Source organism: Phyllostomus discolor, chromosome 3 (assembly GCF_004126475.2).
Source record: "Phyllostomus discolor isolate MPI-MPIP mPhyDis1 chromosome 3, mPhyDis1.pri.v3, whole genome shotgun sequence".
NCBI lineage: Eukaryota > Metazoa > Chordata > Mammalia > Chiroptera > Phyllostomidae > Phyllostomus > Phyllostomus discolor.
In genome coordinates this window covers 190,376,201-190,520,379 of record NC_040905.2, presented here as the reverse complement: position 1 = coordinate 190,520,379, position 144,179 = coordinate 190,376,201, and positions in this window count along the sequence as shown.

Below are 144,179 nucleotides of genomic sequence, written 5' to 3'. Positions count from 1 at the left end.
AGTGGCAGCAGTGGGAATGGACCACAGCAAAGGGGGTCAGTACTTTTTATGCTCAGATTTGCCTCTGGCTTTTATTATTAAGTGTATGTCTACAAATTGGTTTGAGAAATCACAGCTGGATTTAGAGGAATCTACATTTTATATTTGGAAGGAAACTTTGAACCATCCACTTCTACCTCCCATGGAGAACAAACTTCCTTTCCGTGTCATTTCTGACAGATGGTCAGCCTTTACTCATAAATGGCTCTTTGGGGTTCAGTTCCTCCCAAAGTAGTTTATTTTTCTATTGGGACACAGTTTGAGAAACTAGTCAAAATCTAGCTGATTTTAATATCTTTCTAAATCTAGTTCAGTGAATGGAACCAAGTCTTCCAAATTTGCCTTGATATAAGTTTATCAACGATTGCTTTTGATAAACCTAGAGATTACCTGGCCTTTCCACTGGGAAATTCTGAACCAGAAAGTCTCAGTTTAGACCCAAGGGTCTGTATCTTATAACATACATCAGATGAGTTTGGGAAACTCTTCTGACCACTTTTCAGACACAGATGTGCATGCAAGAATCACCTGGGGATCTTGTTAAAATGCAGATTCTAATTTAATGAGTCCGTGATGAGACCTGAGATTCTACTTTTCTAATGAGCTCCCAAGTGATGCTGGAACTGCTGGTTGACGGACCGCATGTTGTGTACCAAGACTCTAGAGTAATGTCAAACGTTTCTTTTAAGATAAAAGTTCTTAAAGTATTCTTAGCTTCTATTTCTCTGTATCTACAAGCTAAAAGCCCTTGATTACTTTAGTATTTTTTCATATGTTCTGGTCTCTCTAACCTTTATTATATTGTTTCTTTTTTTTTGTCCTGGTTTCATCTTGTTTTGTTAATGTCCCTCATAAAATATTGTTATATACACAGTCCAATACTATTCTCTTTCTGTGCTTTGAAATTGGCATTATAGTGTTCTTCCAATAAGGTTTGTGATCTGCTAAAATCTTTAAATCTTCCTTGCTTTGACTACTGCTAAGTGTGATCTTTTGGAAGCCAACTTACTTATTTTTTGGTGGGTGCATGTTAAATTCTATGTGTTACCCCTGTTAAATTTCCTATTTCTTTCTCTCTCTTTTTTAGAAAAATTTGAATCTTAAATGTGTTACCTATAATGGTAGCTATTCTTTCTGACATTATTTCAAGTTCCCAGTTCTTCATTCATGCCCGTCCTTCCCCTTTTTTAATGTTGAAAATATACAGACAGACCTTTTGGACATATTAATAGTGATGACTATAAAAGTCAAAGTTGCTAATTTGTATATTTCTAGTGTGGTTTTTAAACAAGTGTGAGTCTACCTCAAATTACTATAATCTGGCCATGGCTTTATAATAGAGGCTTTATCAGTATTTCAGATATGGCAGTTGTTTGTGTGGAACTGCCTTGTATATTGAAACTCATTTAGTATCCCTTGACACTACCCTCTAGGTACAAATAGAACTCCCTACACACATTTCTAAATATCCCCAGGGAACAGTATCTTCCCTGATTGAGAACTCTCTATCTTAAACTTGACCTTCTTTCCAGAGTATATTATGGAAGACTTTTGTATTCAATACTTTCCTCAAATCTAGTATCTTTGTGTTAAACTAAGATCATTCCTGGTATAAGAACTAAGACTGCTACTCCCTCAAAATTTAAATATTGGGAATTAGAACTGAGATCACCTGTGTCAATATGATTTAACTGTTTGCTTAGGAAACTCTTAACCAGGGAGATAAACCTGCAAACCAGTAAATAATTCTATTTTTTGCTTGAAGAAATTTTTCCAAAACAGACAACCTAGGGAATTATTTGGACAACAGTTCATTCACCTAGAGACACAGCTTGCTTGTCAGAGCAATAGCTTATCAAGACTTGTTTCAAGATCTTGACCTGCTGGTGCAACAACCCTAAATGATGTGTTATAAACTTTCCCCAACCCCAGTTAGTTACTTAGATCTGCCTTAACCCACTTTATCCCAGACTCCAACGCCCCAAACCTTCTCTAACTTCTCCCTTTTGAGACATTATTGAAACTATCGTGGTGATCTCCCAGGCTTCAGTAAGTTTAAAGGACTCAGTTTTGTTAGGTTAACAGGTTTCTCTGGTGGTCTTTGTAGAGAGAGCTGACATTGTTTATTGATAAAGGCTTTAAATATCCTAGTGAGTTTTGATATCTTGATCTATGAGTCCTGTGAAGATGCTGAATACTTGCTCCGAGCTTGTTTGTTAATGATTCATATGTACTTTTGCAGTTATTCAGGAGAAGAAAACAATGGAAAAAGATAGTAAAGAAGTGTTAATGCGGATGATAGAAAAGAAAGACAAGGAGTAGAAAGATGGAGAAGATAATGGAGAAGAAAAAAGGAAATAAGAAAAGGTTAGAGGAAACATAATGGGAAATAGGTAACAATAAAAAGAAACTAGAGAAAAAAAAACATGATCGGTTACCTCTTCCCTCTTCTTCTTTTCATCATGGAAATAAGTTGTGACTCCTTGTTGTTGCCAGTCAGCATGATTTTAGCTACAAATATGGCCAAGAAGGAGAAAGACAGAATAGTGAGATGCAGGGGATGAAATACACAGGACTTTACTGGTCACTTTATTCCTTATTCCATAGACAAGGGGTGCTTTTTTTCCCCCAAAGAATCTCACCTCAAATTCTGCTGGGCAATTCTCCTGGGGCTTGATCAGGTTGGGACTCCTACATTCTGACCCATAATGCATTCTGATAGATATTTATTCATGTATTCTACAATTAATCGAGGCTCATTTTTTATGATTTTTCTAGCCAGCTTACGTGTTTTCCCCCTTTTTTATCATGTGGTTTTTATTCTGTGGTTTTTGATTTTATGTTTTATTATTATTAAATATTTAGGTGTACATTACTGGGATCTACTGACTATCTTTTTAGAAAACTGTGATACCTCTTTCTAGTTCTCCTATACATTTCCCTATAATAAGTATAATCTTAATTATATTTATTATAATAATAATAAATCTATAAATAATATAGATTTATATTATTATAAATTATTGCCAGTTATGATTACTCTATCCATCAAAGCCATCATTTAGAGTGGGAAGGCAGAGAAAGTGCTTCCCAGATGAGGTCAAGTTAAAGGAATTCATTATCACCAAGCCCTTATTATATGAAATATTAGAGGGACTTATCTAAGAAAAAGAAGATCAAAACTATGAACAGTAAAATGACAACAAACTCACAGCTATCAATAACAGAACCTAAAAAAACAAAAACAAAAGCAAACTAAGCAAATAACTAGAACAGGAACAGAATCACAGAAATGGAGATCACATGGAGGGTTATCAGCAGGGAAGGGGGAATAGGGGAAAAGGTACAGGGAATAAAAAGCATAAATGGTAGGCAGAAAATAGACAGGGAGGTTAAGAGTAGTATCAGAAATGGAGAAGCCACAGAACTTACATGTACGACCCATGGATGTGAACTAAGGAGGGGAATGTGGGTGGGGCAGGGATGCAGTGTGAAGGGGAATAAAGGGGGGGAAATGGGACAACTATAATAGCATAATCAATAAAATGTATTAAAAATAAGATAACATTTTAAAATGTCTTCAGCTCTAAATAGTAATTTGCCTACTCATGCATAATTTGGATGCTTCTATCAAGTAAATTTATGCAGGTGAGGGGTGTGTAGCCCAAAATGTTTTGCTAGGAAGTCTAAATGGCATATAAAAAACTATGATTTTTTTTTCTAAAAGAACAGCTTAGATGTTTCTATAATGTAGTATAATATTCCACTTCTAGGTTTTTAAAGTTTTTCTGGACACAGGATAATCAAAACATTCATTCTTTATTGGCTCAGAATATGTTCTCTTATTCTTCCTCAGTTTTTGCATTGCAGAGTACACCACTTCCTGTTTAGAATCAAGAGTGAATTATCATGGAGAAAACTATGGCCCTTTTCATTTAAAATGTTTTATTTATTGAATGTGCTGCATATAACTGAAGAAACTAGTCTCAGTAGAAAACCATTTTGTTAACCTAAGCAAACTTGGTTTAACAATTTCATAAGAAGTAAGAGCCATGAATTAACTCCCCCCATTGCATTAATTTTATGCTAAATGAGTGTTTATAAAATAACCAAGAATGTCTTAAATTGTAGGCCTGGGCTGTGTTATTAATAGTAGGAGCCCTTCCAAGAATGGGAAGCTGATAAACTGATGGATGTGAACTGGAACCAGTTTATGTGGATTTGAAAATGCAACAAAAAAAGGGTACAGGGCAAGGGAAGGAAGGAGTGAAAGGTGGTGTAACTACTTTTAGTATCATAAGACCTAGGAACATTGGCCAAACTACAATCCAAGCTAGGCAGAGTATCTACTCAAAAAAATGTGTTCTTATTGGGGCAGATATTTTGTGTGATGCTTTGAATTTGAGAGCAACAGAAGGGACACTGGTGAGGAGTATGAGTAATGACCACAGTTGAAATCTATTACGGGGAGTTTAGTGTGTAACCAGGCCAGCAGAGACACTGCATAGCACTAGTTTAGGTCAAGAAGTTGCAGCCTGATGCTCTCACAGGCACCTGGGGTTTTAAACACCTCCATTCATCAGGCATGGATGGCAGCTGTGAACTATTTCCAAACAGCTGCTAGGAAGCAAACTATTAATATGTTTTTGGCTGGTTTCCACGCTGGTTGAGGTTTAACCTATAGGTGGGCATAGAGCATTCATTGCTGGAATGGGGTTGAAGAAGTCATAACTGATATTGAGATGTGTGGGGTTGGGGGTAGAGGGTGAACAGTGGTAAAGGGTTCTCTTAGGGTGCCCTACTGGAAAGACCATCACTCCCTCCTCCTAGTTTGTAATTCTAGGTTGTAAGAGGAACTGGGTTGCAACAATCTTTGTTATGATTGTTACCTTGTTATAAGCCAAACTATCATCAGAGCATTCATTTATGGTGTTTCATTAATTATCCCAACAGCTACGTGAACTAGGTATTATCAGTTTTCACAGATGTAAAAATAAAGAGGTATGAAGAGGTAAACACCTTTCCTCCGTCTGACTCCAAGTTCTTGTGCCTCTTATACATATCTTATTTTGGAGACATTCTTTCTACATCTCTGATATCACACAAAGCACCTGCATAAACTGACTTCGGATATAAACCTTGATAACATAGAGTAACCCATGCTAATGAGGCAAAGTAAGCTAAAACAAGGGTCCTATATGCCTACATATTGATACTCCGAGGAAAGATAATTTCCGAGACTACTTCCATAAATCTGGCCAACGACAGCATACATTATTGCAGAGCATGATAGCGTGATGCTGTTCTGTGGTTCCATGTGGGCCACACAAAAGTTATATGAAGTAATTTGTATTTTTTATCAGTAAGCGCCATTCTCTTAGATGAAAGGACTGCAGCAGTCTCATTCTCCTAAATCATTACAGTTGCTTGGGCTGCTGTGTTATTCACGACTCCGACTATAGGTGTGTTAATCCAGCACTAACACTTAGCAGGCCGCAGCAATATCTCTTCTGTGCTCTGTTTAATGTTCAAACATTAAAATTTTATGAATCAATGCAAATAGATAACAAGTGCCCAGGCAGGCCCCAGTTGCTATTGTTCAGGAATGTTTGCTCTGCAGAGTTTTCTGAGATCTGCATACACATTTTCCATCTGGCAGCTGGCTATGTTTTCGATTTTTTCTGCAGATAAAGCCCTTAGGCAATGCCATTTCATATATTTTGCTGCTATTCAAGCTAAGTGAAGAGCCTACCAAAATCTGAAAAGGTCCTAGGAATCAGTATTATTGATGAACTACAGAAAAATTATGTGTGTATTGTTTGAATATTCCTCATCATTAATGGAATCCAGGAGAAAAATTCTTAAATGCAAAAGTGTATGTTTGGTCAACAAGTTACTTTTTATTTCTCTCCTTGTGAAGGGTGCATTCCTGGTTACCCTGCATCTACAAACACAATTACAAACTGCGGGCAAGTCAGCCTCTTCTACGTCCTGTTTCCTTAGTCCTGGCATTTACACTGCTTCTTGCAGACTCAGTACATCTTGTCCCATCGATTAAACTCCAGTCCATTTGAGCTGTCAGTGTTGCAATATCTGCCATTCCTGGTCCTGTGGACCACATTGTCTTATTTCACAGATGAGCTTTCACTTTAGATTTCCCATTAACATGAAAACCAATCTGTTTGTTTATGATATTTATACCTGCCTATCTCATTCCAGATAACTTCCCCAGAAAAAAAGCCCTGTGCATATTTATCATGATGGATTCAAATAGCTTTTCTGACAGGTAGTATTTTTAAAAAGTGTCAGTTTAGTTTACTAAAAATAAGAACTTGGATGTCAAAATCATGGTCTTTGATCTAATTCTATCATTAATGATTTTGGTTTAAGCAACTACCTAGCTAACCCTGTATCCTAGTTTCAATATGTGTAAAATAAGGAAGATGGTCTCGGAGCTTGTTTGGAAGAGGCAGAGAATATCTATGCAGATATTCACCACAAAAACGAAAGAGCAGTCCTCCTATATGTGAGAAGATTGGCCTCCTTATTCCCACACCCAGGTTCTCAAATGAAATGCATCATACAAGGAAAGAGCAACGAAACACTGCCTGGCCAGATCAGCTTAATTTAATTGCATAGCAGGTAGGCAGATTGCCCTAAATTCTGCATTAATTAGATGGTTCCTAAGGTGTCCTTCAGTTCCAATTAAGTCAATAACTTACAGACTTTTGTCAGGAAAATGCAAAGTCAGTCAAATAATCAATTGCTGTAGTTTATGAATTTCACTTGCTTTGTAATCAAGCTGGTTTCCATGCTAGTAATGCAATAATGAATGTGGATTCTCAGGTTTTTCTCACAGTGCTAGTTTCAAAGTTCTATCTGTTGTAGCACACAAAACCGCAGCCGCTGGAGTTAAAGACAATCCATACATCTCACTGTAGTGCGTAAAGGAAGGAAGTCTTTGTGGCACATAGGAAATGTTCATTAGGGTCTGATATGCTGAAAGAATTATGAGGAGGGGTAAATAAGGCATTGGTTTTGAGGCACAAACAGAAATTTAAAAAGTGGAAGTACTGCTAGACATTAATGCAAACATTTTTCATCTTAAACAGGTTCTTCCTGTATTTTGAAAGAACCGGAACAAAAGGATTTTGAACAGAAGTTGAATCGATTTGGATTTATCAAGTTCACACAGTACTAGACATGGCATCTGCAGAAAGGTTCTTGACATTTTGTGTTAAAATTTTCCCATGATTAAAATGTTATAGGTCCAATCATTTTTAAAAGATAAATTCTTACAGGAAATGTAAAAATATTAAACATGTATACAGAAATAATTTACTCTCGGTTTCAGTGAAATTCACATTTGAGAATGGTTTTAGTATTTTGCATCTGTGTGTGTGTCAGTGTGTACATTTTGCAAAAGTTAATTATAGAAATTACAGTTCTGAGTTAAGCTAGTTTTATTTCACCATATGCTCTGAGCATTTTTTTCTATTGCATTAAATAGTTCTCAAAAACTAAACAAAGGTGTATTAGATTTTGTCATATGGCTGCATTAAAGTTTTTAAATGTTTCCCTAAATGAGACTATTATTTCATCATAAGAATGTTAAACAACGGAAGTTTTTATTATATAAGAGGCATTATTCTAGCTACTTTACATGAATTGACAGATTTAATCCTCATAAACATATGATGTAGATGCTCTTATTTTTCTTATTTTATGGATAAGGGAACTGAGTGGCCAAGAAGTTAACAAATTGACACTAATAAGAGTCACCTACCTCACCTCTCTTGCACAAATACGATGACACACCTGCTGGCGTCCACAGATGTATTTATTCACAGAAGAGTCTGTATTATAAAATGCTTTTAGTAGGGCATAACCAATTCATAGAATTGGTGATGGTAAATAAACCCATATTTATACAGAATAGATCCTGGGATATGTCATGTCTGCTATGTAAATGAGTATGAAATGACGGAATCACTTCTCTTCTTTGTGTGTGATCTGACTACACACTATTCTGAGAGGCGCCATGTGGCTGGAGAGGGTCTGGGGAATTGCACTGCTGGTCTCAGAACTCACCCTAACATCCCTGTGCCTTGCAATTATTTATACACTTCTAATTAATTATCCCCACATTGAGTTGTACTTTTTTATGCATTTGAGCCTAATTCAATGATCCCATCCTTCACGTAACATCAGATACTTTTGAGATCTTTTGATATTTAGGGTGTGTTGGGAGAAAATTATCTACATTTTATGTGTAGAATCACTTACTGCCTTTGTTCCCAAATTTTTTCATAGATGTCTGTGTAGCAAACAATCCTGGATGATAATGTCTCCCTCCAGAGCAATGAGTGGGCATGCTTACTCTCCAGCGAAAAGCCATTAGGTCCAGGCTTCTCCCTTGTATTGCAACCTGTCACATATATGAGGGTTACCTGGCCCTCTTCATTCTCCTCTGTGGAAATTGGGGCTGTGAGGACAGGCACAAGAAAATAATGAGACTGTAGCTATAGGAGTCTTATATCTTCTCCAAACCTCCATGAAAATTTGGGAGGTTGCAAAGAATCCAATGCTTTACAGTTCTTTAACGGGGTCAAATTTCTTTTCAGAGGTAGTTTAATTTACAACGTCACCAATGCTAATGGATAACATGTTTATATATTCACTATTAATAATATTGACTATTATAAAATAAAGTTTGTTAACCCTAACTTGTTCATTGGTAGCTTAAAGAAGGGTGTTCTTTGAGTCAATAGAGGCAAAGCCCATATTGTATCGCCCTTCACTTTGGAGATAATATGTTTTTACTAATCAGGGTTTGCAGCAGCCTTGCAGTGAGCAAGGCTAGCAGCACCATTTTTTCTAACAGCATTTGTTTTTTTCTTGTCTGGGTCACATTCTGGTAATTCTCACAATATTTCAAACTTTTTTTATTATAATTATATGTGTTATGGTGATCTGTGATCAGAGATCGTTGATTTCACTATTATAATAATTGTTGGGGGGAATTATGAACCATACCCACAAAAGAGAGCAAACAATGGAAAAATATTGTGTGCCTTCTGACTGTTCCACGGGCTGGCCATCCCCCTGTCTCTCTCCCCCTCCTCGGGCCTCACTGTTCTGCACCATAGAATCATATCAAAACTAAGCCAAATTATTAACCCTCGAATGGGCCTCTCATTGTTCAAGAGAAAGGAAGAGTTACACGTCCTTCACTTAAAGCTAGAAATGATTAAGCTTAGTGAATAAAGCATGTCAAAAGCCAAAAGAGGCTGAGAGTAAGGCTGTTTGCACTAATTAGCCAAGTTCTGAATGCAAGGAAAGTTCTTGAAGAAAATGAAAAGTCTTCTCCAGCAAACATGTGAATGATAAGAAAGTGAAACAGTCATATTGCTGGTAGGGAGAAAGTTTCAGTGGTTTGGGCAGAGGGTCAAACCACCTTCAACACTGACTTTAAGCCAAAGCCTAATCAGAACAAGACCCTAACCATCTTAAACTGTAAAAATACTGAGAGAGGTGAAGAAGCTAGTAGAGGTTGGCTCATGAGGTTTAAGGAAAGAACCCATCTCCACAACATAATAGTGTAAGGTGAGGCATCAAGTTATCCAGCAGACTCAGCTAAGATAACTAATGCAGGCGGCTACACTACACAACTGTTTTCAATGCAGATGAAACAGCTTTATCTTGGAAGAAGATGCCATCTAGGACATGCATAGTTGAAGGGGAGAAGTCGATGCTGGGCTTCAGAACTTCAAAGTTCAGGGTGACTCTTTTTAGGAACTGTGCAGCTGGGTGACTTTAAATTGCAACATACAATTATTTACCATTCTCAATATCCTAGAGACTTTAGGAATTATGCTAAATTTACTCTGCCCGTGTTCTATAAGTGGAACAACAAAGCCCGAGTGACAGCACATCTGTTTACAATACGGTCTACTGAATATTTTAAGCCCACTGCTGAGGCCTACTGCTCAGCAAAAAAAGTCCTTTCAAAGTATTATTGCTCATTGACAATGCACCTGGTCACCCAGGAGCTCTGATAGAGATGTACAATGAGATTAATGTCATCTTCATTGCCTGCTAACACAATAGTCATTCTTCAGCCCATGGATCAAGGAGTAATTTAAACGACCAAGTCTTAATATTTAAGAAATACATTTTGTAAGACTAGAACTGCCATGACTAGTGATTTTTCTGATGAATATGGACAAAATAAATCGGAAATCTTTTGGAAAGGGTTCACCATTTTAGATGACATTAAGAACATTTGTGATTCATGGGAAGAATAAAATGTCAAAATATCAACATTAACAGAAGTTTGGAAGAAGTTGATTCAAACCCTCATGGATAACTTTGAGGGGTTCAAGACTTAACGGGAAGAAAAAACTGCAGATGAAGTGGAAATAGCAAAAAAAAAAAAAAAACCAAAATAAAACAACAACTAGAATTAGAAGTAGAGCGTGAAGATGTCACTGAATTGCTGCAATCTTATGGTAAAACTTGAACAGATGAGGAGTTGCTTCTTGTGAATGAGCAAAGAGATTTGTTTCATGTGATGAAAACCACTCTTGCTGAAGATGCTGTAAAGATTCTTGAAATGACAGCCAATGATTTGGAATATCACCTCAATGTAGTTGATAAAGCAGTGGCAGGGTTTGAGAGGATCGACTGCAATTTTGAAAGTTCTACTGAGTGTAAAATGCTATGAATCAGCACTGCATGCTGCAGAGAGGTCGTTTGTGAAAGGAAGAGTCAGTAGATATGGCTGACTTCACTGCTGTCTTATTTTAAGAGATTGCCACAGCTACCCCAGCCGTCAGCAGCTACCACCTCGATCAGTCAGCAGCTATCATGATCTTCCATCATCAATCAGTTTATGACTGGATGAAGGCTCAGATGATGGTATTTGTTTAGCAATAAAGTATTTTTAATTGCTGTATACATTGTTTTTTTAGACAATGCTATTGCATACATAATAGGTTACAGTATATTGTAAACATAACTTTTATATGTATTGGTAAACCAAAAATTCATGTGATTCACTTTATCATGGTATTTACTTTATTGCAGTGGTCTGGAATGGAACCCACAATAACTGTGATGTATGCTTGTATGTTCATTTTTATAATTACTAAAGAAGTAACATATGGTGTTATGATTGCTTTTATTTATTTACTCTCAAAATAGACTCTCAAATTCCAGTGTATAAGGACACTGTCTAAAATATTCTTTATTTCTTACCGACTTATCACTGTCCAGCATCTATGACATAGAAAGTATTTAGTGAATTGAATAAAGAAAAAGATGTGTTGGTTAATGGTTCTGCCATAACCTTTGTTATTTAATTTTCTTGAAATTTCAACATCTTCCTTAATAATTTGTTATTTTTTTAGAATGATTCCCCATTAGCACTCTGTCCACCTTCTTCTCAGAAACCTTTCTCTCTTTTTGGCTGTCCGTAGAAGTAATCCTTCGCTTCTAACTTTACAAAAGAGAAAACTGATCCCATGTAAGTTGTTTCACCCCAACAGCCCTAAAAAGGGAATCATATTTTCTAGTTATCTGTTTCTTAAAGAATAACCAGTATTAGTCTTAAATTCAACACTCTCATCTTGTTAGCTAGCACCTACCTCTTCCATTTGCTTTGATGCTTTTTGTTTGTCTGTTTGGACCAATTTTCTTCTCTAATCTGTGAGTGGAGGATTTTGTTTGCCTTGGTGGTTTTTATACCAGCAGAGAGTTGACAGCTTGTTTTCTGTAGGGTGATGTTAGCAGTGATTTCTGAAATTCTCATTCATGTACACCAGGTTAGCTTGTGTCTTTAAATCTCATTTCAAAAAATAAATATTCCAAATATATTAAACTGATTTAAAATTGTATACCTACATCTATTGTCATCTACATGTATATTCTCATGTATATATTAAGTATTGTATGTTGGTACAAATCTTCGGGACAACAATTTGCCCATTTAAATCAAGAATCTTAAGAAATGAAAAATGTAATTCTTAATGAATTATCCTAATGACATCATCTGAAATATAGTGAAGAAAATAATGTTTTATGCTCAGAGACAATCATTGCAACATTATTTCTAGAGTCTAAGATGTTCAGAAAGTTAAATATTCAGCATTAAAAAAATTAAGTAATTTTAAAATAATGTTTAGGAGAATCTTAATTTACATTAAAATGCATACATGATAATGTTTACTGATAAAGCAAAAGTTTTTAAGAAATCACTTTGAAGTGCTATCAGTGATTAAATTTAGGGATGAAACAATTTTAATTAGTTTTTCAATTTAATAATGTATTATCTAAGATTTATTTTTGCTTCTCAGTAAAATAGAAATAATAAATGAAGCTTTTTGATAAAGTATTATGCAGAATTTAGTGAGGTAATAGATGCAAATTGCCTATTACAATGTCTTATGCATTGTAAATGTATTATTAGAATTAGCTGTTATTGCATGGACTAATTTTAAATTTTTTGTTAGTATCTGTCAGTAAAAACCAATATTGCACTTCATGTTATACTAACTCTCCTTCTTCCCAGCATTATATTCCAAAGTCAGAAACTGATATTCAGGTAAGTTAACTAGTCCAAAGTCATTCTAGTAACGAGAACAAAACCATATTTAAACGCAAGTCTAATTGCAAAGTCTTAATTACTGCGGAAGACAATTGCCTCGGGCATCACATATGTAACTGAAAAGCAAAAATATAAAACCTTTCTTAATAAATAAAAAAGATTCTCAATTTATGCATGCACTACACAATTCTAGTGGTACAGATAACTGTGTTTATGTTATCAACAATAAAATTCCTTGAAACAACTCCAATTTATACTCACTTTCCATAGATAGCCCTGCCTTAGGATTATCCCAGAAAGATGAACACCTGCTTCTTCTCTTCAAATTTTCAGATTGTTAAATAAAGAGATTATCACAGCCCAAATCTCATATCCTGTGACAATGCCTCATAGTACTTTTTTGAACTTACCATAAAATATACTCAGAAAGTATTTAGTAGCCTTTGAGATTTTGAGACAAAATTGGAACTAAAAGAAGAGTAGATATACATGGGTAAATAAACAATTTGGACCAAATTTATTGTCTTTCAAATACACTCACTCCTTTGAAAATATAGGGTTTTAGAGGATTGCTTTAATCTGAGAATATGTACTTTTTAGAATTACCATATCGACCTTGCGTATGAGGAGATGCTTCTAAAGTGATTAAATTTCTTCAAAAACAATTTTATTAGTCAATTTAAATAGTTCTCATAGTATTTTTACATTATTATTATTATATCCTTGAGAATATGAAGTTAAAAACATGGACTTTTATTTTTATTTATTGCTTTGAGAGAGGGAAAGGAAGAAAGAGAGAGAGAGAGAGAGAGAGAGGGAGAGAGAGAGAGAAAGAGAGAGAGGAAAAAAAACATCAATTTGTTGTTCCATTACTTATTCATTCTTTGGCCAGTTCTTAAATGTGCCCTGATTAAGAATCAAACCCACAACACTGGTTTATTGGATGACACTCTAACCAATTGAGCTCCCTGGCCAGAGGTAAACACATATAAACTTCTAAAACCATATACTGAAAACAAGGTAACAGAAAAGCCCCAGTCCAGGTATCAAAAAAATTATTTTAAAGATGAGGATAGTTTAAGAGACCTCTGGGATAACATCAAGCATAATAAGATCTGCATCATAGTGATACCAGAAGGACAACAGAGAGAGAGAGAGAGAGAAAGAGAACCTACTTGAAGAAATGATTAAAAACTTCACTAACCTGGCAAAGAAAATAGACATATAACAATATCAACTTTTAAGAATTGGCAGTTGGGGGTGAAAATATACTCATTCTGTGGCTATCCTAAAAAAATCACTTTTTTAAGTGAAGAATTGATTCCATTTAATTCTAATTTAGTTATTGATATATTTAGTCTTAAATCCATTATCTAACTGTATAGCTTTCTGTTTCTCCTGCCCATATCTGTTCCTGTGCCTCTTCTTTATTGTCTTCTTGGATGCTGGTTATCTTTTACCATTCCTCTTTGTTCCTATTTTAGTAAAGACATGGTGTCTCTATTTTTTTAGGCTTTATGAACTAACCTACATCCTCAATATACCAAAATATAATGCTATTTATTACTTCCACTAACTGCTTATATAATACAAGGAACTTAAAACACTTTAATTCCATTGATACTCACTCCTAATTTATGTGTTATTAAATATTTTAAATATATCTAAATATTTTAAATATAAAAATATTATCATCATATAATCAATGCTCATTTAAATGTGCCAATATACAATATATTTCCATTGACCTGGCTCTTCATTTATCTCTTCACCTTCATTACTATTTCTCATTGATTCATTTTTCTTCTTTCTGAAGTTCTTCTGTAGTAAGCTGAGATTTTTATTTGGTAAGGTCAATTTGCAGAAAATTAGCATGCTTTGCTTTTTGCTATTCCCATTGTTGTTGCTACTAATAAAATGCAATGGAACAAAATGAAAAGCAATTACTCATGACTCTTTCTAGCCTAATATAGCAGGTGTTTTCCATTTCTGCTTATTACTTTCCTTTTGTTATTTGCAAATAGCTTATTTTACACACTTGATACTAAGTATAAATTATAACATGTGGCCCCCTTTGCCACTGGTATTGTATTACAAATAGTTGTTTCCTCTTTGTCTTCATAATTATTATTTTTCATAGCTGTGTAATATCCCCATTATGTTACTACACCATAATTTAGTAAGCTTTTCCCTATTGTTGAACATTGATTCTATTATAGGTAATGTTGCACTGAGTAATGCTTGGATACATGCCTTCTTTCTTTAGTTGAATTATTCCCCCAGGATAAATGTCCTAATGTGAAATTACTATATCAAAAGTCATAAAATATTTGTTTTTTTGCTACATATTATCATATTCCTTTCAGAAATATTAACCTATACTGTGATGACAGCATACGAATGCATCAATTTACCAACATTTTTTTCTGGATGCTATCACCTTTAATAATAATTTATTAGTTATCATAGCAAGGCTTTAAACTGATTTAATCATTTCATTAAACATTTGGTTTCAATAATAATGTTTATTAGGAATGCCAGTATTGCCATATTTCCCAGTGGTAATTTAAACTCATCTGTTTTAGCATAATTCTTACAAAGAAAAAGTAAATATTTGCAACAAGTTGATCAATAATTGGCTATTAGCACTTTACTTGCAGAAGTATATGGTTTTGAAAGTTTGAAAGTTGCTTTTATGTGTAAATTAAACTAATTGTGTTAAAATAATTGATCTGTTTAGCAGACCTTTTCATAAGTACTGCAAGCTTTAAGACAATTTCTGTTTAATCAAGTTAACTACAAATTCAGTACTTTGAATTAAACATTACTTTCCTAAATGTGTCAAATGAGGGCAGTAGCAGACTCAAATTTTCTTAATCACGTATTTTATTTTTTTTTCACCGTTCCAATGTAGACATTGCTTTGAGAATTCATATTGAACAGACTGGCTCAGCAATGCTAGGATAGATTTAGTATTTAAAGTTCAGAAAATACCAAAAGGCCCAAAGGTTTTCTTCTGCACTAAAATAGCAAATCCTATTGCTTAGGATATCGGAAGAGAATAGAGGACCTCACCATCTTCCACACACCATTTCTTGGTGTTTTCATGGATAGCACCACCTTTCACAGTGGTTTGAAGATCACATGAATCTGCAGTCTGTTTTGACTATGCTTGGTAATATAGAATTGATAAAACTCAGTTTGTCAAAGTTGCATATGTCTACCAATTTGGGCAATTTCTAAATGCATTCTCCAAATAAATGCTCATAAAAATTGGACTGGCCTGTACCTTTATAAAAAATGTATGGATTTCATAATATAATACATTGAGATTTCTTTTTTACTCTCCTAGATTAAGTTGTTGCCTGCCTTAAGGGGATAGCAATTTATAAGTTGTTTTAGATTTTTCTAAGCTAAGAAGTATTAAATTTCTGTAGAGACGTTGCTATGAAATCAGTAGGTTAAATTGGCCTTCTTGTGGTATATATATATATATGGAAATTCAACTCTTTTATATTTCTTAGATTTACCCACATGCACATCAAATGCTTGCATAGGGAAAAATAAAATATGTTGAATTGATTAGCATATTTCCCAGAGAAATCAGCTCTTTGCAAGCCTAATTCTTATTAAGAACACTTATTAATATAAATCATAAGGAAATAAACTACTCTATCCTGAGTCATATTTTATTAACATATACTCAATCAAGTCTAAAATTAAAGATAAGTATTAACCTAAAATACATCAATTTTTAAAATATCAATTCCATGCAGAAAATATCATAAACACAACACTGTATTGTATTGCAAATCAGAAACTATTGTTCTTTGAAGACAAATGTATTAGACCAAAAAAATGTTCTATTTGATTATAGAATAAATTTTCTTTACTCTTTTAAGTTTTGGGCTATACAATTGGATAAAACATGTTAATTTGGTCAAAATATTAGAGAAAACTCTGTAAAATATTCATTAAGTATCTATTTATTAATTTATGTATTAAAAAGTCCTGTTGTTATACTTTTCTTCCCAAATTACTGTGGGACCTCTATAGTGTTTTTCCATGGAAGCCCTGAACAGACTGTTTTGTCAAAGCCATTCACACACACACAATTTTCAAATATTTATATGTGTGGTGATTATTATATGATGTAAAAAGTAGGTGTTTGGTTAGAAAGTTGTCCTTTTACTCTCCTTAATTATTATTGTGGAAATAAAACAATTACATTCAGAAATTTTCTTTTTATACTAGCATGCATAGCAAGTAGAGTAAGTTACTGATTTTAATGATTTACGGGTTCAGTCTCTAATACAGGGATTAGAACTTTCACCCATCAAGTTGAACTTTTAGTCATCAACCATCCCTGCAGGCTGGCATGTGGATGATGTTGCAGCCTGGGGAAGCACCTGGGCACAGTAAATATACAGTGCAAAGGAAGACACTCCTGTTCTGTTTGTATTTTGAATAATCATCTCCTCCCTCCCCTCTTCCTCCCCTCACACTGCTTCTTGGTGATTAGGTAGTAGCATAGTGCTGACTTAGGGTACCTCATTTCTTTTTAAAGTTATTTAATACCTCTAAGCCTCAGTTTCACCCACAGCAGAGATGATAATAATAGTACTTAGTCACACCATTGTTGACATTTTAAATAAATTAATAAATGATATGTTTAGATGTGAAGTATAGTAAGCTTTCTATGAGTGTTACCTATTATCATACTTAATAACTTGATTTTACTCATGTATAAAATGACATAGACATAATTAGGTTTTCTTCCACAAAAAGCAGAACACGACTTCTTTCATGGCTTATCCTTCCTCCTTCTCCTAAACCCTGCACTGTGTTAGAACTGTAATTGTACATACAAGAAAGATCTCATTTTGGAGTTGAAAAGAAAGTATTCAAGTATGGAAAAAAGGATTGAGGTCAGAGCTGATGATAAAATAAATCTTTAATTTGTTTGGAGAATTGCTCCACTGATCAAAAGGATGAAACTGTTTTCATTTGAGGCCAAGCAAATAAACTAGATCTCAAAGAGAGGTGCTCTAAGTCAGCGTATCAACTTTTCTTCACTCGGGCTGAATTCAACCTTATCTTCAGACTTTACATTAGTGATTGTCACTTTTCTCCATAGGCATCAGTAAAATGAATAAGAAATAGTTAGGTTTCAAATCAGACAATCCCTGATAAAAGCTCTAATTGTCATCTTTGGTGCAAGATAAATGAGGGACTCTGAGTCATTTTCATGGATCTTGTGTTTTCAAAAGATGAAATATAAATAACACATGCTAATTACATTTAAAGTAATGCTAATATAAATTCTTGGAAACATCTAATTATATATAATAATATAGTAATTATATATAAAATTGGAAATATATATATACATATACACACACATATAAAAAAATTGGGGAGCATGTAACAAGGCTTATTTTCCAAATCCAAGTAAATTCCAAATCCAACTAAATTACATTCATTAATGTAAAAAATAAGTAAACACATTTATTATGAATTTATGAATAGCCAATATAAATAACAAGTATTAATTCATAAACATAATAAATTTGCATTATAAATCCATTAGTTTTCTGTACAGAAAGCTACTCAGAAAGGCATGTTTTAGGGCACAAATGACAAAATTATTCTCATAAAGTTTCTATTGTGAGAGATTGGTAATTGTTTCCTGGAACACTGTATTGAGAAAGATTCTGAAGATGTGGTCAGACTCAATAGGAGAGTGGACCATAATAAAATAATTATTAGTGTCTGCTATCAGGTTGGGAGATGAAAATTGTTTTTTAGACACAAAGTAGTTGTCATTTTTATCTTAGAGCCTCAGTCAAATGGATAAGAAAGAAACTGGTTTAATTTTCTCAGTGTGGCTAAATGCTCTATTTTTACCATATTTTAGGATATCACTGATTTTTCATACTAGCATTTCTTTTTTTATTACAGAAATAGTAAGATTCCATATGAAATCACTGAAAGTAGTAGTAAAGGGAAACAAATTGGTTTTAATGTGAGTATTTTAACAAAAGACATGCTAAGAATTCAGAAAATAACATATGGTATTATATGATCAATTAATTTTATTTAGCAGTTTTGTAAAGGTTTTGGGTTGTTTGGAGAGTAATGGAAAGCCTATTGTCTAGCATGTTTTGCCCAGAATATTTATCCTACAATTAAAAGGAATGTATACCAACATGAGCTGAAACATAAACAGCTTAAAGTTTGATATTCCCAGAAAATGGGGATAATACCTAATATTTAAAATATTATCAAATTTAAAGAATGATTAGAAACTCAAAATGTTAGAAAAGACTCAAAAAGAAGTAGTTCACAAAATTTGCTATACATTAAGCTCTCCTAGAAACAATAAAAAAAAGCAGCAAACGAAGATACGTCATATACATGGAGATTCAAATTCAGTTGGCCTGGGGTTGTTCCTAGTATGAAATATTTTAAAAGCACCCAGACGATTATGCAGCCAGCATTGGGCTTACCTATTCAAACACTCGATTTGTGGATGGAAAAACAGAGTCCTGGTGGAATGGGTCTAAGTTCCATTTCCTGACTGATGTAGTTTTATTTCCCTTATTTATGAAATATGAGATATATAAATACCAAGTATTTTTGACAAATATATACTTGGATAACCCAAGTATAACCCTGTTATAGCTCTGAATTTATGTTATAATAACAACATATCCAGTCAGTAGAGAAAGGATATTTTAGTCAATAAGTTATGCTGGGATAATTGGCAACTGATGAAAACAAAAACGAAAAACTCATGGCCTATATTCAAAGGTAAAGGCAATCAATAGAAACTGATTTTGATGTGTTATAGATTTTGGACTAGCATATAAAGACTTTAATTCAGCTGTTATAACTATGCTTAAAATTGTAAAGGAAGATATGCTTGTAATGAGTAAAAATGTAGAAAATCTCAACAGGGAAATAGAAAACATAATATAACCAAGTGGAAATCTAGACACAAAATATAATACCTGGAAAAAAAAAGAAAATTGGGAGGTCTTAACATGAGATTGGATATTACAGAAGAGTAAGTAAAATTAAAAGGTCAATCAGAATCACACAACTTGAAAATGAGAAGTGAAAGGATTGAAAAAAGTGAATTTACAATGATCTGTGGGATATGAAATGCCTAATACACATATAACTGAAGCCCTATACACAGAGAGAGGATGAGAAAAATATTTAGAAAAATAATGGTAAAACTTTTCCCACTCAGTGAAAAACATTAATTTATAGATTCATATAAGCATTAAGTCATAAGAAGGATAAAAACAAAAAATGTATACATAGGCACATCAAAGATAAATTGCTGAAAACCAAAGATAAACACAAAAATCTAGACAGCAGATCTTAATATAAAAAGTACAATAAATATGACCTCTGATTTCTCATTGGAAACAACAGAGGACTGAAGACAGAATTTTATATCCTGTGAAATGTATTTCAAGAATGAAGACAAAATAAAGACATTTTCAAATAAATTAAGACTAACAGAATTTGTCACACCCAGACTTATAAGACATGTTGAAGAAAGGTTTTCAGACTGTAGAGAAATGGTACCATAGAGAAATTTGCTCTTTAGGAAGAAATTTTAGCAGAAATTTTACCAGAAAATGATAACTATATCTGTAAATGTAAAACACTACTTTTTCTATTTATTTTTAAATATAAAATGGTTACTTAAAACAACATTATAATATATTGTGTGTTTAGTAGCTATATAGATGTAACCTACACAGAAATCATAGCACAAAGTGGGTGATGTCAGGTTCTTATGTTTTATGTGAATATTAATTCTAACTACTTTGAATTAAGTAGCATATTAATTCTAATAACTTTGGGAAACATTGTGAGAAGAAAACCCAAAAATTAATGCCAAGAAGTATAGCAAAGAGCCAAAAGATAAAATAAATAGAAATTCTTAAAATTAAATTAACATGAGGAAAGTCAGTAATAAGTAACAGAGAAGCAAAAACAAAACAAAGCAAAACAAAAATAAGTAAATAAAAAACTAGATAGATAATACAAACAGAAAACAACTAGTAAAATGAAAAAAGTAACCCCAACCATACCTACAATTACATAAATCTATCTATATCTATAATTATATAAATCTATCTATATCTATAATTACATAAGCATAAACTGACCAGTTATTGTAATTAACTGGCAGATATATGTGAAAAGGAAATAAAAACCTGGCCAACCCAATAGATTATGTTTAGAAGAGATTCACTTTAATTTAAAGACACATAGAGGTTGAAATTAGAAGATACAAACCAAAATATCAAATAAATAATAAGAATAATATAAGATGATAAAGACAAAATATATTATCAGAGATAGAGATATTTCAAATGATAAATAGGTTACTTCAGCAGAAAAAAACATTAAAAAATGTGCATGCACCTAAAAACCGAGGTTCAAAATACAGAGGTTCATAAAGTAATAATTGACAGGTGTGAAAAGAAAAATAGACAAATGCATGGACATATTTTGGGATATTAATACCATTCTTTCAATGATTGATAGATCAAACCAAATACCAGTAAAGACATAGAACATCTTTAACCATCTTGATCAAACTGACATTTATAGAAAACTACATTTAACAACTATCAAATGCACATTCTTTACAAGTACACAGTGTACATTAAAAAAGATAGGACATATGCTGAACCATAAAAAACAATTTCAGTAAGTTACAGAAGACTGATATATGAAAGGGTATATCTAACAGAACTTCTAGAAAAATCATGATAAAAGAATAAGTCAAAGAGTTAATTTGAAAGTTTTCAAAGAGTAATGATAATATATTACCATTTGTGAGATTAAGCTGAAGCAGTGCTTGGAAGAAAATTTTTATCTTTAAATATTTATATTAGGAAAAAAGGAAGGTATAAAATTAGTGATCTAAAATCAGGGGTTGGCAGACAATGGCCTATGGGCAAAATCCTGGTAAGGGTTATTTTTTCATAGTTATTAAATAAAAATGGATTTTATATTTAAATGGTTGTATTGGGTTGACCAAAAAGTTCATTGGGTTTTTTTTCATAAGATGGTTCTATTATGCTTGGCTCTATAAGATGGCTCTGTAGTTGTCTTTAACTTGATTTGAAACAATTTTGTTAGACTGTATTGTGACAGATGTCATATCAGGGTGCATTTAAAAAATACTTAATCAAAATTGGTGAATTTTCATGTAGCCATTTTAATATTGATGATGGAAGAAAATCTGCAACATTTTTGGCATGTTATGCCTTCTCAAGAAAGGTAAAAATGCAGCTGAAATTGAAAAGACTCGTGCAGTGTATGGACAAGGTGCTGTGACTGATCGGCCATGTCAACAGTGGTTGTAGTTTCATGCTAAATGATGCTCCACAGTTGGGTAGAGAAGTTGAAGCTGATAGTGATCAAATCAAGACATTGAGAACAATCAATGTTATTCCATATGGGAGTAGCTGACATATACAAAATATCCAAATAATAAAGTTATTGGTGAAAATGAAAAATGGGTCTTTTATTTTATGGGAAAAACTAAATGGACACTTTGGCCAACCCAATATTTTAAATAGTCATGTGTGTACATATTAGAATATTCTCAATATACATACCTACAGACTATCTTCATTTTGCAAAGTTTAAAGTAAATACTATTTGGCCATTTAACAAAAAGTTTACCAACCATGACCTAATATTCAATTTAAAGAAGCTAGAAAAGAATATCTAAGTAAACCCAAGGATAAGGACAGACATAAAGACAAGAGCAGAAATGGTGAAATATAAAACAGTAGAAAGTATAACAAAGCAAAATTTTGTTCTTTGAAAAGATCAACAAAATTCATAAATCTCTACCTAGATTGATGAAAAAATAAGAAAGTATAGAAATTGCCAATATGAGAAATTAAATAGTAGATATTAGTTGAGATTTGGTAGACATTAAAAGATTAAAAAGATCATATTTATGCTAACAAATTTAACAATTAAGAAAACATGGACAAATAGTTTGTAAAGCACAATTACCATAATTGACACAAGATGGTGTAGAAAAATAGGGTGTTTTTCTATTTATTAGCATCATGGAATTTGTTACTAAAGAAAGGAGACAGAGAGAGCGAGAAAGAGAGAGAATGAGCTCCAGGGCCAGATGGCTTCATTGATGAATTATGTGAAAGGTGTCTCTAGTTCATCTCTCTAGCCACCTCCCTCCATCATTCATGTGTTGCGATCTCATTTCATCTATGAAGCTTCTCTTAGAGATTTGTCGCCTCCTACCTTCAAAAGTTCCATGTATACTCTAAAAGCAACCCCAAGTATGACTCTCTTTTCTTGTCCTACTCTTTTATATTCCCCTTATCCACATCAACATAGCAGAATCTTTGTAATTCTCTATATCACAGGTCATTATGTCTTCTGCTTCAAGATGGCATGTATCCTGCTTTCTTCTTGGAGACCATTATGGTGGAGAGGCCAGAAGGGAAACAGGTTTCCACATAAAAGAAGATAAAAAAAATGACCTCCTTTAAAGCAATTTTCTTTCTATTTAGCTTTATTGTATGGTTAGTGATAAGATTATAGACTGTCAATGCAAAATGCCCATTGCAGCCAACAGGTGATATAGATGTATGAATCAAGGCAGATTAAGACCCAAAATGATTATAGTTCTTGCAGCCTGGAGAATACATTCTCCACATTAGAAGGCATAAAGTTTGCTTTATTATTGTTGTTATTATTAATATTTTGTCTTCTTTAGCAAAGAAGATCAATAAATAGTCTGGCTGGTTCTTAGTGTGGACAGCACAACCAATAAAATGTCATTGGTCCAATTAAGAAAGCATAAAGTATATAAAACAAAGTTGAAGTCACTTATGTCAACTAAAAGGGTTGTCAGTCAGCCATGTCGTCTTGGTTCCAGAGGAAAATTACCTAAATCAGAGTAAACACCTCTGGCAAGGAGACAGATTTGCCTATGTGGTCAGAGTAACCGGGTCTGCAGAGTGGGACCCCCCATAGATAGGCTCGTGGGGAAATTCCACACTTGGCATCAGGGATGCCAAGACATTTATCAAAAAGACCCAGAGGGGTGGAATACACCACTCTTAAGGTATAACTGAGGCAGGCTCCAGACCACTGCTGAGACAGCTGAGCTCCACACACCAGAGTGCTGCTCCATGACACACTGACCTCCCTTGGCATCAGAGGCTCTGCTCTACTGGACTGAGGACTTCACTGGCCCTGCTACCCACCTGGCTCCAGAGATCCTTCCTAGAAGGTACTGACAACTCCCCTGCTCACTATGCTGTCTCCTGGACCTGCAGACTGAAATTCTGGGACTTGAGTTCATTATCCCCCATTGATTGTTCTGTGTGTGCGTTACATTTCTCTTAGAGTGTTAGAGTGTGAATAGGATATTAATATGTGTTGACATTCCACTTTGAGTGAACATGCATTTAATAAAGGCTGAATGAATAGCATAGTTACTGTGTGTGACTCTTGTCTATTCCTTGGTGCCCGGCTGCTCAGTAGGCAGCTAGCCAAGTAGTTGCCCGACTGACCTGTAGGAAAGACTATATCAGGAACATACACTCGTGATACTTAGTTGGTTGCCTACAACTCAGTCACATTGTCTAAATTGTTTGTCAATTTGAATTGTACCATTTTATTTATTTTAAATATGCAAGTGTACTAATTTCCAAGAGGAGATAAAAAGTCACTGCATCTAGCCCTGGTTGGTGTGGCTTACTTGGTTGGTTGTCATCCTGCAAACTGAAAGGTTGTGGGTTCAATTCCTGGTCAGGACACCTGACTGGGGTTGTGGGTTTGGTCCCTGGTTAGTTAGGGTGTATGTGAGAGGCACTAACCAATGTTTCTCTCCTTTTCTTCCTCCCTCCCTTTCCCTGTCTCTAGAATCAATGATCTATGTCTACATTAGATGAAACTTAGGGAAGCAAATAAGCAAAGGCACTTGCAAAAAATTAAAGAATGAGTGGAGTTGCATATAAAAACATGGACTGTTAAAGTAACTATTACTGAGCTTTTGCTAACTTTTGACAAGTAATAAAACACAGGGCCCCTGTTTCTTAATCTTGTTTGCACTGTTTTCAATCTTGACAGCAAGTCTGAAGTAGGCAGGGTCATATTTATTATTTTTTATTGTTCTGTTATGGTTGTCCCAATTTTCCACCATTGCTCCCCCTGTCCCCCCTCCTGCAGTCAATCCTCACCCTGTTGTTCACACCATGAGTCATTTATGCATGTTCCTTGACTAGTCCCTTCCCCTTCTTTCTCCTCTCCCTCCCTTCTCCCTCCCCTCTGGTCACTGTCAGTCTGTTCCTTAGAAAAAAACATAAAGCATTTTTCTATTCCTCTGGTTCTATTTTGCTCATTTGTTTGTTTTATATTCTACTTTCTTATGAAAAGGATTCAGAATGGCTAAGATTAAATAAATACAGCAAGCTGAAAATATGTAAGCAACAGATGAGACTAAAGGCTTGGAAATAAAGTAGATTTGCATATGCAATTAGTACCCAGCATATATACCATAAACTTACACACATTTGCTAAAGGTGAACACTAATTTGGCTCTAAACTAATGAGCCACTGTTAATACTATAACTCACAGTGTCCATAAGATAAAAACCCATCCAGACAGTTAGGATGAATCCCTTTCTGGAAGAGAAATCGTAAATGAGTTCCTCTTATGGGTCCTCATAGGGAGCATCTGGGATAGAAAGTGTTCTCAATAACAACTAATCAGCAAATGTTGTGATAACCATAACAGGCTATTTTTATGACATTCCTTTAATATAAACTCATGTCACAAAGTAAGAATACTTTTGGGGTGGGGGCGGGCATTGAGAAGAGGTAGCATATCCATCCTTGTCTGGCAGAGGAGGAAGTGGAAAGAGCAGAGGAGGTTCTTGTGAAAAGAGGGAGCTGAGCTGAGGCTTTAATAATATACTTATTTGCTCTATTATGTATAATCTATATAAATTCATTCCAAGTCATCTGTTTTAATCCACACTTCTCAGTTGATAAATATTATATTAGAGATGACATTACTTGACCATAACTCTATGTCTAATTAGTGAAAGAGCTAAGATTTAAAGGGGTCTGGCTGGATTCAAAGTATAAATTCTCACCATTACACCTTGTTCATTAAGTAGATAAGGAGGCAGTTGCAATTAACCATATGAAGAGTTTTGCAACTATTTTATTGTTTAAAAATAACTGGTTTGAATTCCTGAGGATGGGGTGTTAATGAACAATGAGCTATTTCTTTGCACAAAGCTCTCAGTAATAAAGTCCTGAAATAATTCTAAAATTGTTTATTTTCATTTTATCAGTAACTTCTAGGGTAATTTATATCCCTATAAATGTATGTTCCTGTAAATCTTATCTTCAGTGACCATTTCTACTCAGGATGAAGACACTGCACTGAAGTTAATTATTATCTCTCTCACAGAGATAATAAAGTTGCAGCCTAACAGCATTAAAGATGAAAGTTCTACAGTCTTACAGCTGGAGGGTATCGGAAGTGGTGTATAATACACAACTTTATTAATATATTTTTTTAAGTCAGTGTTAAAAAAAACAGGCTAAAGTGTTCTTGAATTTGAAAGCAACTAGGCTTTTATCCCATCCATTTTTAATTCATGTAAGAAAAACAGCTATGATGGCAGAGGCCAGATACTTATATACAGGCTATAAATATGGATGAATAATTCATTTTTCTATTAATTTTAAATTTATAGTCTAATGGTGAACTCCATTTTTTTTTTTTTTACTGGAAGGGCATGCACCAGCCAAACTACTGCACTGTCAACAGTCAAGGCAAAAAGCACAGCCGTGGGCAAAATGCGGTTTGTTTTACACATACTTATCTTGTCTGATATCTGAGTCATAGGCCCCATGTTATGACTCACTTGAAGGTTTTGGAAAATCACACTTTTTCTGGAGACAACCTTAGACAGGAGGAGGTATTTGCCTCTCCATTATGTAACATGGGATTTGAAAACGGCCAGCAGGTCCATGTGCCCTCAGAGATTGTCCTCCTTTACATGCTACTACGTCTGCAATTCAGGGCACTTTCTTCTGAAATTCTGTGTTACAGCCCAAATTTCTCTGTCTCTCAACTTCTCACTCTAAGTCAGACAGCAAAACGGATGGTCAAAACTTGGAATTTATTCATACACTAGGAGGTTCTTAACTGTCTCTTCTGAGATCACCTACTTTTGAGGCTCTGAGAGAAGCTCATTCCAATCAAAAGTTTATTCCGATAACAAATATTTACTGGCCAGTCTCTGTAATTGGAATGAAAAGACCAGTCAGTTTGGTGTTACCCATGTTGCCCACTGGGGGCATGCCTGCACCACACTTAGAAATGAGCTCTGTACATCATACACACTGCTTGCCAAAGGCAGATTATACCTCGCCTTTGCAGAACTGCTTAACACACACACACCCTAATTTACCTCCCAGCTGAACAGAAGTTCCACACATTTCAGTCCACTTTTCCTCCTCCACTACCACTTACTCCTGGTGCTGGGTATCATAGGTCATATTCATATTGTAATATCATTCTGATCCTGGATCTTCCTGGCACAATCTAGGTAAGCTGGTGCAGTGGACACTAGGAATATTTCTGGAATCCATTTCTACACCAGACAGCTAATAATTCCTTAACTATAAACAGAAGTGGCTCTGAACTTCATACATATGCCAACAAACACAAACTAAATATACCTATGATTCAACTTCCTTTTAGCCAAACTCTAAAATTGGTTATTCCAGAGGCAGGGACGTTGGGATGAAAAGAAATGACACTTGGTTTGAATTGTTATCTGTAGGTATAAGTAGGTTAGAATATCCCGATTTTCACACTTTATGAAAAATATGTGACCATATGAAGCCAATGCAAGGGCCCTTCCAAGGTCCCTTATAATTGAGATAACCTGTGTTTAAGCTTCATTAACTTTTTGGTACATAGACTTCTGTGTCCTGTAACATTTCAGATAAAGGGGAGCTAGGAATGCTTGATGCTGTGTCCCTTGGATGAATAATACAGCAAGGACAAAGGCATACCTGAAATTTTCAAATGAGTCCCAAATGATTATATAGGATGCCAGGTACTAAAAATCCAATTAGTATGACAGTAGTGATAATGAAAATGCTTCATGAAATACACAGAATGGAAAGCTACATATCTTTTCTCCAATATCTAACTATACTAGAAATCATAAAATTTCTTAAATCAATTTAGTTTACTTAATTCATTTTCACTAAAGCCTCTTTTCAAAAACATAAAGTATTTCAAGAAATGACTTACACTATTATTAAATAATATAAATACCAGCTTAAGCATTATATGACCATCTTTTATACCCCTTTAACAAGACAGTTTAGTCTATGATTCTTAATCCCATAAGAGAAAGGAACTTTTAAAACGATTTCAGTTAACTGTTCAATAAGGTGTTTAAAATGCTTCTCAAGAATATTCTTTTCCATAGTTCCAATGGACTAATTCATTACTGAAAAACATCTCTAATTCCAAAGCTGTTATGTATTCATAGGGTTGAACTTTTGGTCTGGGGATGTGTAAATAAAAGAATCAATGAATTAGAGGTCAGGAATGGACTTGTAATGTTTATTAACTATATTATTCTGCCTGCAGTCATATTTCATGGGATCTCAGATAAAATTCATATTAACTTTAACCACCTGAAAAGAGGACTACATTTGTTTTCTTATTTCCTATGCTGCCTTTTGTCATGCTGCTACTGTGTACCAGGCACTATGGTCATCAGAAACAAACAGGACTCTGCCAGCTCATCGAATCACTGTGAGCCACACCTTGTGTCATTCACTGTTGAATTCCGTGAGACGAGCACAGGATCTCACAGTCAGACCCTCCTTGCATGTGTTGTTGGAGGAAGACAGTTGTGTCGACGGGGGTTTTTGAATAATACTTTTGTTTAGTAAAATATTTTGATGGGCAAGTGTGACAGTAGCATGATCGTTTTAAGGATATAGCCAGGAGGGAGCCAAAGAACTATATAAGCAAAAATTCTAGAGGGTGGAGGGTGCTTAAACTAGGGAGGAGAAATAATGACATCAAATAGGAGAGGACACCCAGTAATTAGGCAGGAGGCTAGGCCTAGCTGGAAGGGATGACACGTAGAATTTCTGTGGAAGTAGTGGGAATGATCCAGGGACTCCGGAGAATTAGTTTGACAAAATATTCACATGTTAATGTTTGTGATAAGCCATATAATATTCCTTTCCCTAATCACTTGGTGGTGTGGCTACACATGGACTTGAAACAGTGTACTTTGGAGAATGATGTTGAAACAGCAGTGTCTAGTAGGGGGAGAAAGAAAGGAGGTGGAAAATTCAACGGAAAGAGAAAATCAGAACAGGAGGTGCTAAGGAGATAGACAAGCCCCTCCTCCACCCCTAAAGCCCTTCCTGGGAATGCTGGCTGTCTCTTTTCATGAAGGGTGCAGTTTGAACCATTTAAGTAACAAAGGCAAATTGATTCCAACAAACTGGAGGATTTTAGGGTGTTCCGTGTGTTAAAATAGAGGTTAGAAATGTTTAGAATAAATTAAACTGAGGACATTGTTTCTGTTTTGAAAGAGCTTAAAGGTTAATGACTGAGAGATATTCAGAGGCAGTTGGATAAATTCAGCAATACTGAGAGATCAACATGCAGTGAGAACACAGACGGAACGGCTGTTACGCTTTACCTGTAGGGGAGAGATATCAGGAAGACTGTGCAGAGGAAGTAACACATGGGTGGGTGGGTACTGAGGATAATCGAGAATTTCTTAGGGGAGAAGGCATTCTGGGATAAGACACAGGGTATGAAATCATGGAAGTTTAAAGGGGTAAGGAACTGGGAGCATAGAAGAGACTGAAAAGGAAGATGGGGCCCAGCTTGGAAGGGTTTTATATACCATTCTGAGGAGGCAGGAACTTGCTCCTGTAAACAAGGGAATTCTGTTTCAGTTTTTCAATCACAGAAGTGACATATACCTCAACATTTGTCTGTTTGGTTTCACTAACATGCTTTTTAGACTTTCCTTAGGGGAAAGCAAAATAAACACTTAGAAGATGGAATGCCATCAACTAAGAAGACTTTGGAGACATGACTAATTATAATTGTCTGTAGTCAGCTGGGAAAATGGATTCCTTTTATCTCCATTTCGTGGTTCTTTTTCCTGAAAAAGGCATTGGATGTATATTTTGTGATACATTTTGTAATCTGACCCAATTTGCACATTTCTTTTCAGGGCTCTGCCTGTTTTACATCAATGTTTCATTCACGAAAAGACACAATGACAGATTATTTTCACTTGTCCATCCATATCTGGAGGCTCAGCTGATCTATATTCTACTCTCTGCTCTAGCAAATGAAATAAAGATGCAGTGAGACAGAAGATGAGGAGAATGTTACAGAAAATCTATAATGCTGATAAAACCTACAGGTTTAGCAGAAATCAGACAATCGAGGGTTTTTATTTTGTTATTTTTTTTCCTGGTAAAACTTATGTATTGTAAAACTAGGATGTAAAAACTTCAAAAAATGAATGAAACAATGCAAGAAGTTTTATTGAATTTTGTCTAGCTAGCCAGGTTTAAAATATATTTTTTATTCTTCTAGGAAGTGATTCTGGAATATACTGAAAGTATGCACACATTCTTAATATTTTTTCAACTAGCAAATCACAGATTTTCTCTGTAGGGAAAATCAAATTCATTCTTTATGACCCATCTGCACAATCACCTCTTCTATGAAGCCCTACCTGATTCTGCTCTATTTCCTTCTAGTTCTATATTGCTGACCAGGTAGGTAATCCAGCTTGTATTGACAGGCAAGAGATATTAAGAATTTGTATTAGAATCTGAAAAGCCTCCTGGGAAACAACTTATCCCAAAGGAAGAGAGCATGAAGGCACAAAAACTTAGTTTGAGTAACTGGGCCAATTTTGGATGGTAGATGACAGAATGCACGATTCTGAATACGTCATTGATTTCACGGATTCATAAAGGAACCTTAGGGTGAGGAAAATTGAAATACCTGAGTGAGAACATTTACGGGTGGTGGAAAAGTAGTTGGGAAATGAGAGCCCAGTGTTTAACGCTGTTGATAACAAGGCTTCAATAATGAAAAAGAGATTCAGGAAATAAAACCCATAGTTCAGAGATATTAGCACTCTCTACGTCCAACAGGGGGCTCCGAGCTGACACTGAGAGGTGGTGATACCTTCTCCTGACATCAGCAGAAACATGGAACCTTTTGTATATGACCCTTCTTTTCTCTCTCCTTCTCGCTCTCTTTCCTAATCACAGTGACAGAAACCCAATTGGAGTTATCAGGAAAGTTAATCAAGGTATTTCAGTGAAGGGTTAAGTAATTTCAGGAAAGGCATAAGTAAAGTTAGACCTTGGGTACAACACTTACCAAGAAAGCTAATGAGGCCAGAGATATCTCTAGACCTCTGCTCCCCTCCCCGTCTCCATTTTGACCACATTCTCTCCTGCAGCAAAATGTGAGTCTTCCGCACGGCAGACAACATGCTGTTGACATTTTCAGGGCCTTATTATCTATTCCTTGGGAAAAGCTGATCCTTGTTTAATCTAGCGTCAAGTTATAAAATCTGAGCACAGCATTGTTAATCTGAGTTAGTTACCTAGGACTAAGCTAATCATGTAGCTAGTGGGGGGCAGAAGAGGGAAATGAGGAAATAAGGATGCTTTAAGTACCCCTATGTTTATTGCAGCATTATTTACAATTGCCAAGATACGGAAGCAGCCAAGTGTCCATCAGTAGATGAGTGGATAAAACAACTATGGAACATTTACACAATAAAATTCTACTTGGCCATAAAAAAGAAGAAAATGTTAACCTTTGCAATAGTATGGATGGACCTGGAGAACATTATGCTAAGTGAAATAAGCGAGTCAGAGAAAGACAAATACCATATGATTTCACTCATATGTGGATTCTAATGAACATACTGAACTAACAGGCAAAACAGAGATAGAGAACAGATGACAGCTAGTGGGGGGGCGGGGAGGAAAGTTGGGGGTGGAGGGATTGAGCAATAAGGAAAAAAGACTCATGGACATGGACAAGAGTCCATAATTGTCTGTGGGTAGGCAGGTATAAGGGGATTAAATGGGAATGGAAAAAAATAAAGATTACATATAGAAAATAATATATACCCTTTCAAAACTCATGTTTAATTCTAGAGGAGGAGGAGCATTTCTCTGCATAAGAGGGATCATGTTTCCAAAAGAAAAAGAAAGGGTCCTGGGCAAACATAAGAGCTACTAGAGCAAGCACATCACAGGCCATGACATTTCAACATCCACACACACTCTCTTAACCTCTGCCATGGGCTACATCAGGACAAATGCCTGAAACTTCTGCTGGTGTTGGTGTCGGGGGAGCCTGCAGATGTCAATAACAGGACTCATGCTTTGTGAGCCATTGTTGACATGGCATCGCACCGCAGTGAGCTCAAGCAGGGGAGGAGGAAAACAGTATATGCTATTGTAGCAAACAAGGTTACTGGGGACTGCTTGAACCAGGGGAAGTATGTGAGTGTGGGTTAGATTTCTACAGAGAAAATGGTGATCAAGTGAGAAGAACAGTTTTGGGAAGATGTCTGTATTTATACTTGATAGATCACTATGGCCTGGAAAATGTGGACTTTGTATATTTATGGGCTATGTAGCTGTCTGCTCTATCAGACATGGATTCTAGCACTGTGCATAGATGCTCAATAAAGGGAATATAGTGCAGATTTGTGGCATGGCCAGCTCAAATTGTAGATTTCTTACATCCCCGTTTGCTGCATATGCCTCTTAAAAAGTAGTTGAGCTGTTTATTAAAGATGTTGAGTGAAGTTACGAATTTAGTCAAATCAGATCATGAGTGTAGAGCAAAACAGGAGGATTTACTGGGGCATTGATTAGCTGAGTATGGATGTCTAAAGTGTCATAAAAGCCTCGGGCACAAACCCAGCACCTGTGGTGATAGGGGGGTGGAAAGCACTATAGCATGGGGGAAAAGTGGAATCAGTACTTAAGGTTTAGAATTTTATGTCTATGTGTACATTCTCATCATGACCCAATTTGGAGGCTGGACCATTCAATTGAACAGGGTCTTGGAAAATTATATGCCTGGGCAAGGCAGAGCATATAATCCTAGAGTGGGTCCTAGAGTGGGTGCTGGAGTATGAGGTAGTATTTAGCTGGATGTTACTCAGTTCAGAGTACTTAGCTGGAAATTAGAAGGAAGGAATAGGGAAGAACTTTAGTCTAATAATTCAAGCAACAAAAAGAACAGAAGAGAGCTTTGATCTAGAAGGGCTGCCTGTGGGGACATGCATCTTGAATTTCATTGTTAGTGAAGATATCTCAAAGATCAAAGTGGTGAGCCAGCAACCTTGCTGGCACAGAGGGTTCTGACTCTCATTGTGTGTTAGATCTAAGCCACAAAAGTCCAGGCCTGGAAGGGGATGGTGGGTGGTAGAGGATACTGATATGCTTGCATATGTCAGGGTCAGCACAGAAACTGCAACAGGCAAGGAAGAACACCAGCAGACTGAGCTACAAAGACCTAATACGGATGCAGAGAAAAACGAAACAAGATTGACAGAACACCTTTTGAATTGAAAGGAGGCTGTTGTTTAATGCTTCGCTTTCCTTCTTACATTTTTAACTGCATAACTGGAATAAATCAAAACATTGTTCAACAACCATTTTGTGGGATTAGATGTTAGAGGATGAACACTGTTTAGTTCTACAGGGATATATGTGCATGGTGTTTGAAGAGATGAGGTCTGATCTGTAAATCTTCTACAGAAGACTTGAATTTTGTTGCAGGAGATCAGGGTTTAAAGTAACAGGTTGCTGGGGTTTTTGTTTGTTTGTTTGTTTTATTTTATTATTTTATTTTCCTTTATTTTTTCTCATTACAGTGTTGTCCTAGAAACATGTGACCAGAAGCACTCAGACACACGCAGTGCCCTTAGTGGGCAGCTCCCCTTGGTATGGTGCAAGAGCTGTATTCCATCAAGCTGTCAGAACAATGACAGCTGTGAGAAGGGGCCCATAAAGCCATTCATCAAGCCCTGCTACAGCTAGCACTTTGCTTGTCTGGAGTTATTTACTAGTAGTTGATGATGATACAGTTGAGTGAGGCAGACGCTTATGAGGCATCTTGACTCTAGCTGTTTAGGTGAGGTCATTTTGGAAGGAAGTTTAAAGGTGTTTAGTATAGCCAAGTCTAGCCTTTAGTAATATGGTAAAATACCAATAAAATAGAAAAAGTGCATTTTTAGAAGGAGCGTAGGCTGTGATATTATAAAAACATGGATTCTGTATCAGTCAGGTTCTGAGAAGCAGAACCAACAGGATATATAAATTGTTATAACATTATGAGAAGAATTGGTAAAGCACATCTTAACCTTTAAATCTAGTCATGAAACTAAACAGGTTTGGGTGAAGAACTTAAAATCTCCATCCTGAGTCATCACTGGTAAACACTGAGATTTGGCGAGGTGTATTTTCTTTTTTAATATTTCTTTTCTGTTTATCTGTATGTAATTCTCTGTGTACATCAACTTTATCTTTCTACCAGGGTTGTGAAATCCCTGTAGGTCAGGTACCCTGACCAATTTTCTTCTACATTTCCTTCAGAATGTAGAATATTTGGCACAGACTAGCTATCTATTAAAAAAAGAGATCCCTGGATAGAGATTTATAGAAGATAAATCAATCCATTGGGTTAAAATGAGAAGGTTCATTATGTCATTATTATGTACACATTTAGTAAATAATATTTTATTAAATGTAATGTTTTTAAGTATGTTCTAAATGACTGTAGTATAGGTATCTTGGAGAATATTGCTTCTATTGACATGTTTTAAGCAAAAAAAAAATTATGCCTGGAAACTAAAGTCCAAGTCAGTTTGAATTCTCATTTTCTAAATAATTAAATGAGTTTTAATTTTTAAAAGATGTTATTTATTTATTTATTTATTTATAGAGAGAGGGGAAGGGAGGGAGGAAGAGAAGGGCAGAAGCATCAATGCAAGCACGAAACATGGACCACTTGTCTCTTGTAGGTGCCTGTGACCGAACCTGCAACCCAGGCATGTGCCCTGACAAGGAATCCAACTGGTGACCTTTCATTTTGTGGAATGGTGCCCAACCAACTGAGCCACACTGGTCAGGGTACATGATTTTAATTTTTGAACATCTATCATATCCTTCAAATTTGGTTTCTTTCAGCCAGTGCGAATAAAATATTGTGTACTTCTTTTAACTGATAGCCATCTGCCACAGCAACATTCAAATGTCAGCTCGTCAGAATTTAAAAGGACTTCCTGAACAGAAGTTCACTGAAACGTAAGAAACTTTAATGAAACTTCTGTTGCAAAATGATGCTGTCTTGGCTTTAGGCTAATCCCCCAAATACACCTACAGGCTCGTCTCCCAACATGTCTGCCACAGAGTAGGAACTGGATCACTTTTACAATTTTTACAGCAAAGGTTAAAATAAGCAATTTCCACAACAGCTGTCGACATATAGTCTGTCTTCGGAGGCTGCTTCCCCTAGAGAACTTTATTTCTTCAAATGTCATAATTATAATTTCATCTCCAGTGACTACTCAAGAAAATCTGGCAGCAGGAGACAGCACGGGTCACATTTTAATTATGAATGCATTCTTCCAGTCTGCAGGGCCAGGAGCTTGTTGCTAGTCCTGTCACAGGAACCTCTATGCACTGTGAATAATTAAGTGCACTTTTCAGTGGGTAGCAGTTGTTTCCTTAAATTTAGCAAGATTTATCAGAGCATTAACAGATATCTGTCCTACCCCAAACCAACGGGGTGCAAAGATTTCCAGGCAATTGGAGCGGTGAGTTGTGTTCAAGAGCTTGCATTAACTATGATGGATGCTTATCAACGGGAGGGCGCTTTCATGCATTCATTTATTAATTTTCTTCCTTTCATTAAACAAACACTTATTGACTATCTGGTGTTCAGCACTGAACATACAGTTGAGGACACAAAGTTGAACACCACCATCTTTTTTTCCAAACAGAGACGTACCTGAATTGGGTTGTAAATTATCAGTGAATGAGTGACACCGAGCTCTGCGGGCACCAAGAAAGAATGAATTCTGCTTGGCGTGATCGGGAAAGACGTGACAGGGAAAGTAACATCTCAGTTGAGCTCCGAAGGATAAGCAGGAAGGAAGTGGATAGCCTGACAATGGAAGGGAGGGCATTCCTGACAAAGGGAACTACATCTGTAGAAACAAGGACGTCTGGAGCACCTGCGCTTGGTTCTGTGAGGAATCAACGCGGAATCCTTTTGAGTAAGTAGTAGAAGACGGGCGTACAGTACAGGACAAGGGTGCATTTTAATGCAGACAGAAATGTAGATGTTATAGGCAAGATATTTATCTTCACAAAAGGGTTATAGGTGTGACAAGATATTGATCTCCTCAGCTGTCAGAACAGCTACAAAGAATTTAGTAACTTTGTCCTTTTATCCCAATTGCCTGAGAAAATCTATCATTTTCTCTTTTTAATGAAGGTACAAAATGATTGGTACATCTATAAGATGAAATACTATTTAATAACAAAAAGAAATGAAGACACACTGAGACATGTAAGAAAATGGATGAATCTCAAAAGCATTATGTAAAGTGAAAGAAACCAGGGAGAAAGACTTTCTAATGCATAATTCAATGTATATGAAACTCTAGAATAGGCAAAACTGTAGCAATTGAAAGAAGATTGGCATGAAATTATACACCTAAAATTGGTGTTTTATTATTTGTAAATTATAGCTCAGTAAAGCCAGTAACAAAGGCGAGGTACACGAGGGGCTTTAGGTTAGAATGAGTTAACTTCACAGGTATTAAAGCCCTATAAGTCAGAAGCAGTAGCCTTTCCAATAAAAATATTTAGGATGAGGCCACTAAATAAATCTCCTCAAGCATCTGAGGATGGAGAACCACATTAGCTGTCACTGAGCAGAATAAGAAATTGAGGGTTAGAGGAGTGTTTTTTTTACTTTACTGTAATAATTGGACTTTAAATCACAAACACAGTAGTAAATAATAATTAATTTTTATAATTGCTTATTTTCTGCCACAGATTTCTTTAAAAACTTTATAAATATTAATTCATTGAATTTTCACAACAATTCTGTAAGTCTTATCATGATTCCCATGTGTCAGATGAGGAAACTGGGGCAAAAGGAGGATGGTTAAGTTTCCCAGGATCACAAACCTAAGAAGTGTAAGAACTGAGATTTGAAGTCAGGTGAATACGTTCAGAGTCTGTGCACTTAACCACAGACTCATTATATTTCAATTTAAAACTTTTCAGAAATGTGATAGTGAGAGTTTATATTTAACCTTGGGACATCTTGATGCTTTTGTATTTTATAATCAGAGTATATTCATATAGTCATTATATATCACTGCAGAGACCCTCATAATTTTTATAACGCTGTGTGGCTAGACATAGAGTTGGGGAAAAGTTCAGCTTAAAATGCAGTGTGGCATTGGAGTTAATGAAATACACTGTTCTCTTCTATTTCAGTGTCTTCAGGGGAAAAAAAACCTATACTAACAGAGGCGCAAAGCATAACCACAAAAGATCAATGGTTGATACTGAGGGAGTGGCTACATGAAGGTGGACAGGGAGCGATCCTATCCTTTGCAAGAAAGACAGCCATGGTTGTGCATGGTCATAAGTTTCATGAATAAGCTCAATGGATTGAGGAGGAAAAATCACTGATGAGTGTTGGGGGATATATTATAATCTACTACGTATGTTTTCTGTGCATTGGGAGCCTCAGTGAAGAACTTCTTTCAGAATAAGATATTCAACTATTGGGAGATACCAATGGTCCGTATTTCCCAACTGAGTAGAGATAATTTGTAAGCACTAGGAATATGACCTCTCTTCTTCATTTTTGATTTTGTACCAGTAAAACAAAGAAATCCTCAGTAGTTCTGTCTCCACTGTAAATAAAACATTTCCTTATTTAAGGTGCCCCAAGATGTCTGTTCACTGCAGAGGGCATTGGCAAGCCAATCTGGTCATATACATTAGTCATAACCTCAAACAGTTATCAGTCGACTCTTATTCTGATATCCATACATCTCCTCTTTGCCCATTCCTCGATTGGTTTAGAATTAAAAGGAGAAGGGATGGATGTTATTAAAAGACCCAAACAATAGCAACAACAATGATGCTATTCCTTTTTTTTTTTAATTCACTGTGAGGATGGAAGGAAGGGGGAATATTGGGAAGAAGGGCAATATGAAGACCAGGATACTATGGGGAAGGAAAATTAGAGCAAAAACTACAATCTCTCAGTTTCTCACATCACCTGTCCTTTATCCATAGTATAGAACTTTCTTCTGCGCTCCCTCCCACATGGCAGTAGCACACACAGACACATCACCTTCCAACCCGTCCCCACCCCACCAAACAGCAACAATAAGGCTTTCTGTCCACCAACAATGCTTCTCACAGTTTTTGTTTGCTTTAGCATAGCCTGATGCCCAAAGACCACCAGGAATACACTTGTGGTCAAACAAATTAAGACTTTTTTTAACTTGTTGCAGTAAGGAAAACTGTGCCCTATGGGGAAAGTTATCTCAGTGAGATGGTATTAGGGTGCTCTTGTATGGTGTTTGGGTTTACGCTTGATGATTTGGTTGGATTTGTTTTTCATTGGATTTTCAGAAGATAGAGGATATTTGGTCACTGTGTATATCAATAATTTTAATTTAGAAGGTAGGAGGAATAAAGCAGGGCTCTCACTGATAAAGAAACATTGGTTGCTCGTATTAATTTTAAAAGGAGAATATGGTGGCATGGTGTCCTCATTTCTGTGCTGTTCCATCAGAGTCACAAAATCACCTCATCTGATGGTGATATTCTGTAAAATTGTTTATGTTCAGGATGAAACAGTACAGCCTAGCTGCCAGCTGCCGGGCCAGCTAACAGTTGTCAGGTGTCAGGGATTGTTCTATTATTTTTTCTCATTTTCTTACATCCATCAACTCACCTCTCTTTTCTGAGGCAGCTGGATTGTTTGTTTTCAGAGGAGAAAAAAGAAAAAAACCAATTTGCTACCATCTTATCAACCATGACTGAATTTTAGAGTAAAATCCTGAGAGAAAGGAAGAAAAAAGTATCTTTGAAGAAACCACTTATGCATAAACATGGAAACATATTGACTGTATATGTGTATGTTTTACACATGTGTAAATGTGTATATGTGTATATGAATAATTTATGCGTATATGTGTACATGACTAATTTATTGGAAGTACAAATTCCATTCAGGCAAATGTTTATGGTCGCATTACATTTAAAGTCACTAACAAGCCCAAGTTATTCAGAGAAAGCAAACATATTAGCAAAGTATTGTACATAGTTTGGTTCTATTAAGCTGGCTATAGTTGGTTATGCTTTTTTAAAAAAGATTTTATTTATTTATTTTTAGAGAGGGAATGGAGGGAGAAAGAGAGAGAGAGAAACATCAATGTATGGTTGCTGGGGATCATGGCCTGCAACCCAGGCATGTACCCTGACTGGGAATCAAACCTGCGACACTTCAGCTCATAGCCCGTGCTCAATCCACTGAGCTACTTCAGCCAGGGCAGGTTATGCTTTTAAAGACACAAAAATAATGCAAGAAAAAAGATTATATAAAATATATCAGTATATTGAGGTGTTTTAATCTACTTTTCCATAGATGGCCTATTAACAGTTGAGGAAAGTATATTTCAAGCATAATACAGGTAAGTCTCAAATGAAAATTTCATTAGGTTTATATTTAACAGCAGATTGGGAGCACCAGAGACTGCTTTCTACACATAATGTGAACCGAATGTACTTTACTAATTCTCTTATAAAAGAGAATTAAGTTCCCTAAAGTAGAAACTCTTCATTGGCTTTCTGGTTTGGGCTTTTTATTGATCTATTTGTTAACGTATATTATGTTATTTCTTGTACCTGTATGATTTCTACACAAATAGTTATAGGTGTGATGTGTTTCTTAAAAGTACACTTTGGCCATTTCCCAGCTTTCTCATGCCTGATTTATCTGTATATAAATGCCTATATATCCGTGAATAGGTGTTCCAGGGAAGGAGCTAATGGTGACGAAACAAATTTTCACTACATTTGATGAGGTTAAATGTTTCCTTCCTTCATTTATTTTCCTCTCAGAGAGTCAGAACTGCCCCCTCTGAACAGCCCCGTCCTTACTTCTCATTCCGTCACATCTGGAGAAACGAGTCACAGAGGCCACTATGAAAGAAGTGGTGAAAGTGGTGGAGAAAAGCAAGGAAATGAGGAGAGGAGAATGTCAGAGTGTTTGTTTCCCATGTTCTGTTTGGACACCCTGGTGACTAGAAAATAATCTATTGAAATATATAGACTAAAACCACTGGGTCTTTTTTCCCCAGTCCAGGTGACCAAAATTGGTACATTAGTATTAATTAAACTTCAGATTTGATTTGGGTTTTACCAGATATTCCATGAATGTCCACTTGATGTTGCAGGATCCAGTCCACGGCTCCCCATTGCAGGCTTTCCCAGTGTTCTCTGGTCTGTGACAGCGTCTCTTTCCTTTTCATGGCTTTCACAGTCTATCTAGTTAAATGCTTTGGCAATAGCAATTTTATAGAGTAGTAAGTGTATTAAAGTCAAATGTTTTTATGGCTGGATTGGTAGATGATACAGAAAAAAATGTTTTTTTTCTTCTCCAAGCTAAATATGTAGAATGAACATTTTTCTTGGAGAGCAATTGGACAAGCTCCGATGCGAGCTCTTGGTAGCCCTCTCTGATGAATATGCAGCAGGTTGAGAGCATCGAGGGTGCTAGAACTCCAACAGCAAACCGTTCTTCCACTATTTCAATGATTATTTATTTGGCTCTAAGACTGAGCTCTCCATCCAGAGGAAGTAGAATTATCACTAGAATGCTAACTAGCTTCAAACCAAAGAGATGTGCTATTATTAGAAAGACCACCCAGTCTGCAAATAACTGTTCTCCAGATGAAATGGCACATTATCAGTACACAGTAAATTTGGCACAATCCCAGGGCCTACAACTATATTATTTGCACAAAGACAGGTAACTTGTTTTGTAAGCCTGGCATGCCCATAGGATTTGTGCAAAATGTGTTTATTGCAGCTCTTTATGCAGACAGCATGAGGACCAAAGCCTAGGCCTGTTTCTTTATCTTCTTTAGCGCTCTGTTTTGAAGTTTAATGAAGTATTTCTTGGCTTCTTCCTCTGCAATATAAGCTTTATCAATTCTGGTCATTTGTGTTCCTAATCTTGTAAGTGAAGTAAACTGTCAGCCATGCAGAAAAAATATTCATCAAAACAAAAGGCATATTCATATAAAGAATGGTGAGCTACGGCTTAAGGATTTTAGCAGCATAGACGTTTGAACAGGTGCTGTTATTTGCACACGAAAAATTTTTCTTCAGGTAACTCAACATACCCTCTGCCTGTTAATTCTCTAATTATGACAGTGATATCTCTAATATCTGGAATTTATTACAGTGCCTGGCTTTCCATAGGATTTATTACTACAAATGACTATTGCAGTTGCATTGTGAAATGCCGCTCATGATGTTTTCATTTTAAATATCCTATTTTACCTCTGCAGGAAGGCAATTTCTTTCTTGAAATTGGGTATGATTAACAATAAATGGGGATGTTTGAGATTAATAGGCCAGAGCATCAGCTACTGTGTGAATAGGTAGAGAGTCCAAAATCCACCTTTTGACCACCACCTTGTGTGATGAAGACTAAGCTAAAGAATACATCTACAGTCAGGAATAGCAAAGGGATTTTGAGGTGGGCTGTCAGGAGCACCAGCAACTGGTGTGCCCCTGGGTACACTTCTGGCTGGTATTGTCCACTCAGGCAGAAAAAGACCACAGTTCAGTAGGAAAAGTCAGGGGCAGTGGATCATTCTTTTTGGTTCTTTTGTTGATACATGCTTCCTTAATAGGTGTGTCATTTTCTACTCAGCACTATTTAAACATGTTACAAAACACTTCCCCCGTTTGGCTGAGGGAACCCTGCTGCCTTTAGTTGCCTATCTGTATCCATTGAATAGCATTCATTTATTACATTGTATATGTAGCTTATTCATGAAAATGAGCTTGCATCTCATTTCTAAAGCACTTTCTTCTGTTGCAACTGAAAGCCTGAGGTCCTCAATGAGAGGTTGCTTTACTATGACTGGACTGCAGTTCCAATGTGCCTTGGAACCCACAATCTCTGGCACCCCCATTTACCTCACAGCCCCCCCAGGGAGTTGAGGCCTCATGCAGCCTCACTGTGCTCCTAGGTAGCCCAGTCATGGCCAGGGATGTTTAGAAGCCACCCACTCTGATTCTTGTACTCCTTGCAAATCCGTGTAAGCCCCTTGTTTCTGGCTCCATGCCCTGCAAATCCCACCATTTCAATTTCTGTGTCTTCAGTGAGATCCAGGGTTTCGGTCTGACTTCACTCCCTACCTCATAATTTGGAAAGTTACCTCACACAGAAAAAGAAGACAAACCTGAGGTTTACTTCAGAAGTTTCCCTTCTCTCAAGGATTGCTATCCTACCATGTCTGTTGTCCAGTGTTTAAGAATCATTCATGGCCTCGTATATTTTGTCCGATTTTACAGTTGTTTTTGGAAGGAGGGGTTATAACTCCCAGTTAACTCCATCATGGTTAGAAGCAGATTCCCCTTAACTCATGTGTAAGCTTATTTTTATACAGTTATGTAATAAATAGCAGGGAGCAGAGAATGAAACAGATTATTAAACCTCATACATTTAAAAAGAAACAACTAATTGCAGTGTGAAATACAGCAGCATTACATCACTGTCATAGCTCAACAGAGACAGGCACAAGAAGGTTCCAGACTCTTCATCTCTGAGAAGTTCCATCTGAGGATCAATAGCTCTGAAAATTCATGAATAGCCTTGGAACTAAAGAAAATTAACCACTGAATCATCCTTAGTGAAGCTCTCAAGCAGGCTAAAATATGATACAAATGATAAAAATATTATGAAGAAACATTTTTCTTTTATAAACTTAATGATTCTCTAGTAGAGGTGATTGTGAGACAGAGAGTGAAGAGATGCCACACAATGTGTAAAGCAGCACGAATGGTTAGCTAATCCTTGGAGTTCTTGTGAAAAATAAAGTAAAAAAAAAAAGGAAAAAGGGGTGAGAGAGAGGAAAATCAGAGGAGGGGAAGTAAACTTTTTTTTTAAAGGTCATCTACTTAACTATGATTTTGACCCTTCACTAATATAACCCATTCTTATCTATATTCTTGCTAAAATTCAGCTACCTGTTATTTCTCATAACTAGCCTGGATTTTTGCCTAGGCCATTAATCTTAGCTTTCCAAATGAGCTGTATTGATTCTGCTAACTTGCCACATTGGCTACATTTTACAAACATGGTGCTTCAAAAGTTTCCCTTCCCAGGAGACCTGGTGACATATCAAAACTACCCCAAGAGATTTGGATTGCTAGTTTATTTTATGGTAACATTTAGCCATTCTGACAAGTGTTTAATTATTATTGTTCCTCCGCTAAGGTTGTCTCTGACAATATGTGTAAATCAAATAAATTAAAGCACCATAATCTATTAGTTTTCTGTTCTGGTTGACATCTGTGATACTCATTAATAAATAATTTAGTATATTTATAGACAATGATGAAGAGAGCATCATTACTTCAGGGATTATTTTCTTCCAAAAGATATATACTAGGCAGCTGCTTACCTCTGATAAAGTTAAATCTAAGGTCACGAGTTTATACTCTGTCCTACTGTTCTATAGTCTAAATGGCTCGTGTTACTTTACATTATGAACATGCACATTATACTGCTGTGTAGTGTGGTACAGAGGAAGGACCAGTATAGCCAGCAGGAGTCATATATTTAAGTCCCATACCCTCTGATGTCCTGAAAATTATTTCCAGCTGGATCTCAGTTTCCTCATCTACAAAGCCAAAGTTATGAAGTATATACACTCCAAAAGCCCTCAAAGTCCTAAAACTTTGTGTTTTGTTAAATCTTTTCTCAGGTTCTGAAAAGTAGTGATTATACTGTCTCACCCCATCAACACTGAGCCTTGCCTACACCCCATCTGTCCTTCATATTCTGAGTATCTGACTCAACTATATTAATTTTGAGATCAGACTGGGACTGCTTGAAGTATATATAATTTTAGTCTAGAAAATAAGGCAAAGTCAGATTGACTCTTGCACCATCAGAAACTGAGCTAAGCCCTGGCCTGTGTGACCTAGTTGTTTAGAGCATTGTCCTGTAAACCAAAGGGTTGTGGGTTTGATTCCTGGTCAGGGCACATGCCTGGGTTATGAGTTTGGTTTCTGGTGGGGCCACATACAAGAGGCAACTGATTGATGTTTCTCTCTCTCTCTCTCTCTTCCCATTCTCCTCTAAAATCAGTAAGTATGCCCTCAGGTGAGGATAAATAAATAAATAAATACATAAAATTTTAAGTAGTCAACTAAACTATGTGAATACACTGATTTTCCTAGGGTCCACAAAAATGATGAGGTGAATAGGGTGGTACAAAGAGAACAGTGAGGGAAATGGGTGAAGGGAGAAAAAAAATCTTTATTTCATTTATCTAGTAGACATTTACTGTGGTACCTGCTATGTGCTTGGTGCTGTGCTAGTGACCAAAGATGCAGAGATTAATAAGAGAGGCCCACCTCTTAAAAAGCTCAGAGCCTAATGGTAGAGACACATAGTTAAGACAATTATTATACTATGATATGATGTGAATAGCAATTAACTTTTATGAACACTTATGCCAGATTCTGCTAAGAGCTTTACAAGTATTACCTCATCAATTATCGACAAAGATCCATCAAGTAGGCATATTGTGATCAAATCAATTTTTTTAATAGATGAAGAAACAAGTACAAAAGGGTTAGTGAAAACTCACCCATGGGCCCTTGTGGTTCTCTGCACTGCTTCTTTGAAATCTTTTTCATCTTTTCTCCATCTAAAATTTTTCTGGTTCTATTTGTATTTGTATTTTGCGGTCTAGAGAAAGAGAATCAGATCAGGCAATTTTAGCAGCATTATAAATTTGGGGAACAGTTTTGCTCTGGGCCACCTCACCTCCCTCGCATTTGGATTTTGTCAAACTACGGATTAGGGACTCCTGCAGATTAGAGTCAGGCAGGTGGAGTTGTGGGGGATCCTAGCTGGCAGGACCCGTGTACGTTGTGGCTGCTCAAGAACAAATACACATGGACTACAGAAGTCCTATAGAGAAAAAGGGACAGCATGGCCACTCTCTGGGGGAGACAGAGAGAGAGAGAGAGAGAGAGAGAGAGAGAGTGCGAGAGAGCCAGATAGAGCCCAGACCCTGCCTGGACAGACTTTTATTGCTTTTCTGGGTATATTACATAGAGGATGGTCCTCATTTACTATGCACAGGTTCACTGCAGGGGATTACCTTTTACAGACAACAAAGGAAAGACTGTTGCTAGTTATTTCAAAGAGAAGGATGTTGCAGACCAAGGGGAAAAGTGGTTGAGCCAGTTACACTCCATACTTGGGAGGTTTAGCTCAGATTTTAGGAAGTTGCAGTAAACCCTTGCTGTCTCAATTCAGGGTGAGGGAGTTTTAGCAAAAGCAAGTCTCATAGCAGCCGAGGTACAATGCAGGTTTGATTCCCCATGGGAAAACCTCTCCATGGGCGTGTTCCTTCATACCACACACACCCCACTGGTTTTCCATTTGGAGGCTGAGGTATAATTCTATACCATACAAAGCAGTTCCCTACATGGAGTCACATGTGACAAGGAGGCAAGGTAATGTAGACATCATGACTGCTCTCTTGAGCAAGCACAATTTCACAGAATATGTGTGCAATAGGCTGCATGACTGGCTTATTCAGCTCAAAGGATATGGATGAGTTTTCAAATAATGGACTATATCAGCTGTGGAGTGCTCTTTAAGTTATCATAGGTAAATGCTATGAGTACCATTAAAAATAGAAACAAAAAATAAGCCAGTTAACCTTTTATGGGATTTAAATGAAAATTTCCCCAAATAAATTATATTCAATAATAATTTTATCAGAAATATTTCAGGTATAAATTGAATGAAAGTTTTGTATTTAAGTTGCGATAAACATGGGTTTCTTTTAGAAATACTCCTATATTTATGTTCTTACATTTTGGTTTTATTACATTTCTAGCAGTTCTGGTTCTGAGGCAAACTGTGATATTCGGGATACAAGTCTGTGTTTAATTTGACCATTTGGGGAACGGTGGCTCCAGGTAAAAGTAAGTGCAAACCTTCGGAACTGTTGAAGGCAATTTATGTGCAGACCTTGACCTTAGCATCTGAGCAATGTCTCAGTTTTTTTTAGGGTGATTACTTGTTCAGTTAACTGTGTTTCTAAGTTACTTCAGGTCACCTTTCCTAAAATTCTACAAGTGCATGGCTCTGTTTCCTTGGAATGTAAAATTTACTGTATTTATTATTTTGATATGTAGATGTTTAAATTTGGGAGTACATAGAGATTTGTAACAATTTGTTACATCTGAGAAAATAGTAGATGTTATTAATCATAAAATGTCAGAATAGGAAGTGTAATGCAACTCCCCAAGTCTTTAGGAAAGGAAGGTGGGAGAAGATTTGAGAGAAGGAGATATATATGTGCTTAGTGGTAAAATGGTTGTGTTTCAATTTGCTGTGTCACAGTTAGGACATTGGCTGGTAGCTGAATATAGTTGCCACTAAACTCAACCCAGAGTGTTCTGTCCAGTTACCAAACCACAGGGGCAGGGTCTAGGAAATGGCCCCTCCTTTAAATAATGAATTATATTATGAAGACCACAAATCAGAACTTCTGAGTACAGTACCTATGCCTCAGGAGTGGAGATACTGTAAGAATATGTGAACAGAAGGGAAAGTGGTACCAATGGTTTGGTGTCTCCATTTACAATATCATAATATCGTTTCATCATGTCCTTTTCCAATACATTGAAGTAGTTCCTAGTAAGACAACTCCTTATTATGAATTGTCTCTCACAGATCTCAGATCCCTTTCCAACTCCATTCCCTACAGAAGGAAAATATATCTGTCCTTTGTCCCTCTGTACTCATTAGTAGAATAATACTTCTCACTGAATGCTTTCATACTTGAGTCAAAATTAACTTTTAATATGATTGTCAATGGAACACCTATTATGGCTGTAAAGAGTATGAAAAAATCTTTATTTCCTTTAAATATCACTTTCTTACTTGTTAAACACATCTATTACAGTGAAAGACTGTGCTATCCAAAGTAAGAAATTAGAAGAGTAATAACTTAGGATTATTGTTCATTAACTATTTTACACTTTCAACATCCTTAAATTATCATCATCACAAAGATTAAATTTCTCATTTAAGAGACACTAGGTTTGAATACACAATTATGTGTCAGTTGGATTTCTCGTAAATTACATATTGGCCCACAAAAAGATTACTGACAATGATTATCCATTACGCACCTGAATTAAAATGAAAACTTAAATGGAAATAATGCTGCTAATTTGTTCTTGTTCATAGGAACTGTAAAAAAGCCTCTGGGAGTTCAGATTGGTTCAAGGGATGGAAATTCAATGTTTAACTGCCAAGCAGATAATGTAAATGAGTAAACTTGGCCTTGTGCATGAATATCGGGGCTTTGCAAACCGAAATGTACGTGCCATCTCAAGGAGTCGGCTGCTCTGCAGACACCCGGAAGAATGGTGTCCTATCATGGGGAAGTGCTATCCTAGTGTTGTCAGACCTGATTTTTCAAGAGAAGCCCAAAATTTAGATTTAAAGGGAAAATCCTGTTTTGTAAACCAAAGTCCAATTTTTAAAACTACATCGACCAAATATCGACATATTTTTCAGGCCAAATAAGGCTATTTCACTGTCTGAGATGTTTGGTTTGATGACATCACACTTGATATCCAATGTGTCCATCTCACCACTGTGATAGATTTGAGGGTTGCTCAGGATATCAGCACAGGAATTTGGAGGAAAATCATGGATGGACAACGTCCAAGTTTTCTCCGTAACTCTTCCTTACTTATGCTGTCCACAGTACCTCCCACCCAGCCTCCAACACACATCTTTAAATAGACTACCAAGTTCTGAAGTGGCATAGCTGTACTTTGATTGTTTTGATAATTTATTTTGTTCTTAAGGGAAAACTTCCACATTCCTGGAGGCCGATGTGGGGGAGGGAAGAGGTCTTATTCATCAGCTACAACTGCAAATACTTTCTGGTAACAAAAGCACTGCAAGAATCATCCAACTCGTATTAATTGCATAAAAACCAGCTTTCCGATTTTATCCAGTGAGAGAAGATAAAACTTCAAACTTGAAGAAGCACTCCTTAATGGGGCCAGTGGACGAGGCTATTATTGCTAATGTGTTCTTTTGGAAAGTATCGGGTAACACCGACCCAAGTTTGCCAGGAAGCCACATCACATCTGCGTGCGCTACACTTGGGGCGGGGCGGGAGGGGGGGAGGTGGCGGGGTGCGGCTGGGGTTTCCGCGTGACCTTGATAGCAAACGGTCCTTGCTGTTCTATGCATGTGCACTTGTGGAAAAAGACTAGAGACTAGAACCCTCAGCTCGTATTTTTGGGATTTTTCTCAAACACATGATCTTTAATTATCATATTTAAGGGAGAACTAAAATGTTTTTGGAAAGTCCTGACAATTTAGAGGCCCTAGGGGCAATGGAGGTTGCATTCTCATCATACATTCATCACCGTGTTCCGCTCCCTCCCCATCTCCCAGCCCCATTGCCTAGGGAGATACAGATTTATTCATTCTCTGCCGAACTACAATCATAGTGGTTCAAATCTCGGGGACTGATTTGGCCATGGGTGCTAGGCCCTCCTACTGGCAGTTACCTATCCTGTGACTCCAGAGTTTTCTCCCCTGGGTACTCCTTTGCTGGTAATCAGTTTAGAAAGACTGCATAGCTCCCAGTCTAAAGCAATTAGCCGTGACTTGGTTTCATATGGTCTTGTTACTGAACATCATTAAGGCTTAGTGTTTGTGTTATCTTCCCTTTGTGTTACAGTTCATATCTGCTTAGGGATTTATGACCCAATATTTAATATTCCAGTTGTGCATTAATTTTTAACATGTCTCTGAGGGTTGATATTGTCTCCTAATTCCATAGTGTACTGAATCCCTTTATGCTCCAGCTAATATATGCATATGTTAGGATGGTTAGACAAATAATCTCTATATGTTACTGCATTTCCCCCATAGGTATTGGTGAAATAATACATATTTCTTATTAAGCTTATTTTCCATTCCTTTTTAAAAATATTTATTTCTCCTACTCACCTTAGTATAGTTTGTAATCTAATCAGTGAGGTATTTGTGTTCATGAAAAAATATCATAAAGTTAGAGCAAAAAGTGCCCTGAGAGAATTGCAACCAAATATTATACAGCACACAGTGATTATTCCTGACAAAATTGTTCTTCCAGGTTTTCTTTATATAAACACTGGAAATCATGATTTGCAAATATCAGTAAGCTCATATCATTAAACATGGAAAATGCCCTGCCTCAATGTTACTAATAATAGTAATGAACAACTGAAAATCCACTTTTTTTCCTCACTGACTTATAACTATTAATGAGACAAAAAGAAATGTCAGATATTCCTCATGGAAGTGTAGAAAAGGTGAAAATAAAAAACATGACCCGACTTATTAAAGTGTAGGTCTGCATATAATAAAACAGGTACATCCCCTATGATCTATCCAAAAAGTTAGTTAGCTCTGAAATTTTCTATTGTCTCTTTCTCTTGTGATATGTGATATGTGATATTTAGGCTTCATAATCCCTAGTTTATCCTTCAAATCTTCCTCTCAAGAAATTCTGGTTAGGTATTATTTTGTTTTTTATGTTTTAAAATATGTTTATTGATTTTAGAGAGAGAGGGAGGGAGAGGGAAAGACAGAGAAACATCAATGTGAGAGAGAAACACTAATTGGTTGCCTCCCATACACACTCCGGCCAGGGGCTGAAACTATATCCTAGGTGTGTGCCCTGACTAGAAATCGAACTGCCAGCCTTTGGTGCACTGGATGACACTCCAACCAACTGAGCCCCACTGGCCAGGGCTGATTAGGTAGTTTTAAGGTTGCAGGACATGATGAGATAAAAAAATAACTTCACCTTGCTTTATTTCATGTTTATTATGCTTGCAAGTGGCTCAATTTTAAAATTAATATAGCCCAATTCTACAATATAGCTAACATTTGAGCACATTTATGCTATATATTTCCTTTAAATCCTTATAAATATTCTTAATAAGAGCTATGGAAATAATATTTGTTTAAAAAATACATAAACAAGGTCTGCCTAGAAAGTATCCAGCCACGTACTATAAAAAATAGAGACATTTTATTGAAGAAGATTGTACGTAGGACAATGACCCCTCAGTCCCCTTCAGAGTAGGCACCCTGGGACCTCTCACAGTTCTCCCAATCACCATCAGCTGCCCCAGCATATTTTCCTGAATCTCATCGATGGTCTGAAATCTCTTCCCATTCAAGGGTAATTTTAGTTTTGGGAAAAACCAGAAGTTGCAGGATGCCAAATCTGGGCTAATGGGGGGGTGGCTAAATCACCTGGGCGATTTAATGTTTTACCAAAAAACTCTGCATAAGACATGATGCATGACGGCGTGCTTTTGTGATGTAGCTGCCAATTACCAACTGCCCATAGCTGCAGCCTTCTGAACCATCCAGATAGTTTCCACAAATAGTTTAATGCAAAATTTGATGCAGATTCATTGCTTTACTCGCTCAGTCATTTTTAATGCGATAGTCACACAGTACACATGCTCACTCAGTGGCATCTACTGGCCCCACTGACTAGTACAATGAAGTAATTATTCATGCATGAGCATTCCAGTCCACTCTCCTTGGCTTCCATGTTACATTGATGTTGCGCAAATCATTCTTGTTATATTAACAATGGTTAGACCTTTTCTGGACAGACTTTGTATATAGCTAAAATTTAGGCCTACCCTTACTGGTTTTTGGTTGTATTGTGTGCCTTTCTTCCCATTTTTTTATCTTGCTGCTTAGGTCAGTTACTTACTTTCCTTTCCCTTTTCCTTTCTGTCACATTAGAACTCTAATGAACTTGTAACATCTTAAACCAAAAGGGCTTCTGCACATCTCTGTTAGCAGCCTCAGGGCAGTGCTTGCTCAATCTTTGTGGGCCCTGGATTCAAGATTGTGGCCACCTGTAGGAACATTTTGTATTACTTCCATGGTTAAGGATATGAAAGCATAAAATGACTTTCTTGATCCATTTTTTTCTTTTAATATTTTCTGGTCTTACCTATGATTTCATTCTTTGACCTTAATTTTAGTTTGCTTTCCTTTCTTTTACTGATACTTAGAAAATTTCTTTTCAAACTTTGTTCTTTGTAATATGTTAATTGAAGGCTATAAATTCTTCATTTAAGCACAAATTTAACTACATTCCAGAAAATTTATTTGCAATATTTTCATGATCACATATTTTAAAAATATTTTTTTTAAGTTTCCACTGTGATCTTTTGTTTGGTGTAGGGGTTATAATATATGTATTTCTTTCAATATTTACTTTATTTTAGCCTCATAGCTGATACACTTTTTAATTATTTATTTTTGAGGTAACCATAGATTGCAAGATGCACGTCTAATTTGTCAAAGTGTAATACACAGTAACACTTCACCTCTCCTGAACAAGGCAAGGCCCTCGGAACATTTTAACTCCATTTGTTGTTCTCCTGACTTACATGCTATTGTCATATTTTGTCACATATTGTCTTACAGTTTAGTTATAAACATATATAAACACAATATTGTTATCACTTTCAATTATTAAATATTTATTTATATTTACCTACATACTTATGTTTATTGTTGCTCTATGTCCTTTTTTGAATCTTTAAGCCATCTGTGTTCATTGATCTTCTGGCTCTAGAATATAACTTTTATCTTTTCTTTACTGCAAGTGTGGTTATGACAGATAATCTCAATTTCTCTTTGCCTAAAATATGTTTTACTTGCCTTTGCTTTAAGGGGATATGTTCTAAGTTGGCAGTTATTTTTCTCCTAGAACTTTCAAAATGTTATTCCAGTGAATTCTGGGTTTTATTGTCACGGGCTATTTTTAACATTTTCTCTTTTACTTTATAGTGCTCCCTGAAATTGTAACTTAATGTAGCCCATTTTGGAAAGTAATTGGTAATTACATATCTAAATCTTGATTCTTTCTCTCTTTGTTTGGGTGCCTCCAATTTCACAGTCCTGTGCATGTAGTCTATTTCTAAAATGTAGCTCTTTGACATCTAAATTCTGAACCCCAATTTTTGTCAACTCAGTCTGTCAAAACTCTATGTAGCATCACACACTTTCAGCTGTTTCCATAAGAATTTATGCAGCATGTATTAGCCTGTACCTGAATCAGTAGGTTCATCTGGGGGGGCAGGGAAACAGTCCCAATTTCTCAGGTCATATCTTATGGTTTCCTTTTCCTCTTACTCCTTGGTTCCTGAATTCTTTACAGGCTTGTTAGCTCTTCCACACTTTCAAATGGGGGTTCTTTTTATACTTTCCCCAGTTTTTCTGGTTATTATCGAAGGGAATGTTTGAGTTATCTATCTGCCACTATAGGAAACAGAATGCTCTCTTTTCAAGTTATATAATATATAATAATCTTGATGTTATTTTTATTTTTATGCATCTTTATATCTGTATAGTTATTACAGAATATATAGAATATTTTTAACATGCTATTACATATTCTTGTTCTGTTCCCCAGATTATATCTCCTATGAGATGACCATTCTGACTTTTTTCATTAATTAATTATGTTTGTTTTTAAAGGTCATATAAATGAATCAAACTGAAGGTGAACTTATGTGTCTGGCTTATTTTTAAATGAACACAGTGTCATATTTATGTATGTTTTTGTATATACTAGTAGAAAACTTTATTTATGTGTATGAATATACCATGATTTATCCATTTTCTTGTCGATGGGCATCCATCAGCCTTCTGTGAATGTTTTGTATGTTTTTTGTCAGCCGGATGCATTCATTTCTCTTGTGAATACACCAGCAGTGAAATTGCTGAGTTGTGAGAAAGACAAGCATATTCAGCTGAAAGAGAAACTGGCAGTTTTTCAAAATGGTTTTATCATTTGACATTCCCCCCAGCCATGTAAGAGATTTTTTCTCTCATACAGACTACATCTTTTTCTTCTTTTCTAAAGTAATTCTTTGTTTTCTATCTCTTTTTTTATTCCCTTTGATTACGTACCTTGCTTGTTACCTAACAAAGCTGGGAATATGGAATTTACATAGTGTTTTTGCGGCTTGATTGAGTTTCCTCCGCCAACAATAACTTCTGGCCTTTAGTTCACATTTCCTAAAGCAAAGTGCACCTGAAACCAACGTCACTCCAGCAAACTCAATGAAATTAAAAAAAAATCCACTTAGTTCAGTTTAATTCTTCCCATCTCACCAGAAGGCGCTATATTTGGCCAAGTAGATTGATTTTCTTTTCTCAAGTTTCATTTCTGGCAAACAAATTCAAGCTAATGGGGCAAAAGTATTGCTTACATATATGGTAGTTACTGCAAGGAGCTGAACAAGGTAGTTGATACTATATTTCTTATACCTTTGACCCACAACTCACATCTATTCTTCAAGATAAGACAGAATACAAAATCTTACTGTCATATTCTCTTGTCAGTTTACCTGTAGTTTCTCTTCTCAATTCCACTTATTTCTAATCAGTACTGATCCAAATTTTATGACAATTGTTACAAATAATCATCATATATGCAATTTGATTATTTAAAAATAAATTAAAGTAAATCCTGTGAGACAGCCGTTTTAAACTGAACAAATATCAGAAAGCTAAGGGTTTGCCCAAATGTGCTCTACTGAATAGTGATTTGGGTATAACCCTTTGTTTTCTCTACTCCATATTTTACAGTCTTCTAACTGCTGCATAATTACCATGCATCTAATCTCATCTTTTTTTGTGATCCAGATATTATCATGAACTTACTTTAGCCATATGGAGAACACTGGGGATATGCTCAGTAAATTTTGAATTTTCTAATGATTAAGAGAAACATTTGTGTGTATTTGGGGTGTTTTTTTATCAGATTTTTAATGAACTCATTTCTCCATTTGGATAGTCTTACTGTTTTTCTAACATCTTCTACAAATCCTTAAAAAATGTTGTTTGATATCTTTTTGATGAAGAATATATTTCCAAAATTTATAAAGGAGGAAAGGAACCCTACTTCAATGAATCATTGACTTTTACTTTGGCTCATTCATTCCAAGTATATCTACCACATACAATGTCACTTAATGTATTTCAATATTTAATAGTTTTCCGAAGTGTCTAGTATATATACGCATTCTATTAAAAACCTGTAGCCAATTTACTTTCTTCAATCACTCACTTGGGCTCTTCCTTGCCAAATGTTAATGTGACATCTGCTGTACCTAATTCTAGTAAATATCAGGGACTTTTATGCATACAAATGGTTTATCATGCATATGCCATCAATTTGTTCTGAGACATGTCACTTATGCAAATAGCTTAGTGTTTTTATTTGTTAAGATTTATATCAAGTGAAAACCAAACACTTTAATTTAAAGGTCTTGGACTCTCTAGCCAGATGTTTATAATTTCTCGTGCTGTTTACTGACCTTGCCAAATTAAGGTTGTGAATCAATTAGCTGCAATTGGAAATTTACAGTAAAGGGATGGAATTATTATGGAAGGCTGATAATATATGATAGTAGTTTTCATAAAATAAGGAAGCAATATAAGTTCAATCTGGAAGGAACAGAAAAGAACTGAAAAGCAAGATTTTCCTTTTAAATGGTAATGGTACATAAGATCCACCAGGTTACCATGCTTAGTTTAATGAATTCATGCCTTTCCATCATATAAGCAAAAAAGTCATGTTACATAATATTGAAATTTAATTATATATATTTTAAAACTTTCTTTGTTTTCTAACTTAAGGGAGTGTATTTGTTTCTTATTTTCATTCAATTACATATCCAACTGCTGGTTCATCAAGCAAAATTTTAAAAAATTTTTATTTATTTATTTTCAAAGAGAGGAGAAGGGACAGAGGGAGAGAAATATCAATGTGTGGTTGCCTCTCACATGTCCCATCTCAGGACCTGGCCTGCAACCTAGGGCTGTGTCCTGACTCGGAATTGAACTGGCGACCTTTTGGTTTGCAGGCCAGCACTCAAACCACTGAGCCACACCAGCTAGGGCTCAAGCAAATATTTTTTGATTACTTCCCTAAACCTCTAACCTAAAATCAACCTCTCTCCCTACATAGCATGATGTGCCTCTAACCCATAGAAAGTATGAGTTCTAACACAGCATTTATTTCTGGGATGATTTGGTTCATTTTACGATTTCTGATGAGATTGTGAGCTTCAGATGGGCAGGATCTTTGTTTAGTTTTGTTTACCATTGTATCTCCAAAGCCTAAAAGAGTGTTTCACAGAGCAGGTGATCAATAAATAAATGTAAGAGGTGCTACCTATGAATTAGAGCAGTGTGTCAAACTCATTGTCACCAGGGGCCACATTAGCCCTGCGGTTGCCTTCAAAGAGCAGAATGTAATTTTAGGACTGCATAAATGTAACTACTTGTTAACTAGTGGCAAGGAGCTTTGCACTGCCACCAGATAGAAACAAGGTGCTGGGCCCGATAAAACAAGGTGGGAGGGCCACATTCGGCCCGCAGGCCTTGCATTTGCCACCTGTGAATTAGAATTTCAAGAAAATCAAAAGATTGTGTTTGCCTAAACAGACAACTGGAATTAAGAATACAGGAGGAAAGATTATACATATGACACAGATTACGAAACAACAACAACAATAACCCCAAAACCCTGTTTTATAAAAATAGTCAAAATCATTTAAGAAGAAATAGAAGCAAATGATGTTATAAAGCAGATTTTAATATTATCTAAGGTACAGATTTTTCCTTTGTAGGATGAAAAAAGGCCCAGGTAAATTAAAATATTTGTTAATTTACACTTTCTTTAATTTGTTCATTGGATTCTCCAGCGGAAACCTCTCTTTGTGACTGACCTCTCTAAAACAACGGGCGAGATTGGATACCCAGATGTTCTCTAAGTAAAACAGAAAAAGCAAACATTGATTACTAGTTTGTACATTACATGCTTCTCCTTATCTTTATATGCTGCAGGAAGGCTACTTTGGGGGTCATATTATTTGAATACGTTCATTTTTTCCACTAAGGAAGGTATGAAAAGAATGTGTGTGGAGGTATAGAAAGTGTGTTGTTTTCATGAGCTTCCCAAGTCTTAAAATGCTTGTGTTTCATAGACAGTTCTCAATTACCCACCCTCCAATTTTCACCATGAATAGAAGTCAGGGACTTAGGGTGAAAGTTATACTGAATATGAACAGTTGAGACAATGACCATTCATGACAGAGAGATTCAACTGTGCATGCCTTTTTCCGCCCCCTAAGGAAAAGAGTATTTTTTTTCCAAAACCAGCAACTCCCACACCTTTTGGTCTCTGGGTTCCTTTATGTACTTGAATATTATTGAGAAAAAGAACCCCAAAGTTTTTGTTTTACGTTGAGTATAGTGTAAATAACAACCATCAAAATTGTACCATCAGAAATTAAAATTGAGAGAAACTTTAAAAAACATTTATCAATTCACTTAAAAAAATATAATGAACTCATTTCGTGTTAACAAAGTAACATTTCCATTAAGAAATGACTCTTTTCCAAAGCAAAAAAAAATGTGATCCAAGTGACATTTTTACAGATCTCTTAAATGTCTTATTTAACAGAAGACAGCTGGATCCTTACACCTGCTTCTGTGTTCAGTCTTCTGGGATATCACATGTTATGTAGCCTCCAGGAACCTCTGCTATGCACTGCAGACAGGAAGAGTAAGAAGGCAAATACCATCCCAGAGTTATAATGAAAATAACTTTGATCTTGCAGACCCACTGAGGGGGAATCTTTGTTCTAAAATGAGATGCCAGTGTGTTCCAGACAAGAGAACAAAGTGAAGGACAATTTGGAAGTGAATTTTATTTGCTTTGATTCAAAATACCTGAGTATGCAAGTAAGCCACAAGACATAACAAAATTTTAGCAACATTTGCTTAACTTTTGGTGGGCTGGCTTCCTTCGTATGCTGATCAAAGCCTTAGCCTATATTATGGATAGTTGCTTTATACTTTCTGTGTAATCTGCTTAGATAAAAGAGAGTCTGTTTCCTATTAGAATAATTTTCTGTGCTTTATGACATTGTTATTATGTCCTTGGTAGTCAAGAAAGGACAGAAAACATAAAGGACTAAGTTTCTTCGCTTACGGAAGAGTTAAGATACTTCACAATAGCATTACCTGTTATGTTTATTTTTAAATGTTTTATGTCAGTTGTGTTAAATAGGTAACAAGTAGTTTCTCAGTCACCTACAATTGGAATTCAGCCAAGTGAACACATCTGTGACAGTGCTTTTGATTTTCCACTCCGAAAATAAAGTTCTAAATTTAGAAAAAAATAAAATTAAGATTTTTAGGATATCTATTCCATACAAAAATATCTTTGTGATTTTCCAGAGCACTTCTGGAAAACCACAATTTGATTTTATTATTATTTTTAACTTCAGAAAGAGAGATATTGGAAACAATTAGATTTGTTTCTGTGGGTATTACAAAATAGTGAAGAACTTTTTACTCGTTCAAGGAAAAAACAGAAATTTTTGCTAATCCCTTTCCTTTCTGATCATGTTGTTATTTCAGAGACCTATACGTGAATTAGGCTGTATTTTTTGGTAATCCACCTCAGCTACACTTTATTTAGTAGTAATTACTCTGGGAGTTTATTCAAACAAATTCATGATTCATAACACATTTGACATTTTGATGCAATACACACATTCATAAAACACGCTCACAAGGAAACACATGTTTTAATAAATGATACAACTCTATACATTTAAGATGTATTGTTATTCTAGTCCATTCTATACACTATTTGGTTTGACTCAATTTAATTTTATTTTATTAAAGAAAAAATTCTGGTTGCAAGCCACTAAATTGATTTTATGATTCACTGTTGGGTTGTGAATGACAGTTTCAAACATGTTTCACTAAAACAATTTTTCATTATAATCTTACCTCTTCCTACCATACAAATTTTTATATTTTTTTGTTTTGATTTTTTACAGTGAAAATGTAGGAGAGTACATCAGGAACCGGTCATTGACATTACCTGTGATCTGTCTTTTCTTTGCTATTAATGAAAGAGTGATATTTGCACAGTCAGTGGACACAGACAATAATGTGGTGAAGGCTGTGGTGGGGGGACAGGGGCTCAGTGGAGGGGGGCAAAGAGGGAGAAAATGAGGGATATCTGTAATAATGTCAACAATTAAAACAAGAGTGATATTATCTGTGTGTATGGTGTAAGTTGGTGGTCAAGTTTCATGTTTTTTGCATGTAGCTGTCCAGATCTCCCAACACCATTTGTTGAAGAGGCTATTTTTACTCCATTTTGTGCTTCTGCCCCCTTTGGACAAATATTAATTGACCATATAGTCATGGGTTTATTTCTGAGCTCTCTGTTCTGTTCCATTGATCCATGTGTCTGTTCTTATGCCAGTACCAGACAGTTTTGATTACATTGGCCTTGTAATATAGTTTCACATCAGGTATTCTGATCCCTTCTACTTTGTTCTTCCTTTTCAAAATTGCTGAAGCTATTCGGGGTCATTTATGGTTCTATATAAATTTTTGAAATGTTTGTTCTATATCTGTGAAATACGTCAAGATGGATAAAAGACTTAAATATAAGCTGTGACACCATAAAAGTCCTAGAGGAGGACATAGGCAGGAAAATTTCAGATATTCCATACAGCAATATTTTCACCAATATGTCCCCTAGAGCAAGGGACATAAAGGAAAGAATAAACAAATGGGATTTCATCAAAATAAACAGCTTCAGCACAGCTAGAGAAAACATTAGCAAAATGAAAAGGGAACCAACTGCATGGGAAAATATATTTGCCAATGATACCTCAGACAAGGGTTTGATCTCCACAATATATAAAGAACATGCATGACTCCACTCCAGGAAGACAATCCAATTAAAAGATGGGCAAGGACCTGAACAGACACTCCTCCAAGGAAGACATACAAAGGATCCAGAGACACATGAAAGGATGCTCAGCATCACTGGTCATCAGAGAGATGCAAATTAAAACCACAATGAGATACCACTTCTCACTGGTCAGAGTGAACAAACAACAAGTGCTGGCAAGGCTGTGGAGAAAAGGGAACCCTAGTGCACTGTTGGTGGAAATACAGGCTGGTGCAGCCACTGTGGAAAACAGTATGGAATTTCTTCAGAAAACTGAATAGGGAAGGCGCTTTTGACCTGGCAATTCCACTGCTGGGATTATACCCTAAGAACCCTGAATCACCAATTCAAAAGAACCCGTGCAAACCAATGTTTATAGCAGCACAATTTATAATAGCCAAGTGTTGGAAACAGCCTAAAAGCTTATCAGTAAATGAGTAGATCAAAAAACTACGGTACATTTACGCAATGGAACACTATGCAGCAGCAAGAAAGAAGGAAATCCAGCCTTCGTCACTGCGTGGATGGAACTGGAGAGCATTGTGCTAAGTGAAATAAGCCAGGCAGTGAAAGACAAACACCGTATGATCTCTCCTGTATTTGAAACCTAATCAACAAGACAAACAAGTGAGCAAAATAGAACCAGAGACATGGAAATAAAGAACAAACTGACAGTAACCAGAGGGGCAGGAGGAGGGGGGTAATGGGGGGAAAAGGGAAATCAAGGAACATGTATAAAGGACCCATGGATGAAGGCAGTGGTGTAGGGGGTGTTGAATGTGGATTGTGGGGTTAGATAGGGCAGAGGGAGTGTAATGAGAGGAAGATGCAGACAACTGTAATTGAACAACAATAACAAAATGAAATGGAATGAAATGAAATGAAATGAAATAAAATAAAATAAAATAAAATAGTGATAGAAGCAGCCACTTGATAAACCATGGGAAAGGGCTTTGAAAATTTGGACTGAATCAGGACTAGCAGGTCCAAGTCATTGTTTATTTCTTCTTTTCCTCTAGGAAACTCAGAGTAAAAGGAAAGTTGTATGCTAAGCTAATTTCAGATAGTGTGTACTGTCCTGTTTCAGGAAAATCTACTGAAATCAAGGGAGCACCTGCTGACTTGTGCACATTGCTTTTCAATGATGACTGAATATTTTCAGGAAGAGTGTGGAATAAAAATTGTATTTTTAAGTATTTTAATAATATCTACTGACTAAATGCCCTAGTACATTTTTATTTTTAGGTTTTTTTTTTTTTTTTTTTTTTTTTTTTTGCTGACATTGTAGAGAAAGGAGCACCTTATCCTTGGAAACTATGTTTCTGCTGAAGAATCATACAACTCTGACTGTTCCTGAACTTGATGCATTTCTCAGAGCACACTGAGACCAGCGTGAAGTACTGTCACGTACTCTCCATGCCTTTTCCTTCCTACTACAAACGCCAGTGCCTAAGTCTATCTCCTTCTCTTCTTTATTGTGTACCACCACCCACTGTGTCATGCAACATTCTCCAAACTGGCTGGGTATAACATGTTAAAAATGTAAACGTGTCAACATGAGAATAGTTTAAGGACTTGTTACCAGTTCTTCTAGTCATTATTCTAGGTTTCTTAATGGGAACAGGACGTTTCCAAATGGCCTTCTGGTCTTCCTTTCTCTTTTGAAGGGTAGAGTACACCTGACCTTCTCCTCCCTTACATCTCGGCTCTTTTCCAGATCGCTCACCTCATGTTTTTATTTATTTAACCTGAAATCTCTACTGTAAGGGATTAATAGATTTGATCTTGTATCTATTCAAGTGTCCAACTACATGAAGCAAGTAGTTTGTACTCCTGGGGACCATCAGTGTATGTCCCACATGACTGAACCCTATATATATATTTCCTATATCCTCGGGAAATGTACCATTACTATCTTTACTCACAATCATATTTTTATATTATTTTTGTTCTTTTGGTAACCATGAAGGTTAAAACTATTGATTTCATCAAATAGCTTTTTCTTACATATAATCTTAAGTGAAAAAGCAATATATAAACCCAATAAAAGAGGAACATTGATGTTTGAGGAGAGGAAAAGGGCTTTGAAGTCCAGTGAACTCATTGCTACAGCCACAGCATCCCTGATATGTTGTTTCCCATCCCCTGGAGTCCTCAGACTTTGCAGCGGACATAAAACCCACAAATACCTACTGTGAGCACACACGTACCACATGTGTTAAAAAAAAAAAACAGATCCCATCGCTCCTAGTTGATATTGAGAAGCTTTTGAAAAGGAAGAAAACATAAAATGTGATGATTCCTTATTAAATATTTAATTACTAGTACAAAATTGAAAAATCACTACTAAATTGAAAGCCCATGAATAAAAACTTTGTTGATTCATAATGGATAATTAGAATGGGAGGGACACCTGCGGACAAAGTACTTTGGCAAATTTTTGGAAGACAAAAACCAGGTAGAGAAGTGGTAGCTGAGCCTTAGAAATCTAAAAAAAAAAAAAAAAAGGAATAAAGGCTATAATTTAAGAGCCTGAAGAGGAATTTTACCTAAGGATTACATATGAAATTTAAACAATCTGTACAGCATGGGCTCTGACCAGTAAATTGATGTTGAACATGGATTGGGTGAACAAACACCAGTCTCAAAAAAATCCAAAAAACACCCATGGTGGGTCTGGCGACCTGTGAACTAAAGGGTCACTGGTTTGATTTCCAGTCTAGGGCACAGGCCTGGGTTGCAGGCCAGGTCCCCAGTAGGGGGTGCATGAGAAGCAGCCACACATTGATGTCTCTCTCCCTCTCTTTCCCCCTCCCTTTCCCTCTCTAAAAAGAAATAAATAAAATCTTTAAAACAAACAACAAAAATAAGCATTTCTAGTAAGTTCTGCTCATGACAGCACCCTGCCTTTGGGAGAGAAGTGTATGGGCCAGAAAATTGGGGGACAACTTGAAAGTTTACCTGGAGAGTAACTTATATAGCACTGATTATGGTACTTACACAAGACTCACTATGTGCTAGGCCCTACTCTTGGTGCCTTACAAAATAAATATTTTTATTACTATCATAAACCTAAGAGTATTAAAATTATCCCTTTGCACATAAGGAGGAAACTGAGGCCCAGAAAGATGAACTTGCTCAAGGTTGCTCATGTGGTGACATACTATGATTCAAACCAGTCAGCCTGTGTCTGTTTTCTTAATGACTACGCTATGTTGCTGTGTTGCTGCCTACTTCTTTCCTAAGGAGATTTTGACAGAAGGAGCTATGCCTAAGGAAATTTATGTGTGACAAGAAGCAGGGTCAAAGGGCGGAGCTGAAGACAATGGGATTCAATTGATTTCTTTATTCTGAATTGTGTGGCCTCTTTAAGAACTAGGGTTTATAACATCTATCTCTAATTAATCACCATCTGCCTTCAAATAATATTAAACTATTTAACAAACAGTATAAAAAGCTTACACAATTTATTTCCAATTCCTTCCTCCCAGCTAGTCTTCTCTTATTATTCACAATTTGCTTTAACATATGCTATAAAACTAAGCTGCATTGGCATTATTTTTGCTTTGCACTATTTCACTAAAAGAGAAATATACTTTAATGTATCTTTATTTTATTATTTCTGGAGATACTCATGTTGTTTACATTTTAGTTTCTGTGTAATATACTTATTTTCTGTTAAGGAATTCCTTTTAATGTATTTTATGTTGGAAGTGTGTTTGTAATAAATTTTCTTTGCTTTTTTTGGGTCTAAAAATGTTTTTATTTAACCTTCATTTTTAAATGATACTTTTGCTCTGTATAGGATTCTGGGTTGATAAGCTATTTTCTTTTTTCAAATCTTTAAATGCGTCATTATACTGTCTTCTGGCTTACATCATTTCTGGCACAATAATTCTCATTCTTGTCCTTCTGCAGGTAATGTGCCTTTTAGTGGCTGCCTTCAAGATTTTCTCTTTATTTTTGGTTTCAACAGATAAAGAATATAATATGCCTAGATGTGTTTTTTTGGGGGAGTTTTTATATTGTTTGGCAATTTTCTGAGCTCACTGAATCTGTATTTCCATAATTTTTTCATAAAAGTTGTATTTTTATCTGTATTTTATTTCATAATTCAAGGGTCTACTTCCTTGTCCTTGCTCTCTTCTCTTTTTGGGGTTCCAAGTAAATGTTTGGTAAACTATCTGATGTTGTTACATAGCTCTTGGATGCTCTATTGCACTTTTTTTTAAACTCTGTGCTTCAGAATTGGTTATTTCTACACCTTCTCTTTATATTCACTAATTTTCCCCCTTATGTCTACTCCCCTGAGGAGTCCTTGAACAGCATTTTTCACCTCTATTACTATGCTTTATATCCTTAGGATATCCATTTGTTTCTTTCCAATTTGCCCCCATCTCTGCTGAAACTCCCCATGTGTGCATGTAATGACAATGACATTCACCTTTTCCACAAAAATTTTTACCATACTAACCAGAGCTAATTTGAATTTCCTCTCTGACAGTTCCTGTAACTGGGTCATTTTTTGAGTCTGGTCCTATTAATTTCTCTGCCTTTTAACAGTGAGCTATTTTTCTTGTTTCTTTCCTCATGGTTTTTATTGAACTCATGTCATTGAGTGCAGAACTAAAGATTTTGAAATGCATAGTATTTATGCATGGATACAGGTATACTTCTTCTGATATGTCTTTTGTATGCAGAGTGAGTCAATCTAGTTAGAAGCTGAACTGTTTTTTAAATTGTATTTTTAATATCAATACCTTCAAGACAGCACTGACTTCAATTTCTCAATGTCTGTCAAACATCAGACTTTAGCGATTTGTTAAATATTTTAGCCTGAATATTCTTATCAGGATATATGGCACTTGACCTGACTTCTCTTCCTTATGGTTTGCAGCAGGAGAAGCCACTGCTTTCTGTGTCTTTGGGAGAATTGGTTTCTTTCTAGATTTCAGACCACCTGGTTGTCTTGAGACTTCATTTATTTCAGAAGTTCAAGAATAGTTATCATTTTGTACATTACTGAGCTTTTCTTGTTGTTAGGGTGAGACCAACACTACTTTGAATTTACTATATCATTTAGTGGAAGTGAAACTACTCTATCCAATGATTTTTCAGTTTTGATATCACCTTCTAATGCCACTAAACCAAAACCTGGTTTTATTGGCTCAGTTATAGAGGTAAGGCCATTTCTGCTGCTTCTTAGGTTTCTGTAGGCTCACTCCAGAGACTTTTGCCTCTTTCCTCTGCTTAACATAAAGAGACTTTGTAGTTTCCCACCATATGTGGAGCATTGTCCATCCTCATCATTAAACAAGGTTAGACATTCTGATTTCTTTGGCCTGTTTCTGGACCTGGAGATTGGCAGGTCTTTGCCCTCCACATTGGCTTTTTTTCTATTCCACACCTATATAAAACAGCCTGTGAAACAGCACCTCTGGGCAAGGGCCATGCACTAAGTGGAAAAAAACAATAACAATAACAATAGCAGCAACAACAAAACAAAAACAAAACGACACCTTAGCTTTGGAAGACCTGGATACAAGGTCTGTCTCCAGCAGTGGTGAGATAGGAAAACATCTTCACAAAATTTGGAATTATGGACATGTATTTTAGTTGGCTGCATATAGATCAGTCTTGAAAGTTAAGAATTATACATTTCACATGTAATATTATACAGTATTAGTGAATCAATAAGAATGATCTTTTTTAAGATTTTATTTATTTATTTTTAGAGAGGGAACGGGGGGAGAAAGAGAAAGAGAGAGAAACATCAATGTGCAGTTGCTGGGGGCCCTGGCCTACAACCCAGGCATGTGCCCTGACTGGGAATCGAACCTGCGATGCTTTGGTTCACAGCTTGCGGTCAATCCACTGAGCTACGCCAGCCAGGGCAAGAATTATCTTAAAAATGAACTAGATATAATTAAATAAATTATATTTCCAAACAATATTTCCATTTATTTACAAAACCTTTTCATCTGCCCTCATTTGAGGTTCTCACAAGCTTGAAATCATTTGGATTAATATCTCCATTTTTAATGATGAGATTATGGAGACAGAATAAAAAGTAACAACTACTGAGAAACAGACCTGCGACACAAACACAAGTGTTTCCAGCTCTACCCCTCCATGCACTTCTTCTACTGTGCAATGATGTCTCCTTAAAAAACTTACTATAAATTGCTAAACAAAATGTAGCTTCAAGTACGATGGCTCCATGGAAGAATAGAAAACACTTTCAATCGATACAAAATAATTCAGTGCTTTCTGTCATAAATAGAAAAGAGGTTTTCTGTCCTGAATGTTAAGTTTAAAACTAGCTGAATTGACAAAGGAATGATGGAATTGGCTTATATAAATGCTTTTAAAAAATTGATGGCAAAAGAAAGGAGAGTGGAAGTGTGGGCTGTCTGTAGTAGCATAATAGAACTCAGGAGCACCGGTAAAAATCAATTATCCTAGCAAGATTGTGGAAGCTGAGCATACAAAGTGCAAGTTGGAAATGAAAGTGTGCTGCTTTGTTATGTTAGTGTTTTCTGGATAACAAAGTCGTGAGGTTATCTATAACCAGTATCTAATCCTGTATCCTCTCACAAGGAATACGCCTGCCATGTCTCACCGCCATGTCTTTAGGCAACAAGACTGGAGGGCCCTTGGCAAATGGGTTTGTTTTTCAGCAGCTTTGGGTTCACTCCCGGCATCTTAGAATGCTGCAGAGAGTGACTGCCCCACTTTGTCTCCACCAGCTCCTTCTCATTGGATCCCCTCCTTTTTCCCGTCACTCCTCACATTTCCTCAGAAGTTCTGGAGTCACTTGTAAGCAATGAGTCAAGCCTGGGTGAGCAAAAGGAGATTCGTTTTCCTAAAAACTTCATTCCATCATCATCTTACCCTTCAAGAGAAACACATTTTAATTTTACTTTTTGGGTTGCCAGCCTTCTTTCTAAATGATTCATGATATAAAATAATGAATTCTATATCAATATACCTTTGTGGGCTGTCGGGAAAAAGTTAAAAGTGTATCAGTATTGAAGTATAAAGAGTTTGAGGAATTAAAAAAATAATCTTGTATTTAGAGTTTCAGAGTCTTTCATGCTTTATCTTATTTTAGCATATGTGTGGATTGGCAAAGTTCATTTCAGTAACCTATTTTTCAAATAACTAATTATTGTAGAAGTGGGATTAAATCCATTTCTCCAGACTTTTAGCCTTATGTTTTATCAGGACCTGGTATTTCTTATTTCTAATTCCTTGGCTTAATTTTACTTTATATCAACAGAGAACCTTATTTCTTCACTTTAAATTTAATGCTAGAATTATATGGAAGCATACAAGGCCAAACAGACCAAGACAAATTATTCAGTGATGTAACTTAAAAGATGTATTTTTCTAGGAAATTTGAGTTTAAACAATCCCCACTCCCTATCACACATAATCACATATAATTTATTCATAAATGTCTAAAGCTAGACATTCCATAAAGGCAACTGTATCTTCCGGGGATGTCTTATTAAAAGTACAGAGTGTTATTTACAATTTTTAGAAGGTACTTAATAAGACATTCAGTCTCAGCAACCTAGATTTTTTATTTATCTGAAAAACAGCAAAAGGTGTTAAATTGGTTTTTCCTTGGGCATGCTTTATCTCCCACCACTCCACTGAGGTTAGAAATAATGGCCTTACGCAGCTCTCAGAACCTGGGTCAGACTCTTTTGACCCTGTGTACAGATGTGCCCACGGGCACGTCATCTTACATGTGAAGCCAGCTAGAGCACATTACAATAATAGGAAAAGTTGCATCCACAACTTCACTTTATTAGCAGGAAGCATTCATATTTGTGCATAATATTTCTCATGAGATTGGATAGGGAACATCATAAGAATAACTTTCCACATTTTTGTTACTGTCTCCACAGTTTAGAATATCTGAAAGCACAAAGTTCAATCCTTCTGACCTGAAGCGGCAGCACAGCACAGCAGCTAACCCTTAGAGGCACCTTTGATGTCAGCATACTCACTAAGCTACAGGTAATATTGCTCCTGGCACTTTTCACACCTCAGGTTATGTTACTGAGGTCCAAAGTTCATGTTGCAAAAGTAATTCGTTAGATATTTTGATCGTTTTTTATATATTCCCAGTTCTGGAGAAATACCGTACGTTCAACATTTCTCCCAGTTTAGATGAATATCTTACCACTCAATTTTATAAAGGATTTGTAATTTCTCAAGGTACTTTTTAACTATTTGGAAAACTTTCAATGTTCTTACTTCAGAAAGCCTTGGGCGGTTTCAGTTCCCTAACCAAGAATAAAATACTTCATTTTGCAACTGCAGTTTTCATTACTTTAAGACTCTATTATCCATGAAAAGTTCCATGAGAAGTCCATGAAAAGTATCCATAAATGTACATGTGTCATCATTAGTTATTCCTTTACCCCATGACTAATTCTCGTATTTAGGTTAGCTGAGATCTGAGTGCTACAATAAGCACAATGGGAAACAGTAACTGCTGTAAAAAATTTGTAAAAATATAGGACTATTTTTTGAACTTATTAGTAACAAGAAATTTAAAATAATTTGTACAGCTTTTGGGTTAAAAAGGGGGAAATTTAAGAGCTGTTAATGTTAATTCTTCTGCTCAGAAAAATTCTAGTTTAATACAAGATACATGGATTGTCATAAGATAAAAATCTTGTTTAATGTAAAACACAGATGGCACCTGATTTACAATAATTCCACTTAAGATTTTTTGACTTTACAATGGTGTGAAAGCTACACATCTTCATTAGAAACCATACTTCCAATCTTGAATTTTGGTCTTTTCCTGGGCTAGAGACATGAGGTTTGATGTTCTCTCATGACGCTGGGCAGCAGCATGAGGTGATTTTGCCCAGCTGTTGGTTAACATGAGTATCCTGAGCATGGTTAAGGTAGGCTAGGCTATGATGTTCGGTAGGGTAGGTGCAGTAAATGCATTTTTTGGCTTATGATATTTTCAACTGGCAATAGGTTTAATTAGGACATAACTCCATCATAATTTGAGGAGCATCTATCTATTTTATGCTTTAAATTTAATGATTTGGTCAACGTGATAAACATTGTTATTCAATTTTGTTTACTGAAGGTATTCAAATAGATGATATGACATTTGGTATGACCAAATAAATTAAGACTTTTAAAACATGTACCAACTTATATGGTGGGTAGAAAAATCCCTCTCACAAAAGTTGCATGCTATCAGTAACCAAAAAGTAAAATGCCATGTTATATTTAGATGACAATTTTTTAGAACACTTTTAACACTTAGGTGATGTGATCCTCCAACCAGCCCTACAATGTAGGTAAATGTCATAAGAATATGAATGTAATGGTATGATGCCTTTCCCAAAATGAAAGTTAAAATTACCCTTTAAAAATGAAACTGGGGGGAATAAAAATACAACGCATGAGACCATCTTGCTGTAGAAATGACACAATTCATGAGGCTGCCTGTAACTGTGTTATCAAAAGCTTTAGAATATACCAAAAATTTAAGCAAGATCTGCTGTCTGCACAGCCTGGGATACATGCCAGTGATGGCATCTTCACCAAGCAAGGCTCTGTGATAACAGAGTGAGGGGTTCTGCCAGGAATTTAGAAATGCTGGGTCAAATGAGCAGAAAAGCACAGGACATTTGCTCTTCTCCCTGGAAGGGGTTTCCCTAAGGAACCAGCACAAGTATTTGTGTCTCCTTGAGGAAGGCTTCTGCCTGTGGCTAATGTTATTTGATGCCACAGGCAATTAAAGTCTTCCAACTTACGTCCTGCTCTGTTTCCACATTAACAAGATGACATCCTATTTTGATAATACATTTGCTTAACCCTCAGCTTTCCAGTGGGAAGGGAAGGCACTTATCATGCATGTAGATCATGTAGATCAGGCATGTAGGTCTGCTTAAAAATGATACAAGGTATTTTGGTAAGATGGCAATGTCACATCATTTTGGTTACTTGGCAATGAAAACTCTTCTGTTAAGAAGATATAATGTCCTACTCTAGTCCTATTGAAATGAGTGTTCACTGTAAAACATTAAAAGGAAAACATGCAATACTAGAAAGTGGGAAAGCTGCCATGAACATGTTAGAAACTGTATTTTTTCTACTCTAACTTGCTGGGTGCTCACTAGAGGTGAGGTAAACTCTAAATGCTTGCAATATATCAGTTAATAAGAGATATAAAGATGCATGCTTTTATATAGCTTACACTTTAATTGGAGGATTCAAACCATAATGGTAAACATAAAAAATATTGGAGAGTTAAGTCCTTTAGCAAAAGAAAAAAAAATCAGGATAAGGAGTGTGCTGTGAGTCTTGGGAATGAGGAGGCAATTCATGGTATTAATGGTGAGGCCAGGGTAGAGTCCATTGAGAAGATGAAAATGGAGCAGAGACTTAAAAGAGGAGGGGGAGTTAGGCAAACACAGAACTGGGAGCAAGGACATGCCTGCCAGAAGGAACGGCTAGACTGAAACCCTATGTGAGTATAATTTGAAGGTTTTCTCGCGTATTAATACCATGGCTCATATTGAGTGCAAACGAAAGAACAGAATGACGACATCACTTCCCTTCCCCACCCCAAAGCAGCACAAGTACTTGGAGAAGAACCTGGTGGAAGCCTGCCAACCCTCTATAAGTTACAGGGTCATGGGACAGGCAAGGACAGTGATAGCAGAGGAGTATTTTTTGTCTTCAGTTCAAAAACCTCTTTGGAATGGATTTACCCAAGAAGAAAGAAAACTCAAAGAAGAAAGAGAACTTACTTCCTGGATATGTTCAATTAAGCATTTAGTAAAAATAAAACTTTAAAATGAATACGACTTGCATTGAGATGACTTCTACTACAAACATGGTGATTTTAGCCTGTGGTTTCCACCTGCTCCACCTTCCAAAATGTGAATAAATAATCAAAGAAATACAAGGACATTTATGTCAGCCTCGAAACCAGTGAAGGGTTTTTAATAAATCTCTAGAAAACTTAGAGCAGTCAAGACTGATTTGAAGGAAGAGTCATTTAACCCATATGATTCACCAGATGGAAAATTAATGAGGCAAATAAGTGAGAGGAGTGTATTCCAGCTACAGCCGTGAGTTCACAGCAGCATAGGCTGAGGGTAAAGGCTAACTGAGGGGCAGCCAGTGGGCAAACGTAATTTGAAGGTCTCAATGTACAGAACAGCATAGATATAACACTTTATTAATGTTATCTGCTATAATGCATCTGGAATAATTGGCAACTGTTAATATCTATCTCTGGTGAACAGAAATAGGTTAATCGTAATGCTTGGTTTATGATATATTGAATAATTGGCCCGTGCAAGGGCTTTTTATTCATTTAAACATGTATTTACTTATCTTCACTAATATAATGAGAACCCTCGAACTGCCTTGTCTTTTGTGGCCTCCCTACAACCTCTGCATCAGCATCTGTTCTTTATCATACCATCCATGGTTTCCTGTTTCTGGAGTTCCATATCAGCAAGACTCCTTTCTAGATACTGCTTTTGTCAAAATTAAAATCAGCCCTGGCTGGCATAGCTCAGTGGATGGAGCGCGGGCTGGGAACCAAAGTGTCCCAGGTTCGATTCCCAGCCAGGGTACATGCCTGGGTTGCAGGCCATAATCGCCAGCAACCGCACATTGATGTTTCTCTCTCTCTCTATCTCTCTCCCTTCCCTCTCTAAAAATAAATAAAAATAAAATCTTAAAAATTAAAATCAGGTTAGTAAATAGGACCGAGTAAGGATTTACTGTGCACAAAACAACCATTCACAAACTGGGAAACTTCAAATCCTAAACCAATATGAAGCTCAGAGGTGTGATGGTACAGGATGTTCTAAAAAGTGAAAAAGAGGAAGTTGTTTAACCTTTATGATGGCTGGTTATTATAAGGGGGTTCTCCAGACAGCGGGGGATTGGTTAAAGCCATCTTAGACCATTTTATGAAGATGACTTAAGTTTCTTTTATGATTATCAGAGGCATTTACAAGAAATAACCTAAGTTAATTTTTGTTTTATGTTCATGAAACAAGCTGATTTAATTTTACTTAAGTGTCATAAAGGGTTTTATCTGCTTGGAGGATTTTCAAACCTGGTCTCCACTTTGTTTTAGTTTAACACAACAAAGATAGTCCAAGCCAGGCTACATTTCTTAGAGGCCACTTGGCCCACGTAAACTTGCAAATGTTGGGAGTCAAGCTGCTTCCACTATTGCTATTGCCCTCTTCCCTGTCCTGCTGTTATGTAACTGTGCCAGCCAGGCGTGGCCTCAAGAGTTGCCCAGGAGGGACAGAGGCTACTTCTTGATGTTCAGGGACTGATGCTTTCAGAAGTCAGGAGATTCATGTTTTGTTTGCCCAGGGCTTTCCCTGAGCTCCGACTAGTATAGCAGTGAGGGCCTAAATGTTTCTTCAGTTTATGGGGGGGCAGGGAGGAGGCGGAGATTTACAATAACCTTCTTTCTTGCAGGAACCCTCAATGTCTCTAAGGCCCTCTCTACTTGGCTAGAAGGGTAGGAAAGCAGCTCTGTGGCCGCTCACAAGGAGAAGTGAGGGGAAATGCTATAGCACTCTCCACCAAAAGCAGCTCATTGTTCATGAAAACACTTTCCTTTAAGCACCTGCTATGTTTACGTAGGTAAGAGACCAGATTGTTAGGCTTAGATTCACTTTACAGCTTTTATTTTTCTTGTCTTTTTCTTCCCTTTCTTTTTCTGTCTTTCTTTTTTTTATAAAGGAGGTAGTTTCCATCTATTATTTTCAACTTTAACATTTTAGCTGTTAGTTATGAGAAAATTGGAAAATATATCAAACACTGGCTAGATATCAACTGTTGACATCATCACATGAGGTGGACTTCACAGAGTATAAATCAAGACTATTATTGCTTGCTTTGTGTAACTTGTTTGCCATGCTATAATAACTATGTATTACTTCTTACAATTTGTAAAATTATTTTGGAAAACACAACAATCAAATGGACTTAGTAGAAAATTATTTAACAGAGAAGGGAAGAAAAACTGCAAATGCACTATTTTTAAGAAATTTGTTTTCAGGGACTCCATCTGATGCAATAGTTATCTTTATCTTTGGAACCCTTGGTAGGTTTTCAGGTTTCAACCAATCTCTTCAAAAACAGAAAATGAAAATGATTCCATAAAACAAGTGAGTTCTCCCCCAGACACTTAACATAACACTTGATCATAAAAGGGGACTATAAAATATTCTAATACTAATAGGAATCAATAATCAGGATTATTAAGCTAAAATGGTGAAACATTATGATACTCACTATTAACATCTATGTTTCAGATTTCTATCTAGATATAGAATGACTAACTCATTTTGAAAACTACTTAATTGAATGGAAATGTGGATTATTACTTTCTGAATTTGGAAAACTAAACAAAAGCTTTTTAAGTAAATATGACTTCCTTGATAAAAATGTTTTAATATGTGTTTAAAGATTTAAATTAGATTAACTTTCTCCCTAAATTCAATCTTGACCTCCTCCATTGTCCATGTTACTATAAAATTAAAATCTGCCCATGCCAGTATTTATCTTAAAAATACTTATTTTTTTTGCCATTTGACTCTTGCTGGAAAAAGTTAACATTCCTTCGTATGATGCACAAAGTCCTTCATTATAAGGCGTGAGACCCCTTTCCATTTTAATTTTATAGCACTTGTCATGAACTCCACACTTCAGTAATATTATAGATCTCACTGTTCTCTGAGCTCATCATAGCCTTTTATATATCCATTCCTTTGTTCATTTTATTCTTTCTAGCTGTAGTACTGAAATGACCTTCTGTCCATGAACTACAAATTATCCTTCTATACCCAGCCCATATGTTATCTCTGCAAGCCCACTCCATTCTCTTGTAATTATTAGCTTATGGCAGTTACTTTCATCCTCTGTGACAATTTTCTACTCAACTTTCTATCCCAACTCCTAAGAGAATTCTTAGTGTAGATACTCAACAGATATTTTTTGTTTTAATGAATAAATTAAGAAAATTATACCCTAGATTTAACTGAATAGACTAACAAGTTCCAAAAAGCATAATGTAATTTTATAGTTTAAGTAAAGTGTAAGAAAACTATGGTCATTTTATACTCTAACTCTCTATATTGTAAAGTCTATTGTAATACCTAATTTCATGATAAGCATTCAATGACCTGTATATAGTCATATAAATTTACAAAAAGTTGTATAAAACTTGACATTTAGCAAAAGCTTTTTTTCCCTCAGTTTACGAGTATAAACTGTTTAACCTTTAGTTGAGAAGTTTTACTTCGGAGCCTTTGTCACTCTTTCCAGGGCTAAGAAGAAGATACCATATTCCCTCAGAAAAGTGAATATAAAGATTGAACATGATTTTGTCTTTCAAAAAAAGTATTTTTTAAGTAATATCAGCTACTTTCTCTACTCCAAAACTTGTGTTACTCTCTTCTTTACACGTTCATTATTTTCAAGTGTGGAGGTCAGTTGTTTCTGTGCTGTGCAAGAGGACACTTGTGAAGCATTGGTATTAATCTTGCCTTACCCCAGGAGTGGCTGCCATAGCCAGCTCTGCTGATTTATTATCATAGGTCACTGTACAGGTGATTGTAATGGGATGGTAAATGATTAGGAACTCAGTATATTGCTTTGGATTGTCCCCGTAGCTTTACAATTACTTCAACCAAGGTTGAATGCACTTTTCTAAAAGTATTTTTCCCCTGAGCAGAGGTAACTCTTGCCCGTGCAGTTTTTCTGTGTGGTGAAGTGATGTGCACATCTGTTTCAGATCAAACAGTGCATTCTAGTTTATAGTCATGAGGACATTAAGGTAACATGGGAAGTCAGACAAAATGCTATGGGCCCAGGCTGAGGGAACCACTGGGCTCTCAGCTTTATGAATTTTGTATTGACGTGTTCTTTACCAGAGCATTCTAAGCCCCAGATGGCTGCTAGTCCCAGATGCTGCTGCTAAGGCAGCTTGCCAATCTCTTTCCTCTAGATCTATTTGTTTTCCTAGAGTTGTCTTGGCAGGTTACTTAATATTTAAGTGATATTAAATATTCTTAAGTGAATATTTAAGAATATTTAAATGATAGAAAAATATGCATCAGGGAATTCTCAGAAAGATCATGGTGTAATAGATGACACAGAAGAAGCTGATTTAAATAACTCAAAAGAAAGAAGAGAAGGGGGAAAAACCTTCACCAAAGCTGAATTATGGAATGGTGCCAACCACATGCACCAGATAATTTAGACTGAGCCAAATCAGAGGAAGGACCAGGAGAAAATGCACAACTCCCTTTGCTATACAGTAGTTCACTATTATAAGAATTATGGGAAGACTTTTCAGTAAAACACTAAAATATATATTAATTTGGAGAAATAAAGGCCACAGGAACATTTCTCATGTTACTATGAAGCATGGCTACAAGACAACATGTGTGGTTAATCTTTTCTTTGACCTAGAGTTTCCATAGTGATATGAGATTATTTTAATATGAGAGAGATCCTTCTTTATAGGCAGAAGGGATATAGAAATATGGTTGGAACATGGAAAAGATGGGAAACAGCCAATGAAGAACCATTGTTGTAAAGTCCAGTGCCATCAAAGGCAGCTGAAATGGGAAAGGTGACAATACATATGGAGCCACTGCACACAATTTTTCCTAACCTAATTCCTCAGCAATGTTGTCACTTAATTTTAATGCAAATGAATAATCCAGAAATGACAGAACCCTTATTTACTAGAGTGAATTTACCAATTTCTCCTGCCATCCCTCCCACCTCTGTAATCAAAATAGTCACAACAGACTTGCAGAGATACAAAATGGTGGAGTAGTAAGTATAAGCTACACTAAACTCCTCCCAGGACCAATCTGGAATTACAACTAAGAATTACAGCTTCACTAATGTGATAAAGGAAAAACTCACACAAGTCCAGGAAGCTCAGAGAGTCCCAAACAAGTTGGACCCAAAGAAGCCCATGTCAAGACACACCATAATTAAAATGACAAGATTTAAAGACAAGGGCATAATCCTAAAAGCTGCAAGAGAAAAACAGGGAGTTACCTACAAGGGAGAACCAATTAGACTGGCATCTGATTACTCAACATAGACATTTCAGGACAGAAGGGAGTGCCATGAAATATTCAAGGTGATGAAAAGCAAGGATGTACAACCAAGGCTACTTTACCCAGCAAGGCTATCATTTAAAATCAAAGGAGAAATAAGGAGCTTCCCAGACAAGAAAAATCTAAAGGAATTTGTTAAAACAGTCATAATAACAAAAATGAACTAAATATAAGAAAACAATATTTTGGGTGAAACTACTCAGCTTTCCTCAGATTGTTGTATGACTGAACATATAAAACCTATGTCTTAAATAAACTCTCTTACATTAATCACAGGGAGGGGCTACAAGAATTCATCTACACTATTTTTGAGGAAATGCTAGGTTAGCTTAGGCTTGTTTTTACCTAAACATGAATAACCATTAAAACAAACATGTGGCCCTGGCTGGTGTGGCTCAGTGGATTGAGTGCTGGCCTGAGAACTGAAAGGTACTGGTTTGATTCCTGGTCAGGGCACCTGGGTTTCTGTCCAGGTCCCCACTTGGGGGTGTGTTAGGGGCAGCCAATCCATATTTCTGTTCCTCTCTTTCTCCCTCCCTTCCTCTTTCCCTAAAAATAAATAAATAAAATTTTAAAACCAAAGTAACACATAGAGTTAACCCCAGCCAAGTTCCATGTAGGCTCACATTGATCCTTTATCACCCCTCCTCTGTCATTGGAAGCAAGAACTTTGAGGGGAGCCCTCTCAGGTCTCCCATCAGCCTACTTTACCTCCATAGGAAGTTTCACCCTCATTATTAACTCTCACTGCTTTTTCTTACCCTACAGCCCTGCTTTCTTTCACTGACCCTTTTATCTTATTTTAAGCCAAAGAGAAAAATCAGGTTTTTAAAATATGTATTATATTTCTTTTTATTTTGACTTCTTCCTAGTAGTTATTTTGAACCTAAGGGTTAGGACCTGGAGTCTTTTTTATCATTAGTATGTTGGGCAATGGATGACCAAAGAGTATAAAATATTTTACTTGCTGACTCATGTTACTGATCTGCCATGAATAAGTTGGCTGCATTTGAGAAAGCATAAACCTGTATTCTTTAGAAAATTAAAGCATGTGTTTTGTAAAATAAGAAATAAAAATATGCTGCTAAAATAAATTGTGATTTAAAAGTTTCTGGCATGTCTAAGGAATAAATTTATGAGAATGGAGACTATTAATATAGAAGCTAATTGCTAAAAATATAATAATTGATGTGGGCCATAGTTAAACGAAAACATTACCCATATAGCAAAAAAAGAACAGAGACAAAAGTGATCAGAAAAAGTATATTATATATAACTCATTACAATTAATATAATTAAAGAAAGAAATATATCTGAAAAATTAAAATCAAAAGAAAATTTCTGAAGGAATACTAATATTTACATATGACATTATTTATGACAAACACATAGGGAAAAGCAATTCAGTGGATATTCATTTTGGAAATCATTGCATTTTAAAAACAAAGAATCATACAAGCATCAGGAGAAAAGAAATGTCAAATGTAATAAATTTGGATAGGTTTTAGGTGTATCCTTTTCAATATTTCATATCAGAAGTCCGAATACAATATATTTTGTATCAAGTTTTGAGGAGAAAATTTCGATACAAGGATTCTCAATCAGTTACATAAGTACACATATGCAGGTAACAGAAATATACTCTTTGATATACTAGGGCACAATTATTGGTATACCATTCAATTTTCCTACTTAAGTATTTTAGAAAGAGAGAAAAATTTGGACACAACAATCACAATACTGAAAGTCACTAAACATTTAAAGATATATTCTGTTTTATTTATTAGATATTATCTTATTTATAACCTTATTTGAAGAAGAAAACTGAAATCAATATGACAGGCATATGATCCAACCTTGTAAATGTGAAAAAGAAAAAGAAATATAGTAAAAGAAAGTCTCTTACATGCAGGGTAATAAAGAATCTCCAAAGTATATATGTGATTTATCAGAGATCCACTTAAAACAAAATGATTGAGAAATAATGGGTGCAGTAGGCTGAATATGCCCCCTCCCACAGATGTCCACACTGTAATTCCAAGAAACTGTGACTCTATTACTGTATATGGCAAATGGGATTTTCCAGATGGTTAAGGGTATTGACCTTGAGATGGGAAGATTATCCTGGATTATCTTTGTAGGCCCAGCTTAATTAAATCCTTGAAAGACAATTTTTCTGGGTTGTAGACAGAGAGAGAGATGTGACTGTACAAGAATGGTCAGAGAGATGACACACTGTTGGCTTTGAAAATGGAGAAGGGAGGCATGAGCCAAGAAATACAAATGGCCTAGAAATTGACAAAAGCAATGACTGATTGTCCTCTAGAGCCCATTTCCCTTGTCTGTACATACACCGCAATGCGTGGCTGCTGACCAAGGTCCTGAAAACAAAATCTCAAAGGTTGTGAAAATCAAAACCACTATACATTAAAGATTTTAGTGGTAGCAGGCCTTTAATTGTTGTCTATAAATCCTTCTTCATGTACTGACTAAGTTTATTCTTAACACAAGTATGTCAAGCTTTGTCAGTTTTCTTGTAGTGGATACTGTGGATTTTGTCTGACTTGGATCTGTTCTTCTGTTTTCTGAGAACAATACAGTAAGTCTTTACTTAACACTGTGAATAGGTTCTACAACTTTAAGCAAAACAATGTATAAAGAAACCAATTTTACTATAAGCTAATTGATGATAAAAAGAGGTACATTCCCGTGGCATCTCATGAACATTATAATGAAATGACATTGAACAAAACAGCATTATTCAAGGACATGCTGTTCTTTGATTTTCCATTAGAAAACTACTTTCTTTCCACATTCATACTCTATCATAGGTTTTGGTCTGACACACTATAGTTCCAGAGGTGGGTACATGATGGTCAATCAATACATTCCATAGCATCGTCTGATTGATTTAGGGAAGAACCCACAACTCAAGCTGGCCCGATGAAAAGTCACCCTAATAATTTTGCTGAAGCTATTGTAAAAGAAGTACTTCTGCTTTTTGCTACAGTTGCTAGTCTGATACAATATTAAACTAGACATTCCAAGCATCACTCACAGAGAAAAGCAACATGAAAGTGTGGCCAATGCAAAAAGGATTCTGAAACAAGAGGTGGAGACAGAGCTCCAATAACATCTTTATTGTCCACTGAGCCAGATGTGATTAAAGTCATATCAACTTTGTAACTCCCAGTTAAGTTAGCAATGTGTACCTTCTTTAAACCACTTTGAATTGGCTTTCTCTCACTAATTACTAGAGTTAAAACAAAAATACTCATGAAATATCAAAGCATGCTAACTATATTAACAGAATTCAATTCAACAATCAGAGGCACAATGAGTAAGTAATATAGAATAATGGACTTATTATAGTGAATGCACCTTTATGCAATTGTTGTGCATGCGGTAAAATTCTATGGCAAGTTTTGCTTCTGAATATGGTAAGGGCCTGAGATCACTGTACTTCTATAAGTCAGTAATTGCAAGTAATATTGGATAGGAAGAAGTCAGAGATTGTAAGAATAAGTCCTGAGCACAAACTGGAACCCATCTCTCTCTCACCATCTCTAACAATGAACACATGGTGACCAGCAGGAAATGATAACATTCACCATGGAATTGCACTTGCACTTCTCCCAGAACTTGGAGAAACTGAAGGAAGAGTCCCAAGATCCACTAGGAGATGAAGGAGTTGCAGGCTGGCTGCTGCCCAAACAAGGTAAACTAAGCAAATGAACTATAAGGTATACAAGCTGTAACTGAGCCTCATTTGACACTAACTTGCAGAGCACAATGGCAGCTACTTACTTTGCACTTTCTAAATCTCAAGCAAATTTCTCTTAAAGCCCACTTTATATACATAAATATAAGTCATGACACCATAAAAGTCCTAGAGGAAAACACAGGCAGGAAAATTTCAGATATCCCATGTAGCAATATTTTTGCTAATATGTTTCCCAGGACAAGGGAAATAAAGGAAAAAATAAGCAAGTGGTACTATAAAATTAAAAAGCTACTACATGGTTAAAGAAACTATCATCAAAATGAAAAGGGAACTGACTGTATGGGAGAACATATTTGCCAATGATACATCAGACAAGAGTTTGATCTCTCTGATCTCTAAAATGCATAAAGAACTCATGTGACCCAACACCAGAAAGATAAACAATCCATTTAAAAAATGGGCAAAGGATCTGAACAGACATTTCCTAAGGAGGACATACAGATGGCCCAGAGACACATGAAAAAATGCTCAACATCACTAGCCATCAGAGAGAGGTAAATTAAAACCACATTGAGTTATTACCTCATACCTGACAGAGTGGCCATAATTAATAAATCAACAAACAAAAAGTGCTGGTGAGGATGCAGTGAAAAGTGCAATATTGGTGGGAATGCAGACTGGTGCAGCCACTGTGGAAAACAGTGTGGAGTTTCCTTAAAAACTAAAAATGGAAATGTCTTTTGACCTAGTGATTCCACTGCTAGGAATATACCCTAAGATTCCCCAATCACCAATTTAAAAGAACTTATGCACCCCTATGTTCAGCAGTGCTATTTACAATAGCCAAGTGCTGGAAACAGCCTAAGTGCCCATCAGTCAAGGAGTGGATCAAAAAACTGTTGTACATTTACACAATGGAATACTATGCAGTAGAAAGAAAGAAGGGACTCCTATGTTTTGTGACAGCATGGATGGAACTGGTGACTATTACACTAAGTGAAATAAGCCAGTCAGTGAAGTACAAATATCATATGATCTCACCTATAAGAGGAATCTAATGAAGAAAATAAACTGACAAACAAAATGGAACCACAGGCATGGAAACATGGAATAGACTGAAAGTGACCGGAGGGGAGGGGTGAGGGAAATAATGGTAGAAAGAAGAAGGGACTAGACAAAGAACATGTATGAATGACCTCTGGGCATAGACAACAGTGTGGGAACTGCCTGTGGGAACAAGGGGTGGGTAGGCATAGGAGGGCAAAGGGAGAAAAATTGGGACAACTGTAATAGAATAACAATAAAAATGATTTAATAAAAAAAAAGCCCACCTTAACTCAAAACCTTAAAGGAAAGGAATTCTGGGAAATTAGTCCAGTTTAGCTAAACTAACACAATAGCAAATTCAAATCCATCACACCAACTCTTCTATTACTATTTGTAGCAAAACATACCTTCTATTGTAGAAAGTAAAAAGAAGACATTAGATGAAAACTGACAAAATGTCCTGCCATTGCACCTACAAAAGCACCTGTATGCAAAGCAAATCCACCCACAATTCCTTCTTTCATATTTTCTGCTCTGAATCCTTTAGGTTGAACTCTATATTTCACCTCTTTTTACATTCTTTCAGGCCTCAACATACTGATCCTTTTTCAAGCCTTTCCAAGGGAATCTTTTCATACTAATGGATTTCCATACTGTGGAAAACCTTCCATAGAATCCTGCCCCAGGTCCAAAAATTGCATAAAAGTACAATGGTGCCATGAAAAATGATGAGACAGATTAGTGTGTACTGAACATGAAGGTCTGTCCAGTGCATATTGTTGAGTTTAAAAGCTATATATGCAAATATGCATGTTATAATGCTCTTTGTTACACATATACACAATATGTAAACATTTATCCCCAAATCATAATGGAGAGAAATTTTGAAAGGATACACATGACACAAAGCTCATTTACACTTGTGATGTGGGATTAAGGTTGAGTTGTAGATTTTTATTTTATCTTCTATACTTTTGTACTCTGAGTTTTGTTTTATAATTATTATTCAATTCTTTATGTGAATAAAAATGATAAAAACCAGCACACACATTTTAAAAATCTCTCAATTTAAAATTCAATGCTAGTCTAAGAGAGAGAGAAAAAAAGTAACTGGTTAAAAGCATAAAATAACAAACAACAAAAAATGCAAAAGGAAGATTTCATGCATAAATTTATCTATGAGCTTGTCCTTGACCAAAAAAGATAACTGGGAGCTAGTTCATCCAAGACATACCAGAGAGAATTAATGATATGAAAAACCAAAAGGATAACACTGAAATAGAGGACAGGCTGACAGTGACCAGAGGGGAGAGAAGAGGAAGTTTCAGGGGAAAATGGGAAGGGTTTACAGGAACAAATTTAAAGGACACATGAATAAAAACTAGGGGGGGGTGGAAATGAGAGGGAGGTGGGGAGGGATGAGTGGGTGGGCTGGAATGGGAGTAAAAGGAAGAAAACTGTATTTGAACAATGATTAAAATAAAATTTTAAAAAAACTTTTAAAAAGAATTTTTAAGTGGGAAAAAAAGCAAAAGGAGAATGTACATGTAAATACATGTAAAAGAAAAAATACAAATATATGGAGAAACAGGCAACATCATAAATAACAAAAACCTAAATATTCACTGGATTACATGGATTGGCATATATGTTTCTCACAACTCACCTTTTTTAGTGAGTATATAGTTATACTGTAATGACTGGAGTATTAGTTTTATGGAACACAATTTGGAAAATATTATTTTGTAAATATTAACTTTTTATTTTCATAAAAATTAAATATTTAGAGGAATAATTTTAATCCTGAGATTTTCTGGACTTAAAAATGATTAAATATGCAGATAGTATTTGAAATTTTTGCTGAATTTCCTTGAGACATATATTTCATTGATTTATATGAAATTTAGAACTGATAGGGCATAATGCATTTATGGAAGATTTTGTTTTTATTAAACTGTCTTTATATAATTAAAATTGCTTAGAAGTATTTATTTTTATTACCTTAGGCTGAAAATAGTAAGAGAATCAAATTAAGATTTTTAGTAGATATTTCTCATGCTTATTTCTCAAAATGAATATTTACTTATATATTGTTAATAGATTTTTTAGAATTGCCTCTTGAAAATAACTACATTAGTAAAATGATTTCATATAGAAATACCGTCTACTTTTTCCTTAGTGATTACACTAATTTTTGAAAAACTATTTATATGAGCATATGAATATTTATGAAATATTATATGGATTATATGTGAAATATTAGTGTGCTAAATTTATATTCTTTTAAAAATATTTTATTTATTTATTTTTAGAGAGAGGGGAAGGGAGGGAGGAAGAAAGGGAGAGGAACATCAATGTGTGGTTGCCTCTTGCACGCCCCTACTGGGGACCTGGCTGCAACCCAGGCATGTGTCCTGACTGGGAACTGAACCTGTAACCCTTTGGTCTGCAGGCCAGCACTCAGTCCACTGAGGCACACTAGCGAGCTCAGTTCAGTAAATTTATATTCTTGACTATAATTCTTTTATTGCAAACATCAAAATATATGTTTTATTCATTAACCATCAAACTACATCTTTCAGCAAAAAATGAAAATGGAAAATGAAGTCCTCTTGATTCATTATATGCATACAGCTTGCTGACCAAACATTTGAATTTGTTGTATTTATTGATTTTACTTTTCCTTGACTACATTTATAATAGATAAAAATAAAAAGCAAACTAATTAACAACAGTAAATGCAAAAGGCATACTCTGGAGATATCTTCATTTTTCTTTTAGAATATGTCTACTCAGAAAGGTCTGTGGCAATTGCATCAACTCTTAATGTTTGTGTTAATTTGTGCTCTGTGGGGGTTTATAGGCTTATTAGGCAAATCAACATATTGCCTATAAAAAACACAGTGGGATTAGAACTCTCTTGTTTTTTATTTTGTCTTTGATTTTGTAAGATTTTGTGGTTGAATCTTATGTTTTGGAAATTTCAGTGGACGTAGGAATAATTAAGATTATTTTTATAATTTATTTCTGAGTAAATAAATTTGTGTTACTGTTTTTTTTCTCATATAGCTTAATTGTGTTTACAAAACTAAGTGACTGCCTTTGCAATGTGCATACTGACATAAAATAAGAGGACTGCACACTTTAATAAATCCTTTCTCATTAAAACTTCTCATTAAAACCTACAGATTTTTCACATTACCCTCTAAGAGGAAAAATAAGAACTAACGTAATGGAGCTGATTTCCTGTAAAGTGCCAGGTGGTTAGTGGAGCAGAGCCATGTGGCTCTTTGAATTGCTTCTGACTGAGATGCTGGATCCTACGCATTTCATTAATTTTTTTAAAGATTCAGTGTAAGATCAGCTTTGTAGTGACCTCTGTTTCCATGGCAAGATATTTACCCGGACAGGATTCAATAGAATTCCATGGAGCTCAGATCAGAGTTCTTTCATCAAACTCAGGACCTCTGAATCCCAACTTTATTCACAAGGTAACTACTATACTAATGTTTTCTACAAATTCAGGATTTATGCCTGCCAGGGGAGTGTTTCCTCAGTACAGGATTAAGGAACAGAAATTTTGAGAGCAAGTTTCCATTTATCCTACACTTCTTCTTTCCTTTGAGTAGGTCTGCTTCTCTTCCAACCAGAAGAAAATGGTGGAGGTTCAACAAAGGTAGCCGATTCCCTGAGAGCTGTTGGTGTGGTTATACGGCTGTCACCAGGGCTGACTAGCACCTTTCAGCTCCAGCTCTATATCATCTGTGACATGGTCTGAGTATGTAATTTCAGAGGGAGTCCTTAGGAAGTTTATCCACATGTCCACCTAAAATTCCTCATCTACTTACTAGTTGATAATGGGGATAAACTGAATATTGGGAAATTGGAAGATTCAATTGTAATAATTTATTCCGGAAATCTTAGGGACAAACTGATGCCAGCAATAATAGATGGGTGGTGATTAAGACACTATTAAATAATAAATAGAGACTTTTAATGCCTGTAGGCCAGGCATGCACTCTGTCTTTGACTCTGGTAACTGCCCCACTCAATTGTCATTTATCGCTAATGTCTTATGCATTTATATTACCTGCTTGCCTGCTAAAAGCATTTGAATTAACATCCCATGATGCAAGCTTTAAAACTGAATTATCAATATGATATAGAACCTAAGATATACTTCCCAAACAGTAAGCTTACAGTTTATGCAAATTATTTCTATGTAATCAGAAATTCTATCATCAGATTGCATGCTATTTAATGTTCCGTGTATGGTAAATGGTTAATTTTATTTTGTGTTTGCTGTAAAAGGACATGAAAGATAAAAAGATAATAAAGTAAAAAATTTGAATTCCATAATATCCTTGAGAAATAATTCTAATCACTCCTTTAATATGTGGAAATCTCAGTTTAATAAAATTTTCATAAGATAATCATGTTTCTTGGCAACAAGTATTTGTATTGTGACATGCAATATAGCGTTGACAAAATGCTTTGTGCTTGGTGTGATATCTTGGGGTCAAAAATATTTAAAAGTTGCTCCCTGAGACCTTCTATTTACTAGACAGAAGCAACAAGCAAGCGCTGTACTCCCCAAAATTAAACAGCGATTTGGAGGAAAAGAAATCCGGTACTGCCTGAATTCCTTTTTTAAAAAAAGATATACACCTGTTTGAACGTATAATTAAATTACTGTCCAGGTAAATTCTTACAATTTGTGTTTTGCATGGATACCAGAAAGAAGAAATTTAATTTTGTGTCTCTACATGGAGTTATTGCACCAGTATAAACTTTGCTTTATTGATTTGATTTGCAAGCAACTACTATCAGAGATTGCTATTTAAATCATATTTTGTTATTAATAAAACTAGATTGCTTTCCTTATGCTTTTTCTTCATAACACATTTTCAATAGGTATTTACTCTCATTTTATTTTGGTTTTGGATGAAACCATATGAACGTGCATAAAATATACAAAATGAGTATCTGGAAAAAAATGTGAAAGGGCCATACAAACAGAGTTAACATAAAAATCCTGGAATTACTAATGAAAACAAAATCTTGGACTTGGAAGTAAAAGCATCAGATTGAAAAAAAATTAGAGCCCTCATGTACAATTGTAGGGTTGGAATGATTTGGGGATGATCAAGGAAAAAGACAAGACCACAAGAGGCAGTAATACACAGTAAGCATGATTGGAAGATGCTTGAATAGTGCTGCAGGAAGGAGAAGCCCCATGTAACAGTCTGTCCAGAGTCTACAGCATAGCATAGGGTCCCTATTCAGAGGGGAGGAAGGCAAGAGAACTAACTTCCCAGGGAGATCTATCCAGAGACACTTGCATGTCTAAGTGATTTCACTCTGCATCATGGCTGTGAGTATTTGGGTCAGAGAACTCCAAAGGAAAAATAAGCTTGGTTGTACTATTTAAAAAATGATTGGATGGGTAAACATTTGAGTTTGGCAGTGGCTGGCATTTGAGCTAACTGACCTCAGTCTGCAGTGAAGAAATAAACAATAGAGTGTCCAGTACACAGAGACCACCTTTGGCTCACTTATTAAAGAGAATAAAACCTGAGGGAAACATAACATTGCTCTGTAAAGGCATCTCCATGTATCTAAAGAGTACTGGATACTGTGGGGTAAAGAAGACTGAAGTCATTTTTGAAATCACTGTGTAACTAAGACAGAGGACCCAACACAGTAAGTGGAAATTAAAGATACATAGCATGTAGGGTGCTAGGAACACAAAGAATAGGCCTTTGGGCCAGAGGTCCTGAAACACATGTGGGTCAGGGTCTTCTGCCAAGGACCACATACAGGAAGTGGGCTCGCATCTTGGAGGAGAGAGCAAGACTACACTGAATGAGGCCCAGAGATCTCCTCTGCCTGAATAGATACCAGAAATGAGCTACCCACTCTGGTAAGAGTGGGAGTAGGTTTAAAACATAATTGTATCATCAGATGCAAGACTGAACTCGGAGCCAACTTAGTAATATGATCCTATTTTCATTTAAGGCCATGATAAAGGAAATTGCTATCTCAACGTGTTTACTATGATATGTGTGCAAAAATAATATTTCTTCATCTTTTCTCTGTTTATTTGTAAACATTCTTTAGTAGGAAGTATATGAAACCTATATTCTATACATTGCCCGTCATAAAGTTCACTTTTTCTTTCTTTCTTTTCAATTTTGCTTTTTGCTGTTTCAGGAAGAAGTTGCCTACTCTGTAAATATGTCATCTGTCCCTTAGACTGTAGCCTTCCTAGAACCGTAACTGATTTCTAAAATTGTTTCTTTCTTCTTTTTTCATGCTAGTACCACAGATTTTCTTGTCAGTTAAGGATAACGCTGACACACCCATCATTGCAATCTTTGTGTTTGAGGACATGGGCCCGTTCTCCATATCAATCAGCTCAGATACACTTGGTTTTAATATTCTACAAGACAAAAGTGTCTTCAAGTAAAATATTCTTTACATTTCTAACATTTTATCCCCATCTACAATTCTGACACTACCCAAATTGTTGAATTATCTTTGGGGTGCAGGGTCCCCATTACTTATCTCCAAAGAGACCATACTATTTACAAGGAAGATGAGCTGCAAACTGTCCACGTTATTCCCTAAAATGTTCATCATATTAGATATAGCACATTTTCTAGAATTTGAGTGGGACTTCCCCACAGTTTCAGCAGTAATGCAGATTTTACTTTAGTTTTACATCCCCATGCTCATGTCTATCAGGATTACTAAGAATGGGATGGAAGGGGAACTAGAAAGAATGCAACACCTATAATCATTTGATATTTTTTATCTTGAATAGTTTGTATTCCATAAAACCATATTTACTAAACCTACTAATTATAGAATTAGTCAGAGCATATAAACAATTAAGTAGAAGAATCAATGTAAAACTTACCACTTTCATCACCTTAAAAAAGAAACATGAAAAAATGGAGACAACTGTACTTGAACAACAATTAAATAAAAAAATAATAATAAAGTAAATAAGTAAATAAAGGAAGAAACAAAAAAAATACTATCCTATTATAAATGCTTTGGAGTTAACGTTGCTTCCTATAAGTCCTTGTTTGAATAGTGAATATTCACCGAGGATAATTTTATTGAAAGTTTGAGCCATCTAAACATTTGAAAACACTTTTTGATAACACACTGAAAATTACCCTTATAATGGATGACATTATTATTTGCTTCCCCTTTCTATAGGAGGATGATACATCATTGTCTTACTGATGTTGAGTTTGACCATGTGCCCTGTGACACTCTGCATGGCTGTGGGATTGTATATTTTCTCCTCAAACCCCACATCACGCTTGGTGAAGCGACTTGCTGTGGCTAATGCACTGTGAATACAAGTGACATAAATAGAAACTGCTGCAAGAGCCAGCATAGGGCTCATCATGTCTTTTTTTCCTTCTGCCATGAGACTGGCAGTGTTCCAACTAGAGGCTGCTTCATCAGTCTGGGTCCTACAAAAGACAGGTAATCATAAGCAGTGGTGTAGCCAACTCAATAAAGATGGGTAGGGTATGTGAGGAATAAATGTGTCTTGTAATCTGTGAGATTCCAGATCACTGAATACCATAGCATAACCATAGCTAAGCTAAAAGATACTGTGTGGGGGCCCTATCCCGCAGTGTCCCCCAGAGTCACGGATAAAATGAAGCTACCAACACAAGATCTACTTGGGGAGAAAAGGCTGGCTAAACTCTCAGAGGAGAAGAGCCCCGAGGTCCTTTCTCCTGAGGCTTTTATTGAGAACGATATATGCAGGGGTATACAGTATGCATGCAAAGCTCATCAATCATTGTCTAAAGGCCATAGTTACAGAAGGCAGATATTATTTATAGATAACAATTGAGGAAACTCGGAGATCTGCCTCAGGTCAGGGTCTGTTAGACCTGCTGATGCCAGAGGGTCATAAAGGCATTGTTCATGAGGTTAGGAGTTCACTCCCTCTACTTTTGGACTTAGATAACTGATTCTTGGCAACAGGGCTATACAAAGCAAAGCAAGCCTCAAGGGGTATAATGCATTCTTTAGGCCTGATTTCCCATGGAAGCCCTCAGTGCTGGGCTAGTATCGGGTCATTCCTGCCTCCCAGCATTCCCAGCATTCTGGTCAAGACTTACAGGCCCCTATTCAAGGCCTGGCTTGCATGGGGCTACAATTCCCAATACCACACAAAGTGGTCCCCAATAATACAGTCTTCAAGAAAAGTTGTATCAATTTAATTATAAAAAGCAGGGTGAAGTGTGATGGTTAAAGTTCATGTATTAATGTGGCTAGCTTATTGGTGCCCAGTTGTTTGGTAATCTAGGTAAACAGTAATCTAGATATTGTGAGTTGCTCTGAAGGTATTTTGGGGATGCATTTAATATCTAAGATCAGTTATCTTTAAGTAAAGGAAATAACCTTTGATGATGTGGCTGGGCCTTACCCAATCAATTGAAAGTGTTAAAAGCAAAAATTGAGGTTTCCTGGAGAAGGACATATGACTCAATGCTATAACATAAAAATCTTGCCTGAGTTTCTAGCCCACAAATTCTACCCCACAGATTCTAAACTTGCCTGCCCTCACAACTATATGAGCCAGTTTCTTTAAATAAATCTTTACACACAAACACGCACACATACCACACCCTACTGGTTCTGAGAACCCTGACTAATACAATAAGTATCTAAAATTGTGGATTGCATTCAAAACACTACTATAAATCGACTCAAAGAAATGTAGCTGATAGGTATAGGAAACTATACCAAGTGGCATAGTTCAAACTCTGAACAAGTGGCATAGATAACAGATAAATTTAAACTTTTAAGTTTAATATTTTGTGTTTAATATTAAGTTTAATATTTTTGGCCAAAAATCATTTAGTTTTTTTAGTGTTTAATATTAAGTTTAATATTTTTGGCCAAAAAGTTCATTTAGTTTTTTTTTTTGTATGATAGTTCTAGTAGTGCTTACATGTCTTTAACTTCATCCAAAACAATTTTGTTAGATTGTATTGTGATAGCTGTGATAGCATAAATTAAAAAAAAACTTATCAAAATTAATAATTTTTTGTACAGCCATTTTAATACTGAATATGGAAGAAAATAAGCAACATTTTCAGTGTATTATGCTTCATTATTTTAAGAAAGGTAAAAATGCAACTGAAACACACAAAAAAAGATTTGTATGGTATATGGAAAAGGTGCTGTGACTGATCAAACATGTCAAAAGTCGTTTGTGAAGATTCTTGGTCCTATTGACATTTTGCCAAATAATTCTTTGCTGTGGGGCAGTCTTATGCATTGGAAGATGTTTAGCAGCACCCCTGGCCTCTTCCCACTCTAAGCCAATAGCGGGAGGTAAGGGACCTACTCAAAATATCCAAATCAATAAACTTAATTGGTGAAAATGAAAAATGTGTTCTTTATTTTACAGAAAAAATGTAACAGACTTTTTGGCCAATCCAAAAGTATTTTCAATATTATAATTCTCTTCCAGAGCATGAAGAAACATGGAAAACTGTCTAATGGTTTATAATGATAATTTAAATATGGAAGAAAAAGCCTGAAAACAACCCTCAATATTAAACTGTAGACCATTGCCAATTATGATAGTAAATAAGAAAATTCTAGAAAGTCAATAGGAAGTTATATCCAAAATTATAGCAAAATAATTTGCAAAGCAATGTCAGTTTATCCAAGGAGTGGAAAGAAGTTAAAATATTAGAAAAATATTTTATACTATCTTTTCTATATCCAATGCTCTAGAAAATTCTTTGTGTCTTATCCCTGTCCATACCGTGACTGTGGCTTCCTAACACAATGGTTGAATGACACTCATCAAAGGTGTAAATATGGTTCCTTGCAGTGAGATCATTATGATGTAGTGCCACATAGAAATCTCAATCTTCAGGCAGGAAAACAAAAACTTTTTTGACAGATTGAGAATGCACAAAAATTCTTTATATGATATGCCATATATATGGTTTAATATAATGTTGAAAAATTAATAATTATATTGAACATAATTTAATATAATGCTAGAATTAATACATTTAATATAATCTAATATATACATATAAAGTTTATAAGTGCTAGGTAGAAATGAAATTGCAAAATCCAGGACCTGGAAGAGTTTGCAATCTTCCAAAACAGCCAGAACCAAATTATTAAAATATATGAGGATCACTCTTATGGAATAGCTACAGATTTGCAGTAACAGATGGTATTTATATATATCATTTTTGGTGACTTTAAAATATTAAAGAAGTCACAATATAATTTTAAATTAAAAACTGGTAGAATAGATAATTGCATAAGGAAAGGGAATGGCCAACAGAGGACACAGATGTTATTTAGACCTACTTCACTAATTCTGTAAAGTCTTACAAAGCATCTTCAGATTGACAGAAGTGCAGGGAATGAATCAGGGTGAGCACAGATCCAGCTAGAGGTGAGCTGGACATTGAGTGTAGTTCTTCCATCCTTTATGCTGTGCATTCATTTTGCTTTAACTGACATCAAGTGAGTTCATTAATGACCCCAAAATATTTCCTCTTATAAGTATAAAATAATTGATTGTCTCAATGAGAAATGAAATATTGAATAATTTATTAGTGGATAAGTCCTTGATGATTTCCATTTCTTGTCATTCTTAATATTTTCACAAAGAAGTCTATTTTCTAGAAAAGTTTATGTAGTCATTCTGATTATTTCCTAATGATCTCTTTTAAGATGTGAACTGGCGCCCTTCTCTGAGAAACAGAAACTTGTAATTTTCATTTTTGTCTACTTTGTTTAGTTATTTTCTTTAATAAGAGAAGAAGCACTTATTTAAACTCAAGGCAAATAATAACAGTAAAACAAGTTATGCTGATTAATATAAGTAGGATGTGTAACAAACATCATGAATATAAAGTACCTATAATTTAATATATGTCTGCATTTTACATAAATATATAAAATATTTGTTTAGAGTGGCAGCTTTCCAATGTGATAATAATGTCTAATTCTGCTCCAGAAAGATTCAGGAAAATCTGAAGGTAAATGGTAACTGCAGTAAAAGATATTATTTTTGTTCTTATCCTTTGTTTACTTTTATGTTTCTTGTATAATGATATTCTTTTGTGTAACATGGTGATTATTTTAATTCCCTTCCCTCCTCTGTACCAAACAGCCTCCTGATGAAGATTGATATATTAAGGTGGATTTGTTTCACAGTGAGTAGCAACCATTGTTCAAATATCAGATTTAGTTAGGTACAGAACATTGAGTGCATTTCTATAACTTGAGCTACTATTGTACTTAACAGGCTGCTATTAAATCATTTCATTAGTAAAACCTAAGAAATATCCAAGCTTATTCATTGTGTGCTTCATTTGTCTAGTACATCTGCTGGAGGGGCGTACTCTGCCCTATAGTAGGGGAGTTGGTGGGGTTACATTAACTGCCTTGGAATTTTTGAACTACATCAGCTACCCAGTATTTATAACCTTAAAAAAATCTCTCTGTGGTACAGAAGTTATTACCTCAGAGTAACTTCCTGCTCAGAACTTACAGACCTCACTTCTAGGACATTTCCATTTCACTCTTTATCCGTGTATTGTCCTCGACCTCTTTTTCCAGTTCACAGATTGCCATTTCCAATGTATTTAAATATATCCCTGAATTTTTAATCTCAAGAACTATAGAGCATTCAAATTTATATTTTGCACATCTGCCTGTTCATTTCCCATATAACCAATTCCTTTTTTTAATTCCTTGAAAGTCTGAAGTACGTATTTCATAGTCTCAGATTTTCTTTCAACTTAGGTTTTCTAGAGAGAGTTTGCTTTTGTTTGTGGGTCTGGAGAATTAGGATGCATTATTTCCCTTTTTGGTGTGCCCCTCCTTGAGACATCATTCTTTAAAAATAGTTTTACATTTTTCTTGAACTCTATATTTAGCAAGATATGCATTCCATAATATGTATTTTTTGTATCTAGATTCTATATGAGAAATGCAAAGATGTACCAAATCCTGCATAACAGTGGGTTTAAGCCTTAAATAGAGTCAGTCAAAGTTACAGATGATTATGTGGTTGTCTTTCATGGTGGTTCAGATTTTACTATGCTGCAATGTCCAGCCTCATTTCTCTTTGCTGCTCACCTTACACTCTGTAAAGTAATCAAAGCTTCATGATCAAACAAGCAAACAAAATAAAACATGCTCTCCCTTCCTTGTCTGGGAATTTGCACATGCTATTCTCTTTATACAGAATTCCCCCCCCCCCTTTCTTCAGTTGGTTAACTCATCCTTTAATTACTATCAAAAATGTTAATTTTCTCCCATAACCCTTTGTCCTAGGTCAGGGTCCTGGGTAAACACGCACTGACATGGCAATTTGCAGGTGGAGGTTTGTTGGGGGAATGCTTGGATGCTCGTGGGATCAGTGTCTGGAAAGATGTGAGGGAAGTTGCAATGGGCACAAATTGCACCTCGATGCCACGGTCAGATCATCTTACAGAAGGTTGCAATGGCCAGAGATTGATGCAAAAAAGCCAAATCTTTACACCACCCTACCCCACTAAGTTGACCCAGAAAAAAGGATGTAAACCTGGGCAAGGAAGATCCCTTTGGCAAAGGGCAGGTCCCTGAAATGGTCTCAGTTGGGAGCTGTGGGCTACCAACACTCTCAGAAGTTGGGTGAACAACTGTCTTAGTCCTGAAGAGTGTATCCAGGTGACACACCACAGCATGCACTGCACCTTCTCTCCCTCTTTGTCTACCTTATGTTTTGCCTTCACAGAGCTTTTACACTGTTTGTAATTCTTGGCTTATTTCATTTAATTGTAAGCTTTTGGGTCCACTCCCAGCACTGACACCAGACTTTTGTCCCCAAAAGTACTTGGTAAATATAAATATTGTTTAAAGAAAGCAGTGGATAAATAAAGTCATATTATAGCTGAGGTTGAGATGAATAGCAGGATTTTGCCAGGGAAATAAGAAAGGGAGGACACATGAAGCAGAGGAGATAGCGGTAGACCCAGAGTGATGACAAACTAAAAAAAAAATATATATATATATATATATATATATATATATATATATATATATATATATATAAAATAGGTCAGTGGGGCAGAGAGAAAATGAAAAATAAAGAAATAACAGGGCCCGGACATGGTCTTGTGAATTACGTAAAAAGGATTTGTATTTATCCTGTAAAATCTCCATTGAAAATAGCTTTTGGAAAAAGTGCCAGTCATCGTCTCTTCATAAATAAAACACAGCTTCCATTCTCTCCTCTTTACCTATATTTCTGCCCTGCGCGGCCTATGCTGTTGGTATTCAGCGTATAAACAGACAGAAGAGCAGATGCAGGGCGATGGATGTCTGCCCCACACCACTGCTCCATTTCAGCAGCAAGCATGCCTAACAATGTACCTGGTATTTTTCATGGACTTCAGTGAAATTATCTGGGTCCGTCCACACTGACATATGAACTTGTTATTCCAACCAAATGTCAATGCGATATTGGAAAGATAATTCACGTAAGCAGATTCGTGTCACTGCCACCCTGAAACAAAAGTATGTCTATTACTGTGCCAACAAAAATCGTCAAAACAAACAAATAAAAAAGCAATAAAAAACCCATCAAACCTGCTTCTGAAAAAGAGTTCCTTGGGAGATGCTTATGTGGATCAGGTGTTAGAAATTTGTCATTTGAGTGGCTGCCATTTGATCAGCAATAACTTTAGGAATATTACAGTCAAACAGTCAAATTAAAAAAAAAGTATTATTTGATAAACCATTTGAATCTTACTCCAGAGTATCGATTTATATTAAAATAATCACTACATGCACATAAAAATTTGCATAAAAATATGATCAAAATGACAGATCTTTGAGCAAATGTGCAGCTTCCAGCAGAAATAAACGACGTTCAAGAAATTGAATGTAGCATGATTTCCCTGTTGAATTTAAAATGCAGTCTTAGTAATGGTTGAAAGTCAGGGCATTTTATGGAGATAAGGGACTTTAAGAATAGTTCATCCAACCCTTATTTTAAAGATGAGGAAATTGAGGCCTTGAAATGTCTCATTCAAGGCCATGCAAATTCATACAAACCCAGTAATAGGTTCTGAATTCTGAGACTGAATCCAGTTAACTTTACCTATTTCCACATTGTTTCCTAGCCTCAATTTGTAAATAGTTATGCAAATAAGGGCTGATTCCAAAGGCCAGGTTGCTGTTTTTAGCTGGATTGGTTTAGCTACAACCTATTTTAAAATAAAATTCTAGCAATTAGGCATTTTCCACTCATAATGCAATCACTGAAGCAAAACTGCTAATCCACAGTTTTACACAGGCCAATGTCAATTAGAATACGCCAATTTTATATATGACATCTTTCATAGTGTGACAAATAGAAAGTAAATTGATAATGCTAAGTATGCAAGTATGTAGCACGGGCATCTGATTTAATTTAACAAGGGTGCAGAAACCATGAGACATTTATTTAAATAAAGATTTAAAATTCTCTTGCCTTCATTCCCCAAAAGTTCTCTGTAAAGTTCTATTGCCATGCTTTTGAAAATTATGCTTGCTTAGTCTAGGAATGAGTAACTTCTATCTCAGGTCAGATTCACCTCGCTCTAAAGGTCTGGGTTTTTTATTGTAACAATAACGTGTGAAAAATACTTAACTACAAATCAAACATTCAAATGACAAGTGCCTGTGGTTGCTAGTAAGTATGAGTTATGGAAGAGAACTGAAGCTAGCAGAGGCAATGACCATACATTAGCATAAACAGCAGGTTTCTATATAATACTCATAGAACTCTGAGAGATTTAATATCTATGGATGGCATACTAGCTTTAAGAACACAAAATAAAGGATGAGACTATTCCCTGGAGTATGCACACATTTTTCACCAAATTCCACATATAATGTCTGTTATTTAACATGTGAAGTACAGACCTGCTATTATCCTCAGGATGTGGTACCAGATCATGTAAAACAGCTAGTACTATAAGAGCTTTCTAGTGACTATTTTAGGAGAAAAGTAAATTTACAAAACTATAGATGTGTTTTCAGGTCCTTACGCATAGCAATGCCTACCCAAATATACAGGGTGGGGCAAAAGCAACACAATAATTCAATAATTAATAAATAAAGATATGAGAATAATTTGTGTTTCACAGACTCACAACTGTAAACATACTGTTGCCTCACACTGTGAATGAAATGAATAGTGACCTCTGAAAGTGAGTGAGCAAGATATGAGTGTGTGAGTGTAACATCTGAATAAGTATAGCAGCAAACTAACTCCCTGAAAATGTAGGTGAATGTGTCTGGTCAGTTAGCGTCAAGCATTCATTATATTGTGTCAGGAATAATTTGTGTAAACCCTTTAATGTGTGAGCAACTTCCTAATTCCTTGTCTATTCAAGATTCCCGACGAAATTGCCTGTATTGGCATCTTCTATGTCAAAACTGTACTGATGAGGATTGGAGACACAAAAGACAAGTTATCAGAGTAGGAACCATGGCGAAGGTAGTTGTGTTTTTGATACAGAGTGACGACTTTCAACTGGTGTGCCACTAGAATTTCTGAAACATGGGCTGTGATCTGCAAAGGTTACTCGCACGCCTCCAGAGGCCCCAGCCTTTGATTGTTTTGCCTCACTGAATTAAGTCACTTTACAGAAGGGCCTCAATACGTATTTTAAACCTTACCTCACATTTCTCCCCTATTCGGAATTGCTTTTCTAGGCTCCACTCTTTCCTCATCTCTGGCTTTGCTTGTGTTGTTTCCATTTCTTAAAATTTCATACCTCTTCCAGGGAAGTTTTCTTTAAGTCCTCAATTAGGTAAATTAACCTTTAGGCAAATATTTATCATGTGAACACATATCTTTATTTTATATCCACAGTAATGTATTTCACTCAGATTCTAGAGCTCAAAACTGATCAAATTATGTTTAAGATCATTCAAAGCATGCATAGTGATAAATCCTGCTATTAAATTATAGTATAGCTATCCCTTTAACCCCATTTTCAAAATGTATTATAGGCTGCAACTGTAGTTGAAGGGGTGTGAAAAGATTGTGATGTTTTAAACACGTTCATTGTCCTAATTCCTTACAAGTACTCCCTGACCTTTCTGCCTGCTACCCATGATAGATCCTTTTTGTTCATTCAGGTACTTATTTTTCACTCACAGTCACTAATTTCACACGCACATGGATTCATGAGGTCTTTCTATAGTAAAGAGAACCCAACTTACATTTAAGAGGCACTAATTTGAGCCTGTTTTAAATTCAGACAATGCTTGAACCAGTCTGAGAAAACATATAATTCATCTAAATTACATGTCTTTCATGAATACAAATCTTCTTACCCATGAACCTGAACCAGTTTTAAAGTTTCCACTTCTGATTCCTAAATGATTAGTTGGATTGATCCAAAGATACTTTTGGAGATGCTTGTTGAAAAGAGTCACATCCCAGTAAGTAAAATGAAACTGATTTACTTCTTTAAAGATGTTACCAAATATAGGGATTTGGGGTTTTGTGGGGTTTTGTGTGTGTTTTGGGGGATATTTGTATTTATTTATCTATTTATTGCTTCTAGATCTCCCCCTGATCCACCTTGTTTCAGAGCCAACTGCAGGAGTAATGGGGGTAGGGCACAGCCTGACACTGAATTATCCTGACTGCATTTCCTGTCCACAAACTGGTGTTCCCTCTACCTAACCTTTGTAATGACCTTCTGGCCGCTACATGATCGGCTAACTGAAACGTCCTCATTAAGACAGCAGTTCATCATAATCATCCTTACTGGGGCGATTCCTCCCTGAGCACTGTCTCAGTCAGTAAACATTTTTATCCAGGGTCCCACAGACACTCTCGCTTTATGAACGGGTCGATACGCTTTCACCAGGATGGCATGGACAAGAGGCAGGCGAGCCATGCAAACACGATCTTCAGTTCAGTGAATGTTTTGTTAAACCAAGAATTTTATATTTGATGAATTTCAGATGTATGTTTTCAGTGGAATGACATCTATAGTTGAAAGTGTACAGATATGGTCTGGAGATGAAGATTCCTGGGTTTTAACTCTCTTGATAAGTCTCCACATTGTGTGACTATAGATCATTATTTTAAAAACCACTTGATTTGAGCACGGGCTGCGAACCAAAGTGTCGCAGGTTTGATTCCCAGTCAGGGCATATGCCTGGGTTGCAGGTCATGACCCCCAGCAACTGCACATTGATGTTTCTCTCTCTCTCTTTCTCCCTCCCTTCCCTCTGTAAAAAATAAATAAATAAAATCTTAAAAAAACCCCACTTGATTATATAGAAAATTTTATGCATTTTTTTCTCCATGACTAACAAGAGGGAAATGCCCTTTTTACAAAGTGAAGGGACAGCTAGCTCTTCTAATTCTGTTAATCTCAGCAGGGCCAGCAATAAACTCACTTCCGAGATTGCATAATGTGAAATTGCTACTCCTGGTCTTAAGTTGGAGCTCTGAAAAAATACCTTCTGTCAAGGCATGCAATTTCTTCTTTTAATTTTTATCTATTCTCTGTAACCTAATGTGAAATTAATTTATCTTGGGGACTTGAATGACAAATTAATGGGGATTTACCTAGAAGTATTGAAAACAGAGATTCCTTGTGGAATCTCTATGTCAATATTAACAGAGAAAATATTCAAGAAATCTTTATATAAACAGAATCTGAGGACTAAATAGTCGTGGAAAAAGTTCAACAGAAATGTTATATCCATCATATTCCTGTGGCCAGAATTTATATTACTTGTATACTACCTTTTTGTAAAAAATTTTAATTTTTAAAAACATAATTCTCATGGTACAGAGGATATCAAAATTTAGTGTGCCAAAGAATCATCCAGGATACGTATTAAAAATGTTTATTTCTAAGCACTAAATCCCTATTTTTTATTTATTTTTTTTTTGCTTAAAACTTGTTGGATGGTGCCCTGGAATGTATGTTACGACATGTACTTCAGTTGATAATTCAGGGTGTATATATAGAGAAAAAAGCTGTCTTGAGTCTTTGAATAAGGACTCAAGTCATGTTCGAAGAGTAGGTTACTCTACTCTTTCTGAGGGACAGTTTTGCTCTCTTTAGACATTAAATCATGACTTTTCTAAGAGCTATGATTCCTTATTCAACTCTACAGGCCATGTATTTAGTGGAATTTCCTTCAAGAATGTCAGACTTGTCAGTATTATTTTTCAGTATTTTGATGATATTTCATCTCTTTTTGTGTCTTCACTGGTATATTTTTGTGGACATTTTGGCAAGACTGAGTCAAGGATGGCTAATCAGATGCTATTTTAATGAGATTCTGGTCTGTTACTTTGAAGGTTCTTTCAAGATCACTTTAGTAAAAAAAAATGACTTATAAGCTGAGTGGACTATTAATGAAGGTCTCTTTGCACCTCTTTATAAAGTTGCAGCAAATCATTCAACCCTTCTCTGAAGGTCAGACTTTGTGTTGAGGAAATGATTGATTTCCATTGCTTCATCAGGGAAGTTTGAAGCCTGGAATAAGGAATTGCTCAAGTGTTTTGAAGTCAGCCTCATATTTATTCCCATAACTTTCTTTTATGCCACATCATCACTCAAGGATGCCATCCATGCGCTGAAGTATTTTTCTAAGGATTCCTGAGAGCAAGTGTCTTGTAGATAAGGGACTTGAATTGATTAAATCACAACCCCAAAGTTATGTAGATGTTTCAATGTTTTAATCTATTGCCACTGAAGAGAAAGCTTAAACATGAAATGTGGCTTCACTCCGTCGTTTCTAATAGGTTTAATTAAAAATGGATTGATTAATTGATTCATAAATCATTTAAATTTTGTTAAAGCAAAAAACTATGTTTTCAACATAAATTGAGGATTACGTATCAATTGAATCTGCTATATAGTTAAGCATGTAGCTATTGAGTGCTTTGACTGTATGTTGACCCATGAATTAAAGGATTAAAAGTTTGCTTTAGGAAAATAAGATCTCAAACATAAGATAAGCAGAGGATGATAATTAGTGAATAACAGTATTGTGCAGATTTTACAAAACTTGTGAAGCTATTTGTCTTTCAAATCATGTTTCAGTTGATACATTTTAATTATATCTTCAACTAAACAGACATTCATTCTGAAAAATGTTAACTTAAAACACTAAATATTTATTTCCCTTCCCTACAAAAGAAAAATGTTTAAGATTTTACAGAACTAGTTTTTTTTCTTGAAGTCCACTGAAGTATTGACTCCAAAAATAGTTAGCTTGAGTTTTACTGCTACAAAACTATTCCCCTCTTCAAATGAGTCTATAATTAATAAGGAGTTCTGTAATAGACCAGTCTCATCAGTGTTGAAGACCTGTTCAAAATATAACACGTATTCCTCATTATCTTTCCAAATATTTAGTATTCTTTCATGTAGCAGCAAAACTCAAACTTTGTTTTCTCCTCCATACTTTCACATTTTTTGTGTTTTAAATATATTTTTTGATTTACAGCTTACTTTCAATGTTTTGTATTGGTTTTCAGGTTTGCAACATAGTGATTAAACAGTCCTTTACTTTACAAAATATCCCCTGATATTTCCAGTACCTGACTGGCACCATGTGTAGTTATCACAATATTATTGAATATAATCCCTATGCTTTATTATATCCTCATGACTATTTTTTTAGCAACCAATTTGCACTTCTTAATCCTGTCACTTCCTTTACCCAGCCCCCCAATCCCTCTCTTCTCTGGTAACTATCATACTGTTCTGCGTCTATGGGTCTGTCTCAATTTTGTTCGTTTGTTTATTTTGTTCTTTAGGTTTCACGTATAAGTGGAATCATATGGTATTTGCCTTTCCGTGACTAACTTCTCTCGCTTAGCATGAAGTCCTGTGGCTCTCCTTATGCTGTCGCAAATGCTAAGATTTCATTCTTTTTATGGCTGAATAATAGTCTATTGTTTATACATACAACCGCTTTTTTTTTTATCCACTCCTTCTACTGATGGGCACTTGGGTTGCTTCCATGTTTTGCCTATTGTAAATAATGCTGCAATTAACATAGATGTACATACATTCTTTTGAATTAGTGTTTTGAATTTCTTTAGATGAATACCCAGAAATGGAATTACTAGGTCATAGGCAGTTCCATTTTTAATGTTTGGAGGAATCTCCATACTGTTTTCTATAGTGGCTGCATCAATCTGCATTTTCATCGACAGTGCATGAGGATTCCCTTTTCTTGACAACAGTTGTTTGTTCACTTATTAATGATAGCCATTCTGAAAAGTGTCAGGTGATATCTCATTGGTTTTAGTTTGTATTTCTCTGATGATTAGTGATGTTAAGCATCTTTTCAAATCTCTATTGTCTATCTGTGTGTGTCCTTAAAGAAGTATCTATTCAGATTCTCTGCTCATTTTTAATTGGATTGTTTATGCTTTTGGTATTCAGTTATACAAATTGCTTATACATTTTGGATATTATCACTTATAGCATATATCACTGTTGTCTTTTCATTTTGCTGATGGTTTCCTTTGCTGTGCAAAATGGTTTAGTTTGATGGGTCCCATTTGTTTATTTTTTCTTTTGTTTCTTTTGACCAAGGAAATATATCAGAAAAATATATTGGTAAGAAAAATGTGAGAGGTTTTACTGCCTATTTATGTTTTCTTCTAGGAGTTTTATAGTTTCAAGATTTATATTTAAGTCTTTAATCCATTTTGCATTTATTATTGTATATGGTGTAAAAAGGTGGTCTAGTTTCTTCTTTTTTCTCTTTGCATTATCTGTCCAAATTTCTCAGTGTTATTTATTGAATAGACTGTCTTCATCCCATTATATGGTCTTACCTCCTTCGTCAGATACTAATTGACCATATAGGTGTGGGTTTATTTCTGGGCTCTCCAATCTCTTCCATTAATGCATTTGTCTGCTTTTATGCCAGCACCATGGTTTGATTATTGTAGCCCTGTAGTATACTTCCATATCAGGTAGCATGATATCTCCAACTTTGTTCTTATTTCTCAATAGTGAGGGGTTTTTTGTAGTTCCATATAAATTTTTGGATTATTTATTTTAGCTCTGTGAAATATGCTGTTGCTATTTTGATAGGAATTGCACTGAATCTATAGATTGCTTAGGGTATTATGGGCATTTTAATGAGGTCTTTCTATCCATGAACATGATATATGCTTTCATTTATTTGTATTTTCTTCAATTTCTTTCTTCAATGTCTTTCAATTTTCTGAGTATGAGTTTTTTCCCCTTTGTTTAAATTTATTTCTAGGTATTTATTTTTATACAGTGGTAACGTTTTTCAAATTTCAGTGGGATAATTTTTCAAGTTTCCCATGTGAGAGTTCATTATTAATGTACTAAAAATGCAACTGATTTCTGAATATTAATTTTGTATCCTAACACTGAATTAATTTATCATTTTAGGAGTTTTTTGTTCTCTATATGCAATATAATGCCATATGAAAATAAATAACAATTTTACCTCTTCCTTTCCAAGTCCGATGGCATTTATTTCTTCTTTGTGTCTGATTGCTGTGGCTAGAAATGTCAGTACTATGTTGAATAAGAGTGGTAAGGCAGACATCCCTTTCTTGTCCCTGATCTTAAGGGTAACAGCTTTAGTTTTTCCTCATTGAGTATGATGCTGGCTGTGGGTTTGTCATACACAGCCTTTATTATGTTATTATGTTGAAATATGTTATTTCTATTCCCACTTGGCTGAGATTTTTATCATAAATAGGTGCTGGATTTTGTCAAACCTTTTTCTGCATATTTATATGATTATATAATTTTTACCCTTCAATTTGTTTATGTGGTATATCACATTTATTGATTTGCAGATATTGTGCCAACCTTGTAGCCCAGGAATAAATTCCACTTGATCATAATGTATGGATTTTTTTATGTATTTCTGGGTTTGGTTTGATAATGTTTTATTGAAGATTTTATATCTATGTTCATCAGGGATATTAGCCTATAATTTTCACTCTTCATGATTTCTTTGTCTGGTTTTGGAATTAGGATAATGCTGGCCTCTTAGAATGAGTTTGGGAATCTTTTTTCCTCTTCTTGAAATTTTGGAATAGCTTGAGAGGACATGTACTAGTTCCTCTTTCAATGTTTCAGCAAAATTCACCTGTGAAGCCATGTGAACCAGATTTTTAAAAAATCTCATCCAAGGACATTTTTTCATTAGTTTTAGAGAGATAGAGGAAGAGAGAAAAGAAGTGGGAGAGAGAAACATCTATGTGAGAGAGAAATATCAACTGGTTGCCTCCCCGTATATGCCTGTACCAGGGATCAAACTCACGGCCTAAGTATGTGCCCTTACTGAGGATCAAACCCATAACCAAAAGGCACTCCAACCAACTATAAAGTAAAAATTAAAAGGGAAACATAATTATAAAGAATAAAATGACAACAAATACGTACCTGTCAATAACCACTTTAAATGAAAATGGATTAAGTGTTCCAAAAAAACATAGGGTAGCTGAATAGATAAGAAATTGAGATCCATGTGAATGTTGTCTACAGGGGATCCACTTCAAAATGAAAGAAGTAAAGGGATAAAAAAGGTATTTCATATAAATGGATATAAAAAAAAGGCTGGGGTGGCAATAATTATATCAGATAAGAACTTTAAAGAAAAGGCTGTAATAAGAGATAAAGAAAGACATTACATAATAATAAATGAATCAATCCTAAAAAAATAAAACCTTGTAAACATTTATGCATCCAACATAGTATCATATATATATATATATATATATATATACACACAGAGAGAGAGAGAGAGAGAGAGAGAACATGCAAATCTTGACCAAAAACAGGAGAGATTGACAGTAATACTGTAGGAATATACAATAGGGAATTTTAATACCCCTTCAACATCAGTGGATAGAACTTCCAGATGGAATTTTCCAGACAGAAAATCAACAAAGAAACAGTGGCCACTAGACCAGATGAATTTAATTAATATTGATATTTTCAGAGCATTTTATCCCAAAGCAGCAGAATATACATTCTTTTCAAGGGCACATGGAACATTTTCCAGGGCCAGATTACATGTTAGGACAATACAAGTCTCAATAAATTTGAGATTAAAATCATATCAAGCATCTTCTCTGACAACAATGGCATGAAACTAGAAGTTAATTACAAGAAAAAAAGGAAAAACACACGAACACATTGAAGCCAAATAACATGTTACCAAACAATGAATGGGTTAACAATGAGATCAAGGAAAAAAATCAAAAGTATCTTAAGATCAAAGAAAATCAGAAACACAACAACCCCTAATCTCTGTGACAGTAAAAAGCAGTCCTAAGATCAAAATTCAGAGCCACATAGGCCTACCTCAAGAAACAAGAACAATCTCAAATGAACACTCCTACTTAACACTGAGAGAAAGAACAACCAGCAAAGCCCTATTGGGGACCACTCTGTGTGGTTTCAGAGATTGCAGCCCCGCCCTGGAAAACCAGGTAATGCAGGTGGCAGACATGACCTGACTCTAACACCGAGAGTGCCTGTGGGAATCAGGCCTGAAATGTACATTGCATCCTTTGAAGCCTGCTCTGCTTTGCTTTGTATAGCCCTGGTGATATAAACCGGATGTTTAAGTTCAAGGCCTAAGGAGTAAACTCCTTATGAAACATGTCTTAAAGACCATCTGGCATCAGCATGACTAATAGGCCCTAACCTATGACAAATCTCTGTGTTTCTTCCATTGTTATCTGTAGATAATACCTGTTTTTGTATGACTGTAGCCCTTTGACATTGATTGATGAGCTATGCATGTATGCTGTACACACCTATACATACCATTCCCAATACAAGCCATTTCAGAGAAGGGCTTAGGACATTCCCCACCAGAGGGAATCGCCAACCCCTTTCCCACTGGAACAGCAAGATTGTGTCTGGGATGACTTATTTTCATCCACGGCAGCCAGGAGAAACTCTGTAAGATGGAGTTCTTTCCACAAAGCCAAAGATTGTAGAAGAAAGAAAATAATAAAGATCAAAGTGGAAATAAACAAAATAGAGTCCAACCTCCACCACCACAACAATATAAGAAATCAATGAAACCGAGAGCTTTTTCTTTAGCAAGATAAATAAGATTGACAAATCTTTAACCAGACTTATCAAGAAAAAAAGAGAACCCAAATAAATAGAATCAGAAATGAAAGAGAAGTAACAATTGATGCCACAGAAATACAAAAGACTATAAGAAAATACTATGAGCAACTATATGCCAAGAAATGGCAAAATATGGATGCAATAAATTCTTAGAACATGCAACCTTCCAAACCTGAATCAGGAAGAATAAGAACATCTGAACAAAGTGCTTACAGCTACTGAAATTGAATCCAATATCAAACATCTCCCAGCAAACAAAAGTCCTGGACCAGATGGCTTCACAGGTAAATCCTACCACAATTCAAAGAAATAACACCTTTATTTTTCAAACTATTTCAAAAAAAACTCAAGAGGAGGGAGTCTCCCAATCTCATTTTATGAGTCCTGCATTATCTTACTTCCAAAACCAGATAAAGACATTTTCATGTTTTTATGAAGATCATGGCACTTCCATCAATTTCAAGTCACTATTTCCCACCTAGACATTTTGAAACTTTATACATCTGTTTTTCTAGTTAGAGATTATGTATATATACTGACATTTTTCAATTTATTACTTTATCCTCATATTTTCTACCCCTTGCCATTTTCTTATTGTTTATACCACTGAGACATATATAGGTGCAGTTTTGTTATATCACTGACAGTATTGATCTAAAATCTTTGTTGTATAATTTATAATTTTATTAATCTGAAATAACTTTCTAAAAGCATTATTCTTTTCATTGCAAGCAATCTGGTCACCAATTTTCTTTCTCATAAGTATTTATATATATACATATATATACTTATATATATATAAATTATATATATATAATTTATGTGTGTGTATTTTAAAGGTATCATACTTTCACAGCATAAGCAATGTAGTCAATAATATCATAACTATGTATGGCTCCAGTTGGGTACTAGTCTTATTGGAGGAGCACTTCACAAATTGTCTAAATATCTAATCATTATGCTATACACTTGATATAACATAATGTGGAATGTCAATTGTATTTGAAAAATACAAAATAAATAAATTAAAATTAAAACAAAAAACATTTAAGAGAGCTGATGAAAAATGGTATCACGCTTTTGTTCTTAGCAATTTCTATGTTTTCATCACTTATTTACTTGCTCAGGAACCAGGGGTTTGTCATTTATGAACATGTTATGTTAGAATATTTAAATCACATATAAGATCGTATATTATTGAGAAATGAATAACAATAGTACATAATATTCACATGTAATAATGAATAAAATAGTGCATTCAGTCATAAGTATACTTTGTTAATATTGTAAGTTAATAGAGGTGTATTTGCTCATAGGAAAAAGGATGGGAAGGATTTAAACTAAAATCTCCAGATGGAGAGAACAGAGATTACTTTTAGTTTCTTCATTTTGTTTGTATACACTTTCCGAATTTCTTTCAAGGGCACATGCAAACTTTTGTAATAAGCCAGCCTCTGAGGATCTGCTGGTCTTCTGTAACTGTGCTTTTTCTGGGCACTGACATCAAGAGTGGTTCAGAGAATCCTGAAATCCAGTATTCCAAAGGGTTCTTTACTTAGGATCATCATAAACAACACAAAGAATCTGAAGAGGATTAGTTTAAAACCATTAAAAAACTACTTACACTTCAAATAGTGTTGACCTGTGAAATAGGTCAACTGTGGAAAACACCTGAAAGGTTTTAATATAAGTTTCTGGATCATCCTCACTGATTGATTGTGGTAACACACCAACGTGTGCTGCAAGGGGAACAGTTTTTGTTTATTCTGGAACTTGTACCTTTAAAGTATGCCTTATCTCTGAGTTTCTTTTCTAAGTTTCTTGCTTATCCTATAGCAAGCAAGAGAGTCTTTGGATGTTGCTAAAGCAAAATATTAATGGACAGATAACAAATACGTTCTTTTCTAGGGAAGGGCTCATTTCCTTGTAAATTACTTGACATATTCATTTTGCTGGCATTTCAACTTAATAGAAGCGGCTGAGTGATACCACAGCACTCTTTCTCTATATCGTGCATGCTTCTATCATTAAGAGTTATTTGTTGACATCTTAACATCATATGCAGCATTATGATAGTTTCTGTCTTTTGACAGCAGCAGCTTAAGTGGGTGTCTGCTTCATGCTTAATATTGTTTGGACTACCTAAGCATCACATCATCATGAACAAAAGAAAATCAAGTCGTTTTTGTGGAACAGGGAGTTCATTGCTTTTTAGCTTTCTCTTTCATAGATCACTTTTTCAACAACAAAAAGACTTGTTTAGTTCTTTTTATTTATTCATTTTTTAGGTTATTATTTTGACAGGGGCTTAAGGGAAAATTTGAAACAGACAATGGAGCTGCCCTGAAATGTTTTTTATGGACAAAAGACACTCCTGAATCCCTCAAACCTATTTTTCAATGTAGCCTATTTTTTGGTAGCTGAGGTATCATATAGAGGATTTTGCCCTTGCAAAACTGTATTTCAATTTTATAATTTTTGTGTAAACTTGATATTACCTTTTCCAGAGGATATATGTAACTAGGTATGATTTGAATAACATAAATTTGTCCCAAGAGAACCTGATTCCACTTGGCTAAATTTTTTTTTATTTTTCAATTACATTATCCCCATTTCCTCCCATTTCTCTCCCTGCCCTACCCACCCACCACCTCCCATATTTAGTCCTCTCTCCCCCATGTTGTCTTTGTCCAAATGTCCTTTATACATGTTCCTTGACTTGACTTTTCCTGTTGTTTCCCCTATCATGCCCCTCCCCCCACTCTTTGGTCATTGCTGGAAACAGCCTAAGCGTCCATCAGCAAATGAGTGGATCAAAAAATTGTGGTACACTTACACAATGGAATGCTACACAGCAAAAAGAAAGAAGGAACTCCTACCCTTCACGACAGCGTAGATGGAACTGGAGAGCCTCATGCTGAGTGAAATAAGTCAGGCAGTGAAAGAGAAATACCATATGATCTCACCTGTAAGTGGAACCTAATTGACAAAACAAACAAGTGAGCAAAATAGAACCAGAGACATGGAAATCGAATTTTTATTTTTGAATTTTTTGTCCTAATGAACTTACCCAAAGATTAGTGCTATTTGACCAAAATACTGATGAAAAAGGTAGAGTTTGCTGGCAAATGGTGATGTTGGATTATACTTGCAAGAAAATGTGCAACTAATAGTGTGTCTACAAAAGCATGACACAGATCCTTTTCTATGGTGTAGCTTATAAATTGCAAATCTGTGGATTCACTTGGAAATTCCATGGGTTGAGATGGAATACTGTGTGAGAGAAACCTGTGATGGGAATGGATAGGGTGACTAGGTTCATATATTCTTGAAAAAAAACAACTTCAAAACCTTAGGGTGGGGAGGTCCATTTTCTCCTGCTGTGATACCAATGTGTATCAGGGGTTAAGGCAATCTCCTAACATTCTAAAAGCCAGATTGGTCTTTGCCTTTTAAATGTCTCCTGGGGCCCCTGAGCTTTGAGGAGAGAGCCAAAGGGCAACAACAATATACTTTCTTGAGAGAGTGAGAATGGGACTGATTGCTAGCACACCACAGGCAGAAGAACAAAGGTGAAAATGAAAGTGACTCAGAGGTGCATCCCATTTCACGTGTCTGTCTGTAGACTAAGAATGAGTTATTCAGTCAGTAACTCAGACTTCCTCACATTTACTCTATGTACAACTCTTGTTGCTAAGGAAAATGCATATAAAAATAAATATGCATATATTTTTAATTTTCAATAATAGAACTCCTGGTTGGAAAAGGATTAATGTACACATCAGCGTGTGAACAACTGGAGTAGACTCAAAGTCGCCGGAAGCTAAATAAGTGATACTTAAAGTGATATTTAAATGTATATATGTATATGAGTGTGTGTTGTGAATTGATAAACCCATATAACTACTTTACTTTCAAGGAAGAAAGTCAAAATTTTATTGTGTATAAAGCCATACATTTAGATAAAATGTCGCTTAAAAATACACTTTGAGCCCTGGTTGGCGTAGCTCAGTGGATTGAGCGCGGGCTGGGAACCAAAGTGTCCCAGGTTCGATTCCCAGCCAGGGTAAATTCCTGGGTTGCAGGCCATAACCCCCAGCAACCACCCATTGATGTCTCTCTCTCTCTCCCTCCCTTCCCTCCCTAAAAATAAAAAATAAATAAAATCTAAAAAAAAAAGAGGCAACCAATCGATGTTTCTAAAAAAAAAATACACTTTGTACAGAATGGCTACTTGTTTATATGTCAAGTAAAGCATTATGACAATGACATATAAAGATTGAAATTCAGTAACATCTCCACCTCTCTCCCATTATATATAGTAATGGCCCTTGTACAAGAGTATTTACCAGTCTTCTGCAAATAATTGTATCTTTATTTATGTGCATCAGCCACTGCCCAATTACTTGACCATTATCGTTCATCAAAAATAATAATGTTGCCTTCAAAACTTCAGTTTTATCCATCCTATTTTCAGACAAACTTTTTGGTCATTAGCTCATCTATTTTATTATGCACCTTTTTAACTTATTTCCACAACTCTCTATTTGTCTGCTTCTCTTCATAGCAAACTTTAGGCCTGTCCATAAAGTATCCAGCCAGGTATTATGAAAAATAGAGACATTTATCAAAGAAGATACAAGATACAAGAAATATTGTACATAGGATGATGACACCTCAGTCCCCTTTAAAGTAGGTACCTTGGGGCATCACACAATTCTCCCAATTGCTATCAGTTGCTCCATCATATTTTCCTGAACCTCACTGATAGCATGAAATCTCTTCTTTTTCAAAGGTGATTTGAGTTTTGGGAAAAGCCAGAAGTTGCAGGGCACCAAATATGGGCCATAGGAGGTGCTGAGTTACCTGGGTGATTTGATGTTTCACCAAAAAACTCTATATACATGATGCAAGAACAGGTACATTGTCATGATGAAGCTGCCAATCACCAGGTGCCCATAGCCGCAGCCTTCAGAATCATCCAAATAGTTTCTGTGGAAGAATGTTCAAGCTTAAGGCCAAATTTGATGCAGATTCATTGCTCTACTCACTCAGCAATTCTGAATGTGATGGCCACATAGTACACATGCTCACTCAATGGTGTCTACCACCCCCACTGACTACTACATTGAAGTCATCATTGTTCATACATGTGCATTTCAGTCCACTCCCCTTGGCTATCAGGTTACATGGATATTGCACAAAGTGTGCTTATTATCATAACAATGGTTGGACATTTTCTGGACAGACTTCATTATTCAAAGCATTGAATAGACACTTTTATACTATACAACTTTTCCTCAAACCACTTCAATGTAGCAACTGTAATAAAAATGGAAAAAGTAAGAGGAACTAGCTTGTAGGGTTGTTGTGAATATTAAATAAATCAATATACTAAACAAAGATACTTAGAGATGAGTTTGGCCCACAGTGAGGACTCATTAAATGTTAGCTATCATAACATTATTCCTATAATTAGTACTACTAGTTTACTTATCAGGACTGTTTTGTGAGTAAAGATGTTCATGCAGGCTGGATTCATTAATGAATGAAACCATGTTTTATTTATGTCGGTAGCTCCAGTACTGAGCAGGTTCTCTAGAGGGAAGAGAGTACAAACTCAATACTATTACACAAGTAGTTCCTCAAATGTTCATTTTTATATTAGAACATAATGCTTATTCATTTACTCAACATTATATTATTTCCATAAAGTGTGGTTATTTAAATCAGACCTAGGTAGAAGGTGTTATAAGATATGTTTCTGATTGAATCCATCATAAAATGTAAAGAAATTCATTTGAGTAAGAAATCTTTAGTAGCTATTCAGATGGGTTTTCAGGATATGCAATTTCAGAGTTATGCTTAGCTCTTAATAGCATCCTATAGACACACTTATTGAGTACCTTCTATAAGTCAGAACTGTACTAAGGACTGAGAAAAGCAAAGGCAAATAATGCTTAGTCCTGAGCTACAAGCAGTAAACCTTCAATTACAGAAGAAAAGAACATGAGCAGACAATTACAACAAGCTGTAGTGAAGTTGGGGTACTTTGGACTCACAGAGTAAAGGCATGAACTGATGATTTTGTTATTTCTCAGTATAAGTGGGAAGTTGCGGAAAGAATTCTTGGCAGAAGTGGCAGCATACACAAAGATTTAGAGATTAGAGAGAAGAATGCTTTGAGAGGGAGATTACTTAGGTGTTTATATACCTGGGGTCTGAAGAGAGTAAGCAGAGAATAATGAGAGATGAAGTTGAAGCAGGAAATGACAAGGGTCACCGGAGCTGTGCTAAGGAATCCCGATCTTGTCATGAGGACAATGGAAGAGTTGGATTGGTAAGATTAAAGGGAGTAGCAATGGAAGAAGTAACAATGAAGTCGCTCCATTGTAAAGAACACGGATAACACTGTGAGGGGATAGACTGAAGGAAGCAAAACTGGAGGACGAGGACTTAGGAGGCTGTTGCAGCGACCTAGGTTACAGCTGATGCTGGCCTGTAATAAGGTAGCTATAGTGGAAACTGAGATAAAAGAATGGATTTGAGAAATACTAACAACAAATGTCAAGTACTGTGGCAGATATTCATAGGAATACTATTGGCTGAGAAAGCCAGGAACTGTATGAGAGTAAAAATGTTCCAGCCACATGTAATAAGCTTTCATCAGTTGCCAGAGCTGAGGGGAGAGGGAAAGTCACTCTCTATTAAGTGACAATAGTGACAAGTGGGAGCTAAATAACAAACAGCATGTTTATGATTGTGACTGCTGAAGGTAATGCCTACTAAACAGTCAACATTACAGACACCAGAGCAGTGTGAGGACAGATTGCAATTGGCATATGGTAGACATTAGCTCATTAAAATATTCAGACTAGCAGATGCACATGTTTCAGTGTGCTCGAGAAAAAATTAATTTTTAGAATTTAAAACTTCTGGGACTTTGGAAGTTTCTAAGCTTTTGGTTCTCAAAGTACTCTGATGAGCAAATTGGAGGCATTTCTGATTACAGCTGAAATGTGGCCAAACTCTGCTACTACGACAAACCTGGGGAGAGGCAAATGAGGAGAGAAACATGCTATAAAATATCGTTCAAATGCTTTAAGCTAAGCATTTGAAATGAAGACATTACTACAAGGTCTAAAGGAGGAAGACATTTTGTAACAGATTGGTCAGGCCAAATTGATGGAGAAGGCAAGGAGGGGCAGGGGGAAAACACCAAAGCAGAATTGAAGATTAGAAGCGGCTTGCCTTCCCTGTGAATGGCGGGGCTGCTGGAAGAGGGAGATTGCCTGAGGCAGCTGGGCAGCTCATGACTATACAGAAGGGAGATTGTACAGAACACGTGTGCCTGGAGACTTCGCCTCCTTGGTGGCTGGAAGGCAGGCAAAGGCAAACATGGCCAGCGCTGGCCCTCATTGGTTGGAAAGTTGCACATTCCCACTGGCTTGCAGCACATGTGGGATTCCCAGACGGGACTTTCACATGGAGCATGCCAGGAAGCATGAGGTCTGTTGGCCCCTTCCCCTCCCCTGGCTAGCCTGCTTGGCCAGAGGGAGCCTGAGTTCCTGAGACTAGGGGTTCCCTGGAGACCACGTGGCCAGGCTCCAACTGCCTGCACACCTCCCACACAGAAAATAGCACCTGCAGCTGAACTGCAACCTGGAAACTGCCAAGCTGCCTGGGTAATCCTGCTATCAGCATTTCATGAAGGATGGTACTTTTAGGAGCAGGGGAAAGGGACTTCAGGCACATGTGAACTGGCTAAAGGTTGCAGGGCTGTTTGTCTTTGGGTATTTTAAAAGGAGCAGAGCTCTGAGGCAGAAACCTACTGCCATTCCAAAACTATATAACCTTTAAATAACCACTTTCCTTTTTCACTCAACTCCTGTCTTCAGAGGTACGCCTCTAGGTAGCGAGCAATAGAACTTCGTTGACTGTTCTGGAACAGCACGAGGCTGTCTGGTAACGATTTCCCATGAAACATTAAAAAAGAATTGAATATGAAGCCACAGATATGTATCTTGTTGAAAAACAAAATCAAATCAATTAAATTTGGATATCTAATGGGGTTTATTGAGTGATTTGTGAATCTGGCAGCATCCCATGTAGCAACTAGAAGGGGGCTCCTGAGAGTTGTACCAAATGGAAGATTTTTATAGCAAGAAGGAAGCTATTAACAAAAGAAAAGACAGAATTATTTTTAGACCAAGGCCTCTTTAGAGGGAAGTGAACAGCAATAGTTTTTAATCATGCAGATTACCTCTTCTTTCTGTGAGGTTGGAGAGGACAGGTCGACATGAAGATTACCTCATTGATACTGACCAAAGACTTTTGAACTGGAGAAGCTGAAATAGCAATTAGATCAAGGCATTAAATGTAGTTTTGGCATCATAGGATTTAGCCCAAGGGATGCTATTTTTAGGGCCTATGGTTCTCTCTTTAACAATATAAAGCTATCATTTGATACTGTCTTCAAAGGAGATGACAAAATCTTATGAATTCTACAATTTATGACTGGAAGACTTTCCTTTTAGAAAAATAAAGCTCAGAGAGACCTGGCAAGTTCCTTAAAGTATTACTCAAAACAAACCCAGAGAATTTGACAGAGGAAAAAGGATGAGCTTTATGTCACTTTTTAAATTTAAATTTAAAATGCAACATTTTTCTTTTTTCTTTGTGAGAGATAAATAGACCAGAAAGGAAGAAAGAAAAAAATATTGAAAAAGGAAGAAAAGGAAATTAAGTCAAAACAAGGAAGGAAAGAGCATTTCCTTTTATATGGGAAAAGAAAACAATCATTTGAGTACATTTTATTTATGAAATGGGTATTTGTATTTTAGTACTGTGTTTATTCAATTATTTTAACTAACAGCATATAAAAATCATTACTACTTACAGGGATTGAGTCCAGATGAAGACTAAACACCTATGTATAACTTCCTTACTTATACCAAATATATATGCATATAATTATCTATATGGATTGGATGAACGTTTTGTTACACTTATCTGTCACTTTTAGGAAGTATGTGTGTATGCATAAGTCTAGAAAAAATATTTCCTTCATTCAAGACACTGCAATTTTGAAGCATCCATCCTTGAAATCAAATAGCAGATGAAGTTAGTTGTAAGAAACAACCACAGTCCAAAAATGTGCCCCTAAGGGAGATATATACAACACCACCAGGATTAAGAACTGATTTACCCAGAAAACAATCCACTCACATAACCTAAGGAAAATCTACTGAGAAAGACTTTCTACTATTCTGGAGGAACACCAAAGCCAGGGACACTGGAATAAACACAGCACTGATTGTCAGCAGGGATTCAGGTTGAGAAAATACATTCTAACAAGCTAAACTGATGAACTTATACTTTCATCTATAAACATGAACATATGATCAGGAGTCACAAAATATCTCATTGTGGTTTTAATTTTCATCTCTCTGATGGTTAGCGATGTTAAGCATCTTTTCAAATGTCTATGGGCCATCTGTATGTCCTCCTTTGAGAAGTGTCTATTCAGATTCTTTACCCATTTTCTTAATTGCAGTGTTTGTCTTCCTAGTGTTGAGTCATATGAGTTCTTTATATATTTTGGAGATCAAACACTTGTCCAATGTATCATTGGCAAATATGTTCTCCCATAGTATTGGTTCCCTTTTCATTTTAATGATGGTTCTTTTAGCAATGCAGAAGCTTTTTAATTTGATATAGTCCCATTTGTTTATTTTTCCCTTTATTTCCCTTGCCCTAGGAGATTATTGGCAAAAATATTGCTATGTGGAGTATCTGAAATTTTCCTGCCTGTTATCACCTAGAAATTTTATGCTGTCATGACTTATATTTAAGTCTTTCATCCATTTTGAGTTTGTTCTGGTCTATGGTGTAAGCTGATGGTCTAGTTTCACTTTTTCACGTGTACCAGTCCACTTCTCCCAACACTGTTTACTGAAAAGGCTATCTTTATTCCATTATTTGCTCATGCCCCCTTTATCAAGTATTAATTGACTGTAGAGACTTGGGTTTATTTCTAGGTTCTCTATTCTGTTCCATTGATTTATGTGTTTGTTCTTATGTCAGAACCAGACTGTTCTGATCACAGTGGCCTGGTAGTATAGTTTGATATCACCTCACACCTGTCAGAGTGTCCATCATTAATAAATCAACAAACAAGTGCTGGTGAGGATGCAGAGAAAAGGAAACCTTAGTGCACTGTTGATGAGAATACAGACTGGTGCAGCCACTGTGGAAAACAGTATGGAGTTTCTTCAAAAAGACTAACAATGGAAATGTGTTTTGACCCAGCTATTCTGCTGCTGAGAATATACCTTAAGATACCAGAATCACTAATTCAAAAGAATGTATGCACTTCTATATTCATAGCAGCACAATTTACAATAGCCAAGTGCTGGGAACAGCCTAAGTGTCCATCAGTAAATGAGTGGGTCAAAAAACTGTCACACATTTACATAATGTAAGATTAGACAGCAGAAAGAAAGAAGGAACTACTACCTTTTGCAATGGCATGGAAGAAACTGGTTAATATTATGCTAAGTGAAATAAGAATGTCAGTAAAAGACACATACAATATGATCTCACCTAGAAGAGGAATATAATGAACAAAATAAACTAATGAACAAAAGAGAACCACAGGCATGGAAACATGGAACAGACTGAAAATGACAAAGGGGGAGAGGTATCATGGTGGAAAGAACCACCTGGAGGACAAGAATGCTCAAGGTGGTGGCAGATGGACCAGTGATCCCACATTTGCATGTGGATAACTGGGAAGAACAATTGGGGAGCAAGACAGACCATACAACCCAAGGTTCCAGCACAGGGAACAAAAGCCTCAAAACCTCTGGTGGTAAACACCTTCGGGGGTTGCAGCAGAGGGAGAGAGAAACTCCCAGCTTCACAGGGGAGTTCCCTGGAGAGACCCACAGGGTCCTAGAATGAACACAAACCCACCCACCTGGGAATCAGCACCAGAAGGGCCAAATTTCCTTGTGGGTAGTGGGGGAAGTGACTGAAAGCCAGCTGATAGCTGAGCAAGTGGCATTGTTCTCTCCTGGACCCTCCCCCCACATACAGCACCACAATACAGCTACATGGGTTGCCTCACCCTGGTGAGTACCTCAGGCTCCACTCCTTACAATGTAACAGGTTGAGCTGAGGTAAAAAAAAAATATGGCCCAAATGAAAGAATAGATCAAAGTTCCAAAAATAGAACTAAACAATGAAGAGATAGCCAGTCTATAAGATGCAGAGTTCAAAACACTGGTAATCAGGTTGCTTACAGAAATGGTTGAATATGGTAGCAAAATGGAGGCTGTACAAAGTGAAATGAAGAGAAATGTAAGGGAACCAACAGTGAAGGGAAGGAAATGGGGACTCAAATGTACAATTTGGAGCAGAAAGAAGAAATAAACATTGGACCAGAACAGAATGAAGAAACAAGAATTCAAAAAAATGAGGAGAGGTTTAACAACCTACTGTACAAATTGAAATGTTCCAACATCCAAATCATAGGGGTGCCAGAAGAAGAAAAGGAAAAGCAAAAAATTAAAATTATTTGAAAAAATAATGAAGAAGAACTTTCCCAATCTGGCAAAAGTAATAGATTTCCAGGAAGTCCAGGAAGCTCAGAGAGTCCAAAAGAAGTTGGAACCAAGGAAGCACACACAAAGGCACATCATAATTACATTACCCAAGATTAAAGATAAGGAGAGAATTTTTTTAAAGATTTTATTTATTTTTAGAGAGGGAAGGGACGGAGGAAGAGAGAGAGAGAGAAACATCAATGTGTGGTTGCTGGGGGTCATGGCCTGCAACCCAGGCATGTGCCCTGATTGAGAATCGAACCTGCAACACTTTGGTTCGCAGCCCATGCTCAATCCACTGAGCTATGCCAGCCAGGGGGATAAGGAGAGAATCTTAAAAGCAGCAAGAGAAAAGGAGACAGTTACCTACAAAGGAATTCCCATAAGACTATCAGCTGATTTCTCAAAAGAAATCTTGCAGGCAAGAAGGGGCTGGGAAGAAGTATTTGAAAATATAAAAGGCAAGGACCTACATCCAAGATTGCTGATGCAGACCCCAGCTTGTGGAGTCCACATTATTATGGATGAAATGAAACATTCGCAAGGAGTACCAAATCCAGAGGTGGAAAAGGAATAGCATGGCTTTTCTCTCAAGGGGAGCAAAACCCTTGGCCCTTGCTCCAATGAGTTTTCATTGTCTTACTGGGCACATTACAAGAAGGTTCTCATTAACTATGCACAGGCTCTCTTTAGGTAGTTACCTTATACACAAAACAAAGGAGAGGATGCTGTTATCACATCACAGAAGAGGGCTATTTGCAAATGAAAAGGCAAAAGTAGTTGGACTGGTTAGACTCATCTTTGGAAGGTTTAGCATGGTTTTTAGGAGGTTGCTTTGCAGTAAATGTCCTCAATTCAGGGTGAGGGAGTTTTAGCAAAAGCAAGACTCACAGTGGCCTAGGTACATTGCAGGCCTGATTCCCCACAGGAAAACGTATTCATGGGTGTGGGTCCTGTTCATCTCCCAGTGGGAGCTGGGCCCACGCCACCCAGTGCAGCCTCCCACAATTACTCCATCCAGCAAAGCTATCATTTAGAATAGAAGGGCAGATAATGTGCTTCCCAGATAAGGTTAAGTTAAACGAATTTATCATCGCCAAGCCCTTATTAGGCGAAATGTTAAAAGGACTTATCTAAGAAAAAGAAGATAAAAAATATTAACAGTAAAATGACAACAAATTTACAACTATCAACAACTGAACCTAAAACAAAAACAGAAACAAAAACAAACTAAGCAAATAATTAGAACAGGAACAGAATCACAGAAATGGAGATCACATGGAGGGTTGCCATTGCAGAGGAGGAGAAGGGGGTAAAAGCTATAGGGGATAAGAAGCATAAATGGTATGTACAAAATGGACAGGGGGAGGTTAAGAATAGTATAGGAAATGGAGAAGCCAAAAAACTTATGTTACAGAACAAGCAAGGGGGGCCTAGGACGATATACTATTATTGAAAAAAAAAAACCGTCATGTCTGCCACCCGAGGAAAGATGTCTCTCAATGCCAGAGATTCGTGAAAAGGAAAGGAAATGTTTATTTAATGCTATACAAACTTAAAGTAGTGACCTAATGTCTTTATCAAAAAATCCTAAAGTCCCTTAAAAGACCCACAAACAGACACAGTCCTTCCTTCCTTCCCCCTTTGCCCAGTCCAGAGTACTGAATCTCAGGAAAGGAAATAGAAGCCCATGGCTCAGGCAGTCCTCTGGTTCTTCCCAGTTAGTACTCCCTCTCGACCGGAAGAGCCCCCCTGGGTTCCCAGCACCCTCAGCGAGTTGCCGGGATCTCTGCTAAAACCAGGTGGTGGTTCCCCCTTCTAAAGCTTCGGGGGTCCCCACTCTGGCAAAGGCATGTGGTCCTCTCTCCCAAGGCTACAGAAGAGTCCCCACTCTGTCCAGGCCGCGTGGTTCTCCCTCAATGGCTGCCGTGTCTGGGTTTAAATCCCCGTGCCAATCTTCTTCTGCAGCCCCATTTCCGACTCCTCCTACACTTGGGCACACTTGCCCTCAATCTGCTGTCTTCTCCAGCTTTTCTGGTCGCCATTGTGGGTCTGGGCAGGTGTCACCCCATGTCATGGAGCCAATCTTCTCCCAGCTCCCACGCAGGCGCCGTAACTCGGGGGACCTGCCCCCCAGTCACATCTTGGGAGGAGGTCCCTTTCCATCCCCCTGGCCTTGAGCATGGCCATAGCTATTTAGCATATCTAAGTGACCAGCCAAAGGCTATAGGTATGCTAAATGACCACGCCATGGATTAGGTGCAAAGCTGCCCTGCATGTTCTTGCTCTGTGTGCCCCTTCCCCCAACTCACACCTGTGGGGGAAGGGGTGAAGACATCTTCAAATTTCCTGGACACTTTGAGTTCTGGACCCCATTTCAAATGCCTATTTGGGGTCCCCCCTCTTGGCTGCACCCTGTAACAATTATACATATGACCCATAGACATGAACTAAGGTGGGGGCGTCAAATGCATGCGTGAGGGGTAGTACAGGGGAGAGGGCAATAAATCGGGGAGAATGGGAAAACAGTATAATCAATAACATAGTTTTTAAAAAATCAAAAGTACCAACCCCAAGGGTAAACAGAAGGAAACTTTGAAAGGAGTATAATTAATATCATAAAAGAAAAAATAATGATAAGAAACAAACAGATTGCTGAGGAAAATATAAGCAATTAGCTCTTTTTTAAACATTAATACTATATTTACTGAAACAAGTTTTACCTTCATAGAGGAGATGACTAGTAGAATAAAAATATTGCAAACTGAATTATTAGACTAGAACTCTGAGCCAAGGTATTCTTGCCAAAAACAGTTCTAATGACACAAAGAAGAAAAAGTTAAAAAAAAAAAGAAAATAGTTGCAGGAGCCTGCATAGCCATCTAATAGGAAAGCCAGAAAACCAGAAAGAGAGAAGAAATAAAAAGTAGAAGTTGGTGTGGAAGACTGAAAAATCTAATAAGCTATTTATATGCATCTATTTATCTATCTATCACCTAGCTATCTAATCTATCTATGATAGGCAGACAGACATGAGCAAAGCAAGGGCCATAGGCCAGGTACAGAAAATCACCTGAGTGGAAAGCCCCAGTTGCCTAGCAATGGGCAAACCTGGAAAAATAAAAACCTTGACCCCAGGGTAATCTTTCCTCCCCTGGCATATTGCTGGTCATGCAGTTTAGACCCCCTGACTGCATATCACTGGTCACATGGTTTGGGGCCTCCTTTGACCTTTCCTTCCCTGAAATGTTGTTAGTCATGTAGTTAGATCATGTAGTTAAATGTTGTTAGATCACTTAGAGGGAAAACAAACAACAGGGCTAGAGAATAATTCTCAAGCATTAAGCCTCCAGGACAATGAGGTTCTGACCTGAGTCAAATCCATCTATGCCTCAGTTGTGTTTCAGCTCCAGGCCCAGAAAAGCAGCAAAACCACACCAGTGACTCCATTGCTGACCTCAGGACCAGCTGCATTTACTAATGATCCCCTGCCCTAGTGCTGGCCAATCAGTGGAGACAAGGACCCTGATGGGATACACCTGGAAAGTTGATGAATATTCTATTGAGTTACTCCCTTGGGACCTCCCCTAAAATCTCCACTCTTAAAAGCCCCAACAGATGAGGACCCAGCCCGCTCTCCCTCCCTGGGAGCACCCCTGCGCCTTTCCCCTTCCCCTTCTTTTCCCCTGGGCAAAATGCTTTTATCCTCCTCTTTCCTAATCTCCAAGGACACTTCTTTTCACTCCTATAAATTGTTATCTGAGCCCATTTCTTCTACAGCTCACTTCTACCTCTATGATTTTCTAAATAAACTTTCTTTTATAGTTTGAGTCTTAGCTGTGAATTCTTTCTTAGCCAGAACTCAAGTACCGAAGTTGTGGAATCAGAGTCCTGCCTGAACCCAACAGTCCAGCACCCAACACTGGTGCCATTCTCACCACTGCCAACATTTTGTATCATCTTCTTTCTTTTCTTTCTTAGTTATTCTTTCAGTTATAAATATTAGGTTAGTTTGGTACTTAATTTATTTGAACAGCAATATACAGTTAAGTCTTTCTATTAGAATGCTTCTTGAGAAGATAATTGCATTGATTTTATTACTAGGAAATGGAAAATAAATTAGAGGATGTGAGGATGTCTCATCACACACTTTCAATTTCCTGTTTCCTTAAATATTTGCTTTAAATTTATACTTGCCTCTTACCTCCTGTTCTCTATGTCTGTAATACTCTTGCCTTTGTCTAGCTTTAAAATTTAGCTCAAATATTGCTTTTACTCCAAGGTCTTCTTTAACTCCTCAGTCGCTCTTAAAAATTTTTCTCCTTTTTGTTCCCATGGTGTCTTTATATACTATTTGGGTGCTCATCAAATTCAGCTTTATTGAAATAGTTAAAATACACTTAGCATTGTTACATTTCATTCACTGTTTTAAACACTTCTAATATGTCATCTATTTTAAGCATCACAAGAATCTTGTAAAACAGGGGTTTACATTTTATGTTGGAATATCTTTTGAGGTTTTTTTTCTTTTTATTCATCTAGGAAAAAAATTAACATTTTCTCAATCTAGTTGTCTAGCTAAAGTTCAGCCCTAAAGAAACTCATCAAGTCTTTGTATATATTCTCATTGTCCACACAGTGGCTGACAAATGTTCATCTTAGATCATGTTGAAGGTGTGCTGAAGGGTCTGGCTGCTAGAGCAATGCCAGGCAAGAGACTTCTTTTCTGTATTATGATTTCATTGTCCATGAAGCCTCTGTCATCAGTGATCCATTCATGTTTCAACTTCCATTTTGTTGGGCCTCTTGGAGCTGTGCCTGATCTGTGGACTGGCCCTGATGCCTGCCCTGTCATAAAGAAACCCTTTTTTATGAATGAGAAGATCCCTGGTGTTAGACTTCTTCTTTTTCATAAGCATTGCATGGACTCTCCAGGTCTGTTTCGAGATCTTTCAGTTATTTCTACCTTTTGGCTATTATGGATAATGCAGTTATAAGCATGTGTGTACAAGTTTCTGTGTCAGTATACAAGGTACAGGATGGGGCAAAAGCAGGTTCACAGTTGTTTGCATGGAAAATAATACAATAATTAATAAATACTAATACAAGAATAAATTGTTTCCCATACTCACAACTATAAATCTACTTTTGACCTACATTTCTCTTGGATTAAAACGAAGAGTGAAATTGCTTTCTAATATGATACACTATGGCTAATCATTTGAGAAAAGGCTATGCTGTTTTTTAAAGTGGCTATAGCATTTCACATCCCAACCAGCAGTGTACGAGGGTTCTGATTTCTTCACATACTTTGCCAACACTTGTTTTCTGACTTTTTGGTTCTAGCCATCCTAGTGGGAATAACATGGTATCTCATTGTGGTTTTAAGTTATATATTTTCCTGAAGATTAATGATATTGACTATTTTTTCAAGTGCTTATTGGGTATTTACATATGTTCTTAGAGAAATGTGTATTCATACCTTTCGCCCATTTTTAAAAATGGAGTTGTATTTTCTTTTTGAGTTGTAAAGGTTCTTTATATATTTCAGATACATATCTTTTGCCATATATATGACATCTCCCATTTTCTGGGGTCTTTTCACTTGCTTGATGGTGTCATATGAAGCACAGAAGTTTTTAATTTTGATAAAGTTCAAGGTATTTTATGTATTTATTTATCTTTGTGTTTTTGGTATTTATCTAAAGTCCTTTGCCAATCCAAGGTCATAAAGACTTACTACTATGGTTTCTTTGAAGAGTTTTATAGTTTTTGTTTTTACATTTAGGTCTTTTATTAACTTGGAGTTGATTTTTGCATATGGTATGAAGTAAGAGTCCTACTTCATTCTTTGGTACAACTTGGTTCTGCCCCTCACCCTGGTACAATATTGAATAGAAGTAGCAAGAGCATATATCTTGTCTTATTCCTAATCTTATGGGGAAAATATCTACTCTTTCACAATTAAGTAAGCCGTGGGTTTTTCATAGATACCTGTATTAAGTTAAGAACAGTACCCTCTATTCAAAGGTTTTATAATAAAAGGGTGTTTAATTTTGCCAACTGCTTTTTCCATATCTTTCAAGATGATCATGTGAGATTCATTTTTTATTCTGTTGATATGCTGTATTACATTAATTGATTTTCAGATGTTAAGCCAACACAGCACCCCTGGGATAAATCCTGTCGGGAACTGGTTTGTTTTGAATCTAGCAAATGTGACTCAACTCTATACAGAAAACCTACAGAAGCAATGTGGTGGGCAGGAGCCAGACCCTCCAACCGGGTTTTCCTGTGGGAACCAGGCCCAGAAAGTGCATCCAGACTGTTATGACTTGCTCTTGCTAAAACTCCCTCACCCTGGTCTGAAACAGTGGATGTTTTTTGCCTGTCTTCAAGGTAATGTCCAAAGCCTGTATGAATTCACCCAAGGACAGAGCTAATCAGCTCGCCACCTTTCCCTTCTGCACTTGTTATTTTTATTTCTTTGATTGTACCTAAAATGTAGACAGCAATATTCTATGTAATAGATAATAAATACTTCTTTGATGTAAGACCTGAGAAAAACAATAAAAACCTGTCCAGGTAAGGGTTGGTGAGCTCTCCCCTTGAGAGACTGGCCAAGGCTCTCTTCACTTGAGAGAAGCAGTTGCAGGACTTTCATCTTAAGACAGTACTGTACTGTCTTTTTTTCTCCACAGGATTGCAGTAGCCTGTGCATTTGTTTTCATCTTTAGTCACAACGTGCAGACTCTGTAGGCCAGAGTCTGCCACAGCATCCCACTTAGTCATATTGTATAACTCTCTTTACTTTAAGGATGTTGACATTCATATTCAGAAGAGATGTTGATCTATAGTTTTTTTTATTGTGACATCTTTGTCTAGTTTTGAATGGTTATTGATTTTATTTTACACATTACAGTGCAATACAGAGCATAGAATACTAACATTATAATAATAATAGCTAGATTTCATTGAATATTAAATTTGTGCCAGGAGCTCTATTCATCATTTTTACAGATATTTGATCACACAACTCTCACAAAAACTGTGTGATTAAGCACTATTATTTTCTCCCTTATTAAATCTAAACAACTGAAAACAATACAAAACAAATACAAAATAACAAAATTCCAATTCTTAGAGAGGTTAATAAAATTGCCCAAAGTTATAAAGTGAGTTGTGAGTCAACTGTAGACATAAGCTCAGTGTGCTGGTCTTCAAAGCCTCTGCTTTTAATGTCTTCATAAATAGATCAAGATAGATAACTATTTAACATTTATTTAATTAGATCAATAAATTTAATACTATGAATTATTCTTTACAACCTTTTAAATTTTCTGATTATGTTTTCTAGTATTTTTCTTTTTACTTAAGTTTTCTTATACTCACCCTTATTTGGGTTGGGTTTTGATTATTTTAAAGTATATTTGTTTCATTATCCACAGTGACATGTATATTTTTATTTACTTTTTAAAAAGTGTATCTGCTGAGATGGACACCCCATGGTCAACCAAGAGCTTGAATTTTATAAACAATAAGAGTTTAGATGCCATTTGCTGACAGGGGCTCCTCACGTGTAATCTGTATTCTGGTAAGAAGCTCACACACTGCATTCTCAACTTCCTGCACTATACCCTGCTTGTCTGAGTCCCTGCGTCAACCCTACAATGACATATTTAGAAGCAGCATGCGACCTGAGCAATTTCTCTGGTTTGGAAGGTAATTAAATTACATAAATATAGTATCGGTGATAGATGGATATTGGCAGGGTAGAACCAAGCTACTTGTCCTCTACCAAAGTGTTATACATGAGGGGTAAATGTGAAATCACCCAGACTTTTCTCTGTACAGGTACATCATTAAATTTTTTTTTGTTGTTAATTGATTGACTTCAAGGTCTCTGTGTTATAGTGGAAAGAACACTCTACCAGAGAAGTGATGTATCCTTATCGAAACAAGCAAACTATGAAGAAATAATCATAGAAAACTTAGTAAGAATGAGGTATATGATAATATGAAGAAACTATGTTTAATTTGCTAGTTATAAAAAACTCATTAGTTATGATAAAATGGCCATATTTTCTAGAATTCCATGCTAAATTATGTAGAAGTTATGAAATTGCATGTTTTAACAACTTAAATGATAGAACACTGAAGGAAGTGAGTCTTTACAAATGTGAAATATGAATTATGGTTAAATAAAGACTAATTTTCTCCACTTTTGTTTATGTTTATAATACAATCATCAGTAATAAAAATAATCTTAGGCTTCAGTTTTCTTAATCATAGAGTAGAGAGAGTAATAATTGCTATAATGAAGATTAAAAGAGATTATATTTGTATAAACACCTTCTATGTTTTTTATACTTCATAAAAATTATTTCATTTACTTCAGTGGTTCAATAAAAAATGTTCAAAGACAGTCATGTTCTTAAAATGGTGGTGGTTTTAAAGGATACAAAGAATGGATGGCAGACTATGGAACTTAAGGGGAATCTCAATCTATTTTAAAGTCTGAAGTTCTTGGATAGAAGGATATGTAATATCTTAAATAAATATTAATATGTATTTTATTTACCCTGTTCAATACTAAAATAACTTAAGTAACAGCCATAAGAAGTCATAAACAAGGAGTTATATGAGAAATGCTGGATTGGATAAGGTCTGATTGGAGACTTAGAGACATTCAAGACAAAGGCAGGTACTGTTTAAATCATTAGACATACAATCTTTTCTGTTATAAACATTAACCCTGCTATGAAGTATTTAAACTATCACTGAAACGTCTATATACAGGTTAGGCACACTGAATAACTAAAGGATAAGTTCAAAATTCTGATCCCCTTGAAGCTGGTTTTGGGTTCTTGGAAGCTGTGTTTTCACCCTGATTTGCACAGTTCAAAAGGCACTGCCTCAGTCTCATGCATCCCCTATCCCTAAGCCTTCTGCACCTTCTTTTTTTTTTAACATTTTATTTATTTATTTTTAGAGAGGGAAGGGAGGGAGGGAGGGAGGGAGAGAGAGAGAGAGAGAGAGAGAAACATCAATGTGCGGTTGCTGGGGGTCATGGCCTGCAACCCAGAAATGTACCCTGGCTGGGAATCGAACCTGGGACACTTTGGTTCCCAGCCCGCGCTCAATTCACTGAGCTACACCAGCCAGGGCAGCCTTCTGGACCTTCTTAATGTGATCTGCTATACCTGGTTTCTTCTCTTGTATCAAATGCCTAGATTTAGCCTCTCTGACTATGCCTTCCAGATCTAAGTCTTAGCTGAATGGTCTATCCTGGTTTATTTGCTCTGGCTTTAGCCCTAGTAGCTCTCTCATAGAACACACTGGGTTTAAGTTTTTGTAGTACAATGTGAATCATTCTTATTTCATCCCAGCATCTGGGTGACAAAACCTCAAGCTTCCCTATATCCCAGGAGAAAGTTTGAAGAAAAAAGCTACATTATTTCACCTACAAATACTCTTTTTTAGATTTCTAGCAGAAGTATAATGAAGTTGTTTAATGCCTTAGTAGCTTGAGTGTGTGGTCATAATGCGCTTTGAAACAAATAATTCACAACCAGATCAATTGACATGGTATTAGTGGTCCCTGGTGTGTGTGTATTTCCTTTCTAAATTTCATGTGGGAAACATGAAGACACAGGACAAATATAGAATGTTAGAATAATTCAGACAATAGTTTAGAAATTCAAGAAGGCATACTTTATCAGAATCTTGTAAGAATTTCCAGGATTAAGGCAAAAGAGCAGGATTGAGATAAATAATTAGTTTCCTTGAGGCGTATTTGTGTTTATAAAACAAAGCAATCTGGACCAAGGGAAAAGAGATAGAAAGACTCCTTTTCCTCTTTTGTTGCCTTTTTCTTGCATCAGGCATTTATTTATCAAGCACCTGGAATCATCCCTCTATTTCTTGAGTATTGTTTTGGAGGTGATGAGAGTTCTATTTTTTTACTTCCATCTTTTTCTGTATTTTGGGAAGTGACAACTGTAAGCAAACAATAGGAAACAAGTACTGTATTTTTTGGATGATAAGATGCACTTTTTGACCACATTTTTTGCTTCAAAAATTTTTCCCCTATTTTTCTCCTTTAAAACCTAGGTGCATCTTATGGTGTGGACCCTGGACACGCCTAGGCTTTAGAAGGGGAAAATAGGGGAAAATTTTTTGAAGCAAAAATTTGGTCAAAAAGTACATCTTATAGTCTGAAAAATACAGTATATATGATGGGATACACACATGCACACACACACGCACACAACATATAAGATGGGGATATATATAGGAAATAAAGATAATGATGGGGATTGCTAACTGGTAATCTTACCTGGAAAGTCAACTTCCTAAAATATATTTTTAAATTGGGAATAGCTTTTGGGAATATAGTTTTGCACTTTTGTATCAGCTTGTCAACAAAATCAATAGGCAGTGAAAAGAAAGGAGAATGTTATATTAATATAGGAGGGCAGAATAATATTAATTATTAAAAAGTGGAAATTGAACCTTGGCTAGTGTAGCTCAGCAGATTGCATGCCAGCCTGTGAACAAAAGGGTTGCTGGTTCGATTCCCAGTCAGGGCACATGCCAGGGTTGCAGGCCATGTCCCCAGTTGGGGGGTGTATGAGAGGCAACCACACATTGATGTTTCCCTCTCTCTTTCTTCCTCCCTTTCCCCCTCTAAAAATAAATACATAAATAAATAAATAAATAAATAAATAAAATCTTTTTAAAAGAAAGTTGAAATTGAGATGCAGATTAAGTGACTAAAGCTGTCTTTCAGATGACAACCAATCAACATTCCAGTGGACAGTGACAGTAGCCAGTGGAGCATCACCAGGTATCCAGAAAACATACTTCTGCAATGTATTTACTAAAGAAACCAGACAAAAAACTCAGTAAATCATTTAGTAATGCTCAAAAAAGGACAGAAGATAAGCCTCCTTTAAAACAACATTAAGAACAATCATGGTGTGACACCATTAAAGTCCTAGAAGAGAATGTAGGTAGGAAAATCTCAGATATTTCACGCAGAAACTTTTTTACTGACTTGTCTCCTAGAGCAAGGGACATCAAGGAAAGAATAAGCAAATGGGACCTCATCAAAATAAAAAGCTTTTGCACAGCTAAAGAAAACAGTATCAAAATAAAAAGAGAACCAAATGTATGGGAAAACATATTTGCCAATGATACCTCAGACAAGGGTTTAATCTCCAAAATATATAAAGAACTTACACGACTCCACTCTAAGAAGACAAGTAACCCAATTAAAAAATGGGCAAAGGGCTTGAACAGACAATTCTCCAAGGAGGACATACAGAAAAATCCAAAGACACATGAAACGATGCTCAATATTGCTAGCCATCAGAGAGATGCAGATTAAAACCACAATGAGATACCACTTCACACCAGTCAGAATGGCCATCATAAACAAAGCAACAAACAACAAGTGTTGGAGAGGTTGTGGAGAAAGGGGGTCCCTAGTGCACTGTTGGTGGGACTGCAGACTGGTACAACCACTATGGAAAGCAGTTTGGAACTTCCTCCGAAAACTAAAAATGGATCTGCCTTTTGACCCGGCAATTCCATTGCTGGGACTCTATCCTAAGAATACTAAAACACCAATTCAAAAGAACCTATGCATCCCAATGTTCATAGCAGCACAATTTACAATAGCTAGGTGCTGGAAGCAACCTAGCTGCCCATCAGTAAATGAATGGATCGAAAAACTATGGTACATTTACACAATGGAATTCTATGCAGCAGAAAGAAAGAAGGAGCTCCTACCCTTTGCAACAGCATGGATGGAGCTGGAAAGCATTATGCTAAGCAAAACAAGCCAGGCAGTGAAAGACAAATACCACATGATATCACCTTTAACAGGAATCTAAACAACAAAACAAAACAAAAAAAACTATATATATAACAAAATATATATGGCAAAATATAACCAAAGACACTGAAATAGGGGATAGTCTGACAGTGACCAGAGGGGAGAGAAGAGGGAATTTCAGGGGGGAATGGGTAGGGTTTACAGGAACACATTCAGAGGACACATGGACAAAAACTAGGGGTGGGGGGTAGCGGGGGGCGGGGAGTGTTGGGTGGGTGGGCTGGAATGGGAGTAGGGGGGAGAAAACTGTTCTTGAACAATGATTAAAATAAAAAAAAATTAAAAAAAAAGAACAATCATGGCAAAGATCAATATACTATGGATCAGGAACTGTAATAAGTGTTACCTATATTTTCTCAATAAACAGAAATAATTGGAGAGGATCTGAAATAGAGGCCAACTGTACAATAGTCTATTAAGAACAAAGGGAAACAATGTACTAAAATATTTCAGTAGCTGGAGCCTAAGCAAGGGGATGCAGGCTACAATATAAAAATTAAACTCTGCATTTGAAATAATAAAGATTAACAATAACATTGTGGAAAATGAAGAGCTTGATGTGAAATAAACTTTTTTAGAATAAAGAGAAATTTGGATAAACATTGTAGTGAATACAATAAGTACGGATAACTTTAAGGGTTAGTACTGTGCTTTCTTCATACTAAATTTTGTAAGAATGTTTTTCCTATTCTGATATTAAATTATTTCTGTAATTAAAAAGCACTGGTTTATAGCTTCTTTTAAATATTTTCTCAGCCCTCTTGGCCCTCATGTATAGTTTCCATATTTTATGGTTATGTAAATCATTTTTAAATTAGGTTTTAATTTTTATTTCTCTTAGCTACTAAGCATATTTGCATATATAGTTTACACATAGCATGACATAGTATTAGAAACTTTGAGTTGGAATTTGGGTTCACATCCCCACAGAGAACATTGCATAGTGTAGATGTTGGTGAAGTAAATTAAAGTCTTTCTGCTTCTGTTTTCCATGTGCAAAGTATAGATAATAACTTCCTCAACTGTCACAGGTCATTTTTACAATGTTTGGAGGTCCAAATCCTGGAAACATTTGGTGAATCCCATGATGAAATTAGATACTATTGTTATTTACTCTAATACCATCCTGCATTTCTTCCATGGAACAGAGATCAGGCATAAATACATCTGTTAGTTGTTTTTGTCCCATGTTAGACTATATGCTTGTTGAGGCTAAAGTACATATTTGCCTTATATATTCTATACCTGGAACTTGGCACAGAGTAAATGTTAAAATACTGAACAAATGAAATAACTAAGGGGACAGATGGATTTTAAACTTTTGATAGAAAACCATTTTTTAAAATATCATAATAAAAAATGTTGAAACAATCTAATAATAAAATATACAATTTCTATTTCCCCAAACCAAGGAGATATGATGAAAGAAAATGCAAAAATGGGTTACTATATGTGTAAGATCTCATAAAACTGTCCATTATCAATTTATCATTTGAAAGTAGCCTGTATTAACGGTAATCATATTAAAGTATTTATAAATTCTTTCACTGTTCTTCTAGGGGTTATGTTAGTCAAGGGCTATAGGATGTTGACACCTTAACAAACTTAAAGAGAGGGGCTTTGCTCCAGCTCCATTTTTAAAGGTAAGCTGATATTGATTAGGGCCAAAGTAATAATTGAGCTGGACTCCAGAAGAGAATAATAGAAATATGACCAAAAAAGGATTATGTTCACTTTGTTTTCGGTCAATCAAAAAGTGCATTATGGCCCTGGCTGGTGTAGCTCAGTGGATTGAGTGCGGGCTGGGAACCAAAGTGTCCCAGGTTCGATTCCCAGCCAGGGTACATTCCTGGGTTGCAGGCCATAACCCCCAGCAACCAAACATTGATGTTTCTCTCTCTCTCTCTCTCTCTCTCTCTCTCTCTCTCTCTCTCCCCCTCCCTTCCCTCCCTAAAATAAATAAATAAAATCTTTAAAAAAGTGTTTTTTTTAAAAAGTGCATTATGTGTTTTCAGTAAAATAAAAGACATATTTTTCATTTTCACCAATAAGTTTATTGATTTGGATATTTTGGGCATGTCTGCTATCTCCCACTATTGGCTTGTAGTGGGAAGAGGCCAGGGGTGCTGCTAACCACCTTCCAATGCATAAGACAGCCCCACAGCAGAGAATTATTTGGCCAAATATCAACAGTACCAAGAAACTTCACAAACCACTTTTGACACATTTGGTCAGTCACAGCACCTTCTTCATACACCGCAAAAATCGTTTTTTGCATTTCAGTTGAATTTTTACATTCTTGAAATAATGAAGCATAATACACTAAAAATGTTGCATATTTTCCTCCATCTTCAATAGTAGAATGGATGCATAAAACTCCCCAGTTTTGACAAGACATTTTTATAAATGCATACTGATATGACAGCTGTCACAATACACTCTAACAAAATCGTTTTTAATGAAGTTGAAGACAACTAAGCACTACTAGAGCCACTGTATGGAAAACATGTAAGGGACTTTTTGACCAACCCAATATTATTTTTAAACTGTGTTTTGGAGGCTGAATAATGCCCTTGACAAAGATGCCCATGCTGTAATTCCCAGAACTTTTGAATATGTTATATTACATTTCATTAGGGACTTTGCAGCTGTAATTAAGGTTATAGACCATAAGGTAAGGAGATACCCTAGATTGTTCTAGACAGCTCTATCTAATTACATGAACCCTTAAAAGCAGAGAAGAGCTCAGTCTGATTCTCAGGTTGGAGTCAGGAGAAATGTGGCATAAGAAATCAGAGGGACATACGTTACAAGAAGGATTAGGCATGTGGTGGCCAGTGTGAAAAATGAAGACACAATATGATAAGGAAGGCGGGTGACCTGGAAGAGCTGAGACGGGTTTCTGGCTGAAAACCAGCAAGGAGACAGGGTCCTCAGTCCTACAACCACAAAGAACCGAATTTGCCAGCAACCTGAATGTTCTTGGGAGCAGATTCTTCCCAGAGACTCCTGGTAGGAGCCCCAGTGAGCTGCCGTGTTGCTTTTGGCCTTTAGAAGAGCAGAGACCACCTGGACCTTCTGATTATAGAACTGTGAGATAATAAATCTGTATTGTCTCAAGCCATTAAGTTTGTGGCAATTTGTTCTGGCAACAATGGGGAACTAATAACATTATGCTTATATTGAGAATGCATATTTAGGCCAGTTTTACTCTAGAATTTAGAGTTACTGGGCCACTCCTGGCAGTATTTTCCTTGAATTTTTCTGTGCAGTATTCCTCATCACCTGACAGACCAGAACTCAAAGAAAAAGACTGAGAGTTTATTAAATTTCTAGTGTTGAGTGTTAGGAAAAAACAGTTATAAGTAACCCTTGGCACTCCATTATAATCTGGCCTAACTCACTGTGATCTGGAGTCCACATTAGGGTTTTGAGACAATAATAATACATAAAATAATAGAGATAATGTTAATGCATTTTCCTGTAGTCTTGTTGTACATTTTCATTTGGACTCTAAGTTGGTAGTAGGCTGCTTGTTGAAGTTCAGAATTTAAACTCCTAACCAATTCTTTCTCTATGTATTAAAAATATAGGGATATTAACCTCATTGGAAAATGTACAGTTAAAATTTTTTAAGATCAACCATCTTTACTCTTTCACACCATATATTTTATGGCTAAAAGATTCCTGGGCACATGAAGAGAGTTAAAAAATATGGTTCAGGAAATCTCTCATTTGCCCTTGTTGGGCTATCTCATTTTAAAGCAAAGAAACATTCCATAAATTATGCAGAAATCCATTCCTGAAATCCTAATTACAAAGAGGTAAAATAATGTGTGTGTGATATGCATGTGACATGTCTGATATCTGTGTGAAATATGTCTGTGAGGCAGACTTTTCAATTAGAATGTAACTTATAAAATAATTAATTTTTACTGATTTTGTTTCTAATGAAGAAACTGTAATAGGGAATTACAATTTTTGAAATTGTAATGATGAATTTAACTTAAACTATAACTAAAGAAAAATTAAACATTTTGAAATAGTATTATTTCTTATTATTGGTCATTACACCTAAAATAAATATATTTTTATTGATTTGATGTGGTTTTCATTATTCTAGACATTTTGAAGGGAAAGAGAACCATGAAAGTAAAGAAGAAATGGCAATAAAGTTTGTTAAGTACTTAGAATTATTTTACTCAATTTTTAAATAATTGGCAATTCTGAGTCTCATCTTACCAATGAGGAACATAGTTATGGTGAATCAATACCTTTCTCAAAGTTATATACCTTTTAAGTAGTAAAACCAGGATTCAATTCTAAGATAGATTTTCTCCTAAATCCATGCTTTATCTAAGGTGAAGCCAGTTTATGATTTTAGAGAATTAAAATTTAATTGTTAATACAACATAATTAAAAGTTTAAATAAAACCCAAAGAATACAATGCTAAAGATAGAGAATATAATTCAGAACCATATATATTCATTCTTTTATCTATTCATTCATCCTTCCACCAAATTTTAGTTAATTATCTATTACTGTGACCTCTCTACTAAACATTAGGGTGAAATAGAGAATAAGATGGACAAGTTCTTTGTCATATGCAGATTGCATTCTGGTGGGGGAATGAGACAATAAAGATAATAAAAGAAGTGCTTAACATAAACATCTACATAACTAAGAAGAAAAATCAAACAAATATATTATTCAGAATAATAGTAATAATTGACCACCTCTAAAATCACAGTAGCTCAAAATTCAAAGAATTATTTCTTGCTCATTCCACAAGTCTCTCATGTGTAGTCAGAATCCAAAATAACTGCACAGCCGCCACTTCCAACTTTGGTGTGTACAATGTCCAATAGAAAAGAGAGTTTTAGTATGTTCTTAAAAAAGCAATGAAATCTTCTGTCCTGAAAATAAACATATCAATTTCATTTTACATTGACTGGAAGTTCATATGTCTTAATCCCATACTCCAAAGGGTGCCAAGATGTACAACACTTTGTTATGAGATGAATTGTGTACCTAGGAAAGATGTACTGAAGCCCTAACCCCTAGGTACTTGTGAATGTGGCCTTATTTGGAGATAAAGTCTTTGCAGATAAAATCAAGTTAAGACATTTAGGGTGGCACCTAATCCAATATAGCTGGTGTCCTTTTAAAAAGAGTATAATTTGGACATAGAGGCATATGGGGAGAATGCCATATGAAGAGGGTTACAGATATTGAAGTGATACATCTATAAGCCAAGAGACACCAGGGATTGCCAGCTGTAAGCAGAAGCTAAGAGAGGCATGGAACAGATTCTCCCCCAGAGCCCTCAGAAGGAAACAACCCTGAAGATACCTTGATTTTGCATTTCTAGACTCTGAAAGTGTGAGACACTATATTTCTGTTGTTTTAAGCCACCCAGTTTGTGGTACTTCATTACACAGCCCTGGAAAAGTAATAATAAGCATAAGAATTATCAAAGTAGTAAAACCATATAATGCCAGGAGCACCTAATGGATAACCATAGAAGTTCTGTTTAAGAAGGTGTTATTTAAGCAGAAATATGAAAAGGTGAGAGCAAGCCTTGTTAGAGCCTGAGAAAATGTGTACTCTATGTCAATTACTTTGACATGTCACAGAAAGCCTTATGTACAAAAATAACTTGAATCCACAAACTATATTTTAGAAAAAAAGGTCTTCTCTAAACTTCTAGACTTGTAAATTCCAGGTGAGTTTAGAGGAGAAATTATATTTAGCTTGTTTTTCTGTCTCATGCAGTCCATGAATTGTTGGGGGTACTGTACACATTAGATGTCAGTGATTACACACTTAAAGGACTCTGTCAAAGTTAATAAGGGGAAACACTGGTGCTGAAATTTCAAACCTACCATCATTATACCAAGAGAGAAGAGAAACATTTCTTATTTACTTCTTAACAGATTGGATTTTAGATATATTTTTATTTTTATTGTTTTAGGTTGTATACTATTAGTATTTATTATATAACAATTTTTAAAATTTTATTTTTATTTTTTTATTCTTGTTTATTCTATTGCAGTTGTCCCAATTTTCCCCCCTTTGCCCTCCTCTGTTGAGCCCAACCCCTGCTGCCACAATCCATCCCCACCCCATTTTCCATGCCTATGGGTCATTCATACATGCTCTTTGACTAGTCCCTTCTCCTTCTTTCTACCTCTCCCTCCCCCTTCCCTCTGGCAGCTGTCAGTATATTCGATGCTTCCAAGTCTCTTGTTCTATTTTGCTTGTTAGTTTATTTTGTTCATTAGATTCCTCATACAAGTGAGATAATATAGTATTTGTCTTTCACTGACCGGCTTATTTCACTTAACACAATAGATAAATTTTTATTATCTTTGAGTTAAAGAGTTAAAATAGCTTCAGTTAGGATCTTAACTCATATTTTTGTCCAAAAATTCTGCAAAAGCCATTTGAACTGACAACTACTGGGTTTGGGAAAGGCAGATGAAAGAAAGATTAAGGTGTAAATGACACAATTTATTACTAGGAATATTATATTTCCCCCATGTCCTTCCAGGTCTAGGAGGAAAAGCCCCTAAATTTGTCTCGCGCTGATGGGAATGATCCTGCTTGTTGGTAAGCTATGGGCAAGTGAGATGGTCAGGTTAGACTGTTATCATTTCCTGGGGGTCAACTCTCTCAGACACTGAGAGGAATTTGAGGAGATTTTATAGATATGTTTCTAATTTGAACAAAATTATGATGATGTCAGCCAGTCTCATGAAGGGCTGTGGACTCCTCCAAAGCAGGAAAAATAATTCATGTACAATAATTTAAAAATTTGCTCATTTTATTATCAGATAACTCGTGTTATTACTGGTAGAGTATGTGATGCAAATGAAGCATCGTACCTTAGCAAGAATATGGTAATATCACCAGGAGCTCAGTTAGTGCTAGCCCAGTCAGTTACAGCAGGAGCTTTGTAATTATAACTGTCCCTTTGTTCCTAGACCTGTGGCAACCAGCACAGCTGGATTTTAGAAAAATAAGATTATCTACTTATGAGATAGAATTTTAAAAAACTTTTAAGCATATGTAAAGAGAAAATGATTCCTAGGAATTAGTTCAACGACCTGTTGCAAGTGCTTAAATTAAAACAACAAATTAAACACAATCCGTTTCTGGCTAAATGGCTAAGAGTTTTCTATAACACAAACTGTTTTTGCATAACTTTTTAGTGTCAATTTCTATTTTAATTTTTAATTGAGAGCCCAAAAATAAACCCACATGTATATGGGCAAGTAATTTTTGACAAAGGAAGCAAAAACTTACAATGGAGAAAACAGCTTCTTCAACAAATGGTGCTGGGAAAACTGGAAAACCACATGCAAAAGCATGAAACGAGACTGTTCTTTGTCCCCATACACAAAAATTAATGAAAAAACAAAGACCTAAATATAAAACTTGAAACAATAAATTACATAGAAAAAAACATAGATACTAAAATTATGGACCTTGGGCGTAAAGAGGATTTTATGAATTTGACCCCAAAGGCAAGGGAAGTAAAGCCAAAAATAAATGAATGAGGCTATATCAAATTAAAAAGCTTCTTCAGAGCAAAAGAAACTGCCAACAAAACAGAAAGGCAACCAGACAAACGGGAGAAGATATTTCCAAACAATAACTCCGACAAGGGGTTAATATCCAAAATATACTAGTTTAAAGTATAATACTTTTAATACTTTTACAGTTATAACTTCAACTTTGATTTTCATCGGTAGGAGTCTCTTAGAAAAATGAGTTAGTGGAGGGGCCTAAATTAACTATTCAATAATCATTACTATTACTGTATTGTAGCAATGCTTTCCTGATGGAATTTCATTTCCGTGGTAGTCTCTAAACTGGCACTTACAAAGCCACCCTTCTGATACTCGTCTCTGTGAGTCATCCACTCTCTCTTTGAATCGGGCTGGGCAGTGGATGGGCTTTAACCAAAAAAATATCAAGGAAGTGCAAGTGTGCCAGTTATAGGCCAAAACTTACAAGTACTTGGCAGCTTTTACTTTTACACCCTTGGATCCTTGACCCTCTTCCTTCTACCTCACTAGAGAGACCAATTGAGGCAAGAAAAGCTTTAAAAATACATGAAGAGAAGGAAAAGCCCAGCTGCCCCAGCATCTCAGCTGAGTCCAGTCCCCAGCTGACCCATTAGCTGAGTGTATCCATATGAGTGACTATTGGTTAGAACAATAAGAGAACTGCCCAGCTAGGCGCTGATAGTCAAATCGTAAACAAACAGAGCAGTTGTTTGGGTTCAGATGTTGGTGTGCAGCAGTAGCAACCAAAAGAGTTACAATGTAGTATTTGAATTTAAACACAAACATAATGTTAGAATTGCAAAATCACGAGTGGTCTTTGGGTATGGCAAGAATGAACTAGTGAGTTACTATGGATTTGCAGTCTAGCTGATGAAGACCTTCCTATTGTTTACCAGAGTAATGGCCTCCCACATTTAGGCCCATCAAAGAGAGGACCCTCTGCCCAGTTTTCTGGGGCAACCTGATGGAACATGACATATCCCATAGTGCCATCTACCACTGTTTTAGCTGCTGGAACCCATGAAGGAATGACTGTTTTTTTGTGTGCGTAGTTACAGCAGATTCATAGGGATCTTTAGGCTCACCACATAGCATTCCTGGGGTGATGAGAACCACTGTCTCTTAGCAAAGGATCCTGCCTTTATTCCACTGGGTTTGGGATAAAAATGTATTAAAATTTCATACACCCAATATCTTTGGTGAGTACTTGGTTTCTCTCTTTGTGGAGGCCCACTCAGAAGGAAGATATTAAATAAAATCTACTTTGTTCACTCCAGAAATCAGAAAATTGTACCTCATTAGATCATAATAGAAGTTACAAGAAGGAATTCTGAAGTGTGGGCTTTCTCATCCATTGAAAATATGCAATATTATTGAAGAAAAACAAAATAACCCAAAATCATCTAGATTTGTTGTAGGTAGTGTGCTTTACCCTGAGTCTATAATTGTCTAGGCTGTGATTAAGATAAAAGTACTTAACTCAACAAAAAATAGTGAATTAGTAGTTAGCAAAGGAGTTAACACCCACAAAATAAGGAGTAAATAGATTTTTCCTTAAAAAGTGTGTGTGTGTTTTAATAGAGATACGAAGAAAGTATTCTTCGTATCTTTCTTCCACTTGTCTTTCTTTTTTTCCATAGGTCTCTGAATAGTCATACAAATCTCATAATTCTTACAGTAGCATTTAGAAAGCAGCCATACAAAATTCAATGAAAACCTGTGGAACTTTTAAACAGTTCAAAAAGGAAAGTCTGTTTACAGAGTAACATTAGAAAACACACAACCGAATAAATGGCATTTTGGAAAAGTTTCCTTTAAGGTCATTTTCAGATTTGCTTTATGGATTAAAATGTGTACATAAGGACTATTTGGAAAATCCCTGGACTGTGCAGAGTAAAATTTGTCTTGATTCAAAAGAAAACGGTAAAGGGAAAGAGACAATTCAATTTACTTTTAAATTAAGCTCAAAATGGCCATTTATTTGTCCAGGTCCCTATATTTATAATGTCAATTTCCAAAGAGCTTCAAGCTAGATAGATAAATGAGTAAATGAATGAATGAATGAATGAGTGAATGAATGAATGGTGGGCACGCGGGTTAAGGAGGGGCATAATATTATCTTAGGAAAAATAAGCTACCCAATGTGTACACAGATAGCACCTGCCCTTCACAGGTCCACTGGTGGGAATGGTACTCAAATGTGATGTGTCAAACACTTGAAAGAATCTGCTCTTTCTTTTAAAGTGTGTTTAATGGTATGGATAAATTGGGAACAGTCATCTACTTAGGCCACAGAGCAATGATATTGAAAGCTAGATCAGTGTAGAATTCATCCTCTAGGAAGGTTTGTGCCTTGATACAGGATTAAATTGTTATTGTCTGTCAAGGACAAACAAAATGCACCGCAGCTGAGGGTAAACACCAAGGTGGAGTCTGTATATCATTGTTCCCAATGTTGGCTTGTTTAGCAGATACTATCTGAGGCTAAGCACAGTCAATAATTTAAAGCACAAACCATGTATACTGTTTTTGCCCATACCAGGATTTCTATTATTTATACAATTAAAACATTTATTGAGGGTTATTGTGCTAGATACTGTTCTACAAATTGAAAATGAAACTTTAGAATTGGAAGGAGAGATTTATTCTTAGTGACTATTGATGGAATTCGAAGCACTAGGCAGGGTTAAAATTTATAGCATGATTCTTGGTTCAGGTTTTTTTTTCCCCTCATAGTAGTAGACATTTTTTTCTAGTTGCTTCTTTAAGTTAGTGATGCAGTAAAGAAAACACAACTAAATCTGATTTGTGTTCTCTTGCAGATAACCAGTGTTTTGCTGCATGCATGCTGCATATTTTTCCCCTTCTGCTTCAAATATTCTTACAAAATGCAACAGGCAATAGCTGATCCTGTCAGCTCATCAGATGACATGAGTAATTTGACCTCTAAAGAAATTAAAGAAAACACCAATATTTCCTCTAATGGTAATTTAAAAGCATTTTAATATATTACTTCTCTGTAATAGCATCTTGAGCTTCTTTCTTTAGTAATTTTCTCGCTATGGCTTATAAAGCAGTGTTTAAATGTTGCTATTTATAGCCACATACTTGCAACTTTCTGAGTCTCAAAATGTATAATGATGCCAAAACAGAACAGATAAATTGCCTGCGTGTTAAATCTGATACAGAGTGTCAGCTCCCTTCAGTTCAGCACAATTTCCTAAAATTGAAAAGACTGTATGCAATGTTCCTGCTCCATTCGTTGAGACAGGTAGGTCATTTTCTCCTGTTGGTAAATAATTTAAAGCATTACCTTGATAATCAGACAGCATATATAAAATATAATGCGCTGAGGGAAAGCTTTTGTGATTTTTAAAAAAGAAAATATGAGACACGGCCATCTGGTTTGTGTTATGTTCTTGGATTCTCTGAGGGCACATGGTCATTCTGTTCTGCCACCGGAGTATTTCTTTACAAAATTTTGAAAACTGTTTTCATTAAGATCAACAGACAGTTATCCTAATGAACTTGATAGTCATTTTTATTGAACTCACCTCCACTGATCAGTTTCTTTTCTTCCCTTGAACTTTTGGTCCCACCTTGCCTTGCAGCGTTTTCGCTCCTCGCAGGGGAAGGATTTAACGCACAGGTGATTTGCTAGTGGGTCAGTGAATGAAGGCCAGCCATACTTCCTGTTTCCGATCACCTGGCGTTTCACAGGTTCTGCGGACAGGCACCGAAGGCCTGACTGCACCAATGAATGAATATTTCTGACTCTGGCATTCAACTTTTGCTACTGAGGTGGAATTGTTCTCCAGACTGCCAGATGGTATTTGATTATATAGATCATAAAGAATAATTGGTAAGTAATCGTGCACCTAATGCCTTTTTTGCCCTTATTTTGCATGGGACACAAAGATTGGTGCTTCCATCATAATGTACAAATTAGAAGCACTAAGGCAGAGGAAATGCCCTTTTCCTGCTTTGAATTAAAATGAAGAACTGAGGAGAAATGCGGGAATGTTCTTAGAGTTCATTTACATTTTTCTAAAGAGATTATTTTCCCACTGTAGAATGTTTCAAAGTCAATTGATACTCTCTGGATTGGTAAAAATGGAAGATTTAGAGGGCGAAAAAAGTAGCAAAGGCCTTGTTCATTGCCGTCTTATTTATTTCTCTTAAAGTGATATTTGATACTCCAATCTTCCCCAAACAGCTACTGAGGAAGGCAGACATGCAAACAAGCAGGTTCGATGAATGACAGAGATTTGTCTAAGGCCCAGTGCACCTGATGTTAGGGTGCTCAAGTCTACCTAGATCTGAGACTGAAATCAAGGGTCCTAATTTAATATATACTTGTGATTTCATATGGAACCCCAGCATCCTATTCAGTTTCCTCAGAGCGTGCCCTGTAAACATTAGCCTTTTCCCTTACTAGTCATTATCCCCTTGAGGCAGCAAGAATCAATAACCTATGCCTTGACTAAGGGTCACAAGGTATGGGCTCCATTAAATTAAAGATAACTTCATGGCCTAAGCTGTGTTTCAGCAATTCAGCCCTAAAGAAGAGCAATGCCTGGGCACATCTTTATGAAACCAGACTGAAGGATGGCCAAAAGCTGATCTCAGACCTGAAACAATGATTTACTGCCCTTACCTCACCCCTGACCAATCAACAAAACCCATGACCCCAGGCTTCTTCCTCAGGATGACTCTTGGTTTTTGCTCTATGGAGCCTGTTGTCTGTAAGCCATTGGGTAGTGGGGTTTTGGAGAACTAGCTCATCTATTCTCTAGATTGGCACCAGTCCTAATAGACTAATTCTTTTCTCCACTGCAAACTCTTACTCATACATCTCTTTTGGTTTGTGCACACAGCTGGATGAACTTTTGTTCAGCTCAGTAACAAGGCAAGAAACTTTGCATAGGGTGGTTCTGTGGCAGAAAAAGAAAACTCCCATGATAAGCTTCTGTGCTCTGCAGCTTCTGCAAATTCCTCCTGCGCTTTGTTCCTTTGTTTCCCATATAAAGTAGCTAGACCTAACTTCCACATTTAGCTTCTGTAACCTCGCTTCTCCACATAGGTAGGAAGCCTGGGGCTATTTAAACCCTGGGAGAACAAAGATCGGGGCTCAGAATTTGGAGATTCTCCTCTGGGCCGAGTAATAAAAGATCGTGCTCCGCCATCTCTTCCGTGTGTGAGTTATTTTCTGCAACAGTCCCTTCTAATGCAACTGTCTGCAATGATAGAAACATTCTTTATCTGCTTTGTCCAGTAAGGTCGCTACATATGACCATGGAGCATTTAAAATGTGCTGTTATGACAGAGAAACTGACTTTTAAATTTCATTTGATTTTAACTGAGAAACTACATATGGCTAGTTGCTACCATCTTGAATAGTGCAGTGATGGAAGGTTCTACAACAGTTGTGTTCTTTTCATCATTATTTTCATTTCTTATGCTTTTACTGCATGAGTATGTCTGAGGCTTGGATAGAGCTCTCAAATAAAAGGAAAAAGCTCACTCATTTAAATGCCTTTCTTCTGTTTATTTGAAGAAGAAAGAAGTTTGACAACTAATGATTATGTTGAACCTCACTTCATTTAAAGTGGCTCAAATTCCAGACATGCGGATTTGCTTTCTGTTTAGTTTAGCCAGGCCACTGGGTGAGGGATAATTTTAAGATTTATTATTTCCCATAGCTCCTTCCCTTACAAATTTCTGTGGGGTAACAAATTTGATGAAATTTAGATAATTGAAGGTGGTTATAATCTAAAAAGATGAAGTTCATAAACACTGAGAGTTGGATATTACTTATGACTCCTCTTATAATCCCGTATCAAAAGTCATTCTATTTGCTCAATGTTTATGAAATTAAAAACCTTTTCTCTAGGTTTATTGGACTTTTACATTCTTTTGTGACAATTTTCTCAAGTTTTGTTTTAATAAATATTATTAAATTGTAAGAACTTAAAAATTGTGAGATGTATAATCCTTTGTCATATATATTGCAAATATGTTTATAGTTTCTGCTTACATTTTGTCAATGGTGCATTTTGGTGATAAAGCTTTTTTTAAAAAAATTAATCTTTATTGTATTTTTTCCATTACCATTTAGTCCCCTTAACTCCCTCCCCCCTGCAAACATCACACTTGTTGTCCATGCCCATGAGTGCTTTTCTCTTTTGCTTCCAGGGATGCCCAACCTGTGGCTTGTGGGCTGCATGTGGCCCAGGATGGCTATGAATGCAGCCCAACACAAAATCATAAGTTTGCTTAAAACATTATGAGATTTTTTTTATGATGTATCACAATGTATTTAATGTGTGGCCCAAGACAACTCTTCTTCCAGTGTGGCCCAGAGACACCAAAAGGTTGGACACCCCTGGGCCTTAATCCTTCCCCTCTCCCGACTAGCTGTCATTTTAAAATTTACTAAATTTACTGAGTGTTGGTCTATTTATCTTGGTTTTTGTTTAGTTTTTTTTTTTTTTCTGCTCTGATGTCATGCCTAGACCATTAAGATTAGATTCATTTTCAATAATGCTTTCTTCCGGAAATGGTTTCATTTTTTTACATTTAAAGTGTTAATTTTCTAGCACTCACTACTATGTATGACGTGCATTGTGAATCTAAAGTTATTTTTCTCTCCAAATGGCTAGCCACTTGTCCCCAAGGCATTCATTAAAACATCTGTCATTTTCTCCGATCTGATAGAAAGTGTCACCTTTACCATCAGCTAAGTGAATTATACTCTCCAGTAGTTTTTGCATTTTCTATCTTACTTCACTGACTGCCTTTTTCATTCCTGCACAAGATACCACCATGTATTCTTTATTTTATTTTTCTCTAAATTTCAGCGTCAAGAGTGAGATGGTATCCTTTCTATCACACCTCTTTAAGACAATAGTTCATACTGACTTCTGTCTTTCCAATGTCATTTTTCTCCCCTTTCCTTACACATATTTCAATGTTCTTTTGATGTAATAGGAATTTTATATTGTTTTTTTCATTACATTTGTCTATTTTTAGGCAGAAGGGAAGGGAGAGAGAAAGGAAAGGAGAGAAGCATCAGTGTGTGGTTGCATCTTGCACATCCCCTGCTGGGAACCTGGCCTGCAACCCAGGCATGTGCCCTGATTGGGAATTGAACCAGCAACCCTTTGGTTCACAGGCCAGCACTCAATCCCCTGAGCTGCACCAGCCAGGGCTGAATTTTAAATTGTTTTAAAAATATATTTTATATTATTTATCTCCCATTCAAGATTAATGTTGGCATTGAGTTTAATTACCAGATTGAGAAAAACATTTATTTGTGTGTGTGTGTGTATGTGTACACTTACATGCACACATATACCACCCTCCTCTATGTTTCACTGCTTGCCACAGCCCTTTTAAAACATGGATCCCACATTCCTGCTTATATATTTTTTATTTTCCTGCTCATATCTTCATTTGTTTATTTTTAAATGGTAAAAGGACTGAATATATTTTTAATATTTTCTTGACTAGAAGAGTTCTTCTATTGGCTTGCCATGTAAAATGTAGCTTGATTTCATTTAATATTCCTGGTGCACAGTTTGTTTCTTTAAAATTGGAGATATTTTTCCATATATGTCTCATATTTAGCAAGGCAGTAGAGAATGTAGAAGTAAACCTGATTTGTGTATTTTTATAGACAGGCTGTTTGCTCCCTTCTTGCATTTCTCTGAAGTTCAAGTATTATTTCAGCATTTCCCTGTAGGTAGTTCTTTTCCAAAAAATTAGTTTTCCCTGATATATAACAAATCTTTACAGTTTTTTATTGATAATTCTTTTGATTGAGAACTCTTTTCATTTATATTTTTGGTTATTCCTTTTTTTGCACTCAAATAATAACCTAATTACTCAAATTATGGGTTTTCTTTTGCTTTCCTTACCTTATTATCTTATTTAACATTATTCTTCATTTGAGCTAATCAGTTGGGAAGGTGTCGGCCACAATCCCGACCCTGGAGAGGTAGAATAAAGCAGCGTAAGTGTGTGCCCATTGCTGAAAAGGTCTGGAGGCCCTGCCCCTTTGTCAAATGCTCCATCTCCTCATCGTCTGACAAAACACGGGAACATCACTCAATATAAACTCAGGAATGTCACAACATAAATTCTATTGGGAACTCTAATGAAGGAAGAGCATTTAATCAATGGTTTCTTCTAGACTGTATCATCATGTGCCTTTTAGAATCGTTACTAATATCAGCAAAGAAAATGCTCTGACAACTTACATTAGAGTTCACGGTATTCTTTTACACAATTTGATTTGTTTCATCATCACTATAACTATAATGGAAGAAATCCATAGAGAGAAGTGCTTACTATCCAGGTATAGTTTGGGGTTCATATACAAATTCTATATTGATGATGTTAAACACTATTACATAATTTTGTAAGTTCATACAATATATTAATGATATATGTAAACAGTTACAGGTTGGTAACCAGATATCAAAAAACAAAACAAACTTTGATCTGTTGTGTTTGCTAATTCCCTTAGTTTATATACTCACACTATGGCTGCCTTCAAGCTACTAACAGTTTAACAACTGGCTAGTACAGTTTCTGAATATTTTACCATTGGCTCTTCTAAGGTGGTATTGAAATGGCTGCAGCATACCACTGTATATAGGCACATATTAGGAGCAGTATTATTCATAATAAATAACATTACTGGAGTATTTATTGTGCGCTAGATACTATGCTAAGGGCTTTTGAAACTTATCCCAAAAGTCCTATGAAGAAGGAATACCATTGTCCCCATTTTCAGATGGGGACCTGTGGTTTAATAGTCATTAAGTAACTGGCTACAAGTTATGCAACACATTATGTATAAAAGAACAGTCAGGATTTGAACCCACTGTTAAGAAAATATTGACCAATTATTATATACTT